Source organism: Oryctolagus cuniculus, chromosome 6 (genome assembly GCF_964237555.1).
Source record: "Oryctolagus cuniculus chromosome 6, mOryCun1.1, whole genome shotgun sequence".
NCBI lineage: Eukaryota > Metazoa > Chordata > Mammalia > Lagomorpha > Leporidae > Oryctolagus > Oryctolagus cuniculus.
The window spans coordinates 166,708,910-166,833,586 of NC_091437.1; the positions used below are offsets into that span (position 1 = coordinate 166,708,910).

The window sequence follows — 124,677 nt, forward strand, 5'->3', positions numbered from 1 at the left end:
CAGGACGTCAGGACACACAGGGGCTCCAGGGGAGGAGGCCACCACCAGGGACCGGAGCTGCCGCAGGGCCACCCCCAACCCCAGAACCAAACGGCCCCAGGGGGAGAGACGGCCCTGCAGCCTGGACGCGGGGGGACTGGGGCTCGGAGGACAGCAGGTCGGGTGACCAGGAATGACCTGATGAGAGCACTGGGAGGGGGAGAAAGTGGAGAAACACTCGCCAAGACCACAGAGAATCCCCCGATAGCGAGCGGATTCTGCGCTCCCAGGCCCACCCCGGCAGCCCGGAGCCCCAGGCCGTGGTAGGAGGGGGCGCCCTCAGGGGTGATCAGGCCTTCGGGTGAAGCCCGCAAGAGACCCCTGCCCCTCCCACCACGTGAGGCCCCAGCAGACACCAAGGCGCCTGCGTGGGGACCGGGCCCACAGCCCCCGGCGCTCGGGCAGCCTGCAGGCTCAGCCGGCATCGCAGGCTCAGGGTGCCGAGCGGCGGGGAGGAGGGGCCGGCGAGCGAGCGAGCGCTGACCGAGCCCTGGGATCGCAGCGTCCGCACTGGAAAGCCCAGGCCGGGGGCCCGAGGACCCTACAGAGCGCAGCGTTCTGGCCGGCGAAGGCGCTTTCGCGGGCACGCGGGACGTGGGCGCAGCGGGCGCCTGCCGCCAGCGTGGTTACGCCCACATCAACAGCTTCCAGGGACTCAGCAGACCCCGTGGGAGCCGCGAGCTCACTCAGGAAGGGCCTGGACAGCCCGGGTCTCGGCACACTGAGCCGCGGACGAGCTCACTCAGGAAGGGCCTGGACAGCCCGGGTCTCGGCACACTGAGCCGCGGACGAGCTCACTCAGGAAGGGCCTGGACAGCCCGGGTCTCGGCACACTGAGCCGCGGACGAGCTCACTCAGGAAGGGCCTGGACAGCCCGGGTCTCGGCACACTGAGCCGCGGACGAGCTCACTCAGGAAGGGCCTGGACAGCCCGGGTCTCGGCACACTGAGCCGCGGACGAGCTCACTCAGGAAGGGCCTGGACAGCCCGGGTCTCGGCACACTGAGCCGCGGACGAGCTCACTCAGGAAGGGCCTGGACAGCCCGGGTCTCGGCACACTGAGCCGCGGACGAGCTCACTCAGGAAGGGCCTGGACAGCCCGGGTCTCGGCACACTGAGCCGCGGACGAGCTCACTCAGGAAGGGCCTGGACAGCCCGGGTCTCGGCACACTGAGCCGCGGACGAGCTCACTCAGGAAGGGCCTGGACAGCCCGGGTCTCGGCACACTGAGCCGCGGACGAGCTCACTCAGGAAGGGCCCTGGACAGCCCGGGTCTCGGCACACTGAGCCGCGGACGAGCTCACTCAGGAAGGGCCTGGACAGCCCGGGTCTCGGCACACTGAGCCGGCGGACGAGCCCACTCAGGAAGGGCCCTGGACAGCCCGGGTCTCGGCACACTGAGCCAGCGGACGAAGGCTGTCCGGAGGCTCGCAGCCAATGCCCGCAAACGTTTAAGGAAGAAGCCACAGCGATTCCACACACACAGTGCCGGGAACACACACACTCACACACACTGTGCCGGGAACACACACACTCACACACACAGACTCTGTCCCAGGAACACACACACACACACTGTGCCATGAACACACATACACACACTGTCCCAGGAACACACACACACTCATACACACAGAGACACTGTCCCAGGAACACACACACTCACACACACACTGTCCCAGGAACACACACACACACACACACTGTGCCGGGAACACACACACAGATACTGTCCCAGGAACACACACACACACACACACACACACACACTGTGTCGGGAACACACATGCACACACTGTCCCAGAAACACACACACTCACACACACACACTGTATCGGGAACAAACACACACACAGACACTGTCCCAGGGATACACACACACACAGACACTGTCCCAGGAACACACACACACACACAATCACACACTGTGCCAGGAACACACACACTCACACACACACACACTGTCCCAGGAATACACACACTCACACACACACACTCACCAGGACAGGAGCAGTGGGGCCCGAGGAAGCAGTACACACTCACACACACACTCACACTCACACACTGTCCCAGGAACACACACACACACACTCACACTCACCAGGACAGGAGCAGTGGGGCCCGAGGAAGCAATACACACGCACACACACACTCACACTCACACACTCGCCAGGACAGGAGCAGTGGGGCCCGAGGAAGCAGTACACACTCACACTCACACTCGCCAGGACAGGAGCAGTGGGGCCCGAGGAAGCAGTACACACTCACACACACTCACACTCACACTCACCAGGACAGGAGCAGTGGGGCCCGAGGAAGCAGCACACAACACACTCACACTCACACTCACACTCGCCAGGACAGGAGCAGTGGGGCCCGAGGATCAGTACACACTCACACTCACACTCACACTCGCCAGGACAGGAGCAGTGGGGCCCGAGGAAGCAGCACACACTCACACACACTCACACACACTCGCCAGGACAGGAGCAGTGGGGCCCGAGGATCAGTACACACTCACACTCACACTCACACTCGCCAGGACAGGAGCAGTGGGGCCCGAGGAAGCAGCACACACTCACACACACTCACACACACTCACCAGGACAGGAGCAGTGGGGCCCGAGGAAGCAGCACACACTCACACACACTCACACACACTCGCCAGGACAGGAGCAGTGGGGCCCGAGGAAGCAGTGGGAAGAGCCTCGGGGGAGGGAAGTCTCTGGCCCCAAGACAACGTCTCTGCCTGCACAGCAGAACCCGCCGGGCGCTGGAAAGACTGAATTTCACTACATTTAAGTTACTCTTCAATAAACTTGACATGCAGCCGGCACCGTGGCGTAGTGGGTAAAGTCACCACCTGCACTGCTGGCATCCCATATGGGCGCTGGTTCGTGTCCCAGCCCCTCCTCTACTGATCCAGCTCTCTGCTGGCCTGGGAAAGCAGTAGAAGATGCCCAAGTGCTTGGGCCCCTGCACCCGCGTGGGAGACCTGGAGGAAGCTCCTGGCTCCTGGCTTTGGGTCAGCCCAGCTCCAGCCACTGCAGCCATCAGGAGAGTGAACCAGCAGATGGAGGACCTCTCTCTCTCTCTCTCTCTCTCTCTCTCTCTCTCTGCCTCTCACTCTCTATAACTCTACCTTTCAAATAAATCTTTAAAAAATCAATAAATTTGACAGCGCACACATACACACACAGGGCCCTGAGGGACGGAGACAGACGCTGTCCTGAGCATGGCCATGGGGTCTGGATGGCGCGGGCACCATGGGGCAGGCAGCTGTGGGGTCTCGGCAGCGCCCTCAGCACCTGCCCCAGAGCAGGGAAGTGTGGGGAGGAGCAGAGGACAACAGCGGGGCTGGGCAGGGGGAGGGGTGGGCACGGGGACCACGGGGACCACGGGGACCACGGGGACCACGAGGACGGCCGGGCCGGCTTCTGGCCTGCAGCAGCCGTGGGGCCTCCCCTCGCGGAGGGGTGGCCCCTGCAGCCAGGCTGGCTAAAGGCCTGGGAGGGCAGGGGTGGGGGGAGGCGATGGACGCCGGAGTGCTCTGGCTGCTCTGACTCCCCAGGTCTCTTGTTGGGGGACACGGGGCACAGGGGCGGGGGCTCAGCAGCCCACCTGCTGGCTCTCACCGCGGCCGTTCCCTAACCTCCCTCCACCCAAGGACCGGAAGTCTGCCAGGAGACCATCACGGCTGCCGCCTTGTGCGGGACTCACCAGGCCTCTCTTCCCAGGCCTCCCCTGCCCCAGCTCCTCCCAGCGGCCCCCAGCCTGCTGCCCAGTCCCTGGCCCCTCCCTGGCCCCCCTGCCGAGACTCCTTGCTCAGCCGCCACCCCTGGGGTCCCAGGAGAAGAGGAGGCCTGCCCAGATGGGCAGCAGGCCTGCAGCCAGGCCTGGGCTGGCACAGCACCCCTGGGAAGCAAACCATCTGGTGTTTGAAGGTGCCGCAGGGTGCAGGCCTGGGCCAGGGGCCTGGGAGCTGGCCCAGCCCGGGCGGCGCAGCCACCTTCAAAGGCCAGCTGGGCCGTCTGACTGCCCCAAAGCCTGGCCCAGCCAGCAGACTGGCCCTGGGAGTGGACAGCCAGTGCATGGGCTGGTGGGACAAGCTGGACGCCCCCGGCGCCACCCACCCCACCTGGCCCAGGAAACAGTACCCAGGATGAAAAGGGCCGGGCCTTCAGGACGGGGCTCGTACCCCCCACCCCGGGACAGGCTCCCGCCAGCTCTGCCCTGCTGCCTCGGCCGTGGCAGGAGCTGGGTCAGTAAGAGCTGGTGGCCCGGAGAGCAGGGGCCCAGGGTGTGGCCACTCCCCACTCTGCTCGGGCACCAGGGGCCCCAAGGCTGCCACATCCTTGTCCCGGGCTGAGGAGCGCTGGGCCTGCGCTGACCGCAGGCTGGGCAAGAGGAAGAGCACGGGAGAGGAGGGCGACACGGGACACACCTGGGTGCCGGGGGGAGGGGCGGACACGGGACACACCTGGGTGCTGGGGGAGGGGTGACATGGGACACACCTGGGTGCGGGGGGGAAGGGGTGGACACGGGACACACCTGGGTGCTGGGGGAGGGGAGGACACGGGACACACCTGGGTGCCAGGGGGAGGGGGGACACGGGACACACCTGGGTGCCGGGGGGAGGGGAGGACACGGGACACACCTGGGTGCCAGGGGGAGGGGTGACACGGGACACACCTGGGTGCTGGGGGAGGGGTGACATGGGACACACCTGGGTGCCGGGGGAAGGGCGGACACGGGACACACCTGGGTGCTGGGGGAGGGGTGACATGGGACACACCTAGGTGCGGGGGGGAAGGGGTGGACATGGGACACACCTGGTGCTGGGGGGCGGGCACAGACGCAGGACACACCTGGGTGCCGGGGGGGAGGGGCGACACGGGACACACCTGGGTGCCAGGGGGAGGGGCGACATGGGACACACCTGGGTGCCGGGGCGGAGGGGTGGACATGGGACACACCTGGGTGCCGGGGGGAGGCGTGGACACGGGAAACACCTGGGTGCTGGGGGGAGGGGAGAGGCGGACATAGGACATACCTGGGTGCCAGGGGGAGGCGCGGACACGGGACACACCTGGGTGCTGGGGGGGAGAGGCAGACCCAGGATACCTGGGTGCGGGGGGTGGAGGAAGGGCTGACACAGGACACACCTGGTGCTGGGGGGCGGGCACAGACGCAGGACACAGCTGGGTGCCAGGGGAAGGGGCAGACACCTGGGTGCTGGGGGGCTGAAGGAGGAGCCGGCTCGGCCACACAGGAGGGGCGGACACGGGACACCTGGGGGTGGGGGTGCAGACACGTGGCACACCTGGGGGTGGGGGGTACAGACACGGGGCACACCTGGGTGCTGGGGGGTGGGGGCTGAAGGAGGAGCCGGCCCAGCCACATGGGCAGAGCGCGGGCTGGGGTCCGAGACAGCAGACAGAGCCCTGCGGGCAGAGACAGAGGGGCTGGATGCTGCAGCAGAGGAGGGGGCAGAGAGAGCAGGACGGGAGCGGGGAGGGGCGAGCAGCCTGCGGAGGGGCCCACCAGGGCCCCCCAAGAGCCAGTGCGCGTGGACACGCACAGCTCAGGTCCAGGGCGCTGGTTACACGGCCCCGGGAAGCGCGAAGGCTGAGGCTGGCTCTCTGGCACGTGGCTTCCCAGCAGTCCGGGAATGGCAGGCTTGAGAAGGAGCTGGGGGCTGGTGGGCGCGGGGCAGGGCGGGGCCGGGGGCAGGGCAAGGGGCCTGGTCAGCCAGACCTCCGTGCTCTGCTCCGGACGTGCCCAGGAGGCCTCCAGGCCTCGCCCCCAACCCCGCCAACGGGACCTGCCTGGGCCAGGACAAGCCCCAGGAGCACCTGCCCCTGCTGTGGGGAGGCCACAGGCTGGTGGTGTAGACCACGCCAGAGTCAGGAGTGCCAGACCTGGAGGACACCAACACACAAGGGTCTCCACCAGGGCTGGCTCGCCTGTCCCAGCATGCTCCAAGCCTGCCACGCACCAGGGGGGTGGGGAGGGCAGACCCCACAGCGGATGCCGGCCGCCTCGCCCGTGAGGACAGAGGTGCTCCCAGGCCCAGCCTGTGCGGAGCGGGGGTGCATCCCTCCAGGTCAGGGTGGCAGCGGCAGGTCCCCAAGCCTCTGCCGAGAAGAAGAGGTGGTGTCAGGGCCGGCCGGGCAGCAGCTGGCCCCAGGGGGCACTCCCGGTTGGTCTGCCGGACGCCCGAGGCCCGGACCATGAGTTAGCAAATCGGTCACTGGAGGGGAGAACCAGATCGTGAGTGCGACCCCACCAGACCTGGCTCACAGAGGAACACAGCTGCGGGAACAGAAAGTCGAGGCCACCTCCAGCCGGGGCCCGGCTGCAGCTAATACAGATGTGTGGCCACCGAAGAGAAGCCGGGGGCAGAGGGGAAGCAGGCAGGCGCGGGCTCCCCCCGCCAGGCAGGAGGCTCCAGGACAGTATGGAGAGCTGCGTGTGTGACCCGGGCAAAGCCACTGACAGCTGGAGGAAGGTCGGGGAGCCACGGGCAGCCCACAGGCCCCCGGAGGACTGAGGGCCGACCAGGCCGAGCCGCCGCAGCTGCCCCGCGTCCTGTTCCTTCCAAGGCCACCCTGGGGGCACAGCCCCAGGAGCTGAGCTTCCACCGAGGTTGCACGGGGGCGGGGCTAGGAGGGGACTCTGCCAGGCAAGGTGGGAGACCCTCACGCGCGGGGTCCGACTTTGAAAACGACGCCGAGCCCCCGAGCCCCTGCACCACGGCCGGTCCCGGGAAGACGACAGCACTGCCCAGGACCTGGCCTTGCTGGCACCCCACACTCAGACCCACAGGCTCCAGAACCGGGAGAGCACGCGGCAGCCCGGCTCCAGCACTCCGTCACGGCAGCCTGGGTGCACGAGGGCACAGGGCAAAGGGAGGGGGCGGCTGGGGCCCGACACAGAGGACCCCAGGGCCCAGGCGTGGGGGCAGCAAGCCCAACCCGGGGCACAGGCCCCAGACAGCAAAGGAAGAGCGAGCCAGACCCACCCCCGGATGCCCACAGACAAGGTCGCCCCACAGGGACGTGCGGCTCCAGCAGGTGCCAGCAGGGCCGGCGAGCACCGGGGCGCCCAACCGGCAGCCTGGGCTCGTGCGGTGGAAGCCGAGGCGGAGCCCCACGCTCTGGCCCCTCTCTGGGGAACTGAGACGGCGTCCCCGCGCCGGCTGTGCCCTGGGCCGCTGGCGGGAAGCAGTGGCACCCTCAGAGCATGGCTCCCGAGGGCTCGTGCACCCGGCTCCTCTGCAGATAGCGCCAGGACCAGCGAATCTTCACGGAAAAATGCCGGTTTCAGCTCATGGCACGCTTTAAACAAGAATCCATCCCAGATGGATTAAAGGGTTAAACAGTTTAAAAATAAATACAAAACAACACGTCAAAACAATCCAAAAGAAAACGTGTACCAAACACAAAAGTGATGCTGTGTGTGTGTGCGCACACACACACGCACACGCACGCGGAGAGAGATCTGGCAGGGTGTTTAAAAGATGCTGTAAACCAACCTGCGACATAGGCAGAATTAACAGACACAGTGCAAACATATTTGCAACAAATATGAGGAAGGTTGCTATCCTTAATATGCAAAGCACGCCTACAGGTTTATTTTTGCAGACGCTGAAACATAACGGAACCGAGGGCGGGGAGAACTGGAAAGGCACCCGCCCGCCCACGGGAAGCCGGCGAGGAGTCACAGCAAGGCCCCGCCCCAGCGGGGACGCCGGCGCCGCGGGCATTGGAGGGCCCTGGACAGCCGGGAATCCGGCGAGGGGGCGAGGCAGCGGCCCCAGCCTCGGACGCTGCCCGCCCCGCGGGGTGCACGGCAGCACACGTCTCCCCGGAACAAACAGAGTGAGCGCACCGCAGGCACTGTGCTCCGAGGCGTCCACACGGCCCCGGTCGGAAGCCAGAGCAGTGCAAAGCCAGAAACCGGAAGCAACCTGAGCAGTCGGTAGGATCTAAACGGCGACTTCCAGCAGCGCCTGGACCGGCGGGGAAATGTTCCAAAGAGGAGGCGGAGGTGCCTGTGGGGGCCCAAGCACGTGCGTCTCTGTGTGCGGCCAGCGGGGTGCTCCGGGGGCCCAGCGCCAGACAGGGCCAGCCATCGCCCTCCCAGGCACCTGCCAAGACAGCTCCCCCTGCCCCAAGCGGCCCCGTCTTCAGAGGCCACCAGGCCCCAGCCACGGCCACCTGGGTCCCGTCGTCTTCTGGGTGGTGGGCACAGAGACACCCTGCCCGAGTCGGCACCGCCAGCAGAGGCATGGGGGCCCTGCCAAGGCAACCGCAGGAGGGACTCGAAATTCAATGAATCCACAGCGAGCTCATTGTCAAGTTCATCACTGCGTATGGCCTGCAAATGATGTGATAAATCTCCACATGGCCCTTGGCAGGAAAACCTTCGCAGCCCTGCCCTGAAGGAAGCAGCCCAGCTGGAAGCCGGCTCCACACTCCCTCCCTGCCACTCGGCCCCTCCTCCCAAGCCCTTGGCCTAACCCCAGGCCCCCTGAGCTCCACACGGGGGCACAGCGTTGGAAGGCTCCTGTCTGCACCTCGTCTGCTTTCCCGGTCCTCCTCGGCAGTCCTCCCGTCCCAGGCAGGTGCCAGCAGCTGCGTCATGCCCGAGACCACGCCAGGAACAGGGCCCGGGGCAGGGCTGGTGGCATTGGTCCCAGGGCTCCACGCTGCTGTGGCCAGACGAAGGGAGCCTCTGCGGGCACCTGGTCAGAGCAAAGTCCCGGGACCCCGGCGGAAGGAGGTGCCCAAGGAGTCACCCCCGCCCCGTGTGGCTGTCCAGGCGAGCGCCTGCTCCGGCCCCCTCTGCCTGGGGGCCTGCAGAGCACAGCCGCGGTGTCTCCTGCTCCCCATGACGCTGCAGGAGGGCCAGCGCGCGTCTCCAGGGAGCCCGGCCTCGCTCGCTCTGGCAGGCGCAGCGCCTGGGCCCCCACGTGCCCTGCACCCAACCCTGGGCGGGAGGTCCCTGCGTGGGGAGGACTCGGCCACGATGCTCATGGGGACGCTGGGAACCTGGATCACGCTCACGGATCCGCTCCAGCATCGGCAGACTGCCCGCACGTCATGGCAGGCGCAGGGTGGGGCGGGGGCGGGGCAGGCCCACCCTCCTCACGGCGGCCTCTTCACCGGCTCCCACCCAGACCCTGGCCCCTGGAGCCCCTCCCCGCCAGCCCCCTGCCCACAGCCCTTCCTCCTGCAGGTGCTGCAGGTGCGGCCGCCGCTGTGTAAAAGACCCCCGACAGCCACGGGCGGGGGGAGAACGCTCGGGGACGGACAGGAGGCCCTGCCCAGGCGAGGGGCCCTCCAGGGCTCCCCCTCCCGCAGCTGGTTCCCTGGGCTAAGTCTCCTGCGAGGTGGGGGACCTATTTTCTGGAATGTGAAAGAAAAACTTGGGGAAAAAAATGAGCAAAAGAGGAAAACACCTCATCACCCACAATGCCCTTCTGGCCCCACCCTCACCGCACAGACGTGTGCACACACGCACACGCAGCCACACGCACACGCAGCCACGTGCACACGCAGACTCACACACAGCCACACGCACACTCACACGCAGCCACACGCACACTCACACAGCCACATGCAGCCACACACACTCACACGCAGCCACACGCACACACATTCACATGCACACTCACACGCAGCCACACACACTCACATGCACTCACATGCAGCCCATGCACTCACATGCAGCCACAGGCACACACACATGCACTCACACATGCAGCCACACACACACAGCCACACGCAGCCACACGCAGCCACATGCACTCACACACGCACACTCACACAGCCACACCCACTCACACGCACAGCGACACACACATTCACATGCACTCAGACATGCAGCCACACACACTCACAGCCACACGCACCCTCACTTGCACTCACATAGCCACGTACACTCACGCAACCACACACTCACATGCACAGCCACAGCACTCACACGCACTCACACACAGCCACACGCACCCTCACACACACTTACATGCAGCCACATGCACTCACACGTGTGCTCAGAGCTGGTCCAGGCCTTTACAAAGCTGACCTGACCAGGGCAGGGAGCCTTGCCCTGCGCCACCTGGGCACTTGGCACCTTCCACACAGGCCCCAGAAGCCACTCCCTGGGAAGCCTGCTCAGCTCTGTCCCCAGCTACGGGGACGTCGGGGTGACACCCACGGCCGCGGGGACCACCCCTGTCTGGGCCCCCACAGGCACGGACAGCTCCAGGCCACACCTCAGCCACCTCCACCCCATGGCACCTGCTCACCCTACAGGGCCCCAGGACGGATGACGGAGTCCCGTGGCAGGCGATGGGTGTTCAGGGGCAAGTGAGAGGCCCAAGAGCCCTCGAGGCAGCACTGAGGAAGCCGGTGGCCCCCTGCCCCCTTCCAGCCCGCCGTGGCCCCATCACAGCCCTCCGTCACCCTCCGTGGCAGTGGTGGTGGAGGGCAGAGGTGTGGGAGGCCACCGGGCCCTCACCAGGGCACCTCGGGCAGTCAGGGAGCCAAGCTCGGGCTGGGCGGGCCGGGAACGGGCCGGCAGGGGAGAACTGACAGCGGGGTTCCCTTGTGTCCTGCAGGGGGGTCAGCCCCAGGCCCTCGCCCCGCCCCGCCCCGGTAGCCCGGGAAAGCACCCTCACTCCGGTGAAGCTCGGCTCCCTGGGCCAGCCGCCCACCCCTCACCGGGAAGAGCCGGCACCTGTGGCGCCCACGGCTCCAGCTGCAGGTGGGAGACGGTGAGTCACGGGGCTCAGCTCCTGCCCACTCTCAGGCGCTGCCCCGTGCTCGGCCTGGAACCTGCCAGCCTGCACGTGTCAGCCATGCCCGGGCCCCCACAACCCTGCCTGGCCTCCAGCCCCTGCCTCCCTGGATGTGCGCATGTGTCAGCGTGTGCGCCCGCGTGTGCCACAGAGAGCGAGGAGCAGGGCCTGGCTGGGGGGATGTGACTCAGTGTTGTTATAGCAACTCCGACGGCACGTCAGACACTGCACCCCGGGCACCTGGTGGCACGACGCCCAGGACAGCGAGGGAGGGCACAGCCCTCGCGCAGCACAAAAGGACAAGCAGGACGGGCCCTGCACCTGGCCGCGCCGCCCCGCCCCCTCCCAGGACGCAGGAAGCCCACCGTGACCCTCAGGCACTGCCCCAGGGCAGGGAGGGCCAGGGAGCCCGGAGGAGCAGGGCACCTGCTTCAGGCTGTGCGGCGCTGAGCAGGGGAGTGGGCCCAGGAGGCGGCCGCTCCCCTCCCCAGAGAGCCCAGCAGGGGCCGCGAGGAGCGGCTGTCGCCACTTCCTTGCCAGGAGGCTGAGACTCGGAGAGGTCGGCGCTGCCCCAGCCATCTGGCTGCTCAGAGGCTATGGTGGCATCCAGACCCAGGCCCCGCTCCCGCCAAAGCCACACTGCTCCTGCCCGCTGGGCCATGGCAGCCACGTGGCCGGCTCCCCATGGCAGCAAGGGAGGACCTGGAAGAGCGGTCACGGGAGGGTGGAGGACTCCCGACAGGTGGCCCCACCAGCCTGGAAGTAGCGGGCCAGCCCCCAGCACCATCAGCTCTGAGCCAGGGCGTCGGCAAACGCCAGGAGAAGCTGGGCCGAGAGGTCAGCCCCCCACCCCCCGGGAGGAGGCTCTCGAGCAGGGCCAACGGGAGGCAGAGGGAAAGGACCCTGGCCGAGAGCCGAGGCTCCCAGGTCCTGGGGTCACCAGGCACCCAGAGGCCTCCAGGAGCAAGACTCTACCCTCACAGCAGGGGCGGGGCTGGGGGCAGGGCAGGGGCGGGGGCAGGGCAAAGACAGAGTGGGCAGCAGGGGGCTGCTCCCGGTATGGGGCTGGGCATTCACCAGACACCCGCACCCAGGAGCACGCGCCCCACAAGCCAGCACTGTGCCGACCCCGGCACCGGCATCCCCGCGAGCGCCAGCTCAGGTCCCGGCTGCTCCACCCCCAATCCAGCTCCCGGCTGTGGCCTGGGACAGCAGTGGAGGATGGCCCAGGTGCTTGAGCCCCTGCACCAACGAGGGAGACCCGGAGGAAGCCCCGGCTCCTGGCTTAGGATCAGCTCAGCTCCAGCCGTTGTGGCCAACTGGGGAGTGAACCAGCGGATGGAAGACCTCTCTCTCTCTCTCTCTCTCTCTCTCTCTCTCTCTCTCCCCACTCCCCCGTCCCTCTCTCTGTGACTCTTTCAAATAAATAAATAAATCTTAAAAAAAAAAAAAGAAGGAAAGAAAGAAACAGAATGAAGACCAAATACCTGTGACCTGTCACTAATGTCAGGGAGCTCAGGGGACAGGGAGAAGGGTGAGACCCTCAGCCAGAACCACGAAGCCCAGCGCAGCCTGACACGGCGGCCAGACACACATCTGCAGCCGTTCTCGGGGGCCAAGACAGAGGAGTGGGGCCGGGGGTCGGCACAGCAGTGAAGATGCTGCCCAGGACCCCCGCGCCCCATCCTGGCGAGCCTGGGGTCGGGTCCCAACTCCACTGCCGACTCCAGCTTCCTGCCGCTGTGCACGCTGGGAGGCAGGGACGGCGGCTCAGGTGCTCCGGTCCATGATGCCCACGTGGGAGACCCGGGCGCTCCCAACGCCCAGGAAGTTGAGGAGTGAACCAGAGACCAAGAGTGCCTCTCTCTCCCTCTCTCTCTGTCTCTCCACCTCCTTCCTCTCAAATAAAATTAAATAAATACATTGTTACAGAGTGGCCCAAACACACAAAGCAGTCAGCCACCGCTGTGGGCTCTCGCAGCCAGTCAAGGCAGGAGTGAGAGGAAGAGGCCCCGGGGTGCTGACAGGTGCACCCAGCATTCGCGGCAGATACGCACCGCATACGCAGCGTCCACGGGAGCCCGGGGACACGGCAGGGCGGACACTGCCTTCCCGCTCGGGGTTCAGGACAGAGCGAGAAGGCAAAACCAGGCGAGGCCCGTGTGCCATCGCGGCAGCGCGGCCAAGGGGGCAGAGGTGGCCGCCGTACACATCCAACCTGCGGAAACCCAGAGAAGGGGGGGCAGCGGCAGCTACAGACCCCCCCAGCGGCCCCGCGGGGAGCGCACGTGAGGACAACGCTGCACCTGCAAATCCTAAACCTGGCTCCTGAGTAACTCTCGGACCGGAATGGAAGCAGAGAGCCAGAGGTCGTGGCCAGCAAGGATAAGGAAGGCGGCCCCCCCAGGAGCACCTTCCATGGCAAGCATGGGGTTACCACGAGAATCCCCCACAGCCAGAGAGCAGCCTCTCTCAGGAAAGGCGGCTATGCGCCGGCCGGGGGAGCTCGGGGGAACGTGCCGGGAAAACACGACCACGCCAGGGACCTGTGGCGGGCGGACGCACTCTGCCCCAGCCCCAGCTCCACAGCGTGCACCTGCTGTTACTGAGGAGCGCCTGCAGGACCCAGCCCCCACGAGCGGGCAGAGGAAGACGCCAGGGTGAGAATCGGAAAGGGGCTCGTGAGACAGTGGAGATCCGAGGGCAGGCGTGCGGCCCCTCCGATCACGGCCCCCAGCCCCCGGCCCCCGGGAAGCAGCGGTGACTTCCTGAAACCCGGACTGCCACCCAGCTCCCGGCTTCCAGCTGTGACCCTGGCCGAGGACCACGCGAATGGGGACACCTCGCTCTCTCACGTGCCCTCCCTCCACCTCTCAATAAGTAAGCACAAATGAAAACAATAAGAGAACTCAGCGAAGTCGCAAAGGACCAAATCCGCAGAGCGACGGGAGTGGAGCAGGAGGAGCCGCCGGTTAGGGCGCCCACGGCTCATCACCGAGAGCCGGCGTGGGGCCCGGCTGCTCCGCATCTGACCCAGCTTCCTGCTAACACACCCTGGGAGGCAGCAGGTGACGGCTCAAGTGCTTGGGTCCTTGCCTCCCACTGGGGAGACCTGGGTGGAGTTCTGGGCTCCTGGCTTCAGCCCGGCCCAGCCCCACCTGCTGTGGGCATTCAGGGAGGGAACCAGCAGACGGCAAGTCTCTCTCTGTGTCACTCTGCCTTGCAAGTAAATGCAAATCAATAAACATTTTTTAAAAAGAAAAATAAATCACAAGTATCCAGACATACATAATAAGTTTAGGAGAAAAGACTCCTTGTAGGGATAGACAACAAATCCCCGAGAATAAAGGGATCCTGACTCGGCACACACTGCGAAGCTGCAGCCGTGCAGACGGCGGGCGCTGGCACAGAGCCGCCGGGGAACCCAACCCCGCCTTCACAGCGCAGTCGCCGTAGACAGCGGCGCTAGGGCTCTGGGCCGGGCGAGGTCCAACTCTAGCCGCGGAGCTCACCAACACGGGTCCTGCCCGGGACCCTCGTCTCCCACCAGTCAGCGGAACCCCCGAGCGACGCAGCTAGAGAGGGAAACGTCCAGGGAACTCTGTGACCTTGGCCTGGGCACGGCTTTCTCGGATGTGGCCCCAAAAGCACAAGTGGAAATGGGAAACTAAGTCAGAGCCCAGCCAACCGCTTCCGCTCGTCGGCTGGGGCTGGGACGAAACACAAAACTCCTGCATCTGGCGGGGCGGGGGTTAGCTCCCTAATGCAGCAGGAATCAAATAACTCGACAGCAAGATAAACAGCCCTATTTTTTAAAGATTTATTTATTTATTTGGAAGTCAGAGTAGGTGGGGGGAGAGGTCTCCCATCCTCTGGTTCACTCCCCAGATGGCCACAACAGCCGGAGCTGCGCCAATCCAAAGCCAGGAGCCAGGAGCCTCTTCCGGGTCTCCCATGCAGGTGCAGGGGCCCAAGCACTTGGGCCATCTTCCACTGCTTTCCCAGGCCACAGCAGAGAGCTGGATCAGAAGAGGAGTGGCCAGGTCTTGAACTGGTGCCCATATGGGATGCTGGCACTGCAGGCAGACGCTTTACCCGCTATACCACAGCGCCAGCCCTGATAACCTTATTTTTAAAAGGGCAAAGGATCTGAAGAGGTTTTTCTCAGAAGGCCTGCAAACGGCCCAAAGTGTGCATCAGCATCACAGCAAAGCGGGTTGAAACCACCCTGCGTCTCACCTCACCCTGGCAGCAGGGCTGTCACCGAAGGGGACAGGGATAGGTGCTGGTGGGCGCGGGAATTAGGGGGCCGTTATGGACCAGGAGGCGGCTGGCGTGAGCCAGCACTCACACGCCGGGCACACGAGAGAGAAGCGGCAGCAGAGTGTGGAACAGGTGCCAGTCAGCCCGGCGTCCACAGCACACGGCGGCTGAGGGGCGCGCGGGCGGCACCGCGGACGACTACGCAGCCTGGGGAACGGAGGCACCGTGTAACAGCGAAGCCAGGCGCGGACACACAACGCGGAGAGGCTGCTCCCGGGAGGCAGGGGCTGGCGGCGGCCAGCTGGATGGAGAGGAGGAGGAAGGGTCCGCCGCACAGCTGGGACGGCGGTGAACATGGGCGTAGCTGCTGCCTGCCCGTCACCACGCGGTCCTTCATGCCGTCGTCACAAGGAGCGGTGCTGCCCAGGCCACACCTGTCACTTCGCGCCATGCAGCCGCCCACAGTCTACACGGCTACATACACACGTGTGTATGTGTGTGCATGTGTGCGTGCGTGTGTGATTTCAAAACATCACGTTAGACAAGATGGACATATGCCGTTTATGTCAAGTAAATCATGTTTTTTACAAAAAGAAGTCAAGTCTTTCTGAAGAACACAGAATGAAGCCAAGCAGATGGAAGACGGCCTGACGCCCCCGCCCCCGCGCTCACTGCAAATTCAACACAGCCGCAACAACGCCGACAGGCACGGGGCCTTGCGTGTGTGCACGTGTGTGCATCGAGTGTGGATGTGTGTGCATGTGTGTGTCCACGTGTCTGCACGTGGATGTGTGTGCCTCTGCATGTGCGTGTGCATGTGTGTGTCTCTGCATTATGTGTGTGTCCGTGTGTGTCTGTGTGCATGTGTGTGTGCCTTTGCATTATGTGTGTGTCCATGTGCATGTGTGTGTGTCCATGTGCATGTTTGTGTCTCTGCGTGTGTGTGTGTCCGTGCGTGTCCATGTGGATGTGTGTCTCTCTGCATGTGCGTGTGCATGTGTGTGTCCGTGTCTGTCCATGTGCATGTGTGTGTGTCTCTGCGTGTGCATGTGCACATGTGTGTGTCCGTGCGTGTCCGTGTGCATGTGTGTGAGAATGAGAGTTCCCATCTTGGGGCCGAGCCTCCGGCTCCCGGGTCTCCCTGTGAGTGGCAGGAACCATTGCCCATCCGCGTCTCACTGACAGGGGCCGGAGCCGGGACTCGAGCACAGGCAAGGGACGAGCAGAGGCCCACGTCCACGGCCACTTAGTGCAAGGTCACAGAAGAACTCAGACACGGGCAGAAGTGAACATTCGATCGTGGGAGGAGATGCCTGCAAAGTCAGCTGGAAAGAGGAGAAGCAGAGCCACACAGGCCACGAATCTAATGCAGAGCCACGCCTCCCACCATGCCGCAGGGCCACAGGCCACGAATCTAACACAGAGCCACACCCTGGGACCACAGGCCCACGAATCACAGGCACAGCCACACCTCCGGCCACGCCCCAGGGCCAGGCTGTGAATCAACACCTTAGCAGTAGAACATCGAATCTAGAAGACTTGAAGAAGCCCTGGCTGTCGCTTACGTCCCAAGGCCATAACACAAACACTGACACATCTGTCAAACACCTCCGCACGGGACAAGTCAGGACGCACGTGTGACAGCGTGGGAAGATACCTGGGCTCAAACCCCACCCGAGGCCGATCTCTGTGCTCTGCAGCCAAAGACGAACGTCCAGGGCTCACAAGTTGAACAGAGCCAGTGAGACTGAGAGGAGGCAGCGCAGGGGAGGGGCGCCAAGCCCCCTGCAGGTAAGGAAACGCGGGTGCGTCCCCACAGAGCCCGCTGCAAGGCTGGGGGCCGGGCGCCCTCGGGACATCCCATGAGTGTGTCACACGCCCCGTGAGGGCAGCACCTGAGGGACGGCTCTTCAGTAGAAGACGGAAAACAACCGGGACAGCGCACGCAGACTGCGGTCAGCCGGAAGCAGGTGCGCTGTCCAGACCCGCTGGTCTCACGGACACCTGGCGGTGTGCAGACCTGCCCAGCGTGACCGCGGGAAGAAGCAGGAGCTGGGCCCTGGCAGGCCAAGGCGTAAAGGAAGCTCCTCCCGGTGGCCACCGGGGCCACGGGCTGGGCGGAGCCGACCGGGAGACTGTCAGAAGCTATTCAGACACTGAAGTGAGTTCTGCCTGAGCTACTCCAGGGGCGCTGGAATCACTGGCCAAGGGCCACCCACAGCAAAGCCAGGAACCCAGGTCGGACGGGCACTCGCCGGGGGCGGCTGGACACTCACCGCGTGCTTCCCTGTGCACCGAGCTCTGCGGACGATGCTGCCGAAACGGCCGGTCAGGAGCAGGCAGCAGGCAGCAGGCAGCAGGCAGGAGCCGGGGGAACCTTGCCCGCCAGCCGCCCAGCTGTGCTCTGTGCTGGCTTTGCAAGGAAGCCTCAGTAGGGAAGAGAGGTCAGGGCCGCCCAGGGCCTCCCGTGCCTCCCGACGGCTGCAGGTGAGTTTCCCGTGGTCTCACGGCACAAATTCAGATGAAACCACGACACCGGCCGTCCACGCCGAGGTCACCAAGGTCACACACGGCAGAGGCCGCCGCCTTCAACCTGAACCCGACCCAGCACCTGCCCCTCCCTCCAGCCTCCTGCCTCCCAGGAGGGCGGTGACACCGCACCCACACCGGCAGCCTCTCCGTGTGCAGAGGGGACTCCCAGGAGAAAAGGGGAAGCCCAGGGGGGCGCAGCAGCCTGCACAGACGGCTCTGGGCCCGGCTCCTGCCAGTCACCCCAGGCCTCCTGGCCCCCACCCCTGGGCAGCCATGGCCACGCGGCAGTCCCTGTGCTGGGGTGGGGGAGACGGGGGGTGTGGCTCCACAGCAGGACCCAGCTAAGGCAGGGAAGCCCCCGTGGTCCCCCAGCTCCAGGCCCCTGCCCAGGTGAAGGTGTCCAGATGCCCAGCGCGGGTGGGGGCAGAGGCAGCGAGGCCGGGAGGTGACAGCCACAGTGGAGGCAGGACACGCCTGACGCCCGTCCCAGCAGGACAGCAGGGACCCGGAGGCTGTGGCTTCCGTGTCCCCGTTTGAAAAATGCGGGCCTGGGACCAGCAATGGGATCTTCGCACAGGTGCAGGGGAGGTACCTGCTGTAGGCTCGGCTGCGGATGAAGCAGGCAGGGAGGGGGCGGGGCAGGCAGTGGGGGCGCAAGGTCCCCTCCCCTCCGAGAGCAACTCAGGCCCACGCGGGTCCACGCACGGTGCCCAGCCACAGCGGGAGCCACGTAGGGCAGAGACCACAGGTCTGCCGCGCACGCTCTGGGGAGGACTTCGTCCCCTCTGGCTCGTGGAGGAGCCCACCCCCACCTGCGCTGTCCTCGGGGTCACAGGAATGCTCCCCACATCCCGCAACCCGTGCAGCCTGTCCACAGCTCAGCCCAGGACAGCGGGGGCGGGGGCACCAGAGTGGCAGAGCCCTGCGGGGCGGGGTCTCCACACCGCGAGGCCCACCTGGCAAGTGGGGGTGACGCGGAAGAGCTGCAGGCCCCGCCTCCCGCCATCTGCAGGGCCCGGAGCACCAGGCGCCTCGGCAGGGGGCAGGGGCCAGGGCGCTGCGGGCTGAATGGCTACTGAGGGTCAGCTCAGGCATCTTCCCGTGCTGGGGACCCAAGGCCCAGGCACAGTCCCCACCCCGGGGGAGGGCAGAAAGATGCCCAGAACCAGCAAGGAAGGGGCTGACACAGCCCGAGGGCGCCCGAGCCCCCTCTCCGCCACGCCCTCCCCGAAGGAGTCGGCAAGCACCGGAGGCAGGCCAGGCCCTCATGGACGGAGGAACAGACAGACAGACGGATGGGCCGGGATCTCCCAGGCGCCCCGAGCCGACTCCCGGGCTGGAGCGAGGGGGTCGCCTGCAGGGGCAGCTCCAGGCTGAGAGGCCCCGGGGGCAGCCTGGGAGGGGGCTCGGCAGGTTTCCCGGCGGCCGAGCTGCAGGTGCCCAGCCTGAGTCGGCTTCCTGCGCGCACCGGGGCCAGCAGGGTTCTCGGCACCCTGGAGAGCGGAGCCCCGGCCAGGCCAAGGGCACCGTCACTGCGGGTGACACAGGGCAGGGATCCGGGCCCCTCCTGAGACCCCCGCGGGGAAGGCTGGGCCTGGGCCTGTGCTCTCCTCCCAAACACTCGGCTACGAGGGCCCAAGGTGGTCTCCCCTCCTGCTCCCTGCCAGCTCTACCCAGCGGGGATCCCCATGGTCCTCGCCGTCTGTGACACCCTGGGCACGGCCCTGACATCCCCGCCCCACTGCCTGGGCACGCCTGCCCCTCAAGCCTCCCAGGCCACCACGTGCCCGCCTCGCCTGCGTCCAGGGGCCGGCTCCAGAGACGCAAGGACCGACCACCGTGGGCAAGGCCCCTGGCCCCTGGCAATGCTTTGTCTCGGGACTGGACACCCCCACGAGGCCCAGGCCCCCGCTGTGCTCTCCACCCCGCCCTTGCTGCCCGTCTTGGGGGGGGGACATGGCCCTGCAGCCCCGCCCAGAACGCCACCAGCCCTGGCCAGCTCTGCCATACAGTGTGGCGGGCAGGATGAAGACTTCAGGAGCACAGCCTGCCGAGGGCGCACTGGACTCGCTTCCTGCAGGCAGGTGCCCAGGGGGCAGGGGCCAGGACAGCAGGGCAGACAGGGCGGGCAGGGCTCGGCTCCTGGCTTCCGCTAAATGACAGCCCAGAAGCCGCCGGACCCTAGCAGCTTGCACAGGCACCCGGGCATCGGCAGCCCTGGAATCCTTACAGCACCAGCACCCAGTCTCCCCTACCCCACCTGAGCTCACAGCCCGGCCAGCTGGGCGCAGTGCGCTCTCCGCAGAGCCGGGCAGCGGGGGAGGCGGCCGGAGGTCCCGCGGAAGAGGGGCGCTGCACTGCTCGGGGGCTTTACCCCTCGACCCCGCTCAGCCCCTCTAAGCCTCAGGAGTCTCTCCTGTGCCCTCAGGTAAGGGCCCTTGGGGTCCGAGCGTCTGGGTCTCTGGGAGCGGCAGGCAAGGGCTGGGCGCCGGCGACGCTCCCTCAGCCGAGACGCCGCCCCGGCCCGGCCCCGCTCTCGCGGGAAATGGGGGCTGAGAGAATCTTCCATCGATCTGGAAGAAGACGATAAGAAGGCTCTGTTGGGCTGGAGCCCTCGGCGGGGGCTCTCAGGGCCAGTGGGACCGCCTGGCCCTCCTCACTCATTTGCAGGTGGCACGGGCTACGTCCTCACAGCCCGGAGCCCAGGGTCATCCAGACACTGCTCGTCTACCTAGCAAAGGTGTCTACAGCGCTGCCGCCACGACAGACCCAGCCACGGGCCCAGCACCCAGCCTGCACGGCCGCCGCTCAGCAGACCTGGGCGTGGCTTGGCCAGCCCCTCCCTGCCCAGCCCCAGGCCCACGCCCAGACCTGGGTGGGCTCGGCCAGCCCCTCCCTGCCCAGCCCCAGGCCCAGGCCCAGACCTGGGTGGGGCCCGGCCAGCCCCTCCCTGCCCAGCCCCAGGCCCACGCCCAGACCTGGGTGGGCCCGGCCAGCCCCTCCCTGCCCAGCCCCAGGCCCAGGCCCAGACCTGGGTGAGCTCGGCCAGCCCCTCTCTGCTCAGCCCCAGGCCCAGGCCTCGCTTTGCTGCCCGGCCTGCCAGCGTTCCGACCACTGGTCCGTCCCATCCTGGCCTTGGAAGACCCCAACCACAGAGACCACGGCTGGGCTCCCCCCACAGACCACCCTGCGTGGCTGCAGTGGCCAACACACTGCTCCGGCCTTCTGCAGGACCACCCACAGGGGAAGGGCTCCCCAGGGTGGCCTGGGTGAACAGGCCCAGGGCGATCACCTCCCCGTCACGGAGCAGCAAGGCTCGGGTCTGGGCCGACAGCACCGCGCCACAGCTGGGATAAGGCCGAGCGGCAGAGTCATTTAGCCGAAGCCAGGAGCTGAGCCCTGCCCGCCCTGCCCACCCGGCAGTCCTGGCCCAGGCTGCCCTGAACCACGCTCCCCAGCAGGCAGTACCCGGCCAGCTCCACGGGCGACGGCCCTCTGCCTGCCTGGTCTTCAACAGACTCCCAGGCACCCGCCCCTTGTGGGTGGGGCCCCTTGTGGGTGGGGCCCAGCTCCTACCACCTGCCCCTTGTGGGTGGGGCCCAGCTTGTACCACCTGCCCCTTGTGGGTGGGGCCCAGCTCCTACCACCCGCCCCTTGGGGGTGGGGCCCCTTGTGGGTGGGGCCCAGCTCCTACCACCCGCCCCTTGTGGGTGGGGCCCAGCTCCTACCACCCGCCCCTTGTGGGTGGGGCCCAGCTTGTACCACCTGCCCCTTGTGGGTGGGGCCCAGCTCCTACCACCCGCCCCTTGGGGGTGGGGCCCCTTGTGGGTGGGGCCCAGCTCCTACCACCCGCCCCTTGTGGGTGGGGCCCAGCTCCTACCACCCGCCCCTTGTGGGTGGGGCCCAGCTCCTACCACCCACCGCTTGGGGGTGGGGCCCAGCTCCTACCACCCGCCCCTTGGGGGTGGGGCCCCTTGGGGGTGGGGCCCAGCTCCTACCACCCGCCCCTTGTGGGTGGGGCCCAGCTCCTACCACCCACCCCTTGGGGGTGGGGCCCAGCTCCTACCACCCGCCCCTTGTGGGTGGGGCCCCTTGTGGGTGGGGCCCAGCTCCTACCACCCGCCCCTTGTGGGTGGGGCCCAGCTCCTACCTGGCCACCAGCTCTGAAAAGGCTCCAGAGCCTTCCACAGCACAGCCCTCGCAGGAGGCGGGGCAGGGCGAGACTGTGGGTTCAGGGGCTGGCACTGCGGGGCAGTGGGGGCGAAGCCGCCACACACTGGGGCTCCACTTCCAGTCCCGGCCGCTCCGCTTCCTGCCCAGCTCCCTGCTAAGGCACCTGGGAAGGCAGCGGAGGATGCCCTGGCTCCGGGCCCCTCGCCCACGCGAGACCTGGAGGAAGCTCCTGGCTCCCGGAGTCGCCTGGCCCAGCCCCGGCTGCCGCAGCCATTTGGAGAGGGTCCCAGCGGGGGGAGACCTGTCTGCCTCGCGCCCCCTCTCTCCTCTCTGCCTTTCAAAGTCAAAGCAAAGAAAAAGAGCAGCGCGAGTTCGGCCACAACCCTGATTCTCCTGCAAACAGCCAGCAGGCACGCGTGGGCCCCAGGCGCCGAGACGCAGGGCAGGGCTCCGGTGGGGGCCGCCGGCCGGGAGGCAGGGTGAGCGGCCCCTCCCCCTCGCAGGCCGGGCAGGGCCGCAGACGCGTGCACCCCAGAGGAGGGCACTCACACGTGAGATGTTACTGACACACACACACGTGAGCACAGTGGATTCCACGCGGAGCGGGCGGCAAGGCCAGCGGCCATGGACACAGCCACGCAGTCTCTCGCCAGCTCCCCAAAGTGCCCAACCACCTCCGAACACTAGCGCTAGGTCTGGGAACCAGGGGACAGCGTCCTAAACATCACGGTTAAGGGCCGGGGGCAAGTGTCCTTTCCTATGCCTCAGTCTCCCCATCTGTGAAATGGGGCCCTCCTCCCTGGGGCTATGGGGGGGCAGCAGCGGGGTCTCCCAGCTCAGGTCACCCAGCACAGGTCTCCCGGCACAGGTCACCCGGCACAGGTCTCCCGGCACGGGGCCGCCACGTGAGTGTGGTGCCCTCAGCAGCGTCACCACGTGCGGAACCCCAGCAGCCCCCTGCCCGCCAGACTCGCCACGGCGCCTGCCCAGTGCAGCCCACATCCCGGGAGGCCTCCCCGGTCCAGGACCCCGCAGCAGACACGGAAGCCTTGCCACTCGCTCACGGCTGCCACTTGCATGTGGCCATAGCTGACACACACGTGCTCACGCTGACACACGTGCGGCCACGGCTGACACACATACTCATACTGACACACATGCTCACAGCTGACACACGCATGCTCATGACTGACACACACGTGTTCATGGCTGACACACATGTGCTCGCAGCTGACACACGCATGCTCATGGCTGACACTTGTATGTGGCCACAGATGACACACATGTGCTCACGCTGACACAGGCCTGGACCCAGGCCCAAGGAAGAGCGGGAGCAAGTGGACCCACCTAAAGCGCCACCTCCTCCAGGAAGTCTCCCAGGTGTACCAGCCTCTCACAGTCCTGCCAGGAAACACCGGGGGACAGCAGCAGGGAGGTGAGCCAGGGACAGGTGACCTGGGGCCAGCTGGGCCGGCAGGATGGGGAGGGGAGGAGCGGCACCGGCCGGGCCCACAGCCACGTCTACTCCCTGCGCTGTCCAGCGAGGCCTGCCCAGCCACAGGGGTCCCACGCGCTGCAGACACGGGGACCGGGACTCGGAGCCCTTCCTCGGAAGGCGGCGTCCAAGTCCGCGCGGCCACTGCCCACACAGTGGGCAGCGTGGAGCCAGACGAGTCTGCGCCCCGGAGGGCCCCAGCGTCCAGGGGGAGGCGCGACACTCAGGGCAGCCATCCGGGTCACCCCAACAGGTGGGCGCTCCCAGACCTGGGCGGAGGCCACCTGCCCAGGGACCCCGCCCCGCCACCGGCGCGGCCTCGCCCCTGCCACGCCCCCAACGGGACCACGCCCCCGCCGCACCACGCCCACTCGAGGCCCCATCCCAGGACCTCCATGGCCTTCACCTGCCCTGCAACTCAGACCCGCCCCCTCGGGACACGCCCTCCCGCCCCGCCCCCTAGAGCCACGCCCTTTCGCCCCCTCGGGCCACGCCCTCCCGCCCCCTCGGGCCACGCCCCTCGGGCCACGCCCCGGGCCTCCCGCCGCGAACCCCGCCGCAGCATCTCACCCACTCCGCGGCTCTCGGGTGCGTCCGTGCGCCCCCAGCCCGAGGGGCGGTGCGGGGACCGGCGCCCGGCACCCACACAGCACGGGACGCCCACCCCGCCGCTGGGAGCGCCCAGCCCGGCCGGGTCCGTGACCCTGGGCGCTGCCTAGGCCCCGCGGACTACGCGTCCCGGCGTGCCCCGCGGCCGGAAGCGGGCGGACGGCGGCCGGCGAGGCCCAAACGCCGCGACCGCGAGCTCGCCGCGCGTTCGCTCCCCGTGGAGCGACGGCCTGGGCCGGGCGTGGGGACTGCGCGACCCCCGCAGCCGGCCGGACGGCGCCCGCGGGGACCCGGACAAGGAGCCTGAGGGGTGGTGGCGGGCCGGCCCTGGGTCCCGCGGCTGGCCAGGTCGCGAGACCGCGCGCGCGTGCGTGCGGACACACGTGAGCGCGCGCAAGCACGCCGGGAGCGAGTGGGCACTGGCGCGCGGGGGCGCGTGGTGCGGGGGCGCGGTCCCTTGACCCAGGGTGGGCGCCCACGCTCGCGTGCGGGGCCCAGCGCCGCTGCACGGGGCCGGCCGGGCCGGGTCCCCCAGAGCCCAGGCCGGCGTGCGGCCGCCTCTCGCCCGGCGCCCAGCCAGGTCCTGCTGACCACCGACTGGACCAGGGCCTGCCTGAGGGCCGGCGCAGGTGCGGTGCCCTCCTCGGGGCCCTGGGTGGGGCGAGCCCACCTGGCACCCCGGGAGGCGGGAGCCCGCCCCGCCGAGCCTGCGCCTGGGGAGGGGCGTCCCGGGGAAGTGGCCGGCAGCCTCCCGCGGCCTGGGCCTGGGGTCAGTGCTCGCCTCCGCTGTCCATCTCAGCCCTTCTCGGGCTGCGGTCACTGCCTGGCCTCCCGCAGCTCTGAGCCCCTCCGGGGGAGTGACTGCACGTGGTCCCCTCGTGGTCCCCTCGGCTTGTCCGGTTTGGCTCTGCTGTTCCAGGCGGGGGCTGTGCGGGGCAGGTGTGGGAGTCAGGGCCCAGGAAGCCGCGTGGAGGAGCGGTCACGGGTCCACCGCGCTCCGGGGTCCGGACGGTGCCCGCCTGCCCGCCCCAGTCCCTTCACGCCGGGTGGGCGGGGTTGGATTTCAGCTTCCGGCTGGTTTGTGCAGCCTGCGTGTGGGGACCGGACCCTCACCGCGTGGGCCCCAGGGGCCCCTTGCAGGCCAGTGCCCAGCATGGGGTGCAGCCTGGGGCAGCTGAGCCCAGGCCCCTGCTTTCCCTGGGTGTCCTGGAGAAACCCCCCTTCCGCCCCTGAGGCTCCCAGCTGCCCCGACTCCTGGCAGAGCCATGGTGGGGGGCCACGGCGCTGGCCAGCCCCTCCCCCCTGGCCCCTGGCTCCCACTCCACAACTTCCCAAGGTACTTAACACCAGGCAGAGGTGGCAAAAAAAAAAAAAGAAAAAGTGAGAAGCTCAGCGGAGGTGAGGGCTGTCCCTGTCCCGCTACCTGTGCCCCCCTAAGGGAAGCAGCCCGGTGCCCCCTCCCCGCCCCCCCTGCAGGCAGCTCTGGAGCTGCTGGGCAGGGGGTAGTCCCCCGGGACCCACACCCACCTCTGATACTGCCTGGCACAGATCCCTGCGGCATCTCACCTTCATCATTATTAACAAATACCATTGTTTGTTCATTCAATAAACATTCTTTTTTTAAGATTTTGTTTATTAGAGAGTTACAGAGAGGGAGAGACAGAGAGAGAGAGAGAGAGGTCTTCCATCCGCTGGTTCACTCCCCAGATGGCCGCAACGGCTGGAGCTGCGCCGATCTGAAGCCAGGAGCCAGGAGCTTCCTCCAGTCTCCCACGCGGGTGCAGGGGCCAATGCTGCAAGACGGCTGCGTACACTCCAGCCATCCCGTCCGCCCTCCAGCCGGCGGGGAGCAGGACCGGGCAGTGGAAGGGCATGTGGGCACACTCCCCACCCTCCCCCCGGGACACTTCCTGGGCTTTGCACATGCCGCAGCTGCTCGCGCCCGCCGGCCAGCACTGCACCCCTGGGGTACTTCGTACATGCAGTCACGCCATGCACCCAGAGCCTGAGCCAGGAGGGGCCCACGGTGAGGCCCGCGTGGCTCGGGACCAGAGTCTGGCTGGGTCAGGTTTCTGGGAGGAGAGTCGACAGCGCCGGTTTGGCACCTGTTGTCCCAGTGCACACGGCCACCCCGGCCTGCCCAGGGCCCCTGGTCACGCCCTGACCGGCAGCTCCCCCGGGGACACGGCCACCCCAGCCTGCCGAGAGCCCCTGGTCACGCCCTGACCGGCAGCTCCCCCGGGGACACGGCCATCCTGGCTGCATCAACCCCAGGCGGGCTGGATGCCCCAGCAAGCGACACGCGTGCAGGTGCGTGTCAGGCGAAGCTGGCCAGTGAACCCCAGCACGCTCTGGTCATCCACACAGCCGCACCCCAGCCTCCCCGCTGCCTCTTCCAGGGTGCCCACCAGGCCTGCCCTCCCCGTCTGCCCGCCGTGGCCCTGACACTGAGTCTGCAGCTGCCGGCATAGCCAAGGGCGCTCAGGAGGGACCTGGGGGAGACCCCACCCCAGGGCAATGGGATTTGACCTGAGAGGTCACAAGGGAGGCACCCAGGGGAAGGCTCCGCCCAGGGCCGGCTCTGGCCTCCCGCTTCCCACCGCCCAGTCATCCACTTGGTGGGCGTTCGGAAAAGGGGCTATGGGAGGGGCAGGGCAGTGCCAGTGGCCAGGGAGGGAGAGTGGCTGGCCCCTCCTCCCTGCGTGGGCAACAGGGGCGCCCTCAGCCTCTGGCTGGGAGTAGAGGCAGGAGGGGGCTGGGCCTGCACCTTGGGGGAGACCCAGGACCACTGTGCAGGGTGGGGGACGAGGACGCCGGCACCAGTGGCCCCAGCTGGCCACTGCCTGCCACCCACGGCTCTGCAAGCCGGCGCCGGGTTCTCTGGGAAGCGGCGTTCCGGGGCGGGCAGTGGGACCCCAGCTCCCGGGAGGGCGTGAGCCTTGTGCGTGGACCCCAGCTCCCGGGAGCCTTGTGCGTGGACCCCAGCTCCAGGCCCGGGCCCCAGCACCAGCTCCTCCGGGGCCTGTCTGGGGGAGCATGGGGCTGGGTGCCCAGGGGGCAGCCGGGGTTTGCAGGGCCCGGGGTCCACACGGCTGCTGCATCCGGTTCTGCCCAGACCGTGGCGGGAGCCTGAGGTGGGATCTCTCGGGGCCGCCTCCCCCTCCCTTTCTCCACGCCTGAGCAGAAACCCTGCCCACAAGGCCCCCTCCAGCACCCCAGACACCTGGCCCTTCACAGGGGAGGCGGTAATCAGATGCTAATGAGCGAAGGTAACAGAACAGTTTGCAACATCTCAGTCCCTGCGCAGGGCCTCCCTCCCCACCCCGCCTGCCAAGGAGACTCAGGCCGGTGCAGCACGGGGGTAGGGGGACTCCTCCGTGGCCCCAGCGCCCGGCCCCCAGGCCCTGCCCTGCAGCCCACCCTGCCAGGGCCTCCACGTCTGGAAGATCACTCCCTCCCTCCTGACAGCCGCACCTCTGCGCGTGTTCTGCCTCCTCCTCCAGGAAGCCTTCCTGCACGTTCAGGGCATGCTGGCCCTTCCCATCGCCCAGCCCTGACCACGCTGTCTCCCCGGGGTCTCTGCTGCTCTCTCAGTCTCCATCGTCCCAGACCATCGCTGTCCCCTGCCCCTGGCTGAGGAACAGGACGGAGGCGGGCAGCCTGAGCTGGGGTCCCGGGCAGGACAAGCAGCTTTGGCCCCCAGAGGCCGTGGGAGCCAAGAGAAGGCCGTGGAGGCGCGGCGTGGGCGTGGCTGCGCGGCGTGGGCGTGGCTGCGTGGCGTGGGCGTGGCTGCGCACTGGGCTCCTGGCAAGGAGCCTTCTCAGCCTATGGATGGTTGCACAGCCGACTCCCCTGCTGTCCCCGTTTGTGCTGCCGCTGATGGCTGGGCCGGGCCGGGCCACAGCCAGAGGGTGTGGGAGAAGCACAGCCTGTCCCGGCTGTGCCCGCTGAAGCGAGGTGACCGACACCTGTGGCCGAGGGAGGCCCGGGACCTGTGTCCTTGGGGTGGCGAGGGAGCGGCCCACCTGGGCTCACCCCAGCTCTGCCGTCTCCTTGCCGTGGAACCTTGAACAGGGCCCTGGCCTCCCAGGGCCCCAGGTCCTGGCTACGGAAATGGGCCGGTGACGCCCATCACGCAGAGCCCGGTGCAGGCCCAGGCCCTCCGGGCAGGGGCTCAGAGCTCACGCCCCAGCCCCTGCACCAATCGGCATCCGCAGGTGAGGGGGCCGAGGGCTTCCAGCCACAGAGCAGGCTGAGAACGCGTCGCGGCGTCAGCCACACCTTGCCCCTCTCCCGGGCTCAGGGTCGACCCGCTCACTGGGAGGCCGCAGAGCCCCGCCTCGGCTGGGAGCGGGCACTGGGGCAGGGGCCACTTCCCCGGCAGGAAGGCTGAGACCAGGGCACCTGCACCAGGAAGTCCCGTGAGTGCACTTTGTGCTACTCTGAGAAGACACAAGGGGCCAGACCGCCCGCAGGGCGGGACTCGGGGTCCCCAGGGAGCAGCTGCCCCCCAGGAGCCGCGGGCTGCACCCCCCTCCCCCGCTGTGTGGGTGGGCCGCTCGCCAGCCTCCCTGGCGGTGGGGGCGGAGGCGCTGGGCATACTGACTGTATTTGGTGATCATCATTGTATTTATAGGGCTCGATGAGATAAAAATAAAGTGGGGGGAGCCCGCGTGAGTCACCGCGGTGCTCACCGTGTGGTCTCTGCCTGTCGCCCGGGTGCAGAGCTCCTGGTGGGGGGCGGGGGGCCCAGGTTGGGGCCCGCTGGTGATCTCACAGGTGCGCAAGCACTGGCCAGGCGTGGCCCCCACACACATGCCCCATCATGTCTCATACCCCAGGCCTGCGTCAGGTCCAAGGAGGCTGGGGCTCAGTGTGTAACTGGGTCAGGGCTCAGTATGTGACTGGGTCAGGGCTCAGTGTGAGACCAGGATCAGGGCTCAGTGTGTGACCAGGATCAGGGCTCAGTGAGACTAGGATCAGGGCTCAGTGTGTGACCAGGGTCAGGGCTCAGTGTGAGACCAGGGTCAGGGCTGAGTGAGACCAGGGTCAGGGCTCAGTGAGACCAGGACCAGGGCTCAGTGTGTGATGGGCATCAGGTCCCAGTGCATGGCTGGGATCAGGGTTGAGTGTGAGACCAGGATCAGGGCTCAGTGCATGGCTGGGATCAGGGCTCAGTGTGTGATGTGATCAGGGCTCAGAGTGAGACTGGATCAGGGCTCAGTGTGTGACCAGGATCAGGGCTCAGTGTGTGACCAGGATCAGGGCTCAGTGTGAGACCAGGGTCAGGGCTGAGTAAGACCAGGGTCAGGGCTCAGTGAGACCAGGACCAGGGCTCAGTGTGTGATGGGCATCAGGTCCCAGTGCATGGCTTGGATCAGGGCTGAGTGTGAGACCAGGATCAGGGCTCAGTGCATGGCTGGGATCAGGGCTCAGTGTGCAACTAGGACCAGAACTCAGTGTGGGACCAGAATCAGGGCTCCGTGTGTGACTGGAATCAGGGCTCAGTGAGACCAGGATCAGGGCTCAGTGCATGGCTGGGATCAGGGCTCAGTGTGTGATGTGATCAAGGTTCCATGCTGGACCAGGACCAGGGCTCCGTGTGTGGCTGTGGTCAGGGCTCCATTGTGTGACCACAGCTGAGGCTCAGCCTGGTCCAGAGCCAGCCTTGAAAGTTCTGGCTGGATCCACCCTCAGGTCTTAGGGACACTGCCTGGACCGATGGTGCCCTCAGGTCCTAGGGACACTGCCTGGACCAATGGTGCCCTCAGGTCCTAGGGACACTGCCTGGACCGATGGTGCCCTCAGGTCTTAGGGACACTGCCTGGACCGATGGTGCCCTCAGGTCTTAGGGACACTGCCTGGACCGATGGTGCCCTCAGGTCTTAGGGACACTGCCTGGACTGATGGATGCCCTCAGGTCTTAGGGACACTGCCTGGACCGATGGTGCCCTCAGGTCCTAGGGACACTGCCTGGACCGATGGATGCCCTCAGGTCTTAGGGACACTGCCTGGACCGATGGTGCCCTCAGGTCCTAGGGACACTGCCTGGACCGATGGTGCCCTCAGGTCTTAGGGACACTGCCTGGACTGATGGGTGCCCTGCAGGTGTCTGGGTAGGGGGGGGACTGATGGGTGCCCTGCAGGTCTTAGGGACACTGCCTGGACCGATGGGTGCCCTCAGGTGTCTGGGGGGGGGACTGATGGGTGCCCTGCAGGTGATGGGTGTGGGGGGACTGATGGGTGCCCTCAGGTGATGGGTGGGGGGGACTGATGGGTGCCCTCAGGTGTCTGGGTGGGGGGGACTGATAGGTGCCCTCAGGTGATGGGTGGGGGGGACTGATGGGTGCCCTCAGGTGATGGGTGTGGGGGGGGACTGATGGGTGCCCTCAGGTGATGGATGTGGGGGACTGATGGGTGCCCTCAGGTGATGGGTGGGGGGACTGATGGGTGCCCTCAGGTGTCTGGGTGTGGGGGACTGATGGGTGCCCTCAGGTGATGGGTGGGGGGGACTGATGGGTGCCCTCAGGTGATGGGTGTGGGGGGACTGATGGGTGCCCTCAGGTGATGGGTGTGGGGGACTGATGGGTGCCCTCAGGTGATGGGTGTGGGGGGGACTGATGGGTGCCCTCAGGTGATGGGTGTGGGGGGGACTGATGGGTGCCCTCAGGTGATGGGTGTGGGTCCCGCATCACAGGGCAGTGGATGACTCCCTGCAGGCTGCCGAGGGCTGCGCCCCCCTAAGAGGGTGGATGCCCTCCTGAGAGCCTTCCCCCCTCCCTCCACCAGATCCCAGCTTCTATGCATCCCACGGGGGTCCCAGGCTCCCGGTGCCGCGAGAGGAGCCCACTCTGCCCAGCTGCCTCCCCTCCCCAGTGTGGAGCCGGGGTGGCCTCCGTGAGGACCCTGGTAGCCCCCGGGCAGAGGCACCTGCTGCCAGCTCCGTCCTGGGGCCCTCTCTGTGCTCAGCCTGACTGCAGCTGAGAGGAACCTCCTGGACAGTCCAGGGCTGCCCCTCCAGGTCTGGGGTCCTGAGCCCTTGCCCAGGGGGCACTGCTCTGCGGGGTGCACCAGCCTCCCCCAACCACTGCCGTGGCGCAGCTGCCCGTGGCCTCTGCTGCCATTGGGTTTATTCCCCTCTGGGTGAGGTGCTTCCCCTCAGCTAGCCACAGCTAGCCAACCCTGCTCAGGCCTGCAGGGCTCGGGGACACAACAGTTAGCTCAGCCCCGGGGCGGTCCGCTGCCCGGCACTCCTGGTTCCAGGGAGCAGTGCCGGAGGCCGGGGCCCCAGGGACAGCCCCTGCATCGCCGCCAGGGGCCCAGGATGAGACCCTGTAGGAGTGGGGGGTGGTGGCACAGCTTCCCCCCCAGGCTGAGGGCAGGGGCGGGAGATGACCTCCAACCTCTGGCCACCCGGCTGCTGGGCCCCAGTGGGCAGGCTGCCCAGAGGCGGGGGCTGTTGCTGCAGGGCTGGTGTGGACAGCACAAACCCACTGCTCCACGGAGGTGTGGCCACAGCTCCCAGCAGTGTTTGCCACACCTAGGAGGTGAGAACGGGGCTGAGGCTGGGGGCAGGGGGGTCACGCAGAAATGGGGTCGAGGAGACCAGGGTCAGCAGGCAGAAGGGGGAGGGATGCGGGGGCAGGAGCTGCAGCAGCCGAGGCCGGGGCCGGGGCACCCAGGGGCATGCGCTGAGCCCCACGTCGCCCCAGGAGGCTTGGAGGACAGCTTGCTGGTTCCTGGGCCTGCGGCCGGCACTGCAGGGGCGCGGGGGGGGTGGCGTGGCTGGGTGCCACCCACAGCCTTCCTCCCCTGCCCCTCCTCTCTCGCGGGTTTCCCTGGCTGCCATGCAGCCCTCAGCCTGGAAGCCTCCCTGAGTCCCAGAATTTTAAGACATCTATTTATTTATTTATTTATTTATGTGAAAGACAGTGGAGGAGGGGCAGAGGGCGAGCTCTTCCATCCACTGGTCCATTCCCCAAGCGACCGCAACAGCTGCGGCTGGGCCAGGCTGAAGCCAGAAGCCAGGAGCTCCGTCTGGGTCTCCCACGTGGGTGCAGGGGCCCAAGCACGTGGGCCATCTTCTGCTGCTTTCCCAGGGCTTGGGGGGAGGGGGGCTGGATCGCAGGAGGAGCAGCCGGGACTTGAACAGGTGCACTGGCAGGGGGTGGTGGCGCTGCCTGAGGCAGCTTAACCTGCGGCGCCACCGCCCCGGCCCCTGAGTCTCCGTTTTGGGGTGACAGCCTTGAAGACCACGTGCCACAGAGCCCTAAGGGACATGCGTGGGCCCCACCCCCCTGGCCGCCCCAGCCGCAGGAGAGATGTACCCCTCCCCAGTTCATGAACCTGTCTGGGAGCAAGCCCATCCCCCATCCCGCACGCAGCCAGCCATGCAGGGTCTCAGAAGCCCATGGTGGCGGGGACCCTGGAGACCTGGGCTGGTGTCTGAAGTCCTCAGACTCCCTGGGGTCCCCCGGCCTGAACTCGGGCAGCCTGCTCCCCTGCACCCTGACCTGGCCGTGCCCGGCCCCCGATGGGAGGCGCCAGCCATGAGAAAAGCCATCCCTGGGGCCAGCAGGTTGAAGGCAGGAGTCGGGGCAGAGCAGGAGCTTGGGGGGGGGGGGCTCCCACTGTGAGTCCTGCAGGGGTGGGGACAGGAGGGGCCTTTGGGAGGTGGTGAGGTGGTGAGGGCTTGGCCCCCGGCAGGGGGTGGATTTGCTTGTGGGTTCGTGGATCCACAGGCGGCTGAGGATCGGCTTCGTGCACCCTCCCTCGCCAGGAGACATGGCAGGCAAGCGCCGGGGCCGTGCCAAACCTCTGTCCTCACTAACTGCCCAGCCTGTGGCCTGCAGGTGCCAAAAACGAGAACAGACGGACACCCCCTGAAGTCGCTGGTGGCTGCCTGGGCTGCACCCCAAGCTGAGCTGCTGCAAACCCCACACAGCTCAGCACCGCTCCGCCGGCAGGGCTCCGAGAGACCGCTGTGTGCCCACAGCCGCCACAGATGAGGGCTCGGAGCGGCGGCAGGAAACGTGGCCTGGAACTTGAGCCAGGACCCTGCGGGGGGATGGCCTGCGGGGGCAGGAGTCTCTCGGGTGGGAGCCACCCGCGTGGACGCCTGCCTCCCGCATCCGAGTGTGCGGCTGGAGTCCCACGTCCCCTCCCAGGCCCAGTTTCCTGCTGGTGCAGACCCGGGGGGCAACAGCGGTGGCCCAAGGACTTGGGTCCCGGCCACCCGTGTGGGAGACATGGATGGGGCTCCAGCTCCTGGCTTCAGCCTGGCCCAGCCCCAGCTGGGAAGTGAACCAGTGGATGGGCGAGCTCTCTCTCTCTCTCTCTCTCTCTCTCTCTCTCTCACTGTGTCTCTGTCTCTTTCTCTCTGCCTTTCAAATAAATAAAAGGAATAAAGACATTTTAGAAAGAGTGATTCCGTGTCCGTAGACCTCAGATGCAGTGCGTCCATAAGCTGTACTCAGAAACTGCGGACCCCACCCGCAGCGCCCGGGCTCACAGAGAGCAGAAGCGAAGGCGCCCAGCAGACTCGGAGGATCCGGGCAGCGAGTACACGCCGCGTGCTCCACCCAGTCCAGGCCAAATCTCAGAACAAGCAGGAACTAAAGTCGGGCCGGACTTCGGCCCCAGCAGGCACCTGCCAGCTGAGGCGCCTGTGTCCCTGCTGAGCAAGGAGGTTCCGGGCCACCCCGCCCCTCTGCAGCTCCCTGCAAATGCGGACCCCAGCAGGCGGCGGCGGGTCCCTGCCGCGCGTGTGCGTGAGCGCCCGGTCAGGCTGTGCGACAGTCGTGGCCATGGCCCTCAGCAGCGAAGGTGAAACAGAGGCGCTCTCGGGTGGAGACCAGCTGTCCACACCACTGCCACTGCCACTGCCACCCACACCACTGCCACGGCTCCCCGCCACTGCCACTGCTGCCTGTCACTGCTAGAACTCCCCACGCCAATGCCACGGCTCCCCACCACTGTCACAGCTCCCCACCACTGCCACAGCTCCCCACCACTGCCATAGCTCCCCACCACTGCCATAGCTCCCCACCACTGCCACAGCTCCCCACCACTGCCACAGCTCCCCACCACTGCCACAGCTCCCCACCACTGCCATAGCTCCCCACCACTGCCATAGCTCCCCACCACTGCCACAGCTCCCCACCACTGCCGCAGCTCCCCACCACTGCCACAGCTCCCCACCACTGCCGCAGCTCCCCACCACTGCCGCAGCTCCCCACCACTGCCACGGCTCCCCATCACCACCACGGCTCCCCATCACCGCCACTGCCATGGCTCCCCACCACTGCCACAGCTCCCCACCACTGCCATAGCTCCCCACCACTGCCACAGCTCCCCACCACTGCCGCAGCTCCCCACCACTGCCGCAGCTCCCCACCACTGCCACGGCTCCCCATCACCACCACGGCTCCCCATCACCGCCACTGCCACGGCTCCCCACCACTGCCACAGCTCCCCACCACTGCCACAGCTCCCCACCACTGCCACGGCTCCCCACCACTGCCACGGCTCCCCACCACTGCCGCTGCTGCCCACCACTGCCACGGCTCCCCACCACTGCCGCTGCTGCCCACCACTGCCACGGCTCCCCACCACTGCCGCTGCTGCCCACCACTGCCACGGCTCCCCACCACTGCCACGGCTCCCCATCACCGCCACGGCTCCCCATCACCGCCACTGCCACGGCTCCCCACCACTGCCGCTGCTGCCCACCACTGCCGCTGCTGCCCACCACTGCCGCTGCTCCCCACCACTGCCACAGCTCCCCACCACTGCCACGGCTCCCCATCACCGCCACAGCTCCCCACCACTGCCACAGCTCCCCATCACTGTCACTGCTCCCCACGCCACTGCCAAGGCTCCCCACCACCGCCACGGCTCCCCACCACTGCCACGGCTGCCCATGACTCTGTCGCCATTTTGGAACAGAAAGGCCGGGGGGGGACTCCCGTGGAAGGCCTCCGGGGGTGTTTGGGTGATAACTCAGCCGTGGAGAGCGACTCAGCATCTCGGCCAGTTCACACCCATTAGGGCAGCCGCGGACCAGGGCAGGTGCAGGTCTGGCCCCGGGCAGCTGACCACCGCCGCAGACTCCAGTGAGAGGAGCATGGACGCGGACAGTCTCCTGCCGGCCGGCTGGACCCAGATCCCCTCTCGGGATTACCCACGTGAAAGAAAAACAGGACCCACGGCTCTGCGTGTTCCTGGGAGTCGGCCCCCAACAGGAAGCCTCCGACAGCGTCCACGCAGTGCACAGCACTGCCCGAGGCTCAGGGGCCAATGGTGACAAGGGCGACCCGCGGAGAGCCCTGGGGGAGTCGCCCGCCCGCCGGACACGCGCAGAGCAGCCTCGGGGACGCCGGGCAGGGGCCCTGGTGGTGCCTCAGCAGGTGGGGAGCTCGGGGTGGCAGTGCTGCCCGCATCCTGCCCGCTGATGCTGTATCTCGCAGAGCCTGCGGGCAAACCCGACCTCCTCAGCTGCGTGGGCCGAGGGCGGCACCGGGGGCGGGCGGGCCTCAGGGCCCCGTGGGCCTGTTGTGGGCAGAGGTCTGAGCACCACGGGCTCCCCTCCCCCTCCCCCGGTCCTCACTTCCCCGGTTTTCTCTCGGGGGCTCCATCTGCGGAGGAGAGGGGGTGGACGGTGGCCTGTGCCGGGCCTGCCCCTCGGCCCCGCCCGGCGTGGGGGACCTGGCCGCGGAGCTGCAGGGACTGGGTTTCAAGCCGGGGCTGCGTGGAGCGGAGAGCGGCTCCCTCTGCTCCAGGCCAGGCCTGCTTAGCCTGTCCACGCGCGTGGGCGTGGCCAGTGACCCGTGGGCTGTCCCAGGCTCTGTGTGTAGCCCGCGAACTGGGTTGCCCCAAAAGCTCCCTGCCCACAGCGGCAGCGGCCGTGTTAATTAATTCAGCGACACTCGGGCTCCCCGCGGCCGCTGAGCGAGGTCGGCCCTGCGGCGCAGAAGGATCTGGGGCGAGGCAGCCGGGGCAGGTGCTCTCTGCAGGTCGCGAGGCCACTTCCTGCCTGCGGGGGCGGGGCCAGCCCTGAGTCCCTGCCCAGGCAGCCCGAGAGAGTCCCCCGCCCCCCACTGCCAGGACCAAGGCTGGAATCCCAGCATTGGCCGTGGGGGTGGGGTGGTGTCCGAGGTGCGGGGTCTCTGAGTCCCGGGATGGCAGCCTGCTGCAGGGCGCCGGGCCCCTCGCCAAGATGGCTGGCAGCCCCCAGTGCACGCGATCTGGGGGTCGTGTCCTGCACAGACGTAGGCCCTGGGCCTGTAGCTGGGTGAGCAGCCTTCTCCCACCAGCCTGCCGTGCAGCGCTGACTGCTGGGAAGTGGCGCAGGCCAACCCCAGAACATGCCCTCCAGTAGGCCTTTCTCTGCTGCTTCCCGACCGCCAGAGGGTGAGTGTGACAGCTGGAGTGCCTGCAGTCACCCGGAGCCACGAGGTACAAGACCCAGGATGTGGAAGCACGGTGGGGGTGCAGGTGGGGGCCGGGGCTGCTGAGACCCTCTTGCTGCATGGAGCCTGGTGCGGACGAGGCAGAGCCGGAGCCCAGTCACACCCAGTCCCTCTGGCCGGGGACACGGCCGGGACGGCTCTGAGCAGGGAGAGGAGCCCAGGCACCCGGACACAGCTTCCCGTGGGAGCAGGGGGCTCCCTGGGCTGTGGCCAAGTGCACACGGTGCTCAGGCTGGCGGGGGATGGTGTCCCTGGCACAAGCCAGCCAGGCGCTGGTTGCCAGGCCTGGGCACTCTGCCAGTCTCCACTTGACCCAATTTAAAATTCGCAGGTAGCGCCTCACACCTTCCCTGGACCTGTGAAAGCACAGCACGACCCTTACGTAACCCGGGAGGTGGAACGGCCACACGCATGCCCACGCGGGGTCTGTGTGCGCCGTGTGTTTCCACGTGCATGCGTGTGTGCCATGTTCCCCATGCACATTCACACGGGGACGCCCAAGCAGGCCCCTGCCACGGCTCGCGGGCCTGAGGGAGACTGGCCTCCGCCCGGTCTGTAGCAGAGCCGTGGGCATCTCTGGCTGGCCTGGGCTGGGGCGAGTGGGGCACGGCTCCAGTTCCTGTGCCCCGGCTGCGCCAGGGCCTGGGCCGTCGGCAGAGCCGCCGGGTGCATCACCAGCCCGCGAGCGTCTGCCCCGTCCAGGGCCCTAGGGAGGCAGCAGGCGACAGCCCTGCCTCTGTCCACTCTGCCCCTTCCTCGCCCGCCCGCCCCGGCCGTGGCTGCTCTCCTCCCTCGCACAGCTGCGCTTCCCAGCCAAGACCCAGGGAGGCCTGGAGGGTCACGCTCCGTGCCGGCTGAGACTTGGGACAGCCAGGGGGCCTCACGGGGCCCTCAGACGGCCTCACCACAGCCCAGGGGACCCTGCTGTGACCCCGTCTGCTTCCTGTCTCTGCTTGGGCCCAGTTAGCTGCCTCCTTCCCGGTCTCAGCGAGCCACGCCCCCCGCCTCTGGCTCACTCGGGGTTGGCCGTTGGCCAGCGTGGGTGCCAGAAATCCCTTCATGCCCCAGGAGCCGCTGGCACTGTGTGGCAGAGTGTGGCTGTGTGTGCCACGCGGGAGGGAGGGCGGGGCTCTGTGCACACGGCCAGGACGTGGAGGGGCTGGAGAGACAGCCTCGTGCCTGTCCTTCGGCATGCCGGCTCACTCTGGGCACAGCAGGTGGCCGCGGCCTGGGCACGTGGGGGACCCACATCGCCTGCAGCGCGAGCACCTGGTGTCGGCATGTGCCGAGACCAGCCGGCACCTCCTCCCAGGCACACGCCCTCAGGGGCACCCCCAGGCCCCGAGCCTGACGCTGGGCTGTGGGCCGGGGAACGTGCCCACACCTGCATCAGGGTCGTGCCCTTGGTCACTGTCCAGCCGCCTCCCTACGGAGTCCGTGGCCACGCCCCTCCACGCACATCACGCTCACTCATGCTCACACTCAGGCCTTGGGTGTGACCTGGAGGGAACAGGTGCAGAGGTGCAGGGGCTGCCCCAAGTCCCCTGCCCTGCAGGAGTCAGGGCTGGAGTTGGAGCCCCCGCCAGGGGGGAGTGCCCGGCCCCTGGCCCTTGCTGCCACTGTCACTGTCAAGGCCAGTGCAACAGCAGCCTCACAGCCACAGCCCGCGCTGGCTCCTGCCTCCTGCACCCCCCAGCATGGGCCCTGCACCCCCACTGCCCCATCCGAACGTCAGGGCCAGGACCAGAGTCAGGGCCACGTCCCATGGCCGCCTGGCCATTGGGAGCATCCGACTGTCCCTCTGTCCTTGCCAGCTGGCTCGGGGGCTTGTGGGGACCCAGGCGAGGGTCTGTCACTGGCTCAGTCCCCCTGTGCCCCTACGCTGGGTGGGCATCCTTCCAGGGCGTGGGGTGGGCTCTGCTGACCCCACCCCAGGACCCAGCGCCCCCGGCCGCCTTGTGTCCCCGGGCTCCTCCCCGGGCGGCTGGGCTGGCGTGAAGGGCTCTGTTTACTTCCTCTGCTTCTCCCCCCACCTCCAAGTGGGCGCAACGTGGGGATTCCCGCCCCGCCCGCCCCGCGCCTCTCCGCTTCCCTAATTATCTAATTTGTAATACTTCATCTTCTCTCCCTTTCATCTCCCTCTGCACGCCCCGGCCGGTTGAAATAAATATGTATTTTTAATTTTGAGGCTCCTAATGTGATCTGGCAGGCGACGTGCCGCCACTCAGAGGTAGGCAGCTCCGCCAAGTCCCATGGCGAGTGCCGGGCTCGCCGGCCCTGCGCCAGTGCTGCCGGCAGGTGTGCGTGGGGAGGGGAGGGGTCCACAGCCAGGCCCCCTCAGAGCCTGTGCGGGTGCTGACAGGTGAGCGGACCCAGGCCCAGCGGGTGGCAAGGCCCCCTCCCGGCTGTCTCTGAGGCCACAGGGTGCCCAACCTGGTGTGGATCAGGGCACGCCCACAGGACCCTGCCTCTCCTTGGCAGGTGGCCCACGGCTGGCCGCTCCTCCCTCACCACCGCCGAGGCCTCCCTGGAGACCTTGTCCCTTCTGCGAGTGGACAGACCCCACCCCCGCCCCAGCACTGACACCTGACATAGAGGGGGAGGAGCTACACAGCCTTGCCAGCCACCTGCTTGGGGACAGAGAGGATGGGGCCGCAGAGTCCCAGCCCTGTGTCCCCTTCCAGGGCTGCTCTGGAGCCCCCAGGGCTCGTCCACAGCCGACCCCGGAGCCCCACCCCCAAGCCCCTGCAGCCAGTCCTCGGTCAGCCAGCTGTGCACTGGGTCACCGGGCCGTGTGGCCAGGTGACAGGTGCCCCCGGGCTTAGAAATGAAACTCAGGAGAACGCAGGGCTTCCCAGAACACCCCAGGGTGCTTGGGGCTGGGAGCAGAGGGCAAAGACAAGGTCAAGGCCTCCCCGTGACCGTCCCTCCTGCTCACTGCACGCTGCTGCCACAGATGCCCGGAGCCCCCGAACCCGGGGCTGCGCCCGGACCAGGCTCGGCCCCCGTGCCCCGGGCCTCAGGGCCCGTCCCGCGCCCGTCAGCTCCCAGGGCCGTCGGGGGCATCTGCGGACACGAGCACACTGAGAGCGGCAGGGGGAGGCCCCTCCTGTCCTCGGGGACCGAGCCGTGGCTGGGGCTCACCCCAGGCAGGACAGCCCACGGAGCAGTGCCTTGGCAGTGCCTGGGAAGCCACAAGGCGTGATCCCCGCACCCAGAGAAGCCTGCCTCACCCCCACCCCCGGCAGCCCCCAGCCAGCCTGCTCCGGGGCAGCAGGGGAAACCCACGTGCCAGCAATGGCGCCCAGGGCTGGGGGAGAGTGAGAGCATTGCCAGGCCACGCCCCCCGCCGGGTGCAGCCAGAGGGCAGGTGTGGGCGGGAGAGCAGCCCGGGCGCTGCTGCTGGGTGTCAGGGAGACACAGAGAAAGGGCCGAGACCCCGAGGCCCCTGGCTGGGAGCGGGAGGAAGGCAGCCTGCGGGTGCCCGCGACCTTCCCCGCCTCGAACACCGGAAGACGGGAGCAAAGCCGGCTGCGGGCGGCCAGGGCCGCGGGGTGGCCGGGCTGGGCTGCCGCTACGGTGCTGCTTGCTTTGCAGACCTTGGAAACCTCGTGTCTACTTGGAAAGAAAAATGCACTCGGGAACTCAGCGCAGTGGCGGGCGGGGCGGGGAGCAGGCCACCTGCAGGGGAGGGGGCAGGGGGCAGGGACAGGGGCCCGCCCTGAACCTGCATCTCTCCAGAGGGGAGCCGTGAGGGAAGGCAGGTCTCCCCTGTCCTGTGGGGGGACACGGCCCTCGGCCGGCCCCCAGAGGAGCCACGCTGGACGTCAGCAGGGACCGTGCTGCGGCTCTGCCTCCCTGCCTGGGTAAGCTGCAGTGTGGACCCCAGGGGACCCTGTCCAGGCACTGTGGACACTCGAGGCCACGTCGGGCACAGACGCGTGGACAGGATCCCAGGGTCATGAGAAAAATCCTCCAGGCTGGCTGCACCCTGCCTGCCCTGTGGGACTGTATGCCAGTGTGTGCACACTGACATGTTTGTGTGTGTGCACTGAGTGTGCGCACACTGACATGTGTGTGCTTGTGTGTGCACGTGTGAGATGTGTGTGCACACTGAGATGTGTGTATATGATGAGGTGTGCGCATGCTGAGGTGTGTGCATGCCCATGTGAGGTGTGTGTGCTTGTGTGTGCACATGTGAAGTGTGTGTGCATGCTGAGGGGTGTGTGTGCACATGTGAGGTGTGTGTGCTTGTGTGTGCACATGTGAAGTGTGTGTGCTTGTGTGTGCACATGTGAAGTGTGTGCACATGCTGAGTGTGTGAGTGTGTGTGCCCATGTGAGGTGTGTGCACATGTTCTTGTGTGTGCACATGTGAAGTGTGTGCGCATGCTGAGGTGTGTGTGAGTGTGTGTGCATGTGTGAGGTGTGTGTGCTTGTGTGTGCCCGTGTGTGGCGCGTGTGATTCTGCACATGTGCACTTGCACACCTGGGGCTGAGACGCTGTGGGTGTTACCCAGGGTGAGCCTGGCTCAAGCAGAGGTCCCGAGGCTCACAGAGCTGAGCTCGGCTTCCTGCCAGCTGTGTTGAGGGCAGGAGGGGCAGGAGGAGGTGGCTGATCCCAAGATGCAGTTCTGCGGGGGGCTGCACAGCGACGGAGGTCCTGGGGTTCAGGAGCTCCCCCATGTCTGCTCCATCTCCACATCACGCGTCCGCTCCTCAAAGAGTGGCTGTGTCACCAAGAGCCTGAGTTAGGGGCTGGGAGTCGCAGAGGCAAGGGTGCCCTGGCACTGCCACCCCAGCCGGCTGGGACACGGGACAGACTGCCTGGGACACGGGCTGCGTGGGAAGAGTACAGAGGAGGGAGGACCCTGCACCCCGGGCTGTGGAGGACTCGGCAGACTGACCACAAGGGGATGGACACAGGCATCAGAGAAGCCAGCTATCGGCTCTGGAAACATCCAGAAAGGAGCCACACAGATTACACTTCTTGGCTCCCTCAGTCATTCACAGGAGGCCGGCTCACTCTCTCCAGCACCACAAAATCACCATCATTGCCATCCCCCAAAGCACCATCATTACTACCACCACTGTCGCTCCCCCTCTTCATGGAGGAACGACACTAAACGCTGCCCAGGCTTCATATCCGAGTCACGGCACCATTATGTCGCTCCCCCTCTTCGTGGAGGAACGACACAGGACCCTGCGCTGTTCTTTTGTCTGCTCGGCCCTCCCCGGGTTTGCTGCTGGTTCTTCCCGGGTTGGCTACCGACCCTTCCACCTCCGTGGAAGGGCGGCTCCCCCTGCCGCTTTCCCCACTTCCACGGGGGAGCGGCACACCGCCGGCCGGCTCTCTCGGGGGCTGCACAGGTGTTCCTTCAGATAGATGTTCCTGGTGCATGCCGTCTCTCTCTCCTTTATAGTCCTCCTCCGCCAATCCCAACTCTGCTACCCACACGCCGAGTACGCTGCTCTCCTCCAATCAGGAGCAGCTCCTACAGTTTATTGGTTGAACTGGAGGCAGCTGTGCAGAAGCTGTTTCCTCCTCTCCCAGCGCCATATTGTGGGAGAGCAGATGCATAGAATAAGTCTTAATTCCAGTAACAGTCTAGTCTGAGTTGCTCCCAGTTGCTCCCCACAACCACCACCACCACATCACCATCACCACCACCACCACCATCACATCACCGCCACCACCACCACCACCATCACATCAACACCACCACCACCACCATCACCACCATCACCATCACATCACTACCACCACCACCACCACCACCACCACCATCACATCACCACCACCACCACCATCACCATCACCACCACCACCATCACCATCATTATCACCATATCACCATCACCACCACCATCACTATCATCACCACCACCACCACCATCACCACCGTCACCATGACCACCACCACCATCATCTCCACCACCACCACCACCACCATCACCACCATCATCAATGCCATGGCTGCCAGCACCATCCTCCGTGGTGGGTGAGGGTGGGTAGAGGAAGGTGAGGGCTCCAGGTCCTCTCCTGCCTCAGCCTGTTTCCCCACCATGCAGTGGAACCGCGCTCCTTGGCCCCTCTGCTTTGCCGTGCTGTTTTGAGAGTAAAATAATCCGGAACACTGAACGTGCTGAGCGAGTGCTTGTGTCATGGCGCCAGAAGTCCGTGCCCAGCCATCCCCCCGCCCGTGTCTCCCAGCGAGCACACAGTGGCCAGGTCTTGGGAGGGGGTGGGCCCAGGAACAGACCCCTGCTGGAATGCAGACAATATGCAAATGAACACGCAGATCCCTGGGCTGCCCTGGGAGGCCCAGCTGGCCTGGGGCTGTCCACCCTGCCTCCGGCTGGCTCAGACATGGGGCGGGGTGGGGTGGGGATGTCAGAGGAGGAAGGAAAAAGCCCGGGAGGGAGTGCTGGACTGAAAACTCCAGGGCCAACACCCCCCTTCCAGGGGCCAGGGCTCCCCCCACTCCCCCTCCCTCCTCCCTCCCGCCGGCGCTCCCAGCTACCTGCACTGTCTCTGCCCCTGGGAAACCTGGCTTCAGGGGAAGACAGGAGCTGGGCACCCCCACCTCCTAAGGTTCCCGCCCCACCTCATGGTCCCAGCCCACTGTGTGTCAACATGAGGAGCACTGTGGGGAAACTGAGGCAGGGACTCACCCCCCCCCCGCACACACACACCAGGGGAAGGGAGACCCCCTCCCAAGGGTGATGTGGACCAGGACACCCAAGAGGACAAAGGACACAGGGAGGCGGTGAGCAGGCACGGAGCTGGGGCAGGATGAGCAAGGGCCCACGGGGAGTCCAGGGGGTGGGGACAGGCCCGGCAGGAGGGACTGGGGTCACACTGGGAGGACACGGGAGCCACGGGAGGCTCTGGCGCTGGGAGGGACACGGTTGCAAGGGTCCTCCAGCAGACCCCGGGAGCGGAGGAGGCCGCGCCATCCTGAGGCTGTGGACAGCTTCCCCCCAGCCCCTCAGGGAGACTGGCCAAGGCCACACCCCAGGCTCCCTGCCCCACCCCAGGTGGGCTGTAGAGATGGGAGAGTGGCCGAGAGGGTGGGGCAGGGCTTGGGGGGTCACGAGCGAGAGTCCAGGACGCCTGAGCTCAGCCCAGCCTCTGGTGATGGCCCTGGGCAGGTGGCCGGGAATGACCCCAGGCCCTGGAAATCCCTACCCTCGCCCCTCCCCCAAGGTCGCCCGAGATGGAAGCCACATCAAACCCCACATCCATCTCCTTCCAGACGCGTCTCTGCCCTCAGCTTGGGAAAACCAAGTGGACTCTGGGGCCATTTGTCCTTGAGGTCTTGCTGGGGCTGACGGCCATGGTGACCCCAGGAGAAGCCCTGTCGCGTGGCCTTGGAAGTCTCAGCCGGGTCCTGTGTGGCCTGGCTCCTCACCGTGTGGCCTTTCTAAAAAGCAAACTTAATTTTGGGGGCAGTTTTAGGCTTACAGAAACATGGCTTCTCCCACCCCGCAAAGACACGGGATCACCACCGGAGGCCACTGCCCTGGGCGTCCGCGTGGCGAGGGTTCTGATTGGGGTGGGAGGACGTGCAGGCCGCTGCAGCACTGCCTGGCACAGCGTCTGGGCCCCATGCCCCTCCACCCCCTGCCCTGGCCCCCACAGGTCCCGTCCTAGGCGTCCTGGGCTGGGCTCAGACACCGGGGCGCTGCCCCTGGAAACAGGCTCCCCCGTGCGTGCTCACGGCTGCGTGGCGGCTTCCGCTTCGCCCAGGACACCACTGCGTTGTGAGACCCTGGTGCCGGTCACGCGCCTGCTCCTGTCCTGCTTCCCTCCAAGGCTCCGGCAATCCCGGATGAAGCCGCCCACGCCGGCACGGGCCACGTGTGGAGCACGTTTTCGGCAAGTGCGGACACACAGCAAGGAGCGCGTGGGCGGAGCCGGTTCTGTGAGGGGGTGGGGTCTATGAGGGGGGTGGGGTCTATGAGAGGAGTGGGTTCTGTGAGAGGGGGTGAGGTCTATGAGGGGGGTGGAGTCTATCAGAGGGGGTAGGGTCTATGAGAGGGGGTGGAGTCTGAGAGGAGTGGGGTCTATGAGGGGGGTGGGGTCTATGAGGGGGGTGGGGTCTGTGAGAGCGGCAGGTTCTGTGAGGGGGCGGGTTCTGTGAGGGGGTGGGTTCTGTGAGGGGGTGGGTTCTGTGAGGGGGCGGGTTCTGTGAGGGGGTGGGTTCTGTGAGAGGGGTGGGTTCTGTGAGGGGGTGGGGTCTATGAGGGGGGTGGGGTCTATGAGAGGAGTGGGTTCTGTGAGAGGGGGTGAGGTCTATGGGGGGGGTGGAGTCTATCAGAGGGGGTAGGGTCTATGAGAGGGGGTGGAGTCTATGAGAGGAGTGGGGTCTATGAGGGGGGTGGGGTCTATGAGGGGGGTGGGGTCTGTGAGAGCTGCAGGTTCTGTGAGGGGGCGGGTTCTGTGAGGGGGTGGGTTCTGTGAGGGGGTGGGTTCTGTGAGGGGGCGGGTTCTGTGAGGGGGTGGGTTCTGTGAGAGGGGTGGGTTCTGTGAGGGGGTGGGGTCTATGAGGGGGGTGGGGTCTATGAGAGGAGTGGGTTCTGTGAGAGGGGGTGAGGTCTATGGGGGGGGTGGAGTCTATCAGAGGGGGTAGGGTCTATGAGAGGGGGTGGAGTCTATGAGAGGAGTGGGGTCTATGAGGGGGGTGGGGTCTATGAGGGGGGTGGGGTCTGTGAGAGCGGCAGGTTCTGTGAGGGGGCAGGTTCTGTGAGGGGGTGGGTTCTGTGAGGGGGTGGGTTCTGTGAGGGGGCGGGTTCTGTGAGGGGGTGGGTTCTGTGAGAGGGGTGGGTTCTGTGAGAGGGGGTGGGGTCTATGAGGGGGGTGGGGTCTATGAGAGGGGTGGGTTCTGTGAGAGGGGTGGGTTCTGTGAGAGGGGTGGGGTCTATGAGGGGGGTGGGGTCTATGAGAGGGGATGGGGTCTGTGAGAGGGGTGGGTTCTGTGAGGGTGTGAGCTCTGTGAGGGGGTGGGTTCTGTGAGGGGGTGGGTTCTGTGAGGGGGCGGGCTCTGTGAGGGGGCAGGTTCTGTGAGAGGCCCCACAACCCCACCAGCACGGGGTGATGCCAGGGCTCTGGACTTTGGCAGCCCAGATGTGGTGGTGTCCGCTGCCCCTCTAATGTCCACTCCCCCGGGAGCGGTGCCGGCCGCACGCAGGATCCGACCCGGCCCCTGTCCACTCCCCCGGGAGCGGTGCCGGCCGCACGCAGGATCCGACCCGGCCCCTGTCCACTCCCCCGGGAGCGGTGCTGGCCGCACGCAGGACCCGACCCGCCCCTGTCCACTCCCCCGGGAGCGGTGCTGGCCGCACGCAGGATCCGACCCGGCCCCTGTCCACTCCCCCGGGAGCGGTGCCGGCCGCACGCAGGACCCGACCCGCCCCTGTCCACTCCCCCGGGAGCGGTGCCGGCCGCACGCAGGACCCGACCCGCCCCTGTCCACTCCCCCGGGAGCGGTGCCGGCCGCACGCAGGACCCGACCCGCCCCTGTCCACTCCCCCGGGAGCGGTGCTGGCCGCACGCAGGACCCGCCCCGCCCCTGTCCACTCCCCCGGGAGCGGTGCTGGCCGCACGCAGGACCCGTCCCGGCTGCCGCTTTCTTCCTGTAGCCTCCTAAGGCTTCCTTGGCGCTCTGGAGACAAGTCCTTCATCAGCTGTGTACTTCGCTGGCATCTTTTAAAGATTTGTTTATTTGTTTGTTTGTTTGAGAAGTAGAGTTACAGACAGTGAGCAGGAGAGAGAGAGAGAGAGAGGTCTTCCATCCGCTGGTTCACTCCTCAATTGGCCGCAACAGCCGGAGCTGTGCCGATCCAAAGCCAGGAGCCAGGAGCTTCTTCCCGGTCTCCCACACGGGCACAGGGGCCCAAGGACTTGGGCCATCATCCACTGCCTTTCAAGACCACAGCAGAGAGCTGGGTCGCAAGAGGAGCAGCGGGGACTCGAACCGGCACCCATGTGTGATGCTGGCACTGCAGGCGGAGGCTCCGCCCACTGCTCCACGGTGCCGGCCCCTTGACCACCTCTTGGTCCTCTGACGGCGTCTTTGGCAGGGCAGCTTCTGCTTTGTTAACGGAGTCAGATTTGCACGCGGAGGTTCGGGGCTGCACGGCGTCCCTAGGATGGGCAGGCCACTCCCACCCACATCACTGGTCCTGCAGGTCCCCAGGCCGCCTGGGCGGGGGGGAAGGAGGGACAGCCCCGCCGGGCAGTCACTCCAGGGAGACCCCGCCTGCCCCATCGCCAGCTGCCCAGGCTCCTGACTCCTCTTCCCTCGAATTCCTCCTTGTTCCCTGAGCCAGGGCTCCGAGTCCCCGGCCTCCTGGCCTGTGGTAGCTTCCACCGGGGTTCCCAGCTGGCCCCAGGCTGGCGTGGTTCCAGCGAGGGGCCCACCCCAGCCATGAATCACCTGGGTCTAAGCCAGAGACGCACCTGCTGCCCCCTTTCCCACAGCACACGGAGACCCCCGGGAGACCTCTCTGTGGGCCGGTTTCTGGGACCGTGGGAACGAAGCAGCAGTTCTGGGGACGGAAGTCTGGGGCGCCAGTGCCGGCAGCGCGGCCTCCTCCGTCTGCAAACCCTGCTCCGCCCTCACTGCAGCTCCGGGGACGGACCACCACCAGGCCAGCTGGGAACGCAGGGCAGAGGGCGGGTGGCGGTCTGGCCCAGGCCCAGCGCCCATGCCCAACAGTGGCACTCAGGATGCCCGGCCCTAGAACCTCACCCTGGCCTGAGCTGAGGGCGGTGGCACAGCATCCACGCCACGTGGCGCCTGCCGTGTGCCGTGTACGGTGCGAGCCAGGGCGCCCGCCACCAGCCGCAGCCCCGTCAGCCCCCTGAAGGGGCTGATTGTCCCTACTGATTTCCACTGCACGGCTTTTAAAAGCTTGCTCTCCCGCTGCTGAGGGCTCCGGCACCGGTTGGCATTCGCATTCCTGGGGTTGCTGAGCCTGGGCGGGGTCCCGGAGAGAAGATGGGGCGGCTGCCGCACGGCCCCAAGGCCTACATGATGGCTACCGCGGGAGCAGTGACAGGGCCCAGGAGCACTGGTGTGCCAGGTCCCATGGCTGTGGTGGACACCAGCCTGGGGTGTGACCAGGATGCGAAGGAGGTCAGGGTTCAGTCTATGGCTATGGGTCAGTGAGTGCCCAGGGCCAGGCCCAGTGATCAGGGGTCAGTGAGTGCCCAGGGCAAGGCCCAGTGATCAGGGTCAGTGAGTGCCCAGGGCCAGGCCCAGTGATCAGGGTCAGTGAGTGCCCAGGCCAGGCCCAGTGATCAGGGTCAGTGAGTGCCCAGGCCAGGCCCAGTGATCAGGGCTCAGTCAGTGCCCAGGGCAGGCCCAGTCAGTGATCAGGGCTCAGTGTGTGCCCAGGCCAGGCCCAGTGATCAGGGCTCAGTGCCCCGAGTGGGGATCAGGGTCAGGATGTGACAGTGGCCAGGGCACACGTGGGCAGGGATCAGAACACTCAGTGGAGCAAGGCCAGGATTCAGGCTGTTCTCGGGGTGTCCATGGAGCTGCCGGTTTGGGATCCAACATTCCACACGCCCAGGCAGCAGGGACTGGTGGCGCAGGGCCCCGGGCCCCAGTGCTGCCTGCCCGGCCCAGCCCGGCCACTCCCTGACCTGCACTCCCTCGGCCGCCCGCCCGACCCGCGGATGGCGCCCAGCTCTCACACGGGGAGCTGCCGAGCCCCACCCCTCAGAACCGCCATCCCGGGCTGCCTCCCAGGGGTTCCCGCTGCACCCACCGGGGCCAGGCTGCGGCTGAGGGGAAGGCGTCGGTGACGCGTGCAGCCCCAGCCGGGCTCCACGGTCACCCCTGGGCGGCTGACGCAGACCTGTCACGGCCACAGCCGGTTCCTCGCCGTGCTCAGCCCCCCGCCCCTCCCCCAGGCCTGCAGAGCTCACCCAGTGGACGGGGAGGACCCTGGTGACGGCAGCCACACCGCAGCTGTCTTCCTCCTACCCCGACCCCGAGACAGCCTGAGGGGGCATCACTGAGGCGCAGTCCCTCCCTGCCTGGCAGCCCCTGGTGGGGCGGGGCCACGGGCCTAGGGGTCAGGCAATGGTGCGTGGTCCAGCCACGTGACCGCGTAAACCCGCCATCCCCGAGCACGGACAGTCCCAGGTGGGAACAGCTGAGCCGAGAGGGCTCTGCGGCCCGGGACCCCTCCAGCCCCTTTGCTCCAGGATGCCCTGTGGTCCACCCTCGGCCAGCGCTCAGCGTGCACCAGGATGGACGCTCAGTGCCAACCAGAGCCAGGGCTCAGCCTGTGCCGGGGCCGGGGCCACGGGCAGCACACGGCAGGTGCCGGGGTCAGCTGAGGAGCCACCACGAGGATCCACCGAGCTCAGCCTCACCCCGGTCTCCTGCAGGTGCCGGCCGGCCCCGCAGGGGAACCCCTCTGAAGGGAGGGGCCGGCGGAGGGGGCCAGGGACTGGGCAGCTGCAGGGGAAGCGTGTTGGACGTGAACCGGGGTTTGGATCCTGGAGTGGGTTCCAGCTGGAAGAGACCTTTAAAGTGGCCAAGTGACGGCAGGGAATCGGGCAGGGGCGGGCCGGTGCAACCGGCAGCCCCCTGCCTCTGGGAGGCGGGACCATCTGGGATTCTGGGTCAGCAACTGGGGTGAGGGGGGTTCCCTAAGAGGAGCGGGGAGACTCGGGGCTCCCAGGAAAAAGGCACGGCCATCCTGCGAGGCCCCAGCCTTGAGGGGCTTGGGGGGCACCCTCCCCTGGGTGGCCCAGCTGGAGCAGGAGGGCCTTGTCCTGAGGACCCCAGCCAGGTCCCAAAGCAGGGGTCCGGGGTGGTGGCCGCTCTCCTCCATGGACAGCCAGAAGGGACGGGGGACAAAAGCTGCTCCAGCCCTCACTCCAAGGAGCTGGGTGGCTGCTGCCTCCTGGCCTAATATCAGAGGCCCCCTGGTGGCCACACGCCGCTAGTGCAGTAGGAGACTAAGCAGGAGCAGCGGAGCCAGGACTGGGCAGGAGTGGGCAGGCCCAGATGTGGGACCCGGGCACCTCTCCTTCCCGTTCAGTGCCAGCCTTGGCCAAAAGGGCCCCTTCCCCCAGACATGGTGCTGCCCAGAGGGTGGGCTGGGAAGGGGGGCTTCCCCCACCCTTCACTGACAGCAGCATGGTCTGGGTGTCCATGACCCTCCCTCCCGACACCCCCTGGGGTCCAGGCCACAGGCTGGCCTGTACAGGGTCCACAGGTTTGGGCAGAGCTCTGTCTGGCGAGCCACGCCAGGTGCCGGGTGCTTGGCCGGCTGAGTTCCCTCCTCCCCAGAGGTGCGCTGGGACGAGGGTAATGGACATGGGGAATTGGGGGGGCAGGGCAGGGGGCGGCACCCAGGCTGAGGGTGCTGACGGTGATGGAGAAGTCATCCTGGTGCTGGCCGTGCTGGGGCCCTGAGGGCGGCTCTGAGCCGGGTTAGGTGCTGGGCTGGGGCAGCTGGGGAACCGGTGGCCGGCCAGGACAGGCTGTGCCACACGGGACAATCCACCACTTGCGGGAAGGGCTCCGGTCTCCGGGCAGAGGATCCCGACTTCCCCGGGGTTGCTGTCCGAGACCAGGACAGGCCCCTTGGGTGCCTGGCCACAGGGTTGCCACGCAGCACAGAGACGGGGTGCCCCGGGGGACGCAGCTAAGAGGCACTGGGGACTGCAGTGTCCCGGCGGAGGCGGAGGAGGCCTGGCGGGAACACCTGCCAGAGCCGCTCTGACTTGGCCCTGGGCGCTGTCCTGGTGCTGACCTCCGAACCGCAGGACGGGAGACCCCCGAGGAAACAGCCAGCCCCACCTGAGCAGATCAAACTGGCCGCCCCACCCCTCCGGCACTCCGTGGGCGCGCCTCCCGCCCACCCAGCCACCTGCACCCGCACCCTGCGCCACGCTTCGCTCGCCCAGCCCCCTCGCCCACCTCCCCGCCGGCCACCTGCATCCAACCCTACCTGCCCGGCCGTCCTACCATCACCCTCTCCGCCCCCGCGCCCCACGCGCCCCCGTCGGTGGGCCAGTCCATCCGCCGCCGCCCAGCACCCCCACCCCCCCAAACCCAGCAGGGCTCCGGGCAGAGGCCGCGACCCAAGCCCCAGCCCGCGGCCGGCGAGCGCGCGGGGCAGCGGCCGGGCTTCCGAGGTGCGCGCGCCGCCGCCGCGCGCCCCGCCCCCCGCTCGCGCCCCCTCGGATGTGCGCTCTGGAAGCTCCGTGAAGCCTGATGTAATCCGTAATGCGGTCCCCGGCTCCCGAGTCGGGATCCGGTTTCAGAGAGCAAGGGATTGGGGCGCGCCGGCAGCCGGTGGGGGACGCGGCGCTCGCGGCTCTGCTCCTTCTCCGCGTCCTCGGCCTCCTCCTCCTCCTCCTCCTTCTCCTCCTCCTCCTCCTCCTCCCCGCGCCGCCCCGCCCCCGGCTCGGCTCGGCTCGCCCCCCCCTCAGGAAGGGGAAAAAAGGCGAGAGGAGCGGGGCAGGCGAGAGGAGCGCGGCGGCGGCGGCGGCGGCGGCCGGAGCGGGAGCGGCGGCGCAGGCGGCGGCGGGCGCGGCGTTGGCGGCGGCCCCGGCGGAGCGAGCGCGGAGCCGGCAAGCCCGGAGCACAGGCGGCCGCGCAGCGTCCTGGCCGGGCCCGGGCCCGCGCGCCCCGCAGCGCCCGCAGCGCGGGCATCCGGACCCCCTCGGCGCCCGGGGGGCTCCGGCAGGCGGGGGGAGGGGAGGGGGCCTGCGCGCGCCGGCGGGGGCGCTCCAGGGGCGTCCCGGCGAGGCCCGGAGCGCGTCGGGGGCGGCGGCGGCGGCGGCAGCAGGCGCCCCCCGCTCCGGCCGGGCGCCCGGCGACGTGGGGATTCGCAACTGGCCGGCGGGTCGGCCGCAGCTGGGCAAGGTAAGGAGGGCTCCCGCGGGGCCCGGGTGCCGCGCTGCTTTGGGGGGAGGCCCGAGCCGGGGGCGGGCGCCCCGACTTCCCAACTTCGCGGTCTGGGGCTTCGCAGCTCCGAGGTCCGTGCTCCGAGCCCCGGAGTTTGGAGCCCCCCACCCTCAGCCCCTCACCACCTTCCGCGGTGGCGACGGAATCCGGCGGGTCCCGGTGCGCCCGCATTGGGCGGGCTGAGGAGGGGGCGCCCCTGGCCGGGAGGGGGCTGCTGCGCGCCCCTCACCTCCCCCAGTCACACACGCACAGCCCGGCCAGGCCGACAGGCCGGGCTGGGGAAAGCTCCCGGTTCCCATCCCGTGCACAGACCGCGGGCAGGCCAGAGAAGGCGGTTCTGTTGTGGCTCCAACGCACACAGATGCCGGCAGCTCCAAGCGCGCCCCCACGGCGCTCCACAGCCCCGGGCAGGCTGGGGAGAGCCCCCGAGAGTGTCCCCCTCCTCCTGATCGCACGCAGGCACCGTGGGAGCCGAGAGGCGCCCCTCCCCCACGCTCGGAACCCCAGGCGGACAGGAGAAGCCCCGGGCTCCACCTGGCAGCCGGCAGCCGTGCACCCCCTGAGGCGGCTACCCTGGCCCCCGGCCTCTAATACGCTCACGCAACGCCCTCGATCGGTCCCTCCGTGTCTTCCCCTGCACCCCGCGGGCCGCGCGGATAAGCCGCTCTGAACTTTGGGCAGCCCCGCGCCCTCACGGCGCGCGCCCGGCCTCCAACGGGCGCCGGGCACCCCCGGGCCGCGGCTGCAGGGAGCGGAGGCTGCCGGCCCTCACTGCCGCCGCGCCGGCTCGGAGCCGCGGAGCTGCCTTGAGGAAAGAGCGCGGCCCCCGCCCCTCGGTGGAGGCTGAGCTCCGGTCAGCCAAGAGCCCTCTCCCCGTCCCCCCCCCCCCGGCCCCGTCCCCGCTGCGCCCTGGCCTGGGCTTCGGGAGGGGGCAGCGGGGCTGAGTCCCTGTGCGAAACCCACTGGCCTGGAGGGCAGGTTGGAGGCTTCCGCTCGAAGCCCCGTCCCACCTCCTTGGTCACCCCCCGCCCAGGCACACGGGAGGGAGCGCCCGGCTGGCACCCCAGACCCCGGGCAGCGGGCACCTCACCCGTTCCACTTATGTCCTGAGCTTCGAAGTTTCCCGGGAGCAGGGACCCGGGAGCTCCAACCCGCGGCTGCCTCCACACCCTTTTCTCCGGGCGCCCCTCCACGGCCCGGTGCCCGGCTCAGGGGCGCCCGTTTCTTCGCCAACTCCCAAGGAGTGGAAAGGCAGGGAGGCGCGTGGGTGGGCAGGGGGCGTGCACCCCCGCGCTGCAGGAGCGGCTTGGCCTACGTGCTGGGGAGGGGGCTGGGAGGCCTGCTCTCCCGCCCCACCCTTAGGACCCAAAGAGACCCTCAGTGCCCCCCCACGCCCCCTCCCAGCCAGAGTCAGCGCGAGGGGTGGGAAGCTGCGGCCGCGCAGGCGGAGGCGGGGTGGGGGGGCAGGAAAGGGACCGGGGTCCCTTCTCCGGCTCGGAGGCGCTGTGCCCTGGCTGCGGTCTGGGAAGCAGCTGCGGGAACCCTCAGGCTTCTGTTCCTCGTCGACCCCCGCCGCCGAGGAGGCAGCCAGGGAGCTGTGCCGGGAAGCCGCCCCCTCCCAGACCCCGGCGGCCGGGAACTCCGCGTGCAGGCGCTCGGGTGCCGCGGGGTCTGGCTTTGAGGACCCGGGCAAGGTCAAGCTGGCGAAGAGGGGGCGGCGGCTCCTGGGCGCGCCCCTCCCGCGCGGAGTCGGCGCCTCGGGATGGGTGTGGGTCGCCCGCCGCCCGCGCCGGGTCCCCGGAGGCGTTGGCTGCGCGCGTTCAGGGATCCCGGAGCGCCCAGCCCCGCACCCTCCCGGTGGCCAGCCCGCTGCTGCTTGGCGCGGATCGCAGACTTGTTGCGCCTCGACCCGGGGCGGGGGGCGGGAGGCCCGCGCCGGAGCCCCGGAGCCCCGAGCCCAGGGCATGCGCAAGGGCGGCGCGCGGCTCCGCGGGGCGCGCGAGCCGGGAGTTTGCCGCCTGCGATGCGGGCGAAGGCGCTTGTCCCCGCCGCGGTCCCGCGCGGGGGCGGAGAGAAGGCGACGGGTTCGGCATCTCGCCTGGCTCCTCCGGATCCCGGGCTGGAGCGCAGACGCAGCCGAGACCCGTTCGTGGTCCCCAGGCTGCGGCCCCTCCCGGGCCTCGGCGGCCCTGTCCGGGAAATGGGGACGCGGGCGAAGCTCTCGGGGGCCCTCCCAGTCGCGACCCCGCGCGTTTCTCCCCACATCCGGCTTGCCGGGTCCGCAGCGTGCGGGGTCTGCCACCCAGAGGTGGCCACGCGCCTGCGGACACAGCCATGCGGCCATGGGGCCCGGGCCTCGGCCAGGGCCGGGCAGCCGCCTGCGGGGCCTTCGCCCCGGACGCGTGGCCCAGCCCAACCCCGCCTTCCGGAACGGGTCTTGGGGGCCCGGAGCCCGTGCCCCGGGGGAGCCTCGCGCTCCAGGCCCTGGCGGCCGGCGCGGGGCTGCGGTAGCGGAGGGCGGAGGACCGGACGCGCCGCCCCGGACGGCCGAGAGAGGGCGCCCGCGGCGCGCCCGCTCCGCCCTGCCCGCCCCTTCCGTCTCTTCCGCCGCCGGCCCGCGGCTCCGGCCCCATCTTGGGCCGGCCCCCGGACACCCTCGTGCGTGCTCGGAACCCCCGACCCTTCCTCCAAGGCCCTGGTCCCCCCCGTGCATTGAGCTCTGGCGCGCGCGAGCCAGTCTGTGCGTGTGAGGGCGTGTGTTGCACGCATGCACGTGCGTGTCCGTACGCAGGCCTACCTAGGGCATGCGTGTGCGGTCGCGCAGACTTGCCCACGCGTGTGCATGGCCTGGCGCGGATCTGGCATGAGTGTGAGCTACCGATGGCACGATTCGGGCAGAGCACGTTTCCAGCTGCCTTGCACAGACCCCATGTGGGCTCCGAGGCAGACCTGCGGGGGGGGGGGGTGTGACCGGAGCCCCACCGCCCCGGACTCCAGCCTCCTGGCTCCAGTGGGGCAGAGCTGTGGGGCCGCACGCGTGGGAAGGGAGAGGCAGGCAGCGAGCAGGCTTCTCACGTGCCCAGGTGGGCAAAGTCCCACCTTTGCCCCATTGTGGGCCCGAAGCCCAGAGGTATGGCTGCCCCCAGAAGCGGCCGGCAGGAAGCCATGGCTAAATAGGGCCCCCCCAGGGGGGGGCTGGTGGGGGGAAGAAGAGGTATGAAAGTTGACAGGACCTGGGGGACGTGAGGGCAGGGCACCAGGACCCTGAGGCCTGGGCCTGCGTGCTGGGTGTCCTGGAGTTCTAAACAAGGTTGATGATCGGCCCGTTGGGCCTGCCAAAGAGACGGTGGGTGCCCCTCAGAGCAGCGAGAACCTGGAGGACCAGGAGTGGCCCGGGTGCGCATTCATCAGCTCAGGACAGTGACCGAGTGGCCACACACACACACACACATGCACGCACCCATGGGCACACGGACAGGAAGAGGGCAAGCAGGTGATCCCACACAGGCGGGAAACCACAGAGACCACGCGGCCACTGCCCCAGCGTGGTCCAGGTGTGCACTCAGCCGTGCGTGTCCAGATGCAGGACTGCACGCGCCAGGGCTGGAAGGACATGGGGAGAGGCCACAGGCGGCGCAGGGCTGGGTGCCACCTCCCGACTCGGTGGAGACGGAGGACGCAGGTGTCGGGGGCTCCTGTGCCCCCCTGGCTTCAGGTGACGCGGGTTTTTTTGGTTGAGAAGGTAGCAGAAGTGAAGTGGGCACCCCAGGGCCAGCCTGCAGGGGAGCCGGGGGCCCAGGCCCTCTGCAGGCACCACCACCCGCGTGCTTGTCCTGGACGTGGTTCCCAGGCACGGAGGTGCCCTGGGCCCACACCAGGGGCCGCCTGCCTTGCCCGCCGCGTCCTCGGGCTGGGGGCCGAGCCGTGGAAGCTGCTTGCTCCCGGCTCTGGGGGACCCCCGTGTCCACTGTGCCCCTGCCCCCCCCCCCAGCCCTAGCTCCAGTCACCACCAGCCCCACCCGGCTGCCCCCAGTCTCCCTCCCCACTGCCGCCCGGTAGAGCGAGGGCCCTTGTGGTGGACGTACGGCCGGCTCTGGGTGCGTCTCCTGGGCAGGAGTGTGCAGCAGCAGGGGTTGGCCAGAGCGCTGGGCTCCGGCTCCTGGCAGCCCGAGCAGCAGGCCCGGGGCAGGGTGGAGCCGCGCTGGGCCTCCCCTGAGACCAGGGCTCAGGGGTCCCTGGAGTGGGCGAGGGCCAGAGGCCAAGCCCCCAAGAAGTGGGGGGCTCAAGAGGGCCCTGCGGAGGTGGCCGGGCCCCCCGTCATGGATTTTGCCAAAACCGAGGGGAGGTTGCCTGGCATGGGAGCCACACCAAGTCCCCGCCTGCCCCCTGTGTGTGCCCCACCCCTTCCCAGCGTCCGGCCCGGAAACCGCAGGGGTCCACATCCCACCGGCCCGCTGTGCTGTTGGCACCGTGACCTTGACCCAGCGTGGCATCAACAGCGAGTGTGTCCATGCCGGGGCGGGCGGTCAGTGCGCCGAGGCCGGGAGTGCTGTGGGGGGCAGCCTGCCCCCGAGGAACGCGTGCCAGGGCCAGAGCTGCAGAGAGCCCTTGCTGTCCACCAGGCCCACCAGCCCTCACACACTCGCTCCTCGCATGCCACATCACACGCAGCGTGCATACGTGTACATGATGAGCTCACACCCCACAGCCGTGGTCACATCCTGAACCTCCCCCCCGCCCCCGCCAGCCCCTCTCGGCGGTCAGTCCGCCCGGCTCAGTCCTGGGCTTGTTCCTGGGCCCTAGCCCCTGGTGAGTCCTATAGGGGGCAGTTGGGGGCCAGGGGGCCTGCCACGCGGTCCGGGCCCGGTGCCATGGCCCACTGCTGTCCCCTGTGTGCCTCCAGGACCTCGCAGCTCCGTGGCAGGCCTGCCTCTGGGAACAGCTCCCGGGCAACACGGCCGTCCCCAGTCTGACCTCAGCCTTGCACAGCAGGGGCCGTGGGGCCGTGGTCTGGGCTGACTGCAGGGTCCCAGGCACGGGCAGGTGCAGGGGGCCCACAGCCTTGCGTCCCGATGCTCAGCTGGCCCTGGCCTGGGGCAGCCCTGCTCCCCCCGGGTCTCAAGTCTGGAATGGCGGAGGGTGTGTGTGCTGGGGCGGGGCACGGGGTGGGCCCGCAACAGAGCCCGGCACAGCCCCAGCCAGGGGCCACCCTTCTCTCCTCCTGGGCGGCCCCTGTCCCCAGGCCAGTGGCCACAGGGGGAGGAGACACCCGTCCTGTGGGGAGGGCTCTGCCGGGGTGGAGCAGGACGACCCAGGTCTGCCAGTCGGGGCCTCACTGGCGCGGGCTGGCTGGGGTGAGACGCACAGAGTGGCTGTCCCCAGCCCCGCAGGCCACGGGTGACCGGGCGGCCCGGCTGGGCCACCCCGCGCGGGGAGGGCCAGCGCCGGTGCCCGGGGGCCCCGCCCCTCCCCCAGTGCAGCATTCCCTCGGACACACAGGCGGGCACTGTTCGGAGGCCGGCAGGACAGAGTCCCTTTTGTGGCTGGTGTCTGGGGATGCCATTGGCGGCCTGGGGTGGGTGGGGAGGGGACGTGGAGGCCTGGGCCGGGGGTCGGCGCTGCCCCGTGGGCTTGGCTGGGGGTGCGGAGGGGGCTGGGTCCACCTGGGGCTGGAGAGCGGGGAGCCCTGGAGCCCTCCAGTGGCTCTGGCCAGCCCCTGCCACGCCGTGGAGGAAGCAGGGCGCAGCGTGGGGCGGGGAGCAGGCTGATGGCGGGGACTGGCGCATGTGGCCTCTGTGTGTGTGTGTGTGTGGACACGTGCCCGGGGCGGCCAGGGCTGCGGGGCTGAATGAAAGGTTCCCCAGTGCCCTCAGATGTGTGCCTGGCCTGCAGGGGCTCAGCTCTTCACCCCGATTTCCATCCTGGGGCCCTGCCCCCGCCACAGGCTCCCCGGTGTGGACAGAGGTGCTGCGTCCCACCGGGGCCGGCCGCTTCCCCTGCAGCAGGAGGGCTGGGGGCCAGACCCCAGGAAGGACTTCCGGGCAGCAAGGGCAGTTTGACCCCAGAGAAGGTGACGGGGCGGCAGGGACCTGCTCAGGCTGTGCCACTAATTGGCTGCTGTCCTTGGGCCCGCGAGGGCGCAGTAGGTCGCAGGAGCTGCAGTTACCCAGGGCGGGATCCGGGAAACCAATTACCGGAGACGCAGCCTGGGCTTTGGGGTCCGAGACGGCCACCCTGCGAGAGGGAGGATGACCGCCACGGAGTTAGCGTGACCCATGACGGCCCGGCACCTGGCACCAGCGGCTCAGAGCCTGTCCTTGGGCTCAGGGGTTCGCCAGGCCTGGGGGGTGGTGGACAAGTCGGCCAGAGTCCCTGACTGATGTGGGGGCGCCATGCTGGGGGTGAGCCATGCTGGGCAGCCCCGCGTGGGCCCGAGAGGCGCCTGGTCCGGCTCGTCCAGCTCTGCCGGCCCCAGGCACCTCCCAGCCCAGGGGCCACCTGCACCCGGCTCCGAGCCAGCCTCTGGGTGAGGTCCAGCCACCGAGTCCAGCAGCACAGCCCTCCCGGGCAAGCCCTCCTCTCCCGGGCCAGCTCCCGCCCAGCTGCCCTGCACTCTGCTCCTGCCCTGTGGCTTTGTGCAGTGCACACACAGACATGCATGTAGATACACACGCATGTGCACACAGGCACATGTACACACACATGCATGCACGCACTCATGTACACACCGACACATGTATGCAGAGATGTGCATGTACACACATGTGCACAAGGCACAAGTACACATATACATGCATGCACACACTCATGTGCACACATATTCAGACATGCACACACACAGTTGTGTGCACAGACACATGTACATACAGACATGCATGTAAACACTTGTGTGCACAGACATGTACACACAGACATGCGTGTACTCTTGTGCAAATGCATGAACACATATGCATGTAGTCATGTGCACACACATGTATGCGGTCATGCATGTACACTCGTGTGCACAGACATGTACACAGAGACATGCGTGTGCACACAGGGCATGTATATGTGCATGCTGGCAGCTTGCATGCACACACAGACATGTTTACTGGACTGCACACCGAGTACACACAGACACGTGTGCAGCCGGCCGGCTGAGAAGCCACCCCTGGGGGTCCTGGGGCTGCGCTGTGCTGTGCTCACCTTTGACCTGGGTGCCTGGGTGTGGCTCCTGCTTGGGCCTCTGTGAGCCCATCAATAAAATGGGCCTGTAGCAGGGACCCCTGCGACCCTCCCCAGCCTTGCAGTCTGTGTCGTGGGCACCACCATGTGAGCAGGCTACAGCCGTCTTCCAGGTGGGATGCCTGAGACCCCAGAGGAACCTGTGCCAGCCGCAGCATGCTGGCCCCGCACCTGCTCTGGGCACCCACGCCCCCCAAGCCAGCCCTCCCATGAGACAGGTGTGGGAGGAGGCCTAGAGGTGGGCGTGGAGCCTCTGGGGGATGTGGAGGACCGGGGGTGACCAGTCAAGACCTCCAGGAGAAGGGGGAGGGGGCAGAGCGCGGCCAGCTGGCCTTGCCGGGGCTGGCACTGGGCTGGGTCAGCTCTGCTGATGCTGTCCTGGGACTGGGGCATCAGGGGAGAGTCCGTCCCCCCGGGGGTGCACGCCGGTGCGGCCTGGGACTAAGGCAGGCCCCTGAAGCCAGCTCTCGGGCTGGGGCTCGGGGGAGGTTTCCAGCTGCCTCTGCACAAGTTAGGTGAGGCTGGAGGGGGCCTCCTCGGGCCGAGGTGGCCACAGGACCCGGGGGCGGGCAGTGCCCACCTCCAAGGCCGCCCCCGGGGCAGCGGGGCAGGGCCTCCCGGTGGGGTGGGCAGGGCAGCAGCTCTGCGGCCGAGGCCCAGGAGGGCAGGGTTTGTGGAAGCTTTGTCCTTTTTAAAGAAAACTCCCTTCTCGGGGGGCTCAGTCATTCGCCACCACCGAGGCCACGCCTGCTCCGAGTGATCAGAGGCCCCCAGCGGACCCCGTCCCAGCTCCGGTCATCCCTGGGCCCCTCTGGCCACACATGCCCGCAGGCCCAGCTCTTACCCACCTGCTGAGAGCAGTGAGCTCCGCAGCCGTGCGGGGCAGCAGGCCCGAGGCCACGCCTCCCCGCAGCCACAGCCCCGGCAGCCTCGGGCAGCGGCCGGGCTCTGCCTACCGGGCCAGGACACCAGGACACTGGGCAGGGCCACGGAGCCGTGACCGGCGGCCAGCTGGGTGTGAGCAGCAGGAAGCCGTGACTCTCCATGGGTGGTGGCCAGCAGAGCTCCTGCACTGGGAGGGAGCCCGGGCGTGCCCAGGGAGGGGCTGGCCCAGCTGCTGGGTGGCATGGGCAGCCTGGCCGGAGGGCTGGACACAGTGGGGAAGCTGAGGCAGAAGCCTAGCCAGGGCCCCGGAGTGCCTGCCCAGCAGTGTCCACGTCCCCCCACGGTGAGCAGCTGTCACACAGCCCGGGCCCCTCAGCCTCCGTCTGGGGTCAGCGCCCGTGCCCTGGGGGCAGTCTCCCTCTCTTGTCCTCCTAGTGCAGCGGTGGGTGAGGGCGAGTCCTCACGGAGGAAGGGGTGCAGCAGGAGGGGGAGGAGGGGGCTTGCTGGTGAGAGGCCTCGGGGCTGGCCGCGGGGGCCCAGGCCGGGCCAGCAGAGCAGGCAGGAGGCAGACCAAGGAGCAGTCGCTGGTGGCTCCTACTGTGGGGGTCTGCACCATCCCCGCTTCAGGCCTGTGGCCGAGGTTAGGGCGCTGCTGGGGCGGGGGACGGCCCGAGGGACCAACCCCCTTGCCTCTCCTCCCATCCCTGTATTGTGGATTCTCTTCGAGAGGGGAGGGAGGAAGTGGAGGGAGAGCCTGGCCCACACTCAGCAGGCAGGAGGCCTAGGGCGGTGGACAGGCAGGCCCAGGGCCTGCAGGAGCCACGCCGGGCTGCTGACCAGATGGGCTGGCCGAGAGGCCCGGGGGGTGCCGCCCACCCTTCCTGGCTGCGACAGCGTGCACGGGTGCTGGTCCTGGCCAGACCCCGCCCCTGCAGGTGGACGCACCGGGGGATGGTGGGTAGGCAGGTGGACGGAGCAGGTGCCTGGGAGGGCGCCAGGGCCCGTCTGCCTCCCAGGGCCTCCTGCCTCCCTGGCAGCCGGCCGAGCGGCCCTCCTGCCCCTCCCCAGGGGCTCAGCCACCCCGTCTGCTCTTTCTCTTCCAGCTGCCGCGGGTGGCCACCAGCTGGCCCCGGGACCGTGGACATTAGGAACTGTGGCGGCCCTCTCCGTCGTCACCTGAAGCCCCGCCCCCTCCCCGTCCGGCCCTCGCCTGGCCCCCTGCCCTCGACCCTGGACCCTGGCATGTCAGAGCCTGGCCCACGCCTGTCCGCCCAGCCCGCAGAAGCCCGGCGGCCCCGTGAGCTAGGATGAGGGGCCAGGCCGCAGCCCCGGGGCCCGTCCGGCTGCTCCCGCTCCTCCCGCTGCCGCTGCCGCTGCTGCTGCTGCCGCTGCTCCTGGGGCGCGGGGCCGGGGCGGCCGGCGGCGTGGCCGAGGCGGGGCCGGGGCCTGAGCCGTGCGCCACCCTGGTGCAGGGCAAGTTCTTTGGCTACTTCTCGGCGGCCGCCGTGTTCCCGGCCAACGCATCGCGCTGCTCCTGGACCCTGCGGAACCCAGACCCGAGGCGCTACACGCTGTACATGAAGGTGGCCAAGGCCCCGGCGCCCTGCGGCGGCCCCGGCCGCGTCCGCACCTACCAGTTTGACTCCTTCCTGGAGTCCACGCGCACCTACCTGGGCGTGGAGAGCTTCGACGAGGTGCTGAGGCTGTGCGACCCCTCGGCCCCGCTGGCCTTCCTGCAGGCCGGCAAGCAGTTCCTACAAATGCGCTGGCAGCAGCCGCCCCAGGACGTGGAGCCCCAGCCCCTCGACGGGCCGCCGGGCCCCGGCGACGACTTCTCCGTGGAGTACCTGGTCGTGGGCAACCGGAACCCCAGCCGTGCCGCCTGTCAGATGCTGTGCCGCTGGCTGGACGCCTGCCTGGCCGGCAGCCGCAGCTCGCACCCCTGCGGGATCATGCAGACCCCCTGTGCCTGCCTGGGCGGGGAGGCCGGCGGCGCCGCCTCGGGACCCCTGGTCCCCCGTGGGGACGTCTGCCTGAGAGACGGCGTGGCCGGGGGCCCCGAGAACTGCCTCACCAGCCTGACGCAGGAGCGGGCCGGGCACGGAGCCGCAGGTGAGCTGGAGGCGGGACCGCGGGCGCAGGGTGGGCGAAGGTCTCCTTCCCCAGGGACCCTGACCCCGACCCTGAGTGGAGCTGGGTTGAGGGCAGGAAGTCCGGCCCGCGTGACGGCTCCTTGCTGAGTGCCTGAGCGGTGGGCGTGAGCACCCCCAGGCTGGGGCATTTCAGGGTCCTGGCTGCGAGACTTTGGCTGGGTCGGACGGAGGCTGCGGGGCTGGTGGCCAGGCGCCGGGGCCGCGGGCTCCTTGGAGGTGCGGTCGGCTGAGGTTCCAGGGCCGGGCGTGGTGGCAGTGACCGAGAGCAGGCCAGGCGTCCTGGGTGCTCAGGCAGCAGCCGTGGTACCGACAACAAAAGCCCTGGTCCGGGAGCCACCCAGAGGCGCCCACCGTGACTCCCAGCAGGCAGAGCGGCAGGAAACGTGGTGCCGGGGCAGAGCAGCCAGGCCCTGGACAGGCAGGTCAGGGATGCCAGGCGGGCCGGGAGACGTGAGGGGACAGCGCCCAGGCACAGGGACAGAAGGGCCGCACCTGCCGTGGGCCTTGCTGGGCCTGTCCTGGAGGGGCTTTCTCGGCTGCGGCAGGGCCTGCGCACGTGTCGACTTCACGGTGCCCAGGCCAGGAAGTGAGTCTGGCTCGGGCCTGGCAGGAACATGGGAGAAGCCACTTCTCCATGCCCAGCCGGGGGCTGGGGATCCCAGGGAGGGAACTTCCTTGAGCCAGGGCCGGGGCACAGGCGTGGCGTGGAGCCGGCCCCCCCAGGAGGTGGGGGTGCAGGAAACCAAGCCCATCCCAGGCGAGACAGAGGGCGGGCGCCTCAGCCACGGCAGGTCCACCACGGGGGGGGGGGGGGACCTTCTGCGTCCTTGGCCAGGGCCGTGTGTGTGTGTGTGTGTGTGTGTGTGTGTGTGGTGGTCGTGGTGGTGAGCATGGGGGCAGGGAGGAGGAGTGGAGAACATGGAGGTGTTTGCAGGGGCGTGGGGTGCACAGGCTGGCCCCGAGTGTCCTGTCAGCCCGGTCTCTGGGCTGGTGCGGAGGCTGGCCAGGGCTCCGCGCGTGATCCAGCCACACGCAGGGCCGTGGGCAGAGCAGCGTGGGGCTGGCAGGAGCTGAGGCCTCCCCGGGGCTGGCGAGGCCAATGCACAGGTGAGGGTCGGGGTGCTCGTGTCCCTTGGGTCCTCGGAGCTGGGCCGGGCACGGGGCCCCTCCCTTCTCTGAGCTCCGAGGTGCAGGGGTGCAGGCTCGGGAGGCCCTGGCTGCAGAGGGGCCGCGAGGCGGGATATGGGGCCTCAGCAGCTCAGCGGCAGCCAGGCTGGGGCAGTGGATGCTGACGTGGCGCTGACGTGGCGCTGACGTGGCCCTGGGCCCGTGTGTCCCGCCCCAGGGTGGCTCCAGCCCCGCCTGACCCTGGCCCAGCCCTGTGAGCTCTGGCAGCCCCTGGGGCTCTGACCCTTACGGCCGGGGAGGAGGGGGTGCTTTGTGGCCTGAGAGCAGGGGAGGGGTCTCAGAGGCCTTGCCCGCTTGTGGGGGCAGCGGGGAGCAGAAGCAGAATGAGGCGGGGTCTTTGCAGAGGGTAGGGGCAGGGGAGTGTTCTGGCAAAAGGAAAGTGTGCGCAGGCGTGCCGCTCACTGTGCACGTGTGACATCCGTGTGACATGTGTGCATACATGTGTGGTGCCCTGTGCTCACTCGTTCCCGTGTGCAGCACCATGTACAAGTGCACGTCTAGATGTGTGAGGTTTTGGGCCGGGGTGGGCAGCACAGGGGCAGCCGGTACCGCCGGGGCCAGGCTCACAGCGGGCGCTGCATGGGGGTGGTCGCTGAGCCCACGCTGCCCCTGGCCATGGGGCGGCCGTGTGCCCAGACCAGTGCTGGCCACGGTGCGGGCCTCCGCTCCCTCTGCCCGGCCCGGTCCGGGGGCTCCCTGGCCCCCAGGCCACACCCCGGCCTTCTCTCTCGCCCACTCCCGTGGTCTCCCATCTTCCTGCCTCTGCTGACATGGAGCCGTTGCTCTCAAGGGTTGTTTGAAATATTCATGTTTTAATTACAGAGCTGTGTTTCAGAAGCCACGCGTGAGACAGAGCAGGCAGCATCCTGGGGCTGGGAGCTGGTGTGTGTGTGCGCCCTGTGTGTGTCTCCTTGTGTGTCTGTGTCTGTCCTTGGGTGTGTCCTATGTCCTTGTGTGTGTCCTGTGTGTCCCTGTGTGTCCTTTGCATGTCCTGTGTGTCTCATGTGTGTCCTCTGCATGTCCTTGTGTATTCTTTGTGTCTCCCATCCTGTGTGTGTCCTCTATGTGTCCTCTGTTTATCCTCTGCCTGTCCTGTGTGTGTTCCTGTGTGTCCTTTGTGTTTCTGTGTGTCCTTTATATGTCCTTTGCCTGTCCTCTGTGTGAGCTGTGTGTCCTCTGTGTCCCATGTGTGTTGTGTATGTGGGTCATTTACATGTCCCATGTGTGTCCTACCTCTGTCTCTGTATGTTCCGTATATGTCCTCTGCATGTCCTATGAGTGTCATGTGTGTCCTTTGTATGTCTGGTGTGTCCTATGCATGTCCCATGTCTGTTCTCTGTGTTCAATTCATGTCCCATGTGTCATCTGTGTGTTCTCTGTGTGTCTTCTGTGTGTCCTATGTGTGTTCTCTGTGTGCCCCATGCATGTCCTGTGTCTGTCCTCTGTGTTTCTTGTGTGTTCTCGGTGTGTCCCGTGCATGTCCTGTGTCTTCCCTGTGTTTGTCCTCTGTGTGTCCCGTGCATGTCCTGTGTCTGTCCTTTGTGTGTTCTCTGTGTGTCCCATGCATGTCCCGTGTCTGTCCTCTGTGTGTCCTATGTCTGTTCTCTGTGTGTCCCGTGCACATCCTGTGTCTGTCCTTTGTGTGTTCTCTGTGTGTCCTCTGTGTGTCCCGTGCACATCCTGTGTCTGTCCTCTGTGTGTTCTCTGTGTGCCCCATGCATGTCCTGTGTCTGTCCTCTGTGTGTCCTCATGTGTTCTCTGTGTGTCCCATGCATGTCCTGTGTCTTCCCTGTGCATGTTCTCTGTGTGTCCCATGTATGTCCTGTGTCTGTCTTCTGTGTGTCCTGTGTTTTCTCTGCATGTCCCGTGCGTGTCCTCTGCATGTCCCGTGTGTGTCCTGTGAGCCTGTGCAGAGCCTGACATGTGGGATGGGGACACACACACATTCTACCACCATGAGCTCCACCAGGCCATGGGTCCTGGGCCCCTCCGCCTCCCACCCTGGGCCTCAGGCCAGGGCCGGCCGGGCTGGCGGTGCACAGCCCTCACACTGGGTCAGGCTCAGGCCTGACTCCAGGGGCCCCCAGAGTCTTTGAAGGCAGCACCAGGAGGCAGCTCTGGGGTCTACAGGCCACAGAGAAGGCCGGGGTGGGCTGGGGTGGGTGACAGGGAGGAGGGAGGCCCCTCCAGGGCCGGGGCAGGACCCACACACACAGCTGCACATGTGCCCACCACAGCCCCCAGTCCCTCCCCTGCTCAGCTCAGCCCCGCTGGGATGCAGGCCGGGCTGTGGCCCAAGCTCCTGCAGACCGGCCTGGCCTCGTGAGCGTTTCACGTCTGTGGCTGGGGGCCGGGACGGCACCTGCTCCTGGGGCCTGTGTGAGCCTGGCAGGACCAGGGATGGGCTCGCGGCTGGCCACGTGGGGCCTTGTGGGAGGAGCGGTGGCTCAATCAGCGGGTTGCCTGGGTGGGTGCAGGGCTCAAGCAGAGTCCTTTCTGGTTCTGTGGCAGCTGCTTGGGGACTGTGGGTCCAGGCCTTGGAGGAGGGGTCTGGCTCCCCAGGACAGCCCCCGATTTGCTGGGACCTCCAGGAACCCGGGCTGGGGCTCATCCCTGGAGGATGCTGTGGGTACCTGGGAACCCAGGCCTGGTGGGGCCGGAGCCGCCACCTGCTGGACTCTGGCGACCTCTGCTGGAGTAGGATGGAAGTGCATGGCACCCCTGCAAGGGGGATCCTGGAAGCCCCGCAGGCCCTGCTGGAGGGAGGGGCTGGCCCAGCACCCTCACCCCAGCCAACCTGGGGTACAGGGTCTGGGGAGCCCACGGCCTCCAGGGTGAGAAGGCTGCCGGGGTCCCCTGGCCACGTACCCTCTCCTGGGTGGCCGGGCCGCCGGTGGCCTTAATTGGCTATTCATGTCTGTAATGAGATGGAAATGAGGCGGCCAGACAGAGGGGCATTGAGTGTGGGAAGAATGGCAGCTTCTTTCCGGGCCTGGAGGGGCAGCCCCCAGCCCTGCCTGCCCTGCGCTGCCCCTGGGTAGCCCGGAGGCAGCTCTGCCCGGCGCCTTCCTGGGGACCCCCACCTCTGGCAGGGGTGCAGTCACTCCACAGGTGTTCACCTGTCCAGTGTCAGTGTGTGGACGCCCAGAGCAGAAGCGCCCACCGGAGCAGCTGCTGCCGCCTTCTGGGTGGCTGTTCGTGGCTGGAGCGTGGCCAGGGCTCAGGGCTCAGGACGTGACCGGGGCCTGATAAGGGCTCAGTGTGCAGCCGAGGCTGGGGCTCGGCCTGTGACCCGGGTCAGGGCGTGGGGAGGGGTCCCTGAGCCGGCCTCCCCCCTCCCAGCCTCTCCGGATGTGCCCCTGCCTCTCCCCCGCCCCTCGCCACCTGGGTCACCAAGGTAACCAGCCCTGAAATAGTGGGTGTTTTGGCAGCCGAGGCCTAACCTGGGTCTATCCCGAAAGGCTTTGCTCTGCGGCAGTTGCCATGGGAACCGAGTGGCATCCTCCGATCAGCCCGGCGTGGACACCCTCCCTCTCCCACCCACTGCCGGTTTCCACGTCACTCAGGCTTTTGTTCCGGGGGCTGGGCCGGGGCAGCCCGGGGGTTGCAGGCAGGACCCCTGCCCCCTCTGCCCTTGTCTCAAAGTCTCCAGGTTGGACGGCTTTGGCAGGTGAGACTGCAGAGGCCAGGAGAGCAGGGCCAAGGTCAGCCTGGCAGGTGGCCGCGGGGGGCAGGGCGCATTCGGAACCCCAGGTGCTGCTGATGGAGTGTCCCCGGGCTGGACCCCTCCCTGTTCGGCGCCTCACCAGCGCCAGCTCTGGTGCCTGCGCCGGCCCCCGCTGTGCAGACCCCACCTCTCTCTGGGGTGAAATGGCCCCTCCTGGGCATGGAGTGGGGGGCCGGGCGCCCCCACCAGGAGAGGAGCAGCCTTCCGTGGGCATGGGGTGGAGGGTGCTTCCTTGCAGGGGGAACACGGGTGTCCCAAACCTAGGTCAGCCTCAGTCTTCCCATCTGGGAAATGGGAGCGAGGCGTTTGCCCCTGGGAGAAGGCAAAGACTGAGGAGGGGCCCAGAACCACGGCCCGCCCGCCGCCTCCACACCCTGCACCCCGCGGGGCCGGCCCAGGCTGCCCTGTGCCCGCAGCCTGACCACTCTGCCTCTCTGGGCACTGGGGGTGTCAGGGAACCCCCACCCCACCCGCTGTGAGAAAGCTTTCCCTCGCAACCCAGCAGGGAGGAGGCGGAACCTTCCCTGCCTCCCATTCGCTGGCCCTTGGCGCCCCCTGGCGGTCACTCCTAGCACAGGCGGGAAGACAGGGGCTCCCGCTGTGAGCAGTGCCGGCCAGGCCCCCTCCTCTGCTGATCCGCCCCGCGGCCAGCATCTCGCTTTGTGGATGATGGGGTAGGCCAGGGCGGTGCCCTGGGCCTTCAGGGCTGGGGGCAGCCCCAGTGCCCGCTCTGGCCCTCAATGCCCGCAGTGGGCTGATGGCAGGTCCCACGGGCAGGCGGCCTGGGCAATGCCACCAGCTATGTCCAACTTCCGGCTGCGTGGGGGCAGCGTGAGCGCTGGACCCAACCAGGAGGGTGCCCTGGGGGAGGGCTGCGTGCCCTGGAGGGGCTGCCGGAGGCCTGGCCGCGTCCCCGCCCCAGGCTGTCGGGGGCTCCTGGGTGTTCCCAGTGAGGTGCGTGGACGCTGGGCGCAGGAGAGGTGGCACACAGGGCACCCGGGCTGGGAGTGAGGCGGGTGGGAGGGCCTGCAGCCCCTCCTCACAGGTCCTCTCCCGGGGCTCCGCAGGGCTGCTGGGCCCGGTGGGGGTGGGGCTTGCGCGCCCCCACCCCGCTGCAGGTGAGAACCCAGGCTCAGAGCTGAGAGGCCTTGGCGCGGGTGGGAGGGGCCACGCCGTGTCCACTGCCCCGGCGGGGCTGCTCTGGGGGCGGGGACCCTGACGCCCACCCTCTGCTCCCCCCAGGCGGCTGGAAGCTGTGGTCCCTGTGGGGCGAGTGCACGCGGGACTGTGGGGGCGGCCTGCAGACACGGACGCGCACCTGCCTGCCCGCGCCGGGCGTTGAGGGCGGCGGCTGCGAGGGGGTGCTGGAAGAGGGCCGCCTGTGCAACCGCAAGGCCTGCGGGCGTGAGTCGCTGCGGGGCGGGGCGGGGGCGGGGGCGGGCGGGGACCTGGGGGGCTCCCGGGCGTGCGCCTTCTCCGTGCGCGCGCAGGATGGATCTCTCTAATAAGGCTGGCTAACGACCTCATGCATGTTTTAGCAGTTTCCATAAAGCTCCATCAGGTTGTAATGAGACTGTCACTCTTCGGGTTGGCTCTTTTTTGTTTTCCTTGATGGACCTGGGGAGGGGACTTAGGGTGCGGGGCTGCTGATGGGAGAGCCGCGGCCACTCAGGGGCGCTGTCCCGAAGGCCACTGCCGGCCTGAGGGCCTGGGGTCCCCGCCTGCGGCACACGGGAGCCAGTGTGGTCGCACGAGGGCCGGCGGCCGCGGTGCTGATGGCCCCGGGGGACGCTGACCTGGCCCTGTGCGACCCACAGCCGCTGGCCGCGCCAGCTCCCGGAGCCAGTCCCTGCGGTCCACAGACGCCCGGCGGCGGGAGGAGCTGGGCGACGAGCTGCAGCAGTTCGGGTTCCCTTCGCCCCAGACGGGTGAGCGGCAGGGCCAGGGCCAGGCGGCGTCGGGGACCAGGGCCGGGCTGCGAGCCGGCCTCGTGACGTAGCGGCGTTAGTGACCGAGCCCCGGGGGGCTGGCGTCGGGTGCAGGCCGGGCCTGTCCGGCAGGGACCGGGGCCCGGACCGGGGCCCAGGCCGTGCCCCAGACCCGCGCCGCGGGCAGGGCCCGCGCAGGCCGGCGACGCGGTGGCTCTGCGCCCTCAGGCGACCCGGCGGCCGAGGAGTGGTCCCCGTGGAGCGTGTGCTCCAGCACCTGCGGCGAGGGCTGGCAGACCCGCACGCGTTTCTGCGTGTCGTCCTCCTACAGCACGCAGTGCAGCGGGCCCCTGCGGGAGCAGCGGCTGTGCAACAACTCGGCCGTGTGTCCAGGTGGGCGGGCGGGGGCGGGGCGGGGCCGGGAGGCGGCGGGGCGGGACCGGGGTGGACCCTGGGTGGGGCGGGGCCAGGAGGCGTCGGGGCAGGACCGGGGTGGACCCCGGGCGGGACGGGGCCGGGAGACGGCGGGGCGGGACCGGGGTGGACCCTGGGTGGGGCGGGGCCAGGAGGCGTCGGGGCAGGACCGGGGTGGACCCCGGGCGGGGCGGGGCCAGGAGGCCTCGGGGCAGGACCGGGGCGGGCCTTGGGCAGGGCGGGGAGAAGGGGCGTGGTCGGGGCGGGGCCTGATCCTGGGTGGGGCGGGGCCTGGCCAGGGTGGGGCCCCGGTGGCGGCGGGGTGGGGCTGGGGGGGGGCGGGGGTGGCTGGCAGCAGGGGGCACAGCGGGCAGCAGGGGGCGCCGGGGGCAGCAGCGCTGTCCTCCCCGCAGTGCATGGCGCCTGGGATGAGTGGTCGCCCTGGAGCCTCTGCTCCAGCACCTGCGGCCGCGGCTTCCGGGACCGCACGCGCACCTGCAGGCCCCCCCAGTTTGGAGGCAACCCCTGTGAGGGGCCCGAGAAGCAAACCAAGTTCTGCAACATCGCCCTGTGCCCTGGTAGGTGAGAGGAAGGGGGCGGAGGGGGGCGCTCAGAGCTCGGAGCCTCAGACTGGTCCGTGGCAGGCCGAGGTGCGGCCCGGGCTGGGGGCTGGTGCTGGGGCGCCCAAGCCGGGCCCGGGGCGCTGGGGCTCACGCTGGCTCCCGCCCCTTTCGCTCCCCTGGGCCGGGCAGTCGATGGAAGCTGGAACGAGTGGTCCAGCTGGAGCACCTGCTCCGCCAGCTGCTCCCAGGGCCGGCAGCAGCGCACGCGCGAGTGCAATGGGCCCTCGTACGGCGGCGCCGAGTGCCAGGGCCACTGGGTGGAGACGCGAGACTGCTTCCTGCGGCAGTGCCCAGGTGAGGGGCGGCCGGCCGGGCTGGGGGAGGCGCGGAGGGCGTCCGCCCGTCTAGGTTGGGCTGACCTGGACTCTGGTTTGTCCTCTGGGCTCCCCGCCCACGTCCCCGCCCGCGTGGCCCCGCAGTGGACGGCAAGTGGCAGGCCTGGGCCACGTGGGGCGGCTGCAGCGTCACGTGCGGGGGCGGCAGCCAGCGGCGGGAGCGAGCGTGTGCCGGGCCCTTCTTCGGGGGCGCGGCGTGCCAGGGCCCCCAGGACGAGTACCGGCAGTGCGGCACCCAGCGGTGTCCCGGTGAGTCCCCGCGTCCGCGCGGCCGGCGGTCGAGGCCCTGGGGGCGTGGCGCCGTCCCTGAGCCCCTGTGTCCCCCCCTCGCCCCCCACCCCCGCTGTCGCTGGTCTCCTGGCAGAACCCCACGAGATCTGTGACGAGGACAGCTTCGGCTCCGTGGTCTGGAAGGAGACACCGGCGGGAGAGGCGGCTGCGGTGCGGTGTCCCCGAAATGCCACAGGTGAGGCCGGGGCGCTGTGTGTGGGACCCTGTTCCGGCCACTGGGCCAGTACCGGGTCCTCAAGAGTCCCTATGAGCGGCACAGCCCCGGCCGGCCTGCAGGTGGCGCCACACTTGCCCTGGGCTCTCAGTGCCACAGGTTGGGGAGTGCACTCTGGACGCCAGCCCCAGACAGTGGGGGGTGGGGGTGGGGGCTGAGCATGGCCTCCAGGGAGGGCGGGGGACCTGGGAGGCAGCAGGCAGGGAGGGTTCCAACCCGGGCTCCGCCCGTTTGCCTCCTGATGTCCAGGAAGTGAGGCCATCTCTCCAGCCTCAATTCTCTCATCTGGGAAGTGGGTGCATTGAGGCTCCTTTTCACAGGGCTGTCTGGGGTGGTGGGTGGTCCCCACAGGGATGCCGGTGGGCACTGGGACTTGCCTGCCGCGGCACGACCCCCCCCACACACTTGTTTGTCTTCCGTGGCAAACCACAAACCCAGAGAAGCCAGACGGAAGCAGCACGGGGGTTGCATGGAGGTTCCGCGTCTGCGCATTTGGCCAAGTTTCCCGCTGTGCCTCATTTCTGGCCTGGGTTCTGCAGCCCCTGTTGAGTGACAAGGAGGTGACAGCTGTCAGGCTGAGGGTGTTTCTCCCATGGTTTCCCAGGAACGAGGCGTGGGGACCCCGGTGTCGCACAAGGGGCTGAGTGGGAAGGGGCTCCTCCGAGGGAGGCCCCGCCCAACTCTGAAGCCCCCACTCGGCCGGGGGTCCCCTCCCTGGAGCACTGGGGCCTCCCGGGTCCCCAGCACCTGGCGCAGGGCTCAGCAGTGCGCAGGAGGACAGGCAGGGCCCTGGCCTGGCTCCGCTCCGGCTTCTGGGGGCAGGGGTCCCGTCTGGGGGCTCCTGCCCAGGAGCAGTGGGTGGGGCGGTGAGCGTCCAGCGCAGACGTGGGGTCCCTGCAGGCCTCATCTTGCGGCGCTGTGAGCTGGACGAGGAGGGCGTCGCCTACTGGGAGCCCCCCACCTACATCCGCTGCGTCTCCATCGACTACCGGAACATCCAGATGATGGTGAGCCGGCCGCTCTCCTGCCCCACTCACCGCTCGGCGTGGGCTGGGGCGCCGGGGAGGGTCCTGCGAAGACCGTAGCCTCCACCTCTCTGCCCTCGCCAGACTCGGGAGCACCTGGCCAAGGCCCAGCGGGGGCTGCCGGGGGAGGGGGTCTCGGAGGTCATCCAGACGCTGGTGGAGATCTCCCAGGACGGCACCAGCTACAGCGGGGACCTGCTGTCCACCATCGACGTGCTCAGGAACATGACCGAGATCTTCCGCAGGGCCTACTACAGCCCCACCCCCGGGGACGTGCAGGTGGGCGGCTGGAGATGCGTGGGTGGGCCATAGGGATGGGTGGGCGGGTGGCCGGGGCCTGTGGCAGCAGCCAGGAGCCCTCCGGTGCCCCAGCCAGAGACTGAGCCAGTTGAACACTGAGCCCCTATCCTGGGTGTGAACAGGTCACTCACGGTCCCCTGAGCCTGGTCACACACGGAGCTGTGACCCTGGTCTCACTCTGACCCCTGACCCTGGTCACTCTGACCCCTGACCCTGGTCTCACTCTGAGTCCTAGCCCTGGCCACACTGAGCCCTGGTCCTGGTCACACACTGAGCCCTGAACCTGGTCTCACACTGAGCCCTGATCCTGGTCTCACTGAGCCCTGACCGTGGTCACACACTGAGCCCTGATCCTGTTCTCACACTAAGCCCTGACCCTGGTCACACGGAGCTGTGACCCTGGTCTCACTCTGACCCCTGACCCTGGTCACTCTGACCCCTGACCCTGGTCTCATTCTGAGTCCTAGCCCTGGCCACACTGAGCCCTGGTCCTGGTCACACACTCAGCCCTGACCCTGCTCTCACACTGAGCCCTGATCCTGGTCTCACTGAACCCTGACCCTGGTCACACACTGAGCCCTGACCCTGGTCACACACTGAGCCCTGATCCTGGTCTCCTGAGCCCTGACCCTGGTCACACATTGAGCCCTGATCCTAGTCTCACACTGAGCCCTGACCCTGGTCTCACTCTGAGCACTGACCCTGGTCACTCTGACCCCTGACCCTGGTCTCACTGAGCCCTGGCCCTGGCCACACTGAGCCCTGGTCCTGGTCACACACTCAGCCCTGGTCCTGGTCACACACTGAGCCCTGACCCTGTTCTCACTGAACCCTGACCCTGGTCACTCTGAGCCCTGACCCTGGTCACTCTGAGCCCTGACCCGGGTCACTCTGACCCCTGACCCTGGTCTCACTGAGCCCTGGCCCTGGCCACACTGAGCCCGGTTTGCTGCCGCATTCCCTCACGGGCCTCCCCCTCTCCCCTCTAGAACTTCGTCCAGATCATCAGCAACCTGCTGGCGGAGGAGAACAGGGACAAGTGGGAGGAGGCCCAGCTGGTACGGACGTGGGGCTGCCCCGGCGGCCAGCAGGGCGCACGCATCTGTGGATCTCTGGTTGCAGCCCTGAATCCGGGCTAGCCTGGGGTGGGCACACTGGGCGTTCGAGTGGCTCTGTCGCGTGAGGAAGCCCCGTGACCCTGGAGGACACACCCGGGACAGGTCTACACACCGAGCACGCGGGCCCGGCCAGGGGCCCACATGGAGGTGGCCAGGGCTTCTCTGGGAGGCGCAGTCCCCTCCCTTACCCCAGGCTGACCGCCTGTCTGCCCCACCCCGGCACCACTGCTCCCTGGGCCTCAGCAGTCCCGCCCACCAAGTGGGGAGGGCTGCTCGGAGGCCGTGGCGTGATTGCCAGGGGCTGGGGGTGCAGGGCCCCCATCAGCTCCAGGCTGCCCCTCCCCTCCTGCTCCCCCAGATGGGCCCCAACACCAAGGAGCTCTTCCGGCTGGTGGAGGACTTCGTGGACGTCATCGGCTTCCGCATGAAGGACCTCAGGGACGCGTACCAGGTGACCGACAACCTGGGTAAGCCCGCCCTCCCTCTGCCTCCCTGCCTGTGTGCGCAAGGAGCCGATGGCCCGACGGCCCGTGCCTGGCCCGGAGGGCGGGGGCGTCAGCTCCATGTGTCCAGGTCTGCCACCAAGCCCTCTGTCCACCAGGGGCACCGCGGCCTGAAGACCTGGCCCCCTGGGCTGTGTCTGGGAGCAGCCCTGGCCCAGCCCTCTTGCCTGGCCACCCCCGGGAGCCGCCATAGAGGGGCCTGCACTCCCCCAGCCCCATGGTGTGGCTGAGTCCCGGGGTTCTCCTTTTGAGAAGGGGTGAGAACAGGCTAGGGAGGGACAAGGGTCCATCATCGCCCCAGCCCCCTCCAGGGCCTGCGTAGTCAGGGACCCCCGGCAGAACGGAGCTGGGGGCAGTCCAGTGAAGTGGCCACTCTGGTGGCACACGCCCTGTGGCCACATCAGCCCTGCGGCAGCCGCCGGAGCCCCCCGCCCTGGCCAGTCAGAGCCCCCCCCCAGCACTAGGCCTGCTTTGTGCATTAGGGGCTCAGCATGCGGGCAGCGGGGTAACCCTGAGGCCCCGGGCACCAGGCTCCTCTCATGGTGGGTGCTGTCGGAGGCCGCCTCCGGGGGGTCCTCATGGCCTGGCCCCGTGTCCTGTTCCGGAGGCACCCCCTTTCCTCCCTGCGCTCAGTTCCTATTGGCTGTGCACACCGCCCAGTGCCCCTCCGTCATGCGCCCCCTGCAGCCCCGTCTGCCTCTCACCCCGTCGCCCCCTGGTGCTCGGGCACCCCCAGTACCCCACACAGCCCCCCTGCCCTCTGCGGCCCCAGGCCATCCGGAACCCCCCCAACTCATCACCGGGCCAAGTTCCTCATTCCTGTTCCCCAGGGCTTCTTCCCACAGCCCTGGGGCCCAGGAGTGGGGGGTCCCTCACTGTAGGCCCCCCCACCCTTGCCAGCCCCACCTGCTCCTCTCCCAGTCCCTGCCCTGCCATGGTCTGAACTCCTGGGAGCACGCTAGGTCACGGGCACTTCCCTGCTCACACACGTGTCTGCAGGAGCTGGCCACAGCCCAGGGCCACCCCCCAGGACGTCCCCCCATCCCACTGTCCTCTGCCCAGCCTCCCACACTGGGCCCCAGGTGCCCCTCAGTTCAGCAGCCTCAGCTGCCCGCCCCTGCCTGCCCCTGCCCCAGCCACCCCTGCCCGCCCCTGCCCGCCACTGCCCCAACCACCCGTGCTCCAGCCGCCCCTGCCCGCCCCTGCCCCAGCCACCCCTGCCCGCCCCTGCTGTCCCTGCCCCAGCTGCCCCTGCCCACCCCGCCCACCCCTGTTCCAGCTGCCCCTGGTCCTCATGACCCTCCCAGCACACACACACACACACACACACACACCCGCTCACTCTCCCAGGGTCCTGTGCCAGCCCCCACCCTGCTGAGCACTGGAAGCCATGGGAGACCCTGGCCCTCCTGCCCTGCCCCCAGCGCAGCGCCCCTCCGCCCCTGGCCCTCTGCACCTGCTCCCCTGGACACGGCCAGCCAGCCCTGCTCACCAGGAACACCGGTCAACCCTCAGAGGCCTGGCCCGCGGCAGCATTTGGGGCTGCTGACGACTCCCCCACCCCCTCCCCGGGTGCCCCGGGCAGGACCCTTCCCCACCCGCAGCCTGGGCCTTCCTCCCCCGCCTCAGGCCCCAGGGTCGCTGGCTGAAGACGCGCACCTCCCACCCCCGCTCCCCTGCCTCCCCTACCTGCCCCTGGGAGCTGCTGTCGCGGCGGAACGACCCGACTGCCCCCCACTCCTATGCAGGGGCCCTGCCCCTGGGAGCTGCCACGTGGGGACCCCCGCCCCACAGGCACAGGCCCCTCCTCTCCATGGCCCCCGCCCCATGGGCCCTGGCAGGTGGCCGCTGCTGTCCCAGCATGCACCTGGGCCAGGCACAGGGGAGGCACCCGGTGTGCAGCTGAAGGAGGGGACGCCCAGCTGGGCACTCCCTGTCCTTGGGAGCGAGCGCGCTCGGTGACCAGGGCAGGCCCTCAAGCCCAGGGAGGGCGGAGGCAGGTGGGGGTGCTGGCGAGGCGGGGCCGGGCGGCATGGACAGCAGCCCCAGCTTCCCGAGCCCCTCTCTCGCCACACACCTGTGCACTGGGCTGAGGGCGCATGGTGGCCCCTGCCCCGAGGGCCCCCGCCTCCTCCGTCCCCCTGCCCTGTCCCCACACGGTGGCCACCTTGGCTGGTCTGATGCTGGCGACGCCCATGCCCAGCACCCCAGTGGCTCCGCAGGGTGGGCCCTCACTGGAGGAAGTGGAAGGGGCGGCACCCCCAGTCCCTCCCTAGAGTGGCTGCCTCTCCGTCCTGCAGCCCTGCACCTGAGCCAGGGGTGGGGGCGCGGGAGGCTCGGCTCACCCTTCCCTCACCTCCAGTAATGGCCCTGAGTCCTGGGATGCAGAGTGAGGAAGCCATGAGCTGGTCACAGAATTGGGGGAGGGGGGCAAGTGTGCGCAGGGGAGGGGGCCAAGGCCCTGGAGGAGACAGAGTGACCGACCCAGAGCGCCCCTGTGACCGCCCCGAGTCAGGAGCAAGGTGGGCCGGGGCTCGGGCCATAGGCTCCCCGTGGCCACGCCCATCCTCAGACTACTGGGCCCCGGGACCACCCTCCCCCGGGGGGCTGGCACCTGTGTTGAAGGTGGGGTCTGTGAGCCCCTGCGGGGGCGGGGGGCGGGCTGCCGCCTCTGACCTCTGACCCCCGCCCTCCCCACAGTCCTCAGTATCCACAAGCTTCCGGCCAGCGGCGCCACGGACATCAGCTTCCCCATGAAGGGCTGGCGGGCCTCGGGCGACTGGGCCAAGGTGCCCGAGGACAGGGTCACGGTGTCCAAGAGCGTGTTCTCCACGGGGCTGGCAGGTGAGGCCCGGAGGCTGAGACCACCGCCCCGGGGGGACCCAGAATGGCCGGGGTCCCTGCGACTTCTCACTGTCCGGTCGCCACCTCCTCCAGGAAGCCCTGGCTGGAGGTGGAATGAGGGCCAGTGCAGGGCGGGTCCTGGCAGCCACTCCGGCCCCCCATGGAGCCACCTGCCAGGGCTGTGGCCGGGGCCCAGCGGGTGGGGCCCTGGCCAGGCGGCGCACACTGACCCTGCCCGTGCTGCCTTGCAGAGGCCGACGACTCCTCTGTATTCGTGGTTGGCACCGTGCTCTACCGGAACCTGGGCAGCTTCCTGGCCCTGCAGAGGTGGGCAGGGCGGGCAGGTGGGCCAGAGACGGCGGGAGGCCGGGCTGTCCCGGGCTGGGGGGCGCTGGGGGGTGCTGGGAGGGGCGCAGGCCGGCCCCACCGCCCGCCCCGGTGACCCGCTGTGCCTCCTGCCAGGAACACGACCGTGCTGAACTCCAAGGTCATCTCGGTGACCGTGAAGCCCCCGCCTCGCTCCCTGCTCACCCCCTTGGAGATCGAGTTTGCCCACATGTACAACGTGAGTGCCCTCTGGAGCACGCGTGTCTGCACGCGTGTGTGTGTGCTGTTCCCACCTTGTGCGAGCTGTGGGTGGGGACCCCAGGGCTTGGGCACAGTGCCCGCCCGGGGTCCCGGCACCTGCTGAACCACTGCCGAAGCTCCCCGTGGTCCCGCCTGCCCCCTTGGGGCTGCTGGTTCCCCGGGACAAGAGGGCCCCCTATCTGTGAGACACGAGTCTGCCCTTGGCCTGTAGCCTGCCACGGCCCCCACAGCCCCCACACCCCCCACGGCCCCCCACATCCTCCCATGGCCTGACCTCTCAGCCACGTCTGAGAGCCGGGGGACTGTGTCCTGCGTCCCTGCACCCCCTGGTGGACAGCAGCCAGCCCGCTCTGCGGGGTCCCTGGACTTAGTGTCTGGAGCATCGTCCCCGAAGCTTCTGGCGTGGCCGCTGTGAGCCCAGACAGGCGCCCGCTCCCAGGCTGGGACGAGGCGGGGGGTCCTCGGGCTGTTCACCCAGGGCCGTGGGAGCCGTGGTGGCCGACTCCCCATGGCCCCGCTGATGCCTGCACCCAGCAGCTCTCCTGGGGGCCTTGGAGGAGTGGGGCCAGGACCCTAAGGGGGTTGCCTGGGTCACCCAACCAGGACAGGGCGGTGCCAGGCCTCCAGCCACCACCCGTCCTTCCCAGCTGCCCAGGCCGTGGCTCCCCGGCTTACGAAGCTCCTGGGGTTGGCAGAGGAGGAAGCAGCCGGCTCGTGGCCGCCACACTGAGCACTACCTGCCCTGCCCTGGTGCCCGTGGGCCAGCTTGCGGGACTGTGCAGGCCAGGGGTGTTTGCTGAGGCCCCGCTGTGGGCACCCGCCCCCTGCTCACTCCTGTGCCTGGGTGCACAGGGGCAGCAGCTGTCCAGACCCCGTGGCGGTGTGGGGGGAGGTGAGCCAGGCCTGGGGGAACACCTCGGGCTCCCTGACTCCTCCCTCTCCCCCAGGGCACCACCAACCAGACCTGCATCCTGTGGGATGAGACCCACGCGTAAGTTCTCCTGGGTCTGCAGCCTCGGGGCTGGGGGGGAGGGGCAGGAGGCGGAGCCAGGGCCAGGCACTGCCCACCGCGTCCTCTTGGCCGTCCCCGCCCAGGTCTGGAGCCCACCTCCCACCTGCCTCCCTGGCGTCATGGGGCTCAGGGGAGGGGCTGGGGGGCCGGAACATCCTGGCCTGTCCCCCCCAGAGCAGGCCAGGTGCTGGCGCTTGGCTGGGGCTCAGGAGCCGTGCACATGCGCGTGTGTGTGTAGGCGTGTGCGCATGTGTGTGTGGGCATGTGCATGTGTGGGGGCGTGCGTGCCCGTGTGTGTGCACGTGCGTGTGTGTGCGTGTGTGTGTGGGCGTGCATGTGTGTGTGTGGGCGTGCATGTGTGTGTGTGTGGACATGCGTGTGCGTGTGTGGGCGTGCGCGTGTGCGTGGGGGGCGTGTGTGTGTGTGTGGGCGTGTGTGTGTGGGCATGCGTGTGCACGTGTGTGTGTGCGTGTGTGTGGGCGTGCATGTGTGTGTGGGCATGCGTGTGCGTGTGTGGGCGTGCATGTGTGTGTGCGTGTGTGTGGGCGTGCATGTGTGTGTGGGCGTGCATGCGTGTGGGGGGGCGTGCGCGCGCGTGTGTGGGCGTGTGCGTGGGGGGGCGTGTGGGGGGGCGTGTGTGTGTGGGCATGCGTGTGCACGTGTGTGTGCGTGTGTGTGTGGGCATGCGTGTGTGGGCATGCGTGTGTGTGTGGGCATGCGTGTGGGGGGTGTGCGTGTATGTGTGTGGGTGTGTGTGTGGGCATGTGTGTGTGGGCGTGCGTGTGCATGTGGGCGTGCGTGTGTGTCGGGGTGGAGGAGGGTGCACGGCAGACAGGGCGGGCTGCTGGGCCCTGTGCCAGCTGCCATGTGCCCAGGTCCTCATCAAGCACTCGCTGGGTGCCGGCCAGTCTCGGGCGCCATGGCCCAGCGGCAGCACAGGGACGCTGGTCCAGGCCTGGAGTGGCCGGCTGGGGTGCGCGGAGCAAGGGGCGAGGCGGAGGCTTGAGTGAGGCCCCGGGGAGCAGGGGCAGTGCGTGGGGAGGGGGGGTGAGAGCTGGGGGCTGGGTCTTGATAGGGCAGGGGTCCTGGGGGGCAAGGCCCTGGGGAGGGGTGGTCCCGGCCTGGGCCCCTACCCCTTCCGCGAGCGGGCAGTGCTGCACGTGTGTGCCCTGTGGTCAGGGCAGGCGTCGGGATGACGGCGTGAGGCTGGGAGGGGTACAGAATACAGAGCTGAGAGGGCACGGCGGGTGGGCAGGAGGCTGTGTGTGGGGCCGCGTGGCACCAGCCGTGGGAGCTGGGGGATCCACAGCTGTCGGCGCCCCCGTCTGACACCCCCACACTCTGCCCCCCAAGATCCTAGCTACTGACAAGGCTGTGCTTGGGTGGAGGAGCTAACAGACCCGTGTGACAGCCTCGGGGCGCAGGGCCCGTGTGGAGCAGAGGTTCCCTGGGCGTGGCTCAGTGCCCACGGGTGCAGCCCTGGTGGGGTGGGGGAGCGTGGGTGAGCCGGGCCTCGCACCTCCGCTGCCTGGATGCAGATTCTGTAGGTTTCTCCGGCTCCGGGCCTGGGGTCCAGTCCAGCAGGGCTGGGGGTGGCTGTCGGCCCCGGGAAGCCAGCCTGGCTCTGGTTCACCTCTGGGTCCTCTTGGTACGAAATGGGGGGGTGGGGTTGGTGATGCAGGGGTGGCACTGACGGAAAAGTAAAGGCGAGGCCCCCCACGCCGTGGGCGGCCTCAAGTTTTCAGGGGCGAAGGTGGAGCTGGACCCCCCCCCGGTGGCTGCCCTGCCCAGCCCCACCTCGGGACCCTCCTGTTTCTGCAAGACCGACGTCCTGGCATGGACGGCCACTCCACAGGGCCCCCCAGGCTGCGGCCAAGGGGACATGCTGGCCCCGCCCCCTGGGAGTCTCCGCCCCTGCTTCTGGGTGGGAGTGAGGGGGCAGCGTGGGACCCTGGGTTAGCCCTCGGGGCACTGCTGAGGGTCAGCGAGGCCTCCACTGCCCTCCCTCACGCGGCTGGGGGAGGGTCCCAAGGCGCAGGCGGGGACCGCCCACTCCAGGCTCCGGCCAGTTGAGCTGCAGTGGTCCAGGTCCCGGTGCCAGGCCCAGGGCCTCCTGGGGCCGCAGCACTGTCTGTCTCCCCACTGCATCCACGGCTCAGCCTGGGAGGAGCCACTCCGCACCTGTGCCCGGGGGAGCAGAGGCCCCCGAGGCCTGTGGGCCGGCTGTGCACTCGCTGCTGGGGACCCGGGCAGCCCTGGAGGGGGCCGAGGCGGGGCGGGGGCGAGGGCTGACCCTGCCCCTGGCTCTGTGCAGTGGTGGGCGGCTTCTCCCCCCCATCCTGGGGACAGCTCAGGGGAGCCAGCTGTGTGCCTGGTGACTTGGAGCAGGGCATTGGGTTTCTGTGGGTGTGGCCTGTGCGGTGCTGGGCCTGGGGCAGGAGTCTCTGTGTCTGGGGAGGGGTGAGGTGGGTGATGCATAGGCGGGGAGGGCAGAGCTGTGGCCGTGCGCTGAGACCCGGAGCTGTGATCCCAAGCCGAGCCTTAGTCCTGGTCACAGACAGAGCAGATCCCAACCTTGGACTGAGCCCTGCTCCCGGTCACACCGCCACTGGCACGTGTGAGGGACGCACCGTGCACCTGCAGGGCCGCCTGCTCCTCCGGCTCCATGCGGCAGTGGACAGAGGGGCAGTGAGTCAGAGCTGCTCCCCGCAGCGCGGCCTCTGCCTGCCTCACCCTCACTCCCACACACCTGGCTCGTGTGCTCAGCCGCTCTGTGCCGCCTGCCTGCCTCCAGCCCAGCCGCAGTCACGTGCCCAAATCCACCGCCGTCTCAGCCCGTCCTGACCAGGGCCTGTGCCCCCAGCCCTGCCTAGCCTGGCCAGTGGCCGAGAGGCCCGGGAAGTGGGGGCGGCAGGAGGGACGTGGGGAGAACAGGGGGCCTTGCAGCGTTCCTGAGCGTCACGGCCTGAGAGACCACCACAGGGCTCGGAGGGTCTCAACCACGGGGCAGTGGCGGCCCCAGGAAGTGCGGTGGAGCCTGGGGCGTTGGGAGCAAGGCAGTGGTGGGGCTCCTGGCAGCAGGGCTGGACTCTGGCCGGGTGGATGCCCCCAGGGAGTGGGAAGTGTGCGCGACGGAGCTGAGGCGCGCAGGTGCGGGTGTGTGACGGCAGAGCAGGCGCCGGCAGGCGTGGGCGGGGAGTTGTGGGTGAGACGAGGCGTGGAAGGGTAGAGGTGGTGGTGCAGGGGTGAGTGAGTGGGCACGGAGGAAGGGGGCGCGCTCAGTGGCCTAGGCTTGCCTCACCAAATAAGCAGAGCGACCGCAGACCCGCGGCCTGGGCCAGCGGAGCCGAGGCCGGCACAGACCCCCATGGAGGCCAGAGCTCTGCGAGTCGTGCGGGCAGTGCCCTGGTCCCACTGAAGGCCCTTGGGGACGCTGCTCTGCGTCTGCGCCTCACGGCCGGCTCTCAGCGGTCCCTGCGCCCTCGGCTTGTGGGAGCCTCGCTCCGGTTCCCTGTCCCCAGGGCTCCGCCACCGCAGCCCTCGCTAGGTCGAGTCTGATGTCCCCTCGAGGACCTTGGCCTCATTTCCAGGTAGGGTCCAGTTACATCCCTGACTTGGGTGCAACTGGGGCGCGTATTTGGGAAGAGACTGGTCGACCCACTTAGGCAGATAGAGGTGGATGACCAACGGACAGACGCACGGACGGGCAGGTGTGTGGATGGGTGGATGGATGAGTGGGGTATACAGAGTGGGTGGGCGACAAGCAGAGACAGTGCAGAACTGCGGGACCCACGTGGGACCAGAGCTGCCGCGGTGAGGAGCTGGGTCCGTGGTCCTGAATGGACAGCTCCCTGGGCCGGCGCCCGGGAGAGGCCACGTCTTGGACCCTCGTCATCGACACACAGGGCAGCACTGGCCACATCTTCAGAAGCCCTCGGCCCTGTGGGCCCTCCGAGGTGGTGCCACGGAGGCCCAGAGTGGGGTGGGGGGGCCAAGGCCTTCCGGCTGCCACCCAGCTGTTTCTGGGAGCATCTGGCCCCCGAGGGCTCTGGGAAGCACAGGAAGTCCCCCGGTGGCCCCTGTCCAGCCAGCTGGGTTTCTTTGAGCCCTGGGCCCTTGGCGCCCTCTGCCCAGCGTGGTCCTCCCCATCTGAGCCAGCGGAGCAGGGGCTGGGCCAGGCTGGCCCAGCTCACTGCCACCCTCTGGGCTCCTTCACGGAGCCTGACCCCAGCCCGGCTCATGTCACTCACGGAGCCTTGTTGGCCTTGTTAACCCATTTTGCGGCTGAGAAGACTGAGGCCCAGCACTCACCGTCGGCCAGGCCCCCTCCCCTGTGGGGACCCCAGCCCCGCCTGGCACAGCAGCACAGCCGCCCTGGGGGTTCAGGACCCAAGCCTGAGCCTCCTGGGGTCCCTGCCAGGTTGGCTTCCTGGTCCCTTTAAGAGCCTCCCCCCTCTCCTGGTTTCCTTGGAGAGGGCAGTCAGGGGCCAGGCTGGGGGCGGGAGGGGGCGGGGAGCGGAAGGGAGACTTGGCAGGGTCCCCGGGGCGCTGTCAGCGGCCGGTTCCCAGCCCGATTTCTCCCACGCCGGCCGGTGCCTGATGGGGACAGAGAAGGCGGCGGAGGGGGCCGGGCGGGGGCGGGGCCCAGCACAGAAGGCCCGATTCACAGCCTGGGAAGCTCTCGGGATCACTCCGGGGGGGCGGGGTGCCACCCCTGCAGCCCGGGCCCCTCCGTGCCCCCTCCCCGACGCTCTGCAGGGCTCGGAGGGGGCGGCAGGACAGGAGGGTCCTGCCCAGCACCGGCCTCCCCAGGGCTGGTGGGGGTCCTAGCAGTCTGGACAGCTCCTAGAGGGGGTGGGGACAAGGAGGGGCGGCCACCTTGCCCCGCCTGGCCCGGGGCTCACACCTGCCAGGCCCCTCTGTCCCTGCGCCTCAGGGATCCTGTCCGAGCACCCTGGCTGTCCCTTTCCTCCCCGGGCGGCTGCATTTCCCACTGCCCACCCAGCAGAGGCCAGGCCCCCGAGGGCTGTGCCAGCTGCAGGGTCAGGCCATCGCACAGAGGGTGCCCAGCCGGCTGGCGTCACTCACCTTCTGGGGACGGGTACCTGAGTCCCCCCAGCCCCCCAGTGACTGCCCCCTGCCAGGACCCCCAGCAGGGAAACCTGGGTCCTGCCCCTCCTCCCCACTCGTGGTCATGGGGACGGCTCCGGGGAGGGAAGGCCAGGCAGCCTGCCCAGGACGCGGCTGCCAGCTCCCGGCTGGTGCCCGAGTGGAGAGTCCCCGAGGTCCCACAGCTGGGCTTGGTGGTTCTGGGCGGCCCCTCCCTCAGGCTCAGGAGCCCCTGGCTCTGTCCACGCATGCTGGTCCACGTTGGGCCTCAGTACCCTCGCTGCACCCCGGGACGAGATGGGTGCCTGCCTCCAGGGCCTCCGTAGGGGAAGACGATGTCCACCCGGGACCCCCAGTCCCCGGCAGGAGCCCCCCGGGCAGTTGCATGCCAAGTGGCCCTGCTCTCTCTCTCAGTTCTAGAAGAAAGCCCTCGCCCACCCCGTGCTTGGCTGGTCCCAGCCCCCCTGGGGCCTGGCGGGGGAGGGGCATCCGGCCGGCGGCTGCCTCCCTCAGGGCCCAGACTCCTGCTCCAGCTCTTGGGAGCCTTGAGCACTGCCCCGACATCGCAGGCTCCCGGGCCTGTGTCCACACTGCCCCAGTGTTGTCCGCCTGTCCCCCTGCACCCCAAGCCTTTATTCGCACACCCCTGGGAGGAGGGGCAGCAGGGAGAAGTGGGGCTCAGGTCGTTTCCAGCGGCCGCGCCTGGGCCACCGTCTGCCTCTGACGCGGGCTGCTGTGTTGAGTGGCAGGGTGTGTGCGAGGGACGTGGAGGCGGGCGGCTTCAGGGGACAGCAGAGGACACTTCCTGGGACGGGGCCCTGGGCCAGTGGTGAAGGGTGAACTGGCAGGAGGTGACGGGAGCGCCGGGGCCCAGAGTGTGCAGAGGCCCAGGCAGAGAGGGGCGGAGGCGCTGCGGAGCCTGTGCCCCGGCCAGAGGTGGGCGGCATGCGAGGCCTGGGCCTGGAGGCCCCTGCTGCCCCTCACCTGATCCCCAGCCCCTTCCTAGAGACACAGAAGTGGCCCCCTGCCCTCGGAGGGGAGCAGGCAGAGGTGGGCTCCGGCTGGGGTCTGGGAGGAGAGAGCTGAGCGGGGCCTTTGTGCCTGGAGCTCCGTCCACCACCAGCCCTGACAGGTCCAGACCAGAGGCCAGCCCCAGCACCGTGGCCCCGCGTGCACAGTCCCGCGTCTTGGCTTGGCGGGGTGATGGCCGGTGCCCGCCAGGCCCCTCACAGCCAGGTGGCCCTTGGCGACCTCGAGGAGGCGGGGCAAGGGCGGAGGTCTGTGCTTGGGATGTGCCCGGAAGGATGTGAGCCCCCTGCCCCGCCGGTCCACAGCCCGCGGCCCTCTGCCTGCCGTGTGCACAGCACAGAGGTTGGCATCAGAACCCCAGCATCCCGGGAAGCTCAGCTGCAGCGCCACCGGGGCCGGAGGGCAGTGCCCAGCAGCTCTCATCTCCACAGGGGCTGACTGGCGTGGGACTGGACCTGGGGACGACACCACGCCAGCAAGGAGGCAGCCGTGCCCTTTCTAGGCCTTGGTGCAGAGCCACCTAGAAATGGGGACTGGTGACTGGGAAGTGCCCAGAGGTGGGCACGGTCAGATACGTCAGGCAGTGGCAACCGTGTGGCCACCTGGGCTCAAGCTGTCATGTGTTCATGGGGAATGCGGTGGTGAACCCTCCTGCAAGACTGGCTCCACCTCCACTGTGCCCTGGACACGGCGGGTGCTGGGTAATGCTCACTGTTGAGGCTGGTGTTGGAATGCTGCCGGGGCTGCTGGTCATGGTGATGGTGGTAGTGACAATGACCATGGTGTTGATGGACAAGGACTGTGGTGTTGGAATGCTGCTGGGGCTGCTAGTCACGGTGGTGGTGGTGGTGACAATGACCGTGTTGTTGATGGTGGTGGTGGTGGTGACAATGACCGTGTTGTTGATGGTGGTGGTGGTGGTGGTGGAATGCTGGTGGGGCTGTTGGTCATGGTGATGGTGGTGACAACGACTGTGGTTGATGGTGGTGGTGGTGTTGGAATGCTGGTGGGGCTGATGGTCACAGTGATGGTGGTGACAACAATGACTGTGGTTGATGGTGGTGGTGGTGGTATTGGAATGCTGATGCAGCTTGTGGTGGTAATGGTGACAACAATGACTGTGGTTGGTAGTGGTGGTGGTGTTGGAATGCTGGTGGGGCTGGTGGTCACAGTGATGGTGGTGACAACAATGACTGTGGTTGATGGTGGTGGTGGTGTTGGAATGCTGATGCAGCTGGTGGTGGTGGTGATGGTGACAGCAATGAACACTGTGGTTGATGGTGGTGGTGGTAGTGTTGGAATGCTGGTGGGGCTGTTGGTCACAGTGATGGTGGTGACAACAATGACTGCGGTTGATGGTGGTGGTGGTGGTGTTGTTGGAATGCTGATGCAGCTTGTGGTGGTGGTGATGGTGACAGCAATAATCACTGTGGTTGATGGTGGTGGTGGTGGTGTTGGAATTCTAGTGGGGCTGGTGGTCACAGTGATGGTGGTGACAACAATGACTGGTTGATGGTGGTGGTGGTGGTGTTGGAATGCTGATGGGGCTGCTGGTCACGGTGATGGTGGTGACAACAATGACTGCGGTTGATAGTGGTGGTGGTATTGGAATGCTGATGCAGCTGGTGTGGTCGTGATGGTGACAACAATGACTGTGGTTGATGGTGGTGGTGGTGTTGGAATGCTGATGCAGCTGGTGGTGGTGATGGTGGTGACAACAATGACTATGGTCGGTGGTGGTGGTGGTGTTGGAATGCTAGTGGGGCTGGTGCTCACAGTGATGGTGGTGACAACAATGACTGGTTGATGGTAGTGGTGGTGGTGTTAGAATGCTAGTGGGGCTGTTGTTCACAGTGATGGTGGTGACAACAATGACTGTGGTTGATGTGGTGGTGGTGGTATTGGAATGCTGGTGGGGCTGGTGCTCACAGTGGTGATGGTGACAACAATGACTGTGGTTGGCAGTGGTGGTGGTGGAATGCTAGTGGGGCTGGTGCTCACAGTGATGGTGGTGACAACAATGACTGGTTGATGGTGGTGGTGGTGGTGGTGGAATGCTAGTGGGGCTGGTGGTCACAGTGATGGTGGTGACAACAATGACTGGTTGATGGTGGTGGTGGTGGTGGTGTTGGAATGCTGATGCAGCTGGTGATCACAGTGATGGTGGTGACAACAATGACTGTGGTTGATGGTGGTGGTGGTGTTGGAATGCTGATGCAGCTGGTGATCACAGTGATGGTGGTGACAACAATGACTATGGTTGATGGTGGTGGTGGTGGTGGAATGCTGATGCAGCTGGTGATGGTGGTGATGGTGACAGCAATGATCACTGTGGTTGATGGTGGTGGTGGTGGTGTTGGAATGCTAGTGGGGCTGTTGGTCACAGTGATGGTGGTGACAACAATGACTGGTTGATGATGGTGGTGGTGGTGGTGGAATGCTAGTGGGGCTGGTGGTCACAGTGATGGTGGTGACAACAATGACTGGTTGATGGTGGTGGTGGTGGTGGTGTTGGAATGCTGATGCAGCTGGTGATCACAGTGATGGTGGTGACAACAATGACTGTGGTTGGTGGTGGTGGTGGTGGTGGAATGCTGGTGAGGCTGGTGGTCACAGTGATGGTGAAGGCGGCAGTAATGACTTCATTTGTGATGATGCTGGTAATGGTGACAGTAGTGAGGGTGCTGTTAATAGGGGGATGTGTTGGTGTTGGTGGTGATGGTGGTAAAGGTAGTGGTGATAAGAGTGGTTACTGAAGATGTTCGCCTCGGTTTGGGTGATTTTGCTCCTGAACTGGTGCAGGTGGCCAGCCCCAAACTCACAAATTAATGGCAGTAAGAGGGCAAGAAGATACTCCATCTGTGGTGTTTTGAGATGGGCCTACAGGGAGTCCTCTGTGTCACTGGGGCTGTGCCTCAGAAGGTAGTTCCCGTGTGAGGGTTGTTGTAGCCAGAGTTTGGGCCGAGCCTTCTGCTTCTCAGCTCATCAGGTGATCCTTCCCCTGCAAGGGTTCTGCCGCCCTCACCAGAAGCCAAACCAATGGGGCTACCTGACCTTGGCCTTGAACCTCCAATCCTGTGAGCTGCATAAACCTTTTCTCTTTATGAAGTGAGTTGCCTCGTGTGTTTTGTGTTTTCATGGTAACAAAAAGTTGACGTTGTTGTGTCAACGACGGAGGTAACACTGATGATGGTGTTTGTGTTGTTAGTGGCAACAGTGATGTGACAACGATGGTGACACTGCTAATAGTGATGGTGGTGGCAGTGGTGGTCTGGATGGTATTGTTGGTAGTGCTATTGATGGTGTTGATAGTGACGACTTGAGATGCTGAGGATTCATAATGGCTCTGGTAGTGGTGGTGATGGTGGTGTCAGTGACATGGCAGGTGGTGCTGGTGGTGGTATTGATGGTGATGTAGATGGCAGTGGTGGTGGTGGTGGTGGTGTCAGTGATACGTATGGTGGTATCATTGGTGTTGGTGGTGATGTAGAGGTGTCGGCAATGGTGGTGATGATGTGGATGGTGTTGGCAATAGTGGTGGTGTTGTAGAGGTGTTGGCAGTGGTCATGGTGGTGATGTGGATGGTGTTGACAATGGTGGTGGTGGTGATGTAGAGGTGTTGGCAGTGATGGTGGTGATGTAGAGGTGTTGGCAGTGGTGGTGGTGATGTAGATGGTGTAGGCAGTGGTGTTGGTAGTGATGTATATATATAGTGGTGATGATGGTAGTGTCAGTGATATGGAGGGTGGTATCATTGGTATTGGTGGTGATATAGATGGTGTAGGCAGTGGTGGTGGTGATTATGTAGAGGTGTTGACAATGGTGGTGATAGTGATGTAGAGGTGTTGACAATGGTGATGGTGGTGATGATGTAGAGGTGTTGACATGGTGGTGGTGATGTAGAGGTGTTGGCAGTGGTGTTGGTAGTGATGTAGATGGTGTTGGTGTTGGTGGTGGTGATGTAGATGGTGTTGACAATGGATGTGGTTGTGGTGATGTGGGTGGTGTTGACAATGGTGGTGGTGGTGGTGATGTAGAGGTGTTGACAATGGTGGTGGTGGTGGTGATGTAGAGGTGTTGACATGGTGGTGGTGATGTAGAGGTGTTGGCAGTGGTGTTGGTAGTGATGTAGATGGTGTTGTTGGTGGTGGTGTTGACAATGGATGTGGTTGTGGTGATGTGGGTGGTGTTGACAATGGTGGTGGTGGTGGTGATGTAGAGGTGTTGACAATGGTGGTGGTGATGTAGATGGTGTTGACAATGGATGTGGTGGTGATGTGGATGGCGTAGACAATGGTGGTGGTGATGATGTAGAGGTGTTGACATGGTGGTGGTGATGTAGAGGTGTTGGTAGTGATGTAGATGGTGTTGTTGTTGGTGGTGGTGATGTGGGTGGTGTTGACAATGGTGGTGGTGGTGATGATGTAGAGGTGTTGACAATGGATGTGGTGGTGATGTGGATGGCGTAGACAATGGTGGTGGTGGTGGTGATGTAGAGGTGTTGGTAGTGATGTAGATGGTGTTGGTGGTGGTGGTGATGTGGATGGTGTTGACAATGGTGGTGGTGGTGGTGTAGAAGTGTCGGCAGTGGTGTTGGTGGTGATGGTGGTGTCAGTGATATGGCGGGTGGGATCATTGGGGATGTAGATGGTGGTGTTGATGGTGATGGCTGGTGCTGGTGACTGCTGAAGGTGCTGGCGCTGTTGATGGCAATGATCGTGGCAGTGACAGATGTGATGATGACGGCACTGCTGAAAACATCACTGCTGGTGGGGTTGCAGTGGCAGCTGACGGTGCGTCTGTGGCGAGAGTCAGGGCTCTGTCCACGGCAGCCGCAGCTCTGAGGGAAGTGTGCGGCCGTCCCCCGCCCTGGCTCCCCATGGGAGGCTGGACCACTTGTGGCCCAGGCTGTGAGCCAGGTGCCTGCCAGGTGGCTGGGAGAGCAGAAGGAGGGGCCCCGAGGCCGTGGCCGTGTGGCGCGGGGCTTAGAGATGAGGCTGGGCCGACCGCATGGGCGGGAGCCTTAGGATCTGCCAGAGCCGGGGCATGCTCGGGTCAGGAGCGCTCCGATTTCCAGCCTGTGGCCGGAAGCCCTGTCTCTGGGCAGCTGGCGCCAGGCAGCAGCGAGGAGATTGGCATCTTCTTCGTGGGGACATGAGAGTCCCTGGAGGCTCTGGTCACAGACCCGTGATGCCGGGTGAGGCTCAGATGCAGCCGGCACTGCCAGAGGCTCCACAGGCGGGGACGCCAGGTCCAGGGAGCCTCGGATCTCACCTGGCGGCTGCGACTCGCTAGGACCCGGGTAAGGCAGGTGTCCAAACCCAGCAGTGGGCGGATCTCAGAGACCAGGGTGCCCTGAGTCCCCAGGCCGTGAGCCAGGGGAGCTGGAGCCGAGCTGGGCCAGCCCTGGGGACTCTCCCAGACGGGCAGCCAGACAAGTGCTGGAAGGCCAGGGCTGGAGGAGGCCGCGCTCAGGAACCCTGATGGACCAGGTTGACTCAGGACAGGAGGGCACATGCCAGAGGGACCACCAAGAGCCAGGCCCATGCGCAGACAGGGCCGCCAGGGCCGAGGGGCGGCACTCAGCCAGCTACCGTGATCTCCGGCTGCTCAGTGAGGCAGGACACAGGCTGGATGGGGAGCACTCCCGCACAGCAGTTAGGCGGGGTCTGGCCGAGGGGCCGGGTGCAATGATCGGGGATCCTGGGACAGGCAGGCGGGAAGCTTGGTCACCCGGGCAGGCTTCCGGGAGGAGACGCCCCTCTTGCTGTGTGGCTGGGAAGGCAGCAGCAGGGCTGAGCGGTGGGCACGCCTGCCAGGTGGGCGTGACTGGGTGGGTGGGGCTTGTCCCCAGAAGCATGTCCCCCCTGGAGCAGGGCTGGGTCAGGGGCACTGAGAGGTCTGGTGGGGGGGCTCCTGGCAGGCCCTGACTGCAGAGGCACCCCCCTCCCGGCACCCACACGCTCCTGCCGAGGCACGCGTTCCCTGCTCCAGGCTTCTTTCTGCCGTGTGGGAGGACACCCTATGAGTCATTCACACCAGAGTGTGAATTAGCCCATCAAATCCAAGAAGACCCCGGCAGAGCAGTCCCAGAATAGCGCCTGCCTCGTGGGCTTGGCGGGCGGGCTCCTGCTGCGCCCCTGCCTGGCTGTCCCCAGATGTCCTGGGAGCACACAGGCCCTGACAGCTCACCCCCCTGCCATCCCCCTGACCAGGGACGGGAGGTGGCCGGGCCCTGGGTGGCCGGAGGGAGCTCCCCTCAGTGGCTTCCCCAGGGTCCCTGGGTTCCCCTCTGGGGCTGGCCAAGCGTTCCCTGGGGGGGCCAGGTGGGAGTGGGGGTGTTGCTGGTGGCATGCCCCAGGCTGGGCCTGGCCCAGCGATGGGGCAGTGCCCCCGGCGCCCCCCTGCTCGGTGGCTTCTCCTGTCCAGGCGCTGTGGGGGTGCCTTCACCTGGGATGTGGGAACAAGGTTGTGGCAGAGGCTAGGATGGGGGGTCCGTGTTGGGGGCTGCCCTGAGCGGAACCCAGAAGGGGGAGGCAGGGCGGGGTGGGGCCAGGCGGCACGGCCTTGGCTCTGGGTTGGGGGGAGCTGAGAGCTATGTACTGTTATTGTTGTTACTGTTTTGCTTTCTTGAGAGAGAGGAAGTGAGAGGAAGAAAGCCCCCATCTGCCGGGTCACTGCATCAGCGCCTCCCTCAGCTGGGCTGGCTCCCCCAAAGCCGGTCACTCCATCTGGGTCTCGTGCGTGGGTGGCAGGGACCCTGACCACTTGAGCCGCCCCCTGCCGCCTCCCAGGGTGCATTAGCGGAAGCCGGCGTCCCAGACCCCTGGATAGGGGGCAGGCGCCCAGTGCCCGCCCTCGGAAGGCTGCAGCATGGCACATGTCAATCAGGTGACACGAGTGACCATGAGGGCAGGGCACAGGCTGGCGGCCGGCGGCACTGGGTCCCAGCGGGGGCGGCCGCGCAGGGGTGAGCAGCAGCAGGAGAACGCTGATGGTCAGCTGGGGGTGGGGGCACTGGGGAGGGAGCCTGGCCTTCCCCCTCCCTTCCCAGAATGCCGTGCGCACCGGGCAGCCCTGCGTTGTGCTGGGGTCACGGAAGGGGACAGGCCATGACTGGAGCTGTCCTGAGTGAAGCCAGAGGCCCCAGGTCCCCACCCAGCTCAGGCAGGGCTGCCTGCTCCTCTGCCCCGGGGAGGCCACTGCCCCCTCTTCGGGGGCTGGCGGTGGCTGACCCAGCCTCCTCAGGCCTGGGCCCAGGGTGGGGGGCCTGACCCAGATACCCCACAGCTGCGCAGCGCAGACAGGACGCGGCCCGTGGCCTCCCCCAGGGAGCAGCCGCTGTGCGCACGTGGGTGCGTGGCCTGCCGGCGCCGCTCCCTGCAGCAGGGATGGTTTTATTCTCAGGGAAGAAACTTCGGGACGCTGCGAATCTGGGTCTTGTTGGAAGGAGGGGGACGGAAGGGCTCTGGCCGCCCCCCGGTGGGCATGGGGAGGTGCCCCCCCATCCCTGCCCGGCTGCTGGTCCCCAGCAGCGGCCAGCAGGCGTGGCCCCCAGATCTGCTCTGCCCTGGGGGGAGGGCGCCGGCCGGAAGGGAATCTGGGTCCTGCCACCAGCCTGCTGTGTGGCTTCAGGCGGCCGCTTCATCCACAGGCTGACTGAGGATGCTTTAAAGAGGAGGCCGGCGCCGTTGGGTGTGGGGAGGGGCCCTGGCCCGGGCCGCCCCCACTGCCGGCCGCTGGACCTGCACCCGGTCTCTGGCCCAGGGCAGGTGCCCTCTCTGTCCCCTGTGGCTGCAGGCGCAGACTCCCCCACACCCCTCAGCAGGCTGGGTAGCAGCCCCGAGCCCTGGGGCCCTGCGCTGGCTGCCAGGCTGGCGTCGCCCAAGGCCCCGCACAGACCCGCTGGTGTGACTGGGCACCTGCCCGGCTGCGGGGGCCGTCCTCAGAGCCCTCCTCGCAGCTCCGGGCAGGGGGGCCGGCAGGATTCTGGGTGTGAGGAGCAGAGCTGGGCCCGGAGCGCAGCCCTGGCTGGCGGGGACGCCGCCCGGGCCGTTCGGCAGTGCGAGGAGGCAGCTGGCAGGTGCACTGTGGCAGCCGCGCTGGGGGGCTGCGGTCAGCCAGGACGCAGGGGCTCTGTGCGCTGGTCAGACGCGCGGTCTGCTCCTCTGGGGGGGGGGGGCAGCGGCTTCTGCCCTGGAGCAGGTGGGGGTGGAGGCAGAGGGAGACCTACCCTGAGACCTTGGAAAGCCCTCAGTGCGAGGTCAGGGCCTCTCTGCCCCCTCCACACCCCCAGATGGTGCCAGCAGGATCTGCCCTGTTTCCAAGGCCTTGGCCTCGGGCCACCCTGTGCTGGGGAGGCAGGTGGGGGACGGGGCGCCCTCGGGCAGCCTGGACCCTGGCCTCGTCCCCCTTGCTGGAGTCAGACGCTGCCCCTTGGGGCCCGTGCCGCACGCCTCTGGGAGCCGCACAGCCTGAGGCTCCCGGCCCTCCCCTGGCCAACGCCTATCCTTTATAGACACGGGGGACCCCTGTGGTGGGGGAGCTCTGGCCCTGTCCTCCTCACACCGCACCCCAGGGTGGGCCGGCAGGTGGACAGGGGCCAGGTCACAGGGCCCCACAGCCCCGGGCAGCCTGCGGAGCCTCGGCCGCCCCCGGGCCCTCCTGCCGGCTCTGCCTCGGGAGCTGTGAGCAGGGCCGAGGTGGGCGGCTGGGAGGGAGACCTGGGGGGGACGCAGATGCTCAGGGGGTCTCACGCCAGCTGATACCAAGCAGTGTCCACCACTTCCTCCTCTCCCCTGCGCCCATTCCAGAGATGGGAACGTGTGCTAGGGCAGCTCGGGAGCCCCGTGTCTGATCAGGGGCTACGGGGGCGAGACAGGTCTGGGTGACCAAAGCCCGACCCACAGGCCCCCCGGTACTGGGGGGTGGGACGCAAGAGCCAGGGCTGGGTAAGCACCTTGCAGCTGGCGTCTCGGCGGGGGGAGGGGGGAGCAGCAGGAGCGCTCCAGGGTACAGGGCTGGATGCAGGGTCCCCAAAGCCCTGAGTTACTAGGGACGCGTGGGCCTTTGGAGAGCTGGGCCAGGGGGCAGACCACTCCCAGGGGAGGCTCCTGCGGCCGCAGCGTGGGTCCTCAGACGGGCAGGCCGGCCAGTCCTTGAGGGACAGGCACGTGGAAGTCTCTGGACAAGAGCGCGGGGTGGGGGGGGGGGCGCCTTGGCTCTGTGGCAGGTGGAGGCAGTGCCGCCTTGATGCGCCCAGAGCCTGCTCAGCTGCGCAGGGGGCAGCCAGAGGGGGCCTGGGTCAGAGCAGGGGGCAGTCTGCAGCCGCTGGCCGCCTCCCTCCGGGAAAGGCCATGGCTCTCCCCAGGGGCGACAAGACCCCCCAGGCAGGTGTGGGGAATGGAGTGCTCCCAAGGTCACCAGCTCCAGCGGAGCCCGGGCTGTGGGGCTACAGAGCCCCCAAGCCGCCCCTCGCAGGCTCCGTGCCCAGCCGCACCTTCCCCCGGGCCCACGTGCGCCTACGCGCCCCCCGGGGCTGCCCTCCCCCGCTCTCCGGGGGCGACCCCCCTCCGGTGGGGGTAAGGGCGCGGGCCCAAGAGGAGCGGGGCGGCGGGGGCGGGCTCGGAGCCGGGCGCGGGGCCAGCGCCCCCCGCCCCTCCCCCGCTCCCCGCCCCGCGCTCCCGCGGGCTGCTCTCGGCGGCTCTCGGCGGCTCCGGCGCGCGGCGGGGCGGGCGCAGAGCGCGGCCATGGGCGCCCGGGCAGCGGGGCCTGGCGGCGGCGGCGGCGGGCAGGCGGGACCGCGGCTGCGGGCGCAGGTGCGGGCCGGGAGCGGGCGCGGGGATGCGGTCGGGGCCGGGGCCGGGGCGGGGGCCCGGGCGGGCGCCGCTCGGGGGGCCGGGGCCCGCCCGCGCCCCCGCTGACGCTGCCGCCTGTCTCCCCCCCACCCCGTGTCCCGCCCGCCCCCAGACCCTCCTCCTCCGCCCCCCCGCAGCTCGGGCCCTGGTCGTGGCGCGGCTGCCGCACGGTGCCCCTCGACGCCCTCCGGACGCGCTGCCTCTGTGACCGGCTGTCCACCTTCGCCATCTTAGCCCAGCTCAGCGCCGACGCGGTGAGACCCCAGCCGGGACGCGCGGGGGAGGGGCGGGGCGGCGGCGTGCGGGGCGAGGGTGGGGGGGGCTCTCTGGCGCGACAGGCCCCAGGCCCCGGGATGGTGGCTCGGGTCAGCGAGTGGGGAGGGGGCCGGCCTCTTCCCCGCCTGGGGGGTGGTCCCTGCGCCAACAGCCACCCTGGCCCGGATGGGATGGTGGCGGCCTCTGGAGAGGGTGGGTGGGGGCCCAGTGGGTGGCTGTGGGGAGTTGAGCGCGGCAGGAAGTGACTGATGGGTGAGTGGCGTCTCCGGGAGCTGGGGTCCCCAGGGGAGCATGGCTGGCCCGTGGGACCTGCTGGTGCTGGAGAGGCCTGCAAGGCCTTGCGCCCCTCTGGGCCCCTTCTCTGGGTCACCGGCTGAGGGAGGAGGAGCTACCAGCCCAAGTGACCTGCAGAGATGGCCCTGTCCCCAGACAGCGCCCGGGGGTGGCAGCGGCTGCTGAGCCTGGCCCGGGCCCCTCATCCTAGGGGCTTCCTTTTTGTGCCTGTGATTTTTGTGGGGGCTGCCGGTTCCTATGGCAACAGCATCTGGGGCCAGCCTGCTGGGTGCTGGGCGCTGTGTACGCCCAGGGCTGACCAGGCTGCTCTCAGTGGCCCCAGGAAGGCTGGAGACCCCCCCCCCAACCAGGTCCCTGGGCCAGGTGGGCCCACATCAGCCCACGGAGTGGAAACAGGGCCTGGGGGTCTTTGCCCACTGAGCCTCCCGGCCCAGCCCAGCCCTCCAGCGCCAGTAGGGGCAGCAGGTACGGAGGACAGACCGGGGGGAGGCTCGTTCCCCTGGGTGTTTGGGCAGCCAGGCTTGTCCCTCAGAAGCCCGGGCTCCATGTGGACGATGGCGCTGGCCTCTGGGGGAACATTCCAGAATGGGACCCGTTTTGTCCTCTGGAGAGTGGGCAGGGCTGCCGTGCCCTGGGCTGGGGTCTCCAGGGTGTCAGAGCCATGGGAGCCTGAGGTCACTGAGTGGCAGGGGGCCCCGCGTGTGGAGGGGGCTCCTGCCGTGGCACTGGGCCGAGTCTGGGCTGTGCAGGGGTCTCTGCTCCTGGTCCCGATCCTGCAGCCCCTCCCCCCACCAGCCTCCCCTCAGGCTGTGGGCCAGCCCTGGGGGCTTCCCGGAAGAGGTGACTTTCCACAGAGATGTCACTGTGGTCACACAGCAGGCTCCTGGGCCACAGGCTCCCCGGGGGGTGTGAGGAGGCCCAGGGCGCCAGCATCTGCCGGGAAGGTCCGTGCTGGGGTGTGGACCCTGGGCCGGCCTTCGGTCCCCCGGGCCTGGGCAGCCTCTGCTGTGGAACAGAGGCTAGGGCTGAAGGGGTTTCGAGTGCCTGGGTGGGGGCAGCTGATGGCGTGGAATTCTCCGAGTGCTGGGGCCGGGAGCCGGAGTGTTCCAGGCAGAGCTGATCTGTGCCAGTGCCCGCCACGGGGAGAAAGCAGGGCAGTGGCCAGGCAGGAAGCGGCGGGGGGGGGGGATCAGTGGCTGCATCCAGAGGCCTTGTGGCTCACGTCAGCGCAGCCGGCACGTGGGCCCCCCACCTGTGTCCCAGACAGGGGAGTGGGAGGCGGCTGCGGGGCGGGGGCCAGGCTCCTGCCTCTGGCAGTGGGGTTCCTCCCTGGGCGGGGGTGGGCTGCCCCGGCATGGACCCCGAAGCTCTCACCGCCGCCTGCCCTGGCGCACGCCGTCTTGCCACTCTGTGAGCGTGGGGAGCCACGGGGCTCAGCGCTGGGCCCCCTTGGCGTCAGAGAGCCCAGAGATCCCTTGGGGCCGGGGCTCCGAAGCCGGAGCCACCGTGCGCTCACGTGGCCTGGCCAGCCCAGGCTGGAAATGGACAGCGCGGGGGTCTGGGGCAGGCTCCGGGCAGGCTGGAGGCCTGGGGCCCAGGTGCCCGAGGGGCCTGTGCAGGAGTGGGAGCAGCCGGCCGGGGGCGGTGAGCTGGGGGGGTGCAGGCAGAGCCGCCGCAGGGACTGGGGGGGTGAACAAGGGCTTGGGCCAGGGCAGGCAGTGGCGTGTGGTGGGCACCCCTGGAGCTGGGGGTGGGCAGCCTGGCAGGGGCTGGGGGCGTGGGGGCGGCAAGACGAGGCCCAGGAGCCCCTGCAGAGCAGGGCCCGGGGTGGCCGTGCGGGCGGCTGCGGCTGAGCAAGGTTGAGTAATTGGCGTTGAGTCACCCCGGGAGGGGCGGTGGCACCTGCTGGGCTGTGGGGGCTGCGCCTGGCACTGTGCTCACGGCCCCACTCACAGCCCGCCATGCACCGACAGCTGGGCCCGCGCTGGGCTGGAGGTCCTGTCTCAGCCTGCGACCTCGGGCCAGGGGTTGGGGGCGGCCAGGTCAGCGCTCAGCGTGTGACGAGGCTCGGGGCACAGTCGTGGCCAGAGCCCAGCATCGTGGCCGCTGGGCAGGGCCTTGGGGGACGTGGGGTGTGCAGGGCTTGGGAGTGGGAGCTGGCGTGGCGGGACGGGACCCAGGCAGGGGGACCCTGGCAAGCATCCAGAGAGGGTGGGAGCGGGGCACCACGGCGGGGCGCCACGGTGGGGGGCCTCTGTGAGGCCGCATCGCCAACCACGAGAAGGGCAGGGGAAGGGCATAGCAGCAGGAGGAGCATGTGGGAAGGCCCTGGGGCCGCGCTGAGCTTGGCACGGGAGCCGGCCTGGTTCTGCCTCCTCCCAGGCTCCTGCCCTGAGGTCCTGGCGAGGTCTAGCCCTGACACCCTTGCTGCCTGTCCCCGCCCCACGGCCCCCACAACCTGCTGGCCGGGCGTTCGGGAGTGATGAGCAGGCAGGCAGGTGGGCGAGCGGCTGCCAGGCCCAGTGAGGGCAGACGGAGGCAGATGGCCGCAAAGGTCGGGCTGGAGCCGCCTGGGACGGGCGCGAGCCACTTACTCGGCCGTCCGTGACCGGCGTGGCTGTCGGCCCACCTTGCCCCGTCAGGCAGCAGGGCCCGAGCAGCGCTCCCAGGGGGGACGGCGGTGCCATCCCTACCTCGTCCGTTAGGGAGTGAGGCTTGGGAATTGGGGAGAACCCCTCCCGCCCCCCGCTCGGTGTCTGGGTCTCCCACGGAGCCCAGCAGCCGGGGGGTAATCTGAGGGGCCTACCTGGAGGCAGTGACCCCTGAGCTGTGCCAGGCGATGACCGAGGGAGCCAGACTGCCTCATTCCAGAGAAGGCACAGCTGGAGGCCAGGTGCCCTGCCCAGGTGCGCTTCAGCCAGATGCGTGTGTGTCCCAGGCAGACAGGTGGTCTGAGGCTTGGGCCTCGTCTTGGCCTAGAGGAGACAGGGAGCATGGGCATCTGCAGCCACCGGGGTCCCCGAGGCTCAGGTCCCGAGGCCGGCGCTCCGCTCCTGGCAGGTGAGCAGTCAGCAGGAGCCTGGGCCCCATAGGAGCTGAGTGCTCATGCGGCCTGGAGGCCTGTGGTTGAGCCGCTGGGCTGCCTGGCACCCGGGTGGCAGTCTCATCCCGGGTGCGGTCTTCCCACCGCGTCCCGGCCCGGTCCACGGCCGCTCAGCTGCAGAGGCAGGCTGTCACCAAGGTGAGGAAGGCTGCCTGGAGGAGGCGGGACTTCCAGTGCCGGGAGGGAGGTTCTGGCCACGGGCACAGCGTGGAGGGGCACCTGCGCCTTTGAGGGCAGGGAGAGGAGCCCAGGCTGGCGTGGGGGCGAGCCCCCGAGGATAAAGGGCTCCTCTGAGGACGAGCCTGGGGGTGGGGTTGTCCCCAGGTGTCAGCCGGGCTGGCTGGGCAGGGCTGGCTGGGCAGGGACCCCCTCCCGGGACTCCCCTCCACTTCCTGTTGAGCGGAGGCAGCGGGCGGGGGGGTGACTGCAGAGCCCCCTCTGGGGTCCTGATCCCGCGCTCCCTCCTCCGTGAGCCCCTGTGAGCCTGAGGGGGTCCCACGGGGTCACCACGCCCGTCCCACAAGCAGGAGCCCGCCTGCGTCTTCAGGAGGGGTCGGGGTGAGCTGAGAGCCCAGCCCTGGAGGGGCAGAGGGGCCGGCAGGCGGGCAGCTGGCGTCCCCACAGAGCCCAGGGCAGGGTCGGCCAGGAGGACCCTGGGCAGGGCGGGGGGGGGGGTCTCGGGTGGCCGCTGTGGGCCCTCGGTGGCCGTCAGGGAGAGCGGGGAAGCCCAGGACTGCCGGGTGCTGGTGGTGCCTGCCAGCAGCAGGGAGGGCTGGGGGGCTCTGTGGGGGGAGGGGCGTGGGATGTGGTTGGGGTGGCGCCCGCTGTCTGGGGCTTTCTGGACCTGAGGGCCCCCTGGGGAGGCAGGGCTGGGCCTGGCCCTTCTGGGAGGGGGGGCGGGGTGGGAGGGAAGCTGCCCTGGGCTTCGGGGTTCAGGGACACGGGTTTGCAGGTGAGTCGGCGCGGAGCCGGGGCTGAGCCTCACCCCTGCCTCTCCCCCCGGTGTCCAGACCATGGAGAAGGCAGCCGTGCCATCCGTGACGCTCGTCGTGGGCTGTGGCGTGTCCTCCCTCACCCTGCTCTTGCTGGTCATCATCTACGTGTCCGTGTGGAGGTGGGTGCCGGCCCCGCCCCGCCCCGCCCACTGCAGGTGCCCCACGCAGGTGACACAGGGTGGCCACCCCGGCCTGCCTGTTCCGGAGCTGGCCCCACACCGCGCAGCCCCACTTCCTGCTGTCCCCCTCGAGCCTGCTCCCAGGTGTGCACAGCGAGCCCCTGACCCGTGGCCCCCGGGGTCTGTGTCTGCACACCTGCACCCGCATGTCACAGCCTGCCTGGGGCCCCCGGCCAGGGCTCAGGGCCCACGTCTCTGCTGCCTTCCCACAAGGCCGCAGGGGCACAGCCCAGGACCTGTCCCTGGCACGGGTGCAGCCTGCCTGGGGGTGGCAGGGCGCCCGAGCCTGGTGTGCGTCTGCCACGCGTGGGAAGAGCCGTGCATAGGCCAGGGCTGAGTGCCACTGCTGTGTGTGCATGCACATGTCCCCACCTGTCTCCCTGGCCCTGCTTCCAGCCCTAGGAGGGTGAGCTCAAGGTCACTGGCGGGCCAGCTGCCCTGGGTCTGAGCTGCGGCTCCCGTGGTATCCAGACAACGTGTAGCCCTGGGGCAGCTGATAATCAGAGATTCAGCTGTCGCTGCCCCCCAGGGCCAGCAGCCAGAGGTCGATGTGGCTGGTGGGGGAGGGGGCTGAGTGCTCCTGGTGATGGGGTCGTGGGCAGCAGCAGGTGGCCTCCACTGTCCTGCCGGGGCCCAGCGCCCAGTGCCCCTCAAGGATCCGTGGGGGCCTAGCTCTTTCCTCCCCCAGGGCCAGGCCCCTCTGCTAGGGCCCGAGGCCCCCAGAATGTCTGCGGCCTGGGGCGCAGGGACTCTGAGTCGCTGTGTAGACTGAACGTCCTCTGCGCCCCAACCCCAAGGGTTAGTGGTGATGGAGACGGCAGTGGTGACAATGGTGACGATGGTAGCGATGGTGGTGACGATGGTGGCAATGGTGGTGATGGTGGTGATGGTAGCGATGGTGGTGATGGTGGTGAAGGTGGCGATGGTGGTGACGGTGGTGACGATGGTGGCGGTGGTGGCGATGGTGGCGATGGTGGCGATGGTGGCGGTGGTGGCGGTGGTGATGGTGGTGATGGTGGCGATGGTGGCGATGGTGGTGATGGTGGTGATGGTGGTGATGGTGGCGATGGTGGTGATGGTGGTGACGATGGTGATGGTGGTGATGGAGATGGCAGTGGTGACAATGGTGGTGATGGTGGTGACGATGGTGATGGTGGAAGTGATGATGGTGGAGGTGATGGTGATGATGGTGGAGATGAGAGTGATGATGGAAGTGATGGTAACAATGGTGATGGTGATGGAGATGGTGGTGATGGTGGTGATGGAGATGGCAGTGGTGACAGTGGTGGTGATGGTGGCGATGGAGGCAGCAGTGGTGACAGTGGTGGCGATGGTGGTGATGGTGATGATGGTGACGATGGTGATGGAGATGGTGGTGATGGTGATGGTAAGGTGATGATGGTGGTGATAGTGGTGGTGGTGATAATGGTGATGGTGGAGGTGATGGTGATGATGACAGTGGTGTTGGTGATGATGGCGGTGATGGTGGAGGTGGTGGTGGTGACAATGGTAGTGATGGTGATGGTGGAGGTGATGGTGGTGATGGTGGAGGTGATGGTGATGACGGTGGTGATGGTGATGGTGGAGGTGGTGGTGATGGTGATAGTGATGATGGTGATGGTGGAGGTGATGATGGTGGTGGAGGTGATGGTGATGATGGTGATGGTGGAGGTGATGATGGTGGTGGTGGTGATGGTGATGATGGTGGTGGAGGTGATGGTGGTGGTGATGGTGATGATGGTGATGGTGATGATGGTGATGGTGGAGGTGATGGTGGTGATGGTGATGATGATGATGGTGGTGGTGGTGATGGTGGTGGAGGTGATGGTGATGATGGTGGTGGAGGTGATGGTGGTGGTGATGGTGATGATGGTGGTGATGATGGTGATGGTGGAGGTGGTGGTGATGGTGATGATGGTGGTGGAGGTGATGGTGGTGGTGATGGTGATGATGGTGATGGTGATGATGGTGATGGTGGAGGTGATGGTGATGGTGGTGATGATGGTGATGGTGGAGGTGGTGGTGATGGTGATGGTGGAGGTGATGATGGTGATGGTGATGATGGTGATGGTGGAGGTGATGGTGGTGGAGGTGATGATGGTGATGGTGATGATGGTGGTGGTGGTGATGGTGGTGGAGGTGGTGGTGGTGATGGTGGTGGAGGTGATGGTGATGGTGATGATGGTGGAGGTGGTGATGATGGTGGTGATGGTGACGGTGGTGGCAGTGGCTGTGGGAAGGGTGGGTCCCGGTCTTGGTGCAGGCCGTGGGACGTGGGTTCTTAGGAGGAGGAGGCCGTGTGGGTGCTGACCTGGGCTGGCTCCCCCAGGTACATCCGCTCGGAGCGCTCCGTCATCCTCATCAACTTCTGCCTGTCCATCATCTCCTCCAACGCCCTCATCCTCATCGGGCAGACCCAGACGCGCAACAAGGTAGCTGCCCCTGCTCGGCCACACGCGTCCCCGCATCCTGGGGCGCTGCAGGGTGGACCCCGCGGGAGGGTGCGGGAGCAGGCACCACCCACGCAGAGCTGGGGCTGGCCCGGGCCCCAGGCTCAGCAGGCTCCGCCTCTCCCCCGCCTGGCGCACCCCGGGAGCTGGAACCCCGTGCTCGTCCAGCTTTGGCTCAAGCTGCCGAAGGCCCAGGGTGTGTGGCCAAGGACTCGGAGCCCGAGGGTAGCGGCGGCCCCCGGGGCCAGCCCTCCCCCACACAGGCCAGCCTGGATCCGGCAGCTGCCCGTGGAGCCCCTCGGCCCACCCTGAGGTCTCCACACTGCCTCCCACTAACCATGGCGGGTGCAGCCCTTGGGAGGGGCAGAGGAAGCAGAGGGGCTGTGGTGACAGAGAGAGGACCTGGCCCCGGGACCCGGCCGTGGGCTGTGGGCCGTGGTCATGGCCGCCATGACCCTGCGTATGACTTGCTGTGTGGCCTGGGGGCCACTTCCTCCTGCAGTGGCCGGGAAGGGCGGGGCTGGGCCCCAGCAGGTGGTGGGTGGGGCGGGCTCTGGGGTGCACTCCCCGCCCACCGCCACCCACCACCCGCCCGCGCAGGTGGTGTGCACCCTGGTGGCCGCCTTCCTGCACTTCTTCTTCCTGTCGTCCTTCTGCTGGGTGCTCACCGAGGCCTGGCAGTCCTACATGGCCGTGACCGGCCGCCTCCGGAACCGGCTCATCCGCAAGCGCTTCCTGTGCCTGGGCTGGGGTGAGCCACATGCGCGCCGGCCGGCTGCCTCCCCGGCCCTGGGCGGCTGTCCCCGCCTGTCCCTGCCCCCTGCAGCCTCCCCATCCCGCGGGGGCCGCCCGTGCCTTTGGCCTGAGTGGGTCTTTGCGGATCTGAGATGCAAAGGCAGGCTTTGGGGCAGTGGTCCCCCACGGCTCGGGACGCCTCACCCCGTGTCCCAGCGCCCCCACTTCCGACCCCCTGCAGCCTGGCGGGCAGCAGGGGGGACCCAGGTGGCCAGGTCCCCGCCGCCCATGTGGAAGACCCTGGTGGAGCTGCGGGCTCCTGGCTCTGAGGATCTGGGGAGTGACCTGGTGGAGGGGGAATCTCTCTTCTTCCCTCCTCCCTCCTTTCCTCCCTCCCTCCCTCCCTCCCCCTCCCTCACTCCCGCTCTGTGGCCCTGTGTCTCTGTGGCCCTGTGTTTCTGTCTTTGAAATAAAATGCAGAAGCGAATAAATAGGCGGGGCGGCCGCCCCTCCGCAGCGCAGGCGGCCCTGGTCTTGCCCACCGCCGTCTCCCTGTCCCACACTCAGCGGGGCCGCGCCGGGGCCGGCACTGACGTCCTGGCGTCCCTGCCTCTGCAGGGCTGCCTGCACTGGTCGTGGCCATCTCCGTGGGATTCACCAAGGCCAAAGGCTACAGCACCGTGAACTAGTGAGTCTGGACGGGGTGGGTGGGCCCTCCGTGGTCTGGCCAGGCACCATCTCCCGGAGGCTCAGGGCTGAGGGCAGGGAGGGGGCGCTCAAGGGCTGGGGGCCGATCCCATCAGTGCCTTCCTCCAGGCAGCCCGTGGGGACCTTGGACAGGGCTGTCACTGTCTCTGAGGCTCGGTGTGGAGCCCACCCATGGGCAGGTGGGGAGGGTCGTGGGGGAGCCCTGGGCGTAGCAGGTGCATCCACACAGCGATCCCTTGGGACGGGCCCATTTCACAGGTGAACTAACTGAGGCCAAGAAGGACCAGCCAGGCTGGGTCCTGGGGCTATTAACGTCATGCCCTGATTCTTGAGACATATCCCACAGGAGGTGTGGCTTCCCCAACTGGGGACAAAGGGGTAGGGGAACCAGGGTGGGGGAAACTGAGGCCCTTGGGGGCCGAGCAGGCCTGGCCACACGGGAGCCCGGGATCAGGATGTGGGCCCCGGAGCGCCCCAGCACCCAGGCAGGCGTGGGAGTGGACAGGGGGCGAGTGTGGGCATCGGGGCTGCAGGAGGAGGAGGAGTTTGTCGGGCAGCACTGGGCAGCGTGCCCCGGGCCGAGGCCCTGTGCCGTGGGAGGTGCAGGTGCAGGTGCAGCAGCCCTGCACGCTGACATCACGTCAGGGGAAGGGGCGCCTCCGCTGGCCCTGTGCCTGTGCGGTGAGCAGGTCCGCCCCGGGGGCTGCCGAGGGGCGGTGCTGACCGGCCTGTGTCCCCGCAGCTGCTGGCTGTCCCTGGAGGGAGGACTGCTCTACGCCTTCGTGGGACCGGCCGCGGCCGTCGTGCTGGTACTGACCCTCCCCGAGCCTCGCGGGGCCCCGGGTGTCCCGATCGCCAGGGGCAGCGCACATGGTCCCTCCCGGCGTGTGTGGGATGGGAGGCTGGGCGGGGCCCTGTGGCCTCTGGGAGCATGGCTGGGCCCCGCCCGTGCACCTGCTGGGAGGGCTGTGGGTTTGGTGAGTGATGGCGGGTGCAGGCTCGGCCGGCTGGCAGCAGAGGCTCGGGGAGTGGGCCAGGCCGGAGTGTCCCCCCACCCCGCACGCTCAGCCATAGCACCCCAGGCTGTGCAGCGAGCGCCATGCCCTGGCCGCCCTCCGTGTTCCCCTTGGCAGCTGCCCCGCACGGGGGCCGTCCCGTCCCCACCTGCACAGGAGCTGGGAGCGGGCACGGGCCTGCACGAGCCTTGCCCTCAGGCCCTCCCCTCCTACCTGGGGAAGGGGCCTCTCCCAGGGCCACAGCTACTCGTGGGCTCCGGCTGTGGCCGTGGGGCAGTGACCGTGGGCCAGGACCACAGAGGCCCCTCTTGTCCCTGATGGTGCCCGGGGTGGGGGGGGGGGGAAACACAGTCACTGCACCTGGGGCCTGGGGTGGGTGGAGCAGACGGAGGCAGGAGCCCCGCCCCCACTCGTCCCCTCGCACAGTGCAGGTGGGATCAGGGGCTGGTGGCCGCCCGCAGTGGACATGAGCCCCATCCCCTCCCCCGCCCCCCCCCCCCAGCCAGGGCAGAAGCGAGGCTGCCTAGGGAAGCCGCCCCCACCCCAGCCAGGCCTGCAGAGGGGGTGGTGTCTGTTCCGGAACGTTCCCTCCAGGGATTCCCGAGGCTGGGCTCTGCGTGGGGGATCCTGAGCTCCCGGGGCCTCGGGCTCAGAGCCACCAGCCTGGGCTGTGGGTAGGGGTCCCTGAGCCTGGGGCCCGCGGAGTCACCAGGTCCTGTGCCTTGAGCTCCCTGCCTGCAGAGTGCGAGCCAGAGGCTGGGGCGGGGGTCGATACAGGAGCTGGGACCCTCCCCCCGGCAGAGGGGGCGCCTGGGGTCCCCAAGCAGTGGAGGCCTCGGGTGGTGGCTCGGGCAGCGTAGGCACTGACTAGAGACGCTGAGAGGCACCGCGGGGTGCAGGTGTCCAGTGCGGGCTTCAGTGGCTGGCCGGGGGTAGAGGCGTGGTCAGTGTGGTAGGAGGGGGCTGGGCTGCCATGTGGGGAGTGCGGGAGGGACGGGGCGGCCCCAGGCAGGGCCAGGGTGAGGGCACCCTCGTCCACGGGTGTGAGCTCCCGTGGATGGAAGGAGAGAGGAGCAGGGATGCTATTTAGCGGGGGGGGGGGGGGGGGGACACGTGGGAGGTGCCCCCTGCAGCCTCGAGGGCCGGTGCTGAGGTCCACTTCGGGTGAGGGCCCCGGCCCGTGGTGCGCGCGTGGGCGCCCCGGCCCGCACAGCCGCCCGTCTCCCCGGCAGGTGAACATGGTGATCGGCATCCTGGTATTCAACAAGCTCGTGTCCAAAGACGGCATCACCGACAAGAAGCTGAAGGAGCGGGCCGGGTAGGGCCTGGCGCCTCGGCACTCCTCGCCGCCCCGCCCCGCCCCCGCCCCGCCCCGCGCCCAGCCCCGCCCACGCCCCGCCCACGCGGCGCCTCAGTTTCTCCCCCTGGCCCGGGACAGGGAGGCCCAGCAAGGCCTCGGGAGCAGTGGAACTGCCCGCTCCAGGAGACGCTGCCTCTGGCGGGCTCCTGGGGTGGTGCACCGGCCCCCCTCCCCCACCACAAGGCTGCTGTGTTACCCCAGGGGGCCCCGGCTGGGAAGGGAAACCCCCCCCACCCCTGCCCGCCCAGAGCTGCTGCTGACGGGACGGCCCCGGGAGGGGGACACTGGGGGCCCCGGGAAGCTGGGGCAGGGGCTGCCCCCGCGCTCCACGCACGCCTCCCCTCCCGCCTGCCCGCCGCTCTGTGTCTCGCCCTGGCTGGTGCCTGTGAGGGGCCCGCCCTCCCCTCTGTGCCAGTCTTGCCTGGTCTTGGTCCCGCCTCTCTGTCTGTCGCTGTCTCTTTCTCTGCCCAGGGCGCTTCCTGCTCTGCCCAGGGCGCCCTCTCGCGCCTGCTGCTCTGGGCCATCAGACCCCGCGCTGGGCTGGCCGGGGGCGGGGCGTCCTTGCTGCAGCGTCCTGGGCCGGAGGGAGCTGGTCTGGGGCCTCGCCCTCAGTGCTCCGCCCCTCCCAAGGCTGCGGGTGCCCACGTGGGTGTACGGGCAGGGAGTCCCGAGGGCGGTGGCGCCCCTGCGCCCCCGCCCTGCACCCGTCTGTGTTGCGTGTTTCTTGGTGTCACCACTGAGGCAGGCTACCTTTCTAGAGTCCCACCCTGCAGCCGGGTAAACTGAGGCTTAGGAGGGCAGTGGCTGGTGGAACGGGCCTCCCTGCCTGTGCGGTGGGTGCCAGCACAGCGCTCGGGGGCAGGGGGCTCAGAAGCAGGGGTAGACTTGACCGCGTGCAGGCTCCCGCTCCCCACGCACAGGTGCACACCCAGCTGTAAGCATGGATACACACACACAACACGGGTGTGGACTTGTGCACAGGTGCACACACAGCTAGAAATTTGAGCACATGCAGACAGCACATGGGCACAGGAACACACGTGAGCACATGCATATAGCACACATGGCAGGGGACACACATGTGAGCACACACAGCACACGTGGGCACAGGGACACATGTGAGCACACACAGCACACGTGGGCACAGGGACACATGTGAGCACACACAGCACACGTGGGCACAGGGACACACATGAACACACATACAGTACATGGGCACAGGAACACACGTGAGCACATGCATATAGCACACATGGCAGGGGACACGCGTGAGCACACAGCACTCGGCAAGGGACACACGTGAGCATGCACATACAGCACACATGGGCATGAGAACACGTGAGCACACACATACAGCACATGTGGGCACAGGGACACACACAAGTACACACAGCACATGTGTGCGCAGGTACACACATGTTAGCACATGGGGACACACACGGGCAGGCCTAGGTGCACACACAGATCTGTGGGAGGCCACTGCTGTCCGCCTGCCCTGGCCGTGCTCCGTCCCCTGCCTGGCTGGCGGCCACTGGCTCCTCAGGGAAGGCGTGGAGGAGACGGCAGCGGCCACCCTCTAGGCAGGTGGTCTGCAAAGCTGAGGCAGTGAACGTGGACACAGGGACCCGGCACTGCCCACCCCCACGCCCAGCCGCGTGCGGCTCTGCACCGTCCCCACAGGGGTCCTGGCTGGACTCCTGCGTCACGGGTCTGGCACTTGGCTGCTTCTGTTTCAGGCTGTTAATTTCACTTGTGGTCAGCAGCCCCCGCCCCCCCTGGGGGTGCTGCCACCTCTGACCCCACCAGGAACGCCATGTAGTGCCCCATGCTGCCTGGCCCCGCCCCGCGGTGCCCGCTCTGCTCAGCCACATTTGTCTGCTTCGTGTTTCTCTTCCGTTTCTTTCGTTCCCGCTGTCCGTCTGCGGGCAGCCCCTGCCCTCCGTGCCTCTGACCCCAGGCTCCTGCTCGGCACCCCGGGGGGAGGCCCTGGCAGCTCCCTGCCCAGCTGGTGCCCAGCCTGGGAGCAGTCGCCAGAGGGGGCAGGGCAGCCTGGCCATGGGAAGCCTATCTGTGTGTGTGCACGTGTGAGTGACAGCACGTGTGAGGGTGCACATGACAGCACGTGACGTGACAGCGTGTGTGTGCATGTGAGAGCATGTGTGAGTGTTGGTGTATGCATGAGCGCATGTGGGAGTGTGTACGCATGTTGTGAGAGCAGGTGTATGTGTGTGCATGAGTGAATGTATGTGGGAGTGGTTATGTATTGTGTGTGTGCGTGTGACTGCATGTGTGAGCTGTGGGTGTACGTGTGACTGCATGTGTGAGCTGTGGTGTACGTGTGACTGCATGTGTGAGCTGTGGGTGTCCGTGTGACTGCATGTGTGAGCTGTGGTGTACGTGTGACTGCATGTGTGAGCTGTGGGTGTCCGTGTGACTGCATGTGTGAGCTGTGGTGTACGTGTGACTGCATGTGTGAGCTGTGGGTGTCCGTGTGACTGCATGTGTGAGCTGTGGGTGTACATTGACTGCATGTGTGAGCTGTGGGTGTACATTGACTGCATGTGTGAGCTGTGGGTGTGCGTGTGACTGCATGTGTGAGCTGTGGGTGTGTGTGTGACTGCATGTGTGAGCTGTGGGTGTCCGTGTGACTGCATGTGTGAGCTGTGGGTGTACATGTGACTGCATGTGTGAGCTGTGGTGTACGTGTGACTGCATGTGTGAGCTGTGGGTGTCCGTGTGACTGCATGTGTGAGGTATGAGGTGTGCATGTGACTGCATGTGTGAGCTGTGGGTGTGCGTGTGATTGTATGTGTGAGGTATGAGGTGTGCATGTGACTGCATGTGTGAGCTGTGGTGTGTGTGTGACTGCATGTATGAGCTGTGGGTGTGCGTGTGACTGCATGTGTGAGCTGTGGTGTGTGTGTGGCTGCATGTGTGAGCTGTGGGTGTCCGTGTGGCTGCATGTGTGAGCTGTGGGTGTCCGTGTGACTGCATGTGTGAGCTGTGGGTGTACATTGACTGCATGTGTGAGCTGTGGGTGTGCGTGTGATTGCATGTGTGAGGTATGAGGTGTGCATGTGACTGCATGTGTGAGCTGTGGTGTGTGTGTGACTGCATGTGTGAGCTGTGGGTGTGCGTGTGACTGCATGTGTGAGCTGTGGGTGTCCGTGTGACTGCATGTGTGAGCTGTGGGTGTCCGTGTGACTGCATGTGTGAGCTGTGGGTGTCCTGTGACTGCATGTGTGAGCTGTGGGTGTGCGTGTGATTGCATGTGTGAGGTATGAGGTGTGCATGTGACTGCATGTGTGAGCTGTGGGTGTCCGTGTGACTGCATGTGTGAGCTGTGGGTGTCCTGTGACTGCATGTGTGAGCTGTGGGTGTCCGTGTGACTGCATGTGTGAGCTGTGGGGGTTGTTTATGCCTGTGTACATGTGTAGGACATTGAGAGAGGCCTGGCCAGGGAGCAGGGCTAGCGGGTGGCAGGGTCAGTGGTGGGTTTGGGCGGGCGCTGTGGGTGGGCACAGTGTGGGCTCGAGGCCTCGAGGGGGCCCCCCAGCCCCGAGGGTCGTCTCGTCCGGGCCTCTGCCGGGTGCCTGCTGTGTTTGCTGCTTGGACTGAATGTGGTCGTGGAGCGCGGATCCTGGAGGTCTCGGGAGAGAGGCACCCCAGCCCGGCCCCCAGGGACCTGCAGGAGCTTGCAGGGGGTGGAGTGGTGCGGGGCCACGCCCCTGGGGCCCGCCTGGTCCCCCTCCTGTCACCACTTCTTGCTGGCTGGCTGAGGAGCTGTGTGGTGGCAGCGCTGGGGTCCAGCAGGGTGCCTGGGTGTGGCGCCCCCGTGTGGCCTCTGCGAGGAATGGCAGCCGCAGATGGACATGGAGGTTTGGGCCCCAGGGAGGCAGGTGCGGCGGGACGGCCCCTGCAGGCCGGGTGGGGCCTGGGTCCCAGGGAGGGAGGGCCCGCAGCCACAGTGGGAAGACCCAGGCCCAGACCTGGTGCCATTCAGAGGGCCGGCTAGTCGCCGCTGGAGGGCGGGGCCGGCGCTGTGGCCTGGGCGGTCCCTGCGGCCCGTCCAGGGGAGCCGCCGTGTGCCCAGGAAGCAGGGCAGATCCCGGGCTCGGCCCGACAGCAGAGGCAGGACCAGAGCTCCCGTTCTGGGCCTCCGAGCCGCTGGCGGCCCCTGGCAGGTGGGGACGGGGGACTCCCCGGGCGGGCCGTGCCCCTGCACGTCGTCACTGCAGAAGGAAAGAAACAGACCTGGGGGGACCCCGGACTGTGGGGGGGGCCGGGGGCAGGGGACAGGTGCGGGCGGCTGTGCCCTGGCCACTGAGGCGAGAGACCCGGTCTGCCGAGGACAGAGACAGGATCGCCCCCAGGACCCTGCTGAGGCCCCACCCACGGGGCTCCCGTGAAAGGGGGGGCAGGTTGTCCTGACCCGAGCCCCACCCTGGTGGTGAGGACAGCCGGCTCAGGGGCCCCTGGAGCCAGAGTGTCTTGAGGGAGGATGGGTCACAGCACTGCGGGCAGGCACCTGCTGCCGGTGCCCACGTCCCGCAGCCTGAAGCAGCTGAGCGTCCCTTGTGAGGACGAGGCGGTGACGGGGCAGCCGAGGGCTTCCTGGAGGAGGCAGCCCAGGAGGTCCTGGGGGTGCGTAGGGGGTGCATAGAGCTGGCCCATGGAGAGGAAGCGGCGCCTGTGGGTCTCTTCCTGTCTGTCTGTCTCTCCCCGTCTGGCCTTGTCCGTCCGTCTGTGCTGTCAGCCTTGCTGTTTCTCTCCTCCCCCGGAATCCTCTCCTCCCCAGCTCTCTGGCCTGGCCGGGGGCCCTGCAGTGGGGGCCCCAGGGGGCCGGGTGGGGGCAGGGCCAGCCTGACGCCCTCCGTCCCCAGGGCCTCCCTGTGGAGCTCCTGTGTGGTGCTGCCGCTGCTGGCGCTGACCTGGATGTCGGCCGTGCTCGCCGTCACCGACCGCCGCTCCGCCCTCTTCCAGATCCTCTTTGCCGTCTTCGACTCCCTCGAGGGCTTCGTCATCGTCATGGTGCACTGCATCCTGCGGAGGGAGGTGCGTCGGTCGGCACCCTGGCAGCCCCTCTGTGCTGCCTCCCACCGCGGGGCGGGAGCCAAGCCTGTGATGCGGGAGTGCTTGTGCTCCGAGTGCATGGACGTGTGTCCAGCTCACAGCCTGGCTGCCTTGGGCAGCTCCTGGGAACGCGATGCCGGCCGGAGCTGGCCGGGGAGGCCTGGGGTAGCCGAGGCAGGCGGGGCTTCTGCCCCCGGGGCCCCCGGGAACCACGGAGCCAGCGGCAGATGTGCACAGCCCTCAGGACGAGTGGGACTCCTGCTTCTGGCATTTTCTGGACCTTCCCAGACCGTGTGGAGAAGATCTGCACCCAGATGCATCCGGGTGTCCCTGGGCTGCTGGCGTGTTGGGGTGGGCCCGGGGAGGCCTGCGTGTTGAGCCCAGCGGGAGGCCGGCGGCCGGGAGGGCCTGGGATGCGGCACTGCTGTCTGGGAAACCCCCGTGGGACGGGGCGGAGGCGTGTCCACCCAGGCCGCTGAGCATGGGGACCCCGCGGGAGGTGGGCAGCCCCTCCACACCCTGACAGCCAGCAAGGAGCGGGGAGGCCGAGGGCCCCCAGGCAGTGGTGCCCGTGCCAGCCTGGACGGGCAGGTGGCGAGGGAGGAGCCCAGGCCCCCGTACGCCCCTCCCCTGACCTGTATCAGAGACTCGGGGGGGGGGGCGCAGCGGGGAGGTCCCCACGCCCCAGGTCCAGGCAGCACAGACCCGGGTCATCAGGAACCCACGGGGAGGGAGCAGGCTGGGGACAGGACCCGAGGCTCGGTGGCAGGGAGCAGGAGTGGCCAGCAGGGGGCCACAGCAGGTGTCCCGGCCAGCGCTGTGGGCGCAGAACGTTCCCGTGTGGGGTCGAGTCAGGCCAGCTCTGCAGATGTGTTTCCTGGGCTGGGGCTGCCCAGGCGGCCTTCCTGGAGGAGAGGGGCCGGGACGCCCCTGGGGAGCTGGGCTCCTAAGCGTCTCGGGGGCAGGCGAAGGCAGGCGTGCAGGGCTGAGCCGGCGCTGGCAGCTCAGGGGCTGCCTGGCCGTGCCTGACAGCCCAACCCCAGCCAGTGCTGCCCTCTCTGGGCCCGAGTCCCCTCCCACTGGTGAGGGGGGTGGGAGGGACCCAGGGAGCGGGGCTGGGGTGTGGGAATCGGGTGCACAGGACACCTCCACCAGGGAGCGCCCCGGGAACTCCAAGGTTTTGCTTCGCACGCTTGTCCCTGTCTGCCCGTGGCTGCCCCAGCGCCGTCCTGCAGCCGTGGCCAGGTGCCTCAGCCGCGTCGCGTGCTGGCTGCACGGCCTGCAGTGGCCGGGAGCGGTGGAGGCCTCGGGGACTCCGGGCGGAGCTGCGTCCCTGGCCCTGCCCTCTGACGGCCCCGCCCTCCCCAGGTCCAGGACGCCGTCAAGTGCCGCGTGGTTGACCGCCAGGAAGAGGGCAACGGGGACTCGGGGGGCTCCTTCCAGAACGGCCACGCCCAGCTCATGGTAGGACTGGGGGCCGCCCGCCCCTGCCCGCCTCGGGCCGGAGCTGCGCTGGGCCCCGGCAGCCCAGGTGGCAGTGGGGCACACTGAGCTTGCCAAGGTGAAGTCCCTGGTCCGGAGTCTGCGGGGGGAGGGGGCGTGAGCTGGCAGCAGCCGGGCCCCCGGGGCGTGCGCCAGCCGTGTGGGACCTGTCTGTGCTCCACCCCCCACGCACGCCCTCCTCGACCCCTGGGTGCTGCGTGCTGGGCCGGCACCACACACACCCCCACCCCGGCACTGTGCACCTGCTTCCCTGCCACTCAGCCCTGGCCCCGCCCCCTCAGGCCACCATTTAGGCCTCTGGGGCATCCACTTCCCCCCGAGGTGCCCTCTCACGGGGGGCTGAGGGCGGTGGGGGTCGCCCCGGCTCCACATGGTGCCCAGCAGACCCCACCCCTCTGCAGGGGCCATGGGGGTCAGCGTTCCCTCCCCACCGCCTCTCCTGGCTGACCTCTGACCTCGGGGAGGGGTCACTCAGCCCTGCGTCCCGGCCCTCTCTGCCTCTCCCTGGCTCCACCAGAGCAGAGGGGTCCGGTGCTGGGGCCCAGCGGCCACTCAGGAGGCCGGGGTGGGGAAGAACACACGTGTGGCCATGCACACGCCCACACACACACAAAGTGATCAACGCTCATGCATGCAGCCTGCACACACAGGCACACAGCCCTACACACGTGCACATGCTCAGGTAGACATCCCTGCACACACGTGCTTACACAGCCACACACACGCAGCCCTCACACATGCGTGCAGTACACGGAGGTACAGATGTATGCAGGAGTGCAAATGTGGAGAGAAACACACAGATCCCAACAGGCTCACAGCCACACGTATACACGCACATGCTTCCACACACGGTCATGCACATACAAGGATACACGGGTATGCACACACGATATGCTCTCAGCCACACGTTACACGCACACATGTCCACACAGACACGCGCATGCACACAAAGCATGCTCAGTCACTCATGTACATGGACACAGTCACACGTGCATGGACACACGTACACACTCATGTGCATGAAGACCCTCAGACTCCTTCACATGCGTGTGGGCATGCACAAACTCGTGTATTCACGTGTGTCTTCACTCACACGCATGTGCACACATGCTCGCACCTACAGTCATAAACACAGGCACTCCCACGAGATACAAACGTGCACACACACTCACAGGCCAACACATTCACACACATGCACAGAAACACTTCTGACACGTATGTAAGCACACGTGCACACCCACTGCTCTGAGCTGCAGCTCACCCTCCTCCAGCTCTCCCCCTACTGTCTGTCCAGCCTCAGCCCCGCCCCTCACCCCGCTCCCCCTGCTCACTGCCCAGCCCCAGCCCCCCTCTCCCCGCCCACATCCAGGCCCAGCCCCGCCCCTCACCCCGCCCACTGTCCAGCCCCCGCCCTGCCCCTCACCCCACCTGCTGTCTGTCCAGTCCCAGCCCACCCACTGCCCAGACCCACTCCTCACCAGCCCCAGCCCCGCCCCTCACCCTGCCTGATGCCCAGCCCCTCCCCTCTCCCTGCCCACTGTCCAGCTCCAGCCCTGCCTGCTGTCTGTCCAGCCATAGCCCCGCCCCTCACCCCACCTGCTATCTGTCCTGCCCCGCCCCTCTCCCCACCCCCTCCAGCCCCACCCCTCATCCCACCTGCTGTCTGTCCAGCCCCAGCTCCGCCCCCCTCCCTGCCCCTCTCTAGCCCCAACCCCTACCCTCACCCCACCTGCTGTCCAGCATCAGCCCCTCCTGTCTCCCTGCCCACTGCCCAACCCTGCCCCTCTCCAGCCCCAGCCCCGCCCCTCACCCCACCCTTCTCCAGCCTCGGGCCCATCCTCACCCCTGTCCTTCTTTAGCCCCAGCCCCGCCCTCACCCCGCCCACTGCCTGTCTTGCCCCAGCCTCACCCCTCTCCAGCCCCAGCCCCGCCCTCTCCCCGCCCCTCGCCAGCCCCAGCCCCGCCCTCTCCCGCCCCAGCCCCGCCCTCGCCCCGCCCCTCTCCAGCCCCAGCCCCGCCCTCACCCCGCCCACTGCCTGTTTTGCAGACTGACTTCGAGAAGGACGTGGATCTGGCCTGTAGATCAGGTGAGCGCCTGACAGGTGAGAGTGACAGGTGGCCGGGCCCGCCTGCTTCTTTCTCTTTCCCGGGTGCCGTGTGCACTGTGTGTCGTCATCCCACACCCGCCTCATTAGCCCAGTCCCACACCTGTGTCCCCGCGCGGGGTGGGGGCCGCTCCTGCCTCGGGGCCTCAGCCTTCACCCACCTCGAGGGGCTGCGAGCCTGGGCCCGCTCTGCGTGGGACTGGGGGCTGCCTGTTCCGCCCACCCCCGCCGCATGCCCCCCAGGCCCATGTCCTGTGTTGTGCTTGTGTCGTCCTCGTCACCATGAGTCTGAGCTTGGGGACAAGGCCTGCAGACCTCCGGGAAGGACCCCTGCCGTCCAGCCTGGGGCTAGCTCTGAGCTTCCTGGAAGCAAGTGGGAGAAGGGACTCAAGTGCCCAGAAGAGGGGGGTGCTGCCCCCACCCCCAGGGTCTGTCCCTGCTGCCCTGTCCACTGGCTGTCGGCCGTCAAGGGGTCAGCTGGTCGTGCTCCGGGGTCAGGCCAGTTCTCCAGGAGAACTCTCCCTAGGGATGGCCCCTGCGGCGAGGCTGGGGCAGCCCCAGTGGACGGTGCCAGCCCCTGCCGGTGGTACCCCAGGGGGGCCCAGCTGTGTTCGGATGTGCACCTGTCTTTCAGACCCTGGCACCTCCTAGAGTGTGTGTGTGTGTGAGCAGGTGTAGCCCCCGTGGGAGAGACATGCACCTTAGGACCAGCCTGGGGGGGGGGGGTTGGGGGGAGGGCCAGCAGCCGGCCCCTGGGGACGAGTGCGTGCTGACACAGCTGTGACCTGTGGGGAGGCTGCAGCGGCGGGGCCGTCCCGAGGGTGGAGGAGGGGCCGGGGATGCTGGGGGCTGTGGATGTGGTAGGAGAGGAGCGGCAGGTGGCTCTGTGGGGCGGGGGTGCAGCGGTCAGCCCAGGCTTCCCCAGGCCGGGGTGTGGGGGCGCCAGCAGCCTGGGGGGGCAGCTGGGTGCTGGCCGCCTTTGGGTGTCACTAGCCCGTGGAGGCAGGAGTGAAATGGGAGGGGGTCTGGGGGCAGAGCCGGGGGAGGGGGTCAGGAGAGAGACCTGCAGTCATGTGCAGCTGGCCACGGGTGCTGGGAGGGCCGGGTTGTGCCTGTGGGGCCGCGGCCAGGGCTGCCTCTGGGGGGAGCCTGGTGCCCCAGTGAGCGCCCGGGGTCCCCCTGCAGGCCGCGGCTCTCCCCCCAACTCCTGTGCCCCAACCTGCCATGCCTTGACCCCACCCCGCATGCCCTGCCCTGACCCCACTCCACCTGGCCTGGCCCTGGCCTGACCCTGCCCTGTGCCCCGCCCAGCCCAGCTTGGCCCCGCCCTGACCCCACCCCATCCAGCCTGGACTCACCCTGACCCCTCCCCACCATGCCCTGACTCCACCTCACCCTGACCCCTCCCACCGTGCCCTGCCCTGCCCTGACCCCACTCCACCATGCCCTGCCCCACTTCACCATGACCCCACCCATGCGCCCCACCCCACCTCACCCTGACCCCGCCCGTCCGACCTGCCCCGCCCTGACCCTGCCGCTGCCCTGCCTGCCCTGGCCCCGCCCCTGGGCCCCGCCCTGCCCTGACCCACCCCGCCCCCCGCAGTGCTCAAGAAGGACATCGCGGCCTGCCGCACCGCCACCATCACGGGCACGCTGAAGCGGCCGGCGCTGCCCGAGGACGAGAAGCTGAAGCTGGCGCACACCAAGGGGCCGCCGTCCAACTTCAACAGCCTGCCGGCCAACACGTCCAAGCTGCACCTGCACGGCGCGGCGCGCTGCCCCGGCGGCCCCCTGCCCGACTTCCCCAGCCACTCGCTGACCCTCAAGAAAGACAAGGCGCCCAAGTCCGCGCTGGCGGGCGACGGGGACATCTTCAAGAAGCTGGACTCGGAGCTGAGCCGGGCCCAGGAGAAGGCTCTGGACACGAGCTACGTGATCCTGCCCACGGCCACGGCCACGCTGCGGCCCAAGCCCAAGGAGGAGCCCAAGTACAGCATCAACATCGACCAGATGCCCCAGACGCGGCTCATCCACCTGAACATGGCCCCCGACGCCGGCTTCCCCGCGCGCAGCCCCCCGGCCCGCGAGCCCCCCGGCGGGCCGCCCGAGGCGCCCCCCGCGCAGCCGCCGCCGCCGCCCCCACCGCCCCCGCCGCCGCCGCCGGCCCTGGAGCCGGCGCCCCCCAGCCTGGGGGAGCCGGGCGAGTCTGGGGCGCACGCGGGCCCCAGCGCGGGGCCTGCGGCCAAGAGCGAGAACGTGGCCACCTTGTCGGTCAGCTCCCTGGAGGTGAGGGCGCCTGCGGCCGGGGCCCGAGCTGAACCTGAGCCCCCCACCCCGGGCCCGCAGGATGCGCTGGGGCGGGGGGGCCAGGGGGCGTGGGGCAGGTGCGCCCTGATGGGTCTAGGCTTCTGCCCAGCCTTCTCCCTGGGCCCACGCTGGAGAGGAGGGGTCGCTAGTCCCCCCACTCTGGCACGAGGGGACCGCCAGGGAGCCCCGCAAACGCACCCCAACCTTCTCCCCACAGCGGCGGAAGTCACGGTATGCAGAGCTGGACTTCGAGGTGGGTCCCAGTCTCTGCCCCCTCCCCCGCCCCCGGCACCCCGCGACCCAGCTGTGCCGCGCCCCTTCTCCGCAGCCGGCCCCAGGAGCGGGGACTGGGGTCCCAGGCGGCGCGGCGCCCCCTCCTGGCTCAGGCCCTGCGCCCCTGCCCCCCGCTTTCGCCCCAGGCACCCCGAGCCAGCTGTGCTGCGCTCTTCCCACGCACCCCCCCCCCCCCGCGGCCGGCCCCAGGAGCGGGGGCAGAGGTCTGGCAGGCGGGGCGGGGGCCGCGCGGCGCCCCGCCCCCGCGCTCAGGCCCCGCCCCGCCCCGCCCCCACAGAAAATCATGCACACGCGGAAGCGACACCAGGACATGTTCCAGGACCTGAACCGGAAGCTGCAGCACACCGCGGAGAAGGAGAGGGAGGCCCTGGGCGCGGACAGCAAGGTGTGGGGCGCGCGGGGGGCCCGGGGCCAGCTCCCTCCCCTCCCTCCTGCCCCCTCCCCGGTGGGTCCCCTCGGGTCGCCCGGCCCGCGGGTGCGGGCTTCGATTCCCGTCTGTGCCCCCGCCCCGCCCCGCCGGATCCCGGCCCCTGTGCTTCGCGTCTGCGTCCCCTCGGGTCGCGCAGGCCCGCGGGGGGCGGGGCAGCGGCTCTGGCCGGGCAGGAGCCCCGCCCCTGCCCCTTTGATTCCCGTCTGTGTCCCCTCCCCCGCCCCCCGGACCCTGGCCCCAGCAGCCAGAGAAGCAGCAAACGCCCAACAAGCGGCCCTGGGAGAGCCTGCGGAAAGCGCACGGGGCGCCGGCCTGGGCCAAGGAGCTGGAGCCGTCGCCGCTGGAGCTGCGCGGCGTGGAGTGGGAGAAGGCGGGCGCCACGATCCCGCTGGTGGGGCAGGACATCACGGACCTCCAGACCGAGGTCTGAGCCGGCGCGGGCCGGGCGGACGGATGCTGCTCTGCCCGCTCCTGCACCGGACAGGACGGGCGCCGACGCTCGCGGGCCGCGGGCCAGGCCCGCGCCCCGGCCTCAGGGCTCCCGGCGGCGCTGGGACCGGAGCCAGACGCAGGACAGGAGGCGGCACGGCGGGCACGGGGCCCGCCCCTCGCGCCCAGCCCCGGCGGGCGCGGCCGCGGACAGCGGGTCGGCCCGGGGTGCCCGCCCGAGCCGCCCCCGCGAGGACGAGCCTGCGGCCCGCTGGCCTGGCTCCGTTTTTTAGAAACTCCACCCCTGGGAAAGCAGCCAGCCCCCCACTCCCTTCCAGGACCTTGGGCCCCCAGACCCAGGCGGAGAGCACAGCCCTGCGCCCGAGCACCGGGCAGGACTCGGCCCACTCCGGGAAGAAGCCGCGTGGGGAATCTATTTTTTCTCTCCTTTTCATTTCTTCAATAAAAAGAATCAAAAACCCGGTGCTGTGTGTGTGGCCTCCCGGCCGGCTGGGGCTGCGCGGGCACTTCCGGGGGCCTCGTGCCCCAGTGGTTCTCAGCGGGGCGTGGGGGAGGGAGGCGCTGGGGACCCCAGGGCTCCTGGGCCAGGCTGGCCGCTTCCCGCCCTAGGAACAGGGGTTCTGTCTGTCCACGGAGCAAGTGGGGAGCAAGCGTGGTCGTCCCCTGTCCCCCAGTTCTCAGCCACCCCCCACCCCCAGCGCCGCGGGTCTGAAGGAGCCTGGAGATGCGCAATGCTGTGCTCCATGTCTCCAGCAGGGGGCGCCCCAGCCCCACGGGAGCCTGGTGGGAAGGCCTGGTAGGGAATGCGGGTGCGGTGGGGAGGGTGTTGGCCGCAACCAGGAGGAAACACTGCACACAAGCCTGGGCCTTGGTGGCAGCAAGCAGGCTGTCCTAGACCCCTCCTCAGCCCCCAGACGCCTGGGACTGAACCCCGGGGAGGCAGGGACAGAGACCACCAGCCCCAGCACGGAGGGCTCCGGGGGCCGTTAGGAGGTTGCTGTGGCCCTGTCACCCACGTCCCACAGTGAAGACCGCGTCCAGTGGATCTGAAAGTGGCAGCCTGGCCCGGGCCCTGCTCTCTCCGGCCTCTCTGGTTCAGTTCCCACGCATCTCACCGTGCAGCCAGCAGGTGGCGCCAGGAAGGCGCTGGGTGGGCTCCTTGTGCTCAGATGGTCCTAAGTGACAGCCCGTGGCAGGGGAGGAGGGGCGCTGAGTGGACGACCGTGGGGGTGGGCAGTGTGTCCCCGCACAGGGTCCCCAAGCGACGGACCTGAATCCCTGCTGTTGGTCAGAGCCGCGGCAGGCACAGGCTCATGACTCACACTCGGCTGGATGTGCACCCTTGCACATGCGTGTGATGAGGGCTGGGGTGAGCAGGTGACCGGGGCCGGGGTGAGTGAGTGCCCAGGCCGGGGTGAGTGGGTGACCGGGGCCAGGGTGAGCGGGTGACCAGGGCCGGGGTGAGCGGGTGACTGGGGCCAGGGTGAGCGGATGACCGGGACCAGGGTGAGCGGGTGACCAGGGCTGGGGTGAGCGGGTGACCAGGGCCGGGGTGAGCAGGTGACCATGGCTGGGGTGAGCGGGTGACCAGGGCCAGGGTGAGCGGGTGACCGGGGCCGGGGTGAGCAGGTGACCAGGGCTGGGGTGAGCCAGTGACCATGGCTGGGGTGAGTGGGTGACCAGGGCCAGGGTAAGCGGGTGACCAGGGCCGGGGTGAGCGGGTGACCGGGGCCGGAGTGAGCAGGTGACCGGGGCCGGGGTTAGCAGGTGACCGGGGCTGGGGTGAGTGGGTGCCCGGGGCCAGGGTGAGTGACCAGGACCGGGATGAGTGAGTGACCAGGGCCGGGGTGAGTGAGTGACCAGGGTGAGCAGGTAACTGGGGCCAGGGTGAGTGCCCGGGGCCGGGCTGAGTGGGTGGCCAGGCCCGGGGCCTAGTGTCATCAGAATCCACACTGTAGTCTGCGCCAGCTTCTCCTGTCGCCAGCCCCTCTCCCGGAGGGCAGTGTCTGTGCCAGGAGGGACCCAGCCCACACCCCACCCTGGGCCCCATGTCAGGGCCGCGTGACCGCTCTGGTCACACACAGCAAGCTGGCCGAGGGGGACCTCATTGGACTCGTCGAAAGCTCTGCTCCCCGTTCAGGTCCCCCCAGCCTGTTCTGGGCGGTGCTTGGGACCGAGGGCTGCGGGTGCCCCTGGCGAGGGCAAGGCCGCCCCCTGCACCTCCGCCCGTGTCCCTCTGCAGTTGTCCAGCTTGGGTGATGTGCTCTTGACCCTGGGCAAGGCGGGGATCAGGATCCCACCACAGCGGGAACGCCGGGCTCGAGGTGGCCCGGTGCTGCAGCCAGCACCCACGGACCGTGAGGGCCAAGTGTAGGGGAAGCTGGCGCTCCTGGCTCTAATCCTCCCCGCACTGGGCGCCTGCCCACTGCCCTGCCACCCCCTCCACTCCTTTCCCGCAGCGCCCAGAGCCAGCCAGGTCTCTGCAAAGACCCTCCTGGGCCCCTGCGCTCCTGCTGTGCAGGGCACCCTGCCCACCACTGCGTCACCCTGGAGCTGAGCCCCACCCCCCAACCAGCATCCCCACCGCCCGGGACCAGGGTGGGGCTCAGGATGGTGGTGGGCATGTGACTGGCGAAACTTGCAAAGGCCGCGGACTTTGTGGCTAGAGCCGGAAAGCTGCTGGGGCTGGCGCTGGTGGTGGTGACGGTGATGGTGACGGTGGTGATGGTGAGGGGATGAGGGTGGGGATAATGTTGGTACTGATGCTGGAGACGCTGGTGATGGAGATGGAGTGGGAGGTGACGAGAGTGTCCGGGGCTCTCAATGCCCAAGGCTGGGGCTGCCACGGTCTTCATGGGTCGAGGTGCTGGCGGGGTTGGACGGGATCTCCCACCCACGCTGCCCGTGGAGGACAGGAGGAGGAAGGAGGCGCAGGGCCCTGAGTGTGTGAGTCGCTGGGGGTGGGGCCGCCCGCACAGCTGCCCGGGCGCGGAGCCTGCAGCACCCACACCGCAGGGAAGCGCTTCCTCGCCTGGCGCCGTCTGCCGGAAGCCTCTTCTCCCACTGGCAGCGCCGCGGGGCCTGGCCCAGGCAGGCTGGAGGCCAGCCCCGCGGTGCCCCCACGGCCCCTCCCAGAAGTCCTTCCTGGAGTCCTGGGTCAGATGAGGGGTCCCTGCTCCCCCACTCCCGAGCAGTCCTGGCCTGTGCTTCTCTCCCTCAGCCCCCACTGACCACCCTCCACCCCCACTGACCACCCTCCACCGCCACCGGCACTCAGGATCGTTCCGTGGGGCCACCCACGGCCCCACCTGCACCCCCGGCTGCTTCAGGGGCCAGGCCGGGCCCACGCACCCCCAGGTCCTGCTCCCCGCAGACTTGCTCCAGAACCCGCCCTGGCCAGCCCTGCCCCGGGCCAGCCCAGCCCTGGGCCAGCCCCCTGCAGCTTCCGAGTGCCCGGTGACCACAGGGTGGCTGGCGTCTCGCTCAGGCAGCCCCCGCCCTGGGAGGTGAGCGGGTCGGCATGACCTGGTGGCCTCACCCGACAGGTGGAGTGTCGCAGGCCCCAGCTGCCCGGGCCGGCTTCTTGGCCCTCCCAGGGGCTGGGCACTGGACGTGGGGGGAGGGGCAGGTCAGCAGGCAGCTCCCCTCTCCTCCCACCCGCTGGGGGCTGCGAGCGGCATCCCCTGCACCTCTGCCCACAGGGGTGTCAGTGCCCCCTGCTGGGAATGACCCCAGGGAAGTGAGATCTGCCACAGGGTGCCCAGGGCGCGAGGTCCAGCCACGCCCTGAGGGCAGGAGGCCAGGCTGGCTCGCTTCCTCTGCAGCGTGGGGGAGCAGACAGCCCTCGAGGTGCCATGAAGCCACAGGCTCCCAAGTGCTCCGCAGGGCCCTAAAAATACCCGGCAGGGAGCAGTGACCCCGACAGCTTGTGGCTGTGCTGGCCGGCGGCAGAAACACAGCCCTGCAGAGCCGGAAACCGAGGCCCTCGCCACACACTCAGCTCCCGCACCTGGCCGGCCCCCCACAGGGCAGGCCTGGGCGCACCAGAGCCCACCCAGCCGTGGCAGCCTGGGCCTGGGCCCCGTGTCCACCACCGCAGTCCTGGGGTGAATCGCAGAATCCCAGGGGATCTCTGGGCTCCACAGGGCCCTCAGGCGGGGCAGGGCGGCAGCTGTCCCGGAAGGCGGGGGAGGTGTTGCTGGTTCAGTATGGCTTTCGGAACACCATATGGACCCCGCCCAGGAGGCGAGGCAGGCGGGGGTTGGGGGAGGTGCAGGAGTTCCGGGTTCCCAGAGGCGCGGGAGACCAGGGCTGGGAAACAGCTGCCCAGGCCCCAGGGGGATCAGGGTGGGCACCGGGGGTGGGTGCCCAGCGCCATCTCCTCTCGGCTCCTCGGGCCCTCCCGGACTCCAGCCCCACCCCCGCATCGGCGGCCTCCACCCTCTCTTCCAGAGAGCAGCGCCTGGCCTGCCCAGGTGCCAGGTCGGGCACTGCCGGAGGCAGGGCCTGGGCTGAGCCGGCGTGGAGGCGCTGACCGCAGGGAATGGCCCTGAGCCAAAGGCTGAGGTGGTCCCTCATGGTGACCTCGGGGTCATCAGCAGACCACCCCAGGGGGTGCCCTCCAGCCCGGCCTGGATGCTGCCTGCCCAGCCAGATGCCCCAGCCCCTGGCCACCGCCCACCCCAAGCAGTCTCAGTGCAGGGCCAGGAGTTTGCCCACCTCCGGTGCCTCCTGCACCTGCCCCACCTCGTCCCCGCCCCACCCGAGTGGCTCCAAAGTCACCGTGAACCTGTGTCAGGCCTGGTCCCTTGGGACAGGACGCGGGGTGCACTCGGGCCGGTCAGCCTCTGACAGGGGGCACAGGCCACTTCCCCCTGCCGCAGGTGCTGGGCACGGTCGGGAGGGTGGGTCCAGGTCAGGGGCACAGGCATGTGGGCCGCCCGTGGGCTCGGTCCCTGAAGAGCACCCGCCTTGTGGGTCCCCGGGGAGGCGACTGGGGGAGAACCAGATGACCCATGTGCTTTCTCCACACCGGTGACGGGGCCCACGGGGCAGAGTGGCCGGCGCCCCTCACCCCAGCGCCGCCTGCTGCAGGGGGGGGCAGTGGAAGCAGCGAGCGGGAGGTGACCCGCCCCAAGTCGAGACCTGAGCCAGCGCCAGACTGAACCCAGGCACCGGCCCCGGCGGCTGTGCCGTGAGCACCGTGCTGGCCACCCCGGCGGGAGGTGTTGGCAGCTGCGGAGTACCAGGCAGACACAGAGCAGCAAAGCGAGAAGTAGGACTGCACGCCGACTTGGTCGTGGTCTGGACCTGGGCCGCGGTCAGTCTGTGAACACGGAGGCGCCCCCCCCCCCAGCCCCTGCAGCCCCACCCCGGCACCCAGGGCCGAGCCTGCTGCAGGGCCCTCGGGCTGCCTCTCCTCACTGCCCGGCTGAGCCTGGGCCTCCACCGACTCCTCTCTCTGCCGTCACAGAGCCACTCCTGCGCTAGCACCAGGGCTCGCGACACGGCTCTTGGGGGGTGGGGTGGTGGGACCACCCTGCTGCTCTCGCTCTACACACAGAAATGCCCTGGGTGTCTGTGCCGGGTCCCCTGGCATCTGCACCCAGGCCCCTGGGTGTCTGTGCCAGGCCCCCGGTGTCTGTGCCCGAGTCCCTGAGTGTCTGCACCAGGCCCCCTGGTGTCTGCGCCGGGTCCCCTGGTGTCTGCATCGGGTCCCCTGGTGTCTGCGCCTAGAACCCCAGGCGTCTGCGCCCAGACCCCCAGGCGTCTGCGCCCAGGCCCCCTGGTGTCTGTGCCAGGTCCCCTGGTGTCTGCATTGGGTCCCCAGGTGTCTGTGCCAGGCCCCCAGGCGTCTGCGCCCAGGTCCCCTGGTGTCTGTGCCAGGCCCCCGGTGTCTGTGCCCGAGTCCCTGAGTGTCTGCACCAGGCCCCCTGGTGTCTGCGCCGGGTCCCCTGGGTGTTTGTGCCAGGCCCCTGGCATCTGCGCCCAGGCCCCTGGTGTCTGTGCCAGGTCCCCCAGTGTCTGTGCCCGAGTCCCTGAGTGTCTGCGCCCAGGCCCCTGGTGTCTGCGCCCAGGCCCCCTGGTGTCTGCGCCGGGTCCCCTGGCGTCTGCGCCTAGACCCCCAGGCGTCTGCGCCCAGGCCCCCGCTTCGTCACCCCTCACACTGGAGCTGTGCTTTCTCCCTCGTCTTCTTGTTCAAGTCACAGATTTGGTCACAGCCTCAGCATCGGCTGCCTCGTGGCCCGTCGCGCTCTGCCCCCGCCGCGTCAGCACCGGCTCTGTGGTGCCCCTCCCTTCTTCCTTTCCGTCTCTGCCCGTGGCAATGACCAGCGTCTCCTGCTGGACGCTTCCTCGCTGTCCGGGAGAAGCATTGAGGCTACGAGTCTCCCTCAAAGGGCTGCCACAGCTGCACCTGCAGGCGCTTGCTTTATCCCCGTTGTAATGTAAACTTCCATTACGATTATTTCCTTGGATCAATGTTAATTTCAGAAGTTCCAAGCCATAGCATTTTTAAAAAATCATGGTGGTTTCTCATTTAATTAATGCTGTTATAGAATATCATCTGAGAAGGGCTTTACTGCATGGTGTGTGACCAATTTTCCTTAATACTCCACATGCATTTTTAAATTTTTTTTAAATTTATTGGAGAGGTAGAGTACAAAGAGAGAGAGAGAGAGGTCCTCCATCCGCTGGTTCCCCCCCCCCAAAATGGCTGCAACGGCTGGTGCTGGGCCAGAACAAAGCCAGGAGCTTCCTCCAGGCCTCCCACACGGGTGCAGGGGCCCAAGGACCTGGGCCACCCTCCACTGCTTTCCCAGGCCACAGCAGAGAGCTGGATTGGAAGAGGAACAGCCAGGACTAGAACCGGCACCCATATGGGGTGCCGGCGCCGCAGGTGGAGGCTTAGCCCACTGCACCACAGCGCGGCCCCTCCATGTGCACTTGTAATCATTGAGTGCACAGTCACACAGCCACTTAGATGCTCATCAAACAGAGGCCGCAGGTTTCATTGTGAACTCGCCCACACTTTTGTGATGCCGTGAAATTTGGCCCTCTGTTCCCTGGCACGCACAGCGCCTAAAACTGGGAGCTCGGGAGGAATGAGTGTGTGTCCCCTGCTCACGAGATGGCCAGTGTCTCCCAGTGTCTCCCAGTGTCTCCCAGTGTGTCCCAGTGTGTCCGCCTGCTCATGAGATGGCCAGTGTCTCCCAGTGTCTCCCAGTGTGTCCACCTGCTCACGAGATGGCCAGTGTCTCCCAGTGTCTCCCAGTGTCTCCCAGTGTGTCCCAGTGTGTCCGCCTGCTCACGAGATGGCCAGTGTCTCCCAGTGTCTCCCAGTGTCTCCCAGTGTGCCTGCCTGCTCACGAGATGGCCCCTACAGCCCAGGGCAGGGTTACAGCCCCAGGTGGACAGGGAATAAATGCTATGGCCAGTGAGGCAGCCTGTCAGACTTGGCAAGGGGGCTCCATAACAGCCCAAAGGACAGAGCTGGGAGAGCATCCACACGGCTGACCACAGCACAGTCCACATGGCTGACCACAGCACAGTCCACACGGCTGACCACAGCACAGTTCACACAGCTGACCACAGCACAGTCCACATGGCCGACCACAGCACAGTTCACATGGCTGACCACAGCACAGTCCACACGGCTGACCACAGCACAGTCCACATGGCCGACCACAGCACAGTCCACAT

General features: G+C 68.0%; 1 protein-coding gene across 3 annotated transcripts; it reads left to right on the plus strand.

Annotated features, from left to right (window-relative positions):
- Nucleotides 1-51,137: 51,137 nt before the first annotated feature.
- Nucleotides 51,138-117,439, plus strand: ADGRB1 (adhesion G protein-coupled receptor B1). 3 transcript variants are annotated; one of them, XM_070075883.1, is made up of 31 exons: nucleotides 51,138-51,289; nucleotides 60,544-61,552; nucleotides 67,751-67,912; nucleotides 68,326-68,436; nucleotides 68,665-68,829; nucleotides 69,264-69,428; nucleotides 69,603-69,767; nucleotides 69,893-70,057; nucleotides 70,173-70,274; nucleotides 71,214-71,320; nucleotides 71,423-71,617; nucleotides 72,628-72,696; nucleotides 73,115-73,223; nucleotides 75,960-76,103; nucleotides 76,355-76,430; nucleotides 76,566-76,668; nucleotides 77,639-77,682; nucleotides 93,811-93,952; nucleotides 98,382-98,485; nucleotides 100,875-100,977; nucleotides 101,596-101,746; nucleotides 102,349-102,418; nucleotides 103,181-103,247; nucleotides 104,687-104,772; nucleotides 109,698-109,869; nucleotides 111,256-111,351; nucleotides 113,438-113,492; nucleotides 115,099-115,781; nucleotides 116,020-116,055; nucleotides 116,374-116,481; nucleotides 116,771-117,439. In XM_070075883.1, the coding sequence occupies exons 2-31, from the start codon at nucleotides 60,748-60,750 to the stop codon at nucleotides 116,954-116,956; spliced, it is 4,746 nt and encodes a 1,581-aa protein (XP_069931984.1). In that variant the 5' UTR covers nucleotides 51,138-51,289; nucleotides 60,544-60,747; the 3' UTR covers nucleotides 116,957-117,439. The 3 variants fall into 3 exon arrangements, with proteins under 3 accessions (XP_069931984.1, XP_069931985.1, XP_069931986.1); XM_070075884.1 differs by having other exon boundaries at nucleotides 51,140-51,289; nucleotides 113,438-113,477; XM_070075885.1 differs by lacking the exons at nucleotides 51,138-51,289; nucleotides 60,544-61,552; nucleotides 67,751-67,912; ... (12 more) ...; nucleotides 76,566-76,668; nucleotides 77,639-77,682 and adding an exon at nucleotides 93,503-93,659.
- Nucleotides 117,440-124,677: the final 7,238 nt, after the last annotated feature.

What these genes read in the sequence shown, in the direction of transcription:
- ADGRB1 (XM_070075883.1), top strand. Translation starts at nt 60,748, where the DNA reads ATGAGGGGCCAGGCCGCAGCCCCGGGGCCCGTCCGGCTGCTCCCGCTC. An exon ending in AGTGGGAGGAGGCCCAGCTG is followed by an intron (nt 72,697 to 73,114) that starts GTACGGACGTGG and finishes CTGCTCCCCCAG; the next exon opens with ATGGGCCCCAACACCAAGGA. An exon ending in AGCTTCCTGGCCCTGCAGAG is followed by an intron (nt 76,431 to 76,565) that starts GTGGGCAGGGCG and finishes GCCTCCTGCCAG; the next exon opens with GAACACGACCGTGCTGAACT.